At 43.8% G+C, this 121,896-nt stretch overlaps 1 protein-coding gene across 3 annotated transcripts; it reads left to right on the top strand.

The window, feature by feature from the left end:
* The first annotated feature begins 6,357 nt into the window (after positions 1-6,357).
* DICER1 (dicer 1, ribonuclease III) lies at positions 6,358-81,894 on the top strand. Of its 3 annotated transcripts, XM_027521760.1 has the most exons (30): positions 6,513-6,595; positions 29,231-29,294; positions 30,335-30,435; positions 30,949-30,976; positions 34,492-34,680; positions 35,483-35,645; positions 36,624-36,754; positions 38,475-38,609; positions 39,058-39,218; positions 41,375-41,543; positions 42,832-43,304; positions 50,774-50,906; positions 52,172-52,414; positions 52,949-53,100; positions 55,679-55,811; positions 56,477-56,552; positions 57,237-57,376; positions 59,242-59,421; positions 59,656-59,869; positions 60,073-60,226; positions 61,677-61,859; positions 62,126-62,231; positions 62,740-62,915; positions 63,876-64,659; positions 67,408-67,563; positions 70,578-71,466; positions 73,159-73,427; positions 76,668-76,830; positions 76,936-77,011; positions 77,337-81,894. In XM_027521760.1, exons 5-30 carry the CDS (start codon positions 34,537-34,539, stop codon positions 77,500-77,502), a joined length of 5,769 nt encoding a protein of 1,922 aa, XP_027377561.1. In that variant the 5' UTR covers positions 6,513-6,595; positions 29,231-29,294; positions 30,335-30,435; positions 30,949-30,976; positions 34,492-34,536; the 3' UTR covers positions 77,503-81,894. The 3 variants fall into 3 exon arrangements, with proteins under 3 accessions (XP_027377562.1, XP_027377560.1, XP_027377561.1); XM_027521759.1 differs by lacking the exon at positions 30,949-30,976 and having other exon boundaries at positions 6,451-6,595; XM_027521761.1 differs by lacking the exons at positions 29,231-29,294; positions 30,335-30,435; positions 30,949-30,976 and having other exon boundaries at positions 6,358-6,595.
* Positions 81,895-121,896: the final 40,002 nt, after the last annotated feature.

Raw genomic sequence — 121,896 nt, 5'->3', positions numbered from 1 at the left:
GTTTCCTGGTGTCTTTTGGTGATCAATTCCCTCCTCCTCATCTTTTGCCCCCATCAACCACAGATTCCATTTCTTTCCCTCTAGTTTTGCCTTTTCCAGAATGTCACATAAACAGGATTCTACAGGATGTAACCTTTGTCTGGCTTCTTTCACTTGGCGTAATTCTTTTCAGATTGAACAGTGCTGTTGCATGTATCAGTAGCTCTTTCCCTTTTTATTGTTGCATAGTATTTCATTCTCGGGATGAACCACAATCTGTTTCCTTATTCACCAACTGAGAGGCATTTGGGTCATTTCCAGTTTTTGGCTACTGTGAAAAAGGTTGCTATAAACATTCACACAGAAGTCTTTACGTGGACATTTGTTTTTCATTTCTTTAAGGTAAACAGCTAGGGAATGAGATTCCCAAGTTATATGGAAAGCATATATTTAACTTTATAAGAAACGGCCATACTGTCTTCCAAAGTGGTTATTTGCATTCCCATCAGTAATGTATGAGAGTTCCATTAATAATTGTCCTGTATTCTCATAGACACAGGAGATGTGGGTTCGAGCTGTAGGTTGGGAAGAACCCCTGGAGGAGGAAACGGCAACCTACTCTAGTGTTTTTGCCTGGAAAATTCTATGACCAGAGGAGCCTGGCAGGCTGCAGTCCACACGGTCAGCCAGCAGTCGGATATTACGCATTAGTCAGTCTTTTTAGCCACAAGGCTATTTTTTTTTTTTAGCCATTCTAGTAGGTATGCAGTGTAGTTTTAACCTGCATTTTTCTAAGGACTAATGATGTTGAGAACCTTTTTATGTTTTTGCTATCTGTATATTTCCACAGGTAATGCTTATGTTCAAACATTTTGCCCATTTTTTTAGTTGGGTTGTATTCATTATTGAGTTGTAAGAATTCTTTATATATGCTGCATGCAAATAATTTATCAGATATATATTTCAGAAACATCTTTCCCAGAATGTGCTTGTCTTTCATTTTCTTACCAATGTCTTCCAAAGGGCAGAAATTTAAATGATCAATTTTTAAATTAGGGAGTCTAACTTATCAATTTAAAAGATTTCCTGGTTCATAATTTTTGTTTTTTTTTTTTCGTATCAAACAAACCTTGACTTAACCCAGTGTTACAAAGATTTTCTCCCATGGTTTGTTCTAGAAATCTTACACTTTGAGGTTTTAAGTCGATGATATATTTGCATACCTCCTTCTCCTTACAGAAAACAGTACAATGGGAAAGACTAGAAATCTCTTCAAGATAATTAGAGATACCAAGGGAACATTTTATGCAAAGGTGGGCACAATAAAGGACAGAAACTGTATGGACCTAACAGAAGCAGAAGATATTAAGAAGCGGTGGCAAGAATACACAGAAGACCTATACAAAAAAGATCTTAATGACTCAGATAATCACGATGGTGTGATCACTGACCTAGAGCCAGACATCCTGGAATGTGAAGTCAAGTCGGCCTTAGGAAGCATCACTATGAACAAAGCTAGTGAGGTGATGGAATTCCAGTTGAGCTATTTCAAATCCTAAAAGAGGATGCTGTGAAAGTGCTGCACTCAATATGCCAGCAAATTTGGAAAACTCAGCAGTGGCCACAGGACCGGAAAAGGGCAGTTTTCATTCCAATCCCAAAGAAAGGCAAGCCAAAGAATGCTCAAACTACTGCACAATTACACTCATCTCACATGCTAGTAAAGTGATGCTTAAAATTCTCCAAGCCAGGCTTCAACAATACATGAACCGTGAACTTCCAGATATTCAAGCTGGTTTTAGAAAAGGCAGAGGAACCAGAGATCAAATTGCCAACATCTGCTGGATCATCAAAAAGGCAAGAGAGCTCCAGAAAAATATTGATTTCTGCTTAAGCCTTTGACTATGTGGATCACAATAAACTGTGGAAAATCCTGAAAGAGATGGGTTAATACCAGATCACCTGACCTGCCTCACGAGAAATCTGTATGCAGGTCAGGAAGCAACAGTTAGAACTGGATATGGAACAACTGACTGGTTCCAAATAGGAAAAGGAGTATGTCAAGGCTGCATATTGTCATCCTGCTTATTTAACTTATATGCAGAGTACATCATGAGAAATGCTGGGCTGGATGAAGCACAAGCTGGAATCACGATTGCCAGGAGAAATATCAATAACCTCAGATATGCAGATGACACCACCCTTATGGCAGAAAGTGAAGAACTAAAGAGCCTCTTGATGAAAGTGAAAGAGGAGAATGAAAAAGTTAGCTTAAAGCTCAACATTCAGAAAACTAAGATCATGGGATCTGGTCCCATCACTTCATGGCAAATAGATGGAGAAACAGTGGAAACAGTGGCAGACTTTATCACTGCAGATGGTGACTGCAGCCATGAAATTAAAAAATGTTTACTCCTTGGAAGGAAAGTTATGACCAACCTAGACAGCATATTCAAAAGTAGAGACATTACTTTGCCAACAAAAGTCCATCTAGCCAAAGCTATGGTTTTTCCAGTATCATGTATGGATGTGAGAGTTGGACTATAAAGAAAGCTGAGTGCTGAAGAAGTAATGCTCTTGAACTCTGGTGTTGGAGAAGACTTTTGAGAATCACTTGGACTGCAAAAGGAGATCAAATCAGTCAATGCTAAAGGAAATCAGTCCTGACTAGTCATTAGAAGGACTGATGCTGAAGCTGAAGCTCCAATACTTTGGCCACCTGATGTGAAGAACTGACTCATTTGAAAAGACTCTGATACTGGGAAAGATTGAAGGCAGGAGGAGAAGGGGACGACAGAAAATGAAATGGTTGGATGGCATCACTGACTCAATGGACATGAGTTTGAGTAGGCTCCAGGAGTTGGTGATGGACCAGGAAGCCTCGCGTGCTGCAGTGTGGGGTCTGAAAGAGTAGGATATGACTGAGTGACTGAGCTGAGCATTTGTTGTTGTTCAGTCAGCCAAGTGACCCAAGTGGGGTCACTGTTTGTGACCCCACGAACTGCAGCATGCCAGGCTTCCCTGTCTTTCTAGTATCTCCCAGGGAGGCCTGGTGTGCTGCAGTCCTTGGGGTCACAAAGAGTCAGACACGACTGAGCGACTAAACTGAACTGAACTTATGTCTATATATTGAAAACTTTGAATTCACATCAGTACTTCCAATTCCTATCCAATCTGTCAAGCTTTCTTGCTATTCCCCTTTCTGTATCTTAATCCCCTTCTCCAACAGTGAGAAATCTGGCTCCCCTCATCCTTTACATAGTATTCCTTTGGGAAGTCCTCTCGTACATGGTAAGTCACCTGACTTTGCAGGACCGATTCCCCCACCTTCCTTGCTGGGCTCTGATCCCGACTCTGAGCTGACTTCCTAGCTGAATATAGGGATGCCTAAATTCTCCTATGAAGGTGGAAAAGCAGGGAGATCAGTCAGGAGAGTGAGATGCACAGATGAGACAGAGACACAGAAAATTAACCACAGAATAAACACACAGAAAGTAACTTCTGGGTCCCTGAAAGCTTTCCAACTCCTGGATCTAGTCTTTTGCTAAGATGTAGCTGAATGCCTGCTCTGGGCTTTTGTAACAAGTTCCTGTATGCTTCTGATAAATTCTCCCCCTTTTAAACTATTTCAGGTTGGTTTCTTTACATGCAAACATAGAATCTTAAACAAAGGTATATTTATATCCTGGCTTGTTCTACAGAATATGAAACAAATTGTGGAAATAATCAGGGCAAAGGGAAAATAAAAAATTAGCCCACAGAAAATGCATACCACATGGTACTATACTATTGCTTACTGTGGGCTGAAATATTAGCTCTGAGATTTCTAGTGATGCAAACAAAGTGCGAAACACTATCCCTTGTAAGATTTTATGTCTCCAGATTTAAAACAAACCAGCAATTGGAGCATGAATAGATAGACCAACGGAACAAAACACAGAATCTAGAAGTGAACTCTTCAGCAAATGGCTGATAAATGGCAAACTCTGTAGCCATCTGGGAAAAAAAGTATTTTGATTCATACCTTATCCCATATACTCAATCAATTATAAATGGATCAGTGTTCAATTACAAAAGACTGGAAGTCTAAATGTCCATCAATAGAGAACTGGTTAAATTATGTGCATATCCCTGCAATAAAATGTTATGGAGATTTGAAAAAAATAGCAAGGAGTTCTGTATCTATTGCTATAGACGTATATTCTTGATATATTGTTACAAAAAGCAAGGTAAGAGTTAATGTGTATGGCACACTATCATTTTTGTAAATGAGGAATGTCTTGGCTTCTACTGTATAAAAAAATCATCTGGGAGAATGTGCAAGGAACAGTGCTTACCTGTTTGGAGCATGGGGACGGGTGTGGGAGAGTCTCTTTACTGTATACCTGTTTATGCTTTCTAATGAATGAAGCATATATGTAATACTCTTTTTAAAAGTTAAAAAAAACAAACAAACCCTGATGAAAATCAGACAAACCTGGTGAAGGAGAAGCTCAGCTAGTCTTGACAGACTGAGAGGACAATAGGAGAGAATGAAAATTTTACCTGCCCACAAATTTCCACTATTAGTGAACCCCAGTGCCTATCCCTACCCAGAGATGTCATTCTTCTTACTAAGGATCATCTCCAAAAAGGCTTTACTGAGCAACCTGGGGAGGCCTTCTGCCTATAGTGCAATATAAATGCTTGATACATATAAGAAAATTATTTCTATGGAGACCTGACAAAGAGTGTTCTACTTCCTAATTTTGCCCATGAACATTCTATGTTTATGTGAAACATCTTGCCAACTGACAGTATATATAACGATCAAAATGTGAGCACTGTAGTACCAGCCCTGAAGCCAGATCCCCAGGGTTCAAATCTAAGTTGTTCACTTATTGGCAGCTTACTTGCTAGAGGTTATGAATTTCTGTCCTCTGTTATTATAAAATGGAGGGCAAGCAACAGCATCTGCTTTACAGGATCCACATGAAAATCAAAGCTTACAACAGCCTGTCCAATAGCAACATAATGCTAGCCACAAAAGACATTAAATACTTCCTAGAATTCAAATTAAAAAAAACCCCAATATTTATCCCAATATGTCAAAAACATTATTGCTTTAACATGTAATGAATATAACAAATAGTAGTGTGGTTTCATATTCTTTTTTGGTAAGGAAAACATACATCTGATTTTCAGGTCTCCTGTCTCAGTTAAGACTGTGCTGTGCTTAGTCGCTCAGCCGTGTTCGACTCCTGTGACCCCATGGACTGTATGTAGCCTGCCAGGCCCCTCTGTCTACGGGGATTCTCTAGGCAAGAGTACTAGAATACTAGCGGGTTGCCATCCCCTTCTCCAGCGGGATCTTCCCAATTCACGAATCGAACCCCGGTCTCCCAAATTGCAGGCAGATTCTTTACCGTCTGAGCCACCAGGGAAACCCCCAATCAACACTAGCCGTATTTTAAATGGTGGACAGCCCTCTTTGCATCAGCGCAGCCCTAGACGTGTCTAGCACGCGGTAGGTGCTATGTGCTCTTAGCAGAAGCATGGTTGCGGTTATGCTACCTCTTTTGGAGTAAACCAGTCTATCAGGTGAGCCATCTGGAAGACATGCATATTTTGGAATAAACTAATGCGATTTTCTTTTAGCCAGTCACTTACTGGACCTCCATATTAATTCACAGCTACAAGATAAAGTGCAAGGTTCCGATCTATTCAAATAAACTATTTACATAAGTGGGGCCGCTGCCCTCATCTCATTTTCTGGTCATCCTAGTTCCGGGTTGGGGATGGGGTGGGTTGGGGGAAGGAGGTGGGGTTAATTGTCTTCCCTAATACGGAGGGCCCTGGACCACTAACCCTGGGGAAATGCAGGCGAGTGGGACGGTCCTTTAAAAAGGGGATGGGGCGGTGAAAAAGAGCGCCGAGCTCTCGGGAGAACAATTAACGGCCAAGGCGAAGGGCCACGTTTAGGGGGCGGTCCGTGCCAGAAGGGGCAACCATGAAGGCGGACGAATTCCGAGCGCCAGCAGAATTCTCGCCGAGCCAAGCGAGCGTCCGCAGGCCGGGCGTGCAGGCACCGGGCGGGCGGCGAAGGTGCCTGGCCTCCGCGCGGGCCCGCTGAACGTCCACGTCCAGCCCCGGCTCCTCCGGGCCGCAAACACCGCCAGGGGCCTCTGCCGCTCGCGTCCACTGTCTCCCGGCTCCTGAGTGGCTGGGGGGCCGGGATTAACCTTTCACCGCCGCGCGCTGTCCAATCACAGGCTCGCTCTCATGCCGGCGCGGGGCGAGCGGGGGAGAGCGGGGGCGCGGGCGCCGGGGAGATTCTCCAAGCCGCCGTGCGCCGTTGCCGCGGGGCCGTGCGCGGGCCGCGAGCGAGCCGGGCGCTGCGCAGTCTCCGCAGGCGCCGGCGGGAGGGGTCGAGGCTCGGAGGCGCGGCGCGGCGCGGGCTGCTCCAGGCCCCAGGTTGGATGGAGTGACCTGACAGCGGGGACGAGGCGACGGCGAGCGGGAGGACATGGCGGCGGCGGCGGCGGCGCCGGGCGGCACCGGGAGGCCTGGGCTGTGACGCGCGCGCCGGAGCGGGGGTCCGATGGTTCTCGAAGGCCCGCGGCGCCCCGTGCTGCAGGTGAGGGGGGCTTCCCCCGCCGCGGAGCCGCTTTTGTGTCCCGGGAGTGGGGGGCGGAGCGGGGAGCGTCTCCGCGCGCCGCCGAGGCCCGCGTGGGCTCCGGACTCCGGTGGGGAGACCGGCGCGGGGCATATGGCGCGGCCTCCTCGCAAGGTCCTGGGCGGGGCGGGTCCCCGCGCCGCCGGGCTCGGCGCAGCCCCGACTCGCTGGCGTGCGTCCTGACTCGGCGCTTCCCGGGGACTTTGTGCGCGGGGTCGCCTGGGCACCGGGTGGGCACGTTGGCGCCTCCGCACCCGGAGTGGAGCGCGCGGGGGGGTCCTCGCCGCTCACTCACCCACCCCAGGCCCGCGGAGAGCTGGGCTTTGACAGGTCCGGCTGCGCGCACCAGGGTGGCGTGGGGTCCGCCGCCGCCGCCGCCGCGTCTCGGGAGCATCCCCGGGAGGCTGCGCGGTGGCCGGCGCTGGCCTCCTGGGTGGACACCTTCGAGGGGGCCGGGAGGGAAGGCAGGCTGGGCCCTCCTGCGCTGGCAGGAAAGCGCGAGCCTTCGGGGGCGCGCCCGGGCGAGGACTGTTCGTGTCTATTGGCAGGTGACCAGCTCTCTGGGTCCCCAGGGGGCGGGTGGCCGAGGCCATCTTTTCGCCCCTCCTCTCCGATTTTTTTTTTTTTTTTGGTGCCAGCACGCCCCTGGACCCTTGCAAAGCGAGGCTTTGGCAAAGGGTTTTCCAATCCTTGGCAAATCAGTGTATGTTTTAAGTTAGCACTGCAGATTTTTTTTGGGGGGTGGGGTGGGGGTAGACTTTCCAGAAAAGCTGAGTTCCTCCAGGGTTTTGCCCGCAGTGTAGAGCTAGCAGACCACTTAATGTGTCTTTTTAATGGCCTGAAGATTTGCAAAGACAGATGAGTGAGGGAGTATTTACTGTAGAGTGTTCAGTCCATGCTTTTGTGGAGAAAGTCATGCTTACAGGGACACCTTATTTACCCAGATGATCAGTTTTAAGTATTGAGGTGACTATATTTACATATATTCAGCTGATGAAAGAGTTTTAATTTGAAGTCTTTGCTTTTTTGGTGCTTTGGATTTTGCTGCTGCTGCTGCTTACTCGCTACAGTCATGTCTAACTCTTGTGCGACCCTATGGATTGTATGTAGCCTGTCAGGCTTCTCTCTCTGTCCATGGGATTCTCCGGGCAAGAGTACTGGGGCGGGTTGCCATGCCCTCCTCCAGGGTGTCTTCCCAACCCAGGGAGCGAACCCGGGTCTCCTGCATTGCAGGCAGATTCTTTATCTCTGAGCCACCAGGGAAGCCCCTTGGATTTTTCTGGATCTTCACAATCCTGATGTTCAGTTCTCTTCCTGTTGCTTGGTTTTCATGTGCAGCAGTGAATGGAAAAGGGCACAGATTAGAAATTAAGTAACTCGGGGGGAAAGAAAAAAAAAATATAGAATGTGTCTTAGTAAAGGTTAACTATATTGAAAATATATTGGTATAAACATTAAATTTTCTAAATAAAAATACACATTTTAGCCAAGGGCTCCAATAATTTATTAGAGGATGGTGGTACAGATTCTGAATAAGGGCACTAGTGAATAGTAATTTTAGTATTAATATCTTTGGGAACTGGGTGGGCATAATCAGTTTATTTTGCAAAACTTGTTAGTAGCTCTCTGTGGCAAATCATATTACATGTAATATATGCTGTATATACTTAGATATAATTTCTCAAATTTTCATTGTGGGACATATTTTGTAATACTGTAGATTAGAAGCGCTACAAAGAGTGCTTTTAATATGATCACTGTGAACATTTCATGGATTTATTCAGGGCATCAAAATGCTGTTTTAAGAAAAGATGTACACATTGAATTTGGGGAGAAAATACCTTTTTCTTACAATTATTATAATAAGGGTTTGCTTTACCTTTTATGCTGTCATCTCATCATGAAAGGTTAAGTTCTGTCTACTGTGCCATACCTGTGGCATTGTGAATGAGTTGTCAAGCATGGTGGTTTTGCCATTTCTGAATGTTATTGGCTTGGTTTTAGAAAACATTTTATTTTGGTGTGGTCAAATGATTCCTATTTGATAGTGATTTTGTGGCCGTGTATAGTGGGTTGTACTTTTAGTGTAGTGCTGCCTTTGAGGAAGGGTGACTTTTTGACATTGAGAGATTTATACCCTGCCACTGTCTGATGTATGAGATGCTTGTTTCGTTTGAGAAAGTAGGTATTTCTTTGACATTCTCTCACTTGTGACCTTAGCATCCTGTGGTCATTACTTGTGGCTAAAGAGCAAAGGGAAACATTTATTAATAAGAAGTTCCTGGTAATATATGCCAAGATATTTCAGGTTCTTTTATCTATGTTCTTATTGAATCCACACTGTGACCCTGAGACAGATTTAATATTGTCTTATTGTGTGTACATGCAAGGAAGCTAAGACTCAGAGAGCTGTGAATCTAGAAGTGGCAGAGCTAGCACTGAGTCATGGCTTGATTTCCGAATCTTTGCATGTGGGCTCTTTTCCCAACATTACATTGCTGTTCCAAGTGAATTTTAGGGGAACAACCTGCATAAGTTGCAGGTAAGCCCTTAATTAGTACTTGTTAAAAGAATGAAACTCTTGTCTTAAATGTTCATGGGGCCTTTGATTATCTGAGTAAGATTCTTTCCCTTTTTTTTTTTTTTTGTCGTAAAATACAACAGAACATACCGTTTTAACCACTTTGGACTGTACAGTTCTGTGGCCTTAAGTACGTTCACATTGTTTTGCTCCCATCACCACCAGTCCATCTCCAGAACTTTCTCATCTTCCTCAACTGAAACTGTACCCATTGAACACTAACTCCCCATTCCACCCTCCTCCCAGGCCCAGGCAACCACCATTTTCTTTTCTGTCTCTGAATCTCCTGCTCACGGATATGTAGGTATGTGTCTGCTTATCCATTAATCCCCCCATGGACTCTTGGGTTGTTTGTATCTTTTGGCCTTGTGAGCGATGCTCCTATGAACAAATAGCAAAAAATATTTGTACAAAGGTGAACAAATACCTGTTGGAACCCCAGCTTCTTCTTCTTTGGAGTATCTCCCCAAAAGCGGTCCAATTGTTTCTTGATCATCAGCACGTTTGACTCAGAACTTACTGCCGAGTTTTCTCAGGGTTGTTCAGATGGTTATACTGTATTACAAATAGGAACTGTTTATTAATAGAAGACTTTAATTTTCTTGAAACCCAGGATTTACTAATTTTTATGATCTCAGTTCCTACCAGCATTTGGCAGGTAACTGCATTCATTCAGTTGGTCCATCATGGAGCTCTGTTGGATGGCAAAGGAAGGTACCGCTCAGGTCCATGTTTAACTTGCATAAATATTAAGTTGGAGCTGAGTGACTTGTCCTTGTGCCCTGCATTTTGGATATTCCAGCGTTCAGCTCATTTTCAAAGCCCGATGGGTGTATGTGTTTTATTATTTGCCTACTATGAGAAAGGATTTGAGGTGGTCTTATAATAGATGTTTGAGAGGACAGTGAAAATAATGGTGAAGGTTGAAGGAGGGGTAGGGTGTGGAGGGAGCTGGAGAGAATTAGAAGAGAAGCTTACGACAAGGATAATTAGTGTCTGCATGTCACTAAAGGTTTTCGTTTTTTAAATATTAATAAAAGAAAAAGAGGAAGCAGGACTAATTATAGTTGATATTGATTAATGAAAGGAAGTATACCAGTTAAGCAGGAAAAAGCAACCTTTTCTCTTGTATGATGAATACGCATCTGAATTCTTATGTAAAATGACATTAACAATATGTAGAGAAAACTTTTTACATTTTACAAATGATAGAGAAATATTTCTCACATGCCGTTTTAGAGAAACTGGATAAAGGCCTCAGGCATAATGGAAAAGCTTTAGTAATGTAGATATAGACATTCTCGTGATTTGATTCACTAGAGTTTAGTTAATTTATCCTTCAGACGATATCCCTAGTAGGTCAGTTGTGTTGTTCAGGCTTTTGACAGATGTTGAATAATAATTCATTCACAAATGTACTCTTTTCCGGATTATATAGGCAGTCAGGATTTTCAGGATTCTGTCTGCCAGTCTTCAGGAATGTGTGTTGGTCTAAAAAGTAGGATTGCTTGTGTGGAGGTATATACTCTGTGAATGAATACAGAGAGAAAAGCCTTATTTTTGAGGTTCCAGTTTAGCTCTTTCAAATCCTGAAAGGTGATGCTGTGAAAGTGCTGCACTCAATATGCCAGCAAATTTGGAAAACGCAGCAGTGGCCACAGGACTGGAAAAGGGCAGTTTTCATTCCAATCCCAAACAAAGGCAATGCCAAAGAATGCTCAAACTACCACACAATTGTACTCATCTCACACTCTAGTAAAGTAATGCTCAAAATTCTCCAAGCCAGGCTTCAGCAATATATTGCGAATGGTGAACTTCCTGATGTTCAAGCTGGTTTTAGAAAAGGCAGAGGAATCAGAGATCAAATTGCCAACATCCGCTGGATCATGGAAAAAGCAAGAGAGTTCCAGAAAAACATCTATTTCTGCTTTATTGACTATGCCAAAGCCTTTGACTGTGTGGATCACAATAAACTGTGGAAAATTATGAAAGAGATGGGAATACCAGACCACCTGACCTGCCTCTTGAGAAATCTGTATGTAGGTCAGGAAGCAACAGTTAGAACTGGACATGGAACAACAGACTGGTTCCAAATAGGAAAAGGAGTACGTCAAGGCTGTATATTGTCACCCTGTTTATTTAACTTCTATGCAGAGTACATCATGAGAAACGCTGGACTGGAAGAAACACAAGCTGGAATCAAGATTGCCGGGAGAAATATCAATCACCTCAGATATGCAGATGACACCACCCTTATGGCAGAAAGTGAAGAGGAACTAAAAAGCCTCTTGATGAAAGTGAAAAGTGGAGAGTGAAAAAGTTGGCTTAAAGCTCAACAGGCATCTGGTCCCATCACTTCATGGGAAATAAATGGGGAAACAGTGGAAACAGTGTCAGACTTTATTTTTTTGGGCTCCAAAATCACTGCAGATGGTGACTCCAGCCATGAAATTAAAAGACGCTTACTCCTTGGAAGGAAAGTTATGACCAACCTATATAGCATATTCAAAAGCAGAGACATTACTTTGCCAACAAAGGTTCATCTAGTCAAGGCTATGGTTTTTCCTGTGGTCACGTATGGATGTGAGAGTTGGACTGTGAAGAAGGCTGAGCGCCAAAGAATTGATGCTTTTGAACTGTGGTGTTGGAGAAGACTCTTGAGAGTCCCTTGGACTGCAAGGAGATCCAACAAGTCCATTCTGAAGGAGATCAGCCCTGGGATTTCTTTGGAAGGAATGATGCTAAAGCTGAAACTCCAGTACTTTGGCCACCTCATGCGAAGAGTTGGCTCATTGGAATAGACTCTGATGCTGGGAGGGATTGGGGGCAGGAGGAGAAGGGGACGACAGAGGATGAGATGGCTGGATGGCATCACTGACTCGATGGACGTGAGTCTGGGTGAACCCCGGGAGTTGGTGATGGACAGGGAGGCCTGGTGTCTGCAATTCATGGGGTCGCAGAGTCGGACACAACTGAGCGACTGAACTGAACTGATGAAATTGAAATTTTCAGTCATGTAAGAAATTTTTTTAAATTTTTAAAAATTTTGAGTACAAATTGTTTTCCTATTTTCCCTAAAATCGTCACTGAATTGGTGGTTCTTTTTAAGTATGCAAGGCTGCTATCCATTTTAAGTAGGTGACTAAGAAGATGCCCCAAGAAAACTTGTCTGAGGATGTCAGTAAGAGTAACTAGATTCAAGACATGGAAGACTTGAATTTTGGCCTTAGTATTCTGATTTTTGAAGCTCATGGTAACATTAAGTGTCATGCTCTGTTAAATGTACTATCCTTTCAAACAAATAGAATTGTAAGGATAGTAAGGGCAGAACAGAACGGTGCTGACATACACAAGGTGCTCAGATTTGCCAAGAGAATAAATTAGTTTATTTTATATTAGTTTTTAAAAGACTTAGAAGCTAACAGTTCTATGTAAAGTAATATTGCTTAAATCAATACTGTTCTGATTTTGGACAGATCATGCTGCCTGGTTCTTCAGGTGAGGACACATGATCAGGTGTATGGAAGCATTATGGACAGAGAGAATTAAGAAGTTCATAGAAAAAAATCGCTATTAAATTGGGAGTTTTCCTGGTGGTGTAGGCTTTCTTATTGCTGAAGCTGGCTAACCTGATAGTTGTCGTGGTGGTTCTTTTTTAGGTGACAGCTCAATGTGTGCAATAAAGTAGGAATTTAGAAAACACATTTGGAAATTCTCTTGGGGATTAGAACATGTCAGCGAACCAGAATTTTAAAATAAAGTGTTTAAAGAGCTCAGATAATGAGAGAAGGATCTCAGTTTAAGAGCTGATCTTTGACATGATGTAGAAAGGTTCTTTGATTAAGGAGTTAGGTCAGTAATCCTATTTGAAGGGAAAGAGAAAGGCAGTGGCAGAGACTTTTTTAAGAGGGTAAGTTTAACATGATGAGCCGGAGTTTTAAGTGGTATCTCCTCGTGCCTGTCCCGCTGCTTGGCCGTCACTCAAGAGTAGCTCCTATTAGTTGTATTTTCAGCTATTTTCCTTTTGCAAAATTAAATATATTAGTATTTTATCAAAGCATTATAAGAATGTTTAAGAGCAAGTCTTTGGTGTCAGAGGGGTTCAAATTCTGCTTCCTTGAGTTTATCCATGAGGAGCACAGGGTGTCTGGTGGTCTTTCTGAGTCAGCTCCCTCATCTGAAATCCGGTCTTGATAGTAGTACCTACTTCTTGAGGTTGTAAGGAAAAATTGAGTTTCTTAAACCTTTAGCCCAGTTCTAGCCCACAACCAGCATAAAATTTAGCTGATATTGCTTCAAATATGTACATTAGAGGAAATCTGTTCTTAATGTGATTTGATTATGTTGTGATTTCTCCCCAAATTTTTGAATATTGAGATGTATGTTTAGTTTTATAATGGAAGATGAAAAAGAAAAAGGGCTTGAGAGCAGTATTTCACAGATAAGTCTTCTGTGTGAGGGCTTCCCTGTGGCTCAGCTGGTAAAGAGTCCGCCTGCAATGTGGGAGACCTAGCTTTGATCCCTGGGTTGGGAAGATCCCCTGGAGAATAGAAAGGCTACCCACTCCAGTATTCTGGCCTGGAGAATTCCGTGGACTGTAGTTCATGGGGTCACAAAGAGTTGGATAAGACTGAGTGACTTTCACTTCATTCTACGTGAGGCTTGTCTGTAGTGGATCAGATGGTTCAGCTTAGTTGGGTCCCTGTAGTAGTGATACCAAGCGTAACAGAGCCAATTGCTAACTTTCCTACATAACCATCGTTCCTCTGTTATGTATGAATAAGTGCATTATCCTTGAATCTATATTTTGAAGCAGCGTAAACTTTTTGTGTATGTCATGTGTACTTGATATAGCCCTGTGGGTCTTATTCTTTGGAGATTCCTGATTTGACAAAAGATATGAATCTTATCCCCAGAAAAAGTGTACATGTGCATATTCAGAATTTTATGTACATTCGTAGGAGGTACAGGGACCCCTGTGGGACCCCATCCACGGATGCCAATTTAAACTATACGTACACAAATAAAGAGAAGTAGTTGGTTAACCAGGGAACAACACAGTTCCAGAAAACTGAGGCAGACATGATCAGTGGGATGAATGAACAGTGTAAAACAATAAGTGGTTAGGAAACCTGTGTCCTAGTTTGGCTTTACTTCTAAATAACTAGATGTGTCTTTAAGGGCAGGTCGCCTGGCCTTTCTATACTTAGTTTTGGTTTTCTCACTTTTAAACTGAGAACATTTGTAAGTCTCCAAGTCTTGTGGTTGGTAATCCTTGAAGCACTCATGTAATTCAGAGACTTCTCCGTTTCAAGCTGAATCTAGATTAAATGTGAGACCTGGAAAAGAGAGGCTGCATTTGTTAAGAAGCGTGGAGGTCAAATGTAGCGACCGTAAGAAAGTAGTGGTGGAATCATGAGATGTTCTGAGCGGGAAACTTAAGGTGAAAACCTCGGGAAGTAAAGCTTAGAAAGTAGATCAGGTCGGATATTGCCTTAGGATGGCAGGATCTTTCAGAGAGAATTGAGTCTTTTCATCTTTTATCTCTGCGTCTAGTACAGCTTTGTTGTTGTTCAGTCGCTCAGTCGTGTCCGACTCTTTGTGACCCCATAGACTGTAGCCCACCAGGCTTCCCTGTCCTTCACCATCTCGAGGAGCTTGCTCAGACTCATATCCATGATTTGGTGATGCCATCCAACCATCTCATCCTCTGTCATCCCCTTCTCCTCCTGCCAGCATTCTTGCCATGAACTGTATGAGAGGTACAGCTTAGTAAATGATTATTAATGAATGAGAATCTGATAGGAGCTGTTTAACTTTTGATCTGATCCTTATGATGAAGAGCAAGCAGCCCACTGAGAGGCCTCTGATACTATGAATGAGGAAAAATATTTGATAGGCACTCTTTTATTTTAATTTTGAAAGCTTATTAAATTTTGCATATAACACAATACTGGGATTACCTGCCTTTGTCCATAGACTTGTATATTGTATAGCTGAACATTAACAAGAAAAAAAAAACCCTAATTTAAAAATCTTTATATGTACCTATCACATATAATAAACCCAGGTAATGTATTTGTGTTAGATCAAACATAATTTTGGTGTTTGGAGGAAAACGCATAATCTTGTTGGTATATGAACAAATAATAGAATAATCTAAATTAGACATTTAAATGCAGTGTGTATATTCTACTGGAGTTAAGGCAAGCTATTATTTCCAAATGCTATTAGTACCTAAAAAGAGTAATTCTTTATTGCTTATGTAATATATGGACTTCAGTTTCCAGCTCTTATTCAATAAAATATATGAAATGAAGCATTGTTAGAGGGTGCTTTCTTTTGGGGATAATTTGTTAAAAAATAGTTTTCATTGACATATGACAGAGTTCTGATGAAGAATACTATTATTATTTATAATCAGTCTTTATAAATCTCTACCTTTTTTGTTGCTGAACATTAGGAGAATTCGGGGTAGCTTTTTACGTATGAGTTGGGTCCATATTTTGGCCAGGAGTAGGGAAATAAATCATTTTCCTAAGGCCTCAATAGCACGCATACACTTAAACACATACATGCATGTGTGAAATCTGTCTTGCGTTAGCAGCAAATGCTCTGGCAAAATGCTTACCTGTGTTGTCTGTGCTGAGTGGTGAAAAAGTTACATAGTACATTGCAGTTTCCATAATATTAATTTGTCTAATTATTTCACTATGTCTGAACCCCCTTTATGTTAATCATCTCTCTTAAAGTAGCACTTATTTATTCCACTGGAGAAGTCATTAGGTAGCGTTTGTATCAAGGAGTAAATCATGTTTAGTCTTCAGCTAAATGTGATAAAGATACTGAAAAAAATGGTGAGATACAGTCTGTTTGTGTATTTATTGAGTACCTATGTTCCTAGACTAGAAAGGCCAGGAGAACTATCCATCGACAGGGCTGATTTAAGCTGTTACAGCTTTACAATTAAAACAGTATTTACTTATCTGTGTTTGTGCAGATTCAGTTAAAAATAAAATATCCATTGGGCATCTGTTAATCTTAAATTGGGTCCATTCTTTTTCAACCCCCTGGAGAGATCAAAAGAAACATATCCACATAGATACTTTGATTGGTAAGTCCGTGTAAACTGACACTTCCTTTGAGACCATGGTGTTTTGTATATTGTGGAAATAAAAGTTTGGAGTCACCCAAATTCTAAGTAGAATCCCACCTCTCCTATTAGTCAAATAGTCTTGGGCAAGTTATTTCAAATCCTTGTAAAGTGGAGTTAATTCTTGTCTTAGTGTTGCTTTGTGGATTAGACCAGATGATAGACTGTAAATGCTTAATAAAAGTAAATTTTCTCATTTTCCTTCTTTACTCTGAAACTGTACTTACCATGGTAAATGAAGACTTTTTTACACATTGTATTGAGGATTGTTTACTTCTCCTTGAAAATTAGCTTTAAGTGAAATCACTTTCAGTTGTGACACAGGAAAGCACATGAATCACAAGGATACACAAAGTGAACGTGCTTGTAACCAGTGCCCAGATGAAGGAACACGTATGACCCGTACTTTATAAGGTTTTGTTTTATATTGTATTTTGTAAGGTTTCTAAATGGCCCCTCTCAGGCACTTCCCTCTCCCCTCACCAGCCTCTTCCAAAAAAGAGCAAACATCATTCTGACTTAATTACTTTTCCTTATTTTTAACTTTCTATCATGGAAATTATATGGTAAGATTTTGTGTTCAGTTTCTTTTTTTTTACTCAAGAGTTTAAATGTGTGAGTCATTCTCTGTTGCATCATCAAGTTACAGCATTTAATCACATGATACGTCAGTATTGTCTATTTTATTGTTTTTAAATTTAATTAATTTATGGCTGTGCTGGGTCTTCATTGCTGTGTGGGCTACTCTGGTTAACTTGCATGGGCTTCTCATTGTGCTGGCCTTTCTTCATTTGTTCAAGAAGATCGTGCTTGTGCCTGAACTTGGATTGGTTCTGGTTATAGGGATTGTATGTGTTGCGTTTCCTAAGGCCTCTTTAGCATCACACATTTAAACACGTATGCATGTATGAAGTCTGTCTTGCCTTAGCAGCAAATGCTCTAGCAAAATGCTTACCTGTGTTGTCTATACTGAGTGCCGAAAAAGTTTTTTAACTGTGTTTTAACTGAAGCTGTTGACTTTGTGACACCAGACTGAAGATTGGGGAGCGGATAGCAGGGGATGGTGCGTGTGAAGGCTCTGAGCTGGGAAGGAGCTTGACGGAGGGTCTGAGTCCTGTGACCAGCAGGAGCTGGGGGAGCTAGCCTGGCCAGTAGGGGAGAGGGAGGGGCAGGTCGCCACAGCAAGGGTTTTAGATGTTATCCTAAGCTCAGAGGGGCTCCACTGAAGGCTTTGAGCTGTCTCGCTGTCCTGGTTTGATTCATCACGTTTCCCCTACCTGACAGATCCGTCTTCTGCTCTTAGTGGTGGATACCCTGTGTCAGTCACTTCGTCTGCTTGCCATTCAGGCAGTTTACTGAGGGGATCCCTTGGAGATGCCGGACGTTTATCTTTGCAGTCGCGTGTAAGCAGGTCCTTATTGGGTGTCCTCGCAGCTTCGCTCGTGTTCAAACAGTATAGGATTATAAACATGAGCTTGAGGATACGGTAGCTGCCGGTTTTGTCTTTTGGTCCAGGGTGGGTAACTGCCTGTTTTTTTTTAAAGAGGAGAACGAAAATCCCGAAAGATGAGAGCAGTTGTAGTTTCGGTTCTTGCTCTTCTTCCCATTCTCTATAGTCCCAAGATTTTTAAACCCCGTAGCTTGCTCTTGATTGACCTCCAGGGAGGGTCAGAGGGCTCAGAGAGCCTTCTCGAGTGTGGCTCCTGCAGTCTCTCACCGCCTCTCCCAGTATGTGCAGTTTTTTTCCCCACATCAAACATCTTAACCTGTTGTTTTTTTTTTAATTTAATTGGCATCGTTGACTTAGCTAATAATTAAATGTTTGTGTTGTGAATTATGCAGGGGAGAAGGAGTGAGCCAAGGGGTTGCCATCTGTGTCGGTCCTGTTATAGAAATGAGACTCAGTGAGAGAGGAGTTATTTACCTGCAGTCTTAGAGCTAACAGATGGGTTCATTCACCACCCTGTCTTTGGAGCCTGTTTCCTTTCCTGTCTTATCTGGATTTTTCCTGTAATATGATGTATATTGGGTTTAATTGTAACATAATTGGGTGAAATAAAAGTTCTTACCTTGTGTGTGTTTGCGCGCTCAGTCATGTCCGACTCTGTGGCTGCATGGACTGTAGCCCGCCAGGCCTCTCTGTCCACGGTATTAATATTTCCCAGGCAAGAATCCTGGAGTGGGTTGCCATTCCCTTCTCCAGGGGATCGTCGCAGCCCAGGGATTGAACACACGTCTCTTGGGTCTCCTTCATTGGCAGGCGGACTCTTTACCACTGAGCCACCAGGAAAGCCCCTTAGGAGACTGCATTTATTCTGATGCTGCGTTTCTTTCTTGAAACATCTCTGGAATTCTGGTAAGGGAAATCGTGTGTGTGTGTTGGGTGGTGGTCTTTTGTTTTTTTAAAAAATTGCATTTAGCAGTAGCAGATCTTCAGCTTTCTTTTTAGATCAATTGTACTTAAGGAATTTTGGGGAAGGCTCCATTGAAAGCCAAGTGAGGATCTCCAAGTGGAAATATGCTACAGGCAGGCAGGGATAGTGAATTGGCGCTGGAGATGGGGTGACCTATGCTGTGGTTCATCCGTGGTTAGAGTGAGTGGGTGGGTGGTTCCTGGGATAAGGGATTGCAGTGCTCCAGCAGGGATGGTTCCAGGCAAACCAGTATGTGTAAAGGCAGTGATTGCAGCCAGGAGAAGGAGGGTCCCCTCTAAAGGAAAGAGGCAAGCGAGGAGTCTCTTGCCTTGTGTTTAGATGTTCTTGTCAGCGGGCCTTGATAGAGGCTCAGGCCGAGATTAAGTCGGTGACAACCCTTGGTGTGTAGTGAGACTCAAAAGGCTCACGGGATGAGCTTCTGACCCTGTAGAGCTGCCTATAAGGCCCTTCATGCTCTTGCTCCTGCTCACGTGCGACGGTCTAGCCGTTCCCCTGCGGCCGCACACTGTGCCACGCGGCTTGTGGTTCCGCCCGTCGCCTCGCCTGTTCAGGTGCTTCTGCGCATGCTGTCTGCTGGTCCCCACGGTGCCTGTGTGGGCTTCTCCCCGAGCAGTGCCCTTCCCGCACGTTCTTCAAAACTCACCTCAGGTTCTCATATCCTATAGGATAGAAGTCTGCCTTAGGGATGTTTTGCTTAATAAATATTTGTTGAATGAGTGAACAAATAATTTAAGGGTCAGAAGGTACGATGAGAGTTTTGCTTGTGTTCTTAAGTGGGGAAGACTGAATACTACTTTTTATACTGTTCTGAGATAAAATCAGACGTGTTCTGTTTTTCTGTGTTCTTCTAATAGTCAAACATATAGGTCAGTATTTAGCAGAGTTTTGTTTTTGACTTTTATGTTTCAAAATAGTTTTCAAATCTATGAGTTGTAGCAGTCGTATAAAGAATCCCCTATTGTTGGCCTTCGTTTGCTAGTAGCTATCATCTTAGGCGGGGGCGGAGGGGACAGAGAGTCCCACTTGTGTCTGCCGTCTCTGTTGCCTTAGTGCCAGGTTGGCACATTCAGGGCTGGCATCTTCTGATCCTCCTTCATCCCCCAAACGTCCGCTGTAGCAGTTTCCTTTCCCTGATACAAGACTCGGTACAGGAACGTACACTGTGTTCAGTTGTCCTGTCTCTTTTCTCTTTTAATCTGGAATAGTTCCTCAGTTTTTTTGTTTCTGTTTTTTTTGTGATAGTGACATTTTTGAAGAGCATAAGCCAGCTGCTATGTAAAATGAGCCTCAGATTTTGTTTTCATGTTTGCTCAGGATTACATTCAGGTTTTGCACTTCTGACAAATGATATTTCTTTTCTCAGTTCATCACATTAGGAGGTACATATTGTCAGTTTGTCCCAATATTGGTGGTATTAACTTTGTCCCTTGAGTTAAGGAGGTATTATTTGTCAGGTTTAAGCATCCAAGCAGCAGTGAACAAAACCCCCTCATTTTTACCATGTCTTCTAGCCACCTTCCCTGGTGGCTCAGATGGTAAAGAATCTGCCTGCAGTGCTGGAGACCTGGATTTGATCCCTGTGTCAGGAAGATCCCCTGGAGAAGGGAATGGCTAGAGAATTCCATGGACAGAGGGGCCTGGGGGTCTATAGTGCGTGGGATCACAAAGACTCAGACATGACTGAGTGACTAACACTTTCACTTTTCCAGTGTAAAAATAACAGTTTTTCATTTGAATTCAGTTCAGTTCAGTCACTCAGTCGTGTCCGACTCTTTGTGACCCCATGAACCACAGCACGCCAGGCCTCCCTGTCCATCACCAACTCCTGTGGTCCACCCAAACCCATGTCCATTGAGTCGGTGATGCCATCCAACCATCTCATCCTCTGTTGTCCCCTTCTCCTCCTGCCCTCAATTTTTCCCAGCATCAGGGTCTTTTCAAATGAGTCAGCTCTTTGCATCAGGTGGCCAAAGTATTGGAGTTTCAGCTTCAGCATCAGTCCTTCCAATGAATATTCAGGACTGATTTCCTCTAGGATGGACTTGTTGGATCTCCTTGCAGTCCAAGGGACTCTCAAGAGTCTTCTCCAACACCACAGTTCAAAAGCATCAATTCTTTGGCGCTCAGCCTTCCTTATAGTCCAACTCTCACATCCATACAGGACCACTGGAAAAACTATAGCTTTGACTAGATGAACCTTTGTTGACAAAGTAATGTCTATGTTTTTTAATATGCTGTCTAGGTTGGTCATAACTTTTCTTCCAAGGAGCAAGCGTCTTTTAATTTCATGGCTGCAGTCATCATCTGCAGTGATTTTGGAGCCCCCCAAAATAAAGTCTGACACTGTGTCCACTGTTTCCCCATCTATTTGCCATGAAGTGATGGGATTGGATGCTGTGATCTTAGTTTTCTGAATGTTGAGCTTTAAGCCAACTTTTTCACTCTCCTCTTTCACTTTCATCAAGAGGCTCTTTAGTTCCTCTTCACTTTCTGCCATAAGGGTGGTGTCATCTGCATATCTGAGGTTATTGATATTTCTCCCAGAAATCTTGATTCCAGCTTGTGCTTCCTCCAGCCCAGCGTTTCTCATGATGTACTCTGCATAGAAGTTAAATAAGCAGGGTGACAATATACAGCCTTGACGTACTCCTTTCCAATCTGGAACCAGTCTGTTGTTCCATGTCCAGTTCTAACTGTTGCTTCATGACCTGCATATAGGTTTCTCAAGAGGCAGGTCAGGTGGTCTGGTATTCCCATCTCTTTCATAATTTTCCACAGTTTATTGTGATCCACACAGTCAAAGGCTTTGGCATAGTCAATAAAGCAGAAATAGATGTTTTTCTGGAACTCTCTTGTTTTTTCATTTGAATTAGTAGGTAGTATATACAGACAGACTTTGAAACTTTCACCCAATAGATTTGTCATCCTTTAATGATTCTTAATGAAAAGACTGTATGTTGTCACCCTGCTTACTTAACTTATATGCAGAGTAATCATGCAAAATGCCAGGCTGGATGAATCACAAGCTGGAATCAAGATTGCCAGGGAAAATATAAATAACCTCAGATATGCAGATGATACCACTGTAATGGCAGAAAGTGAAGACGAATTAAAGAACCTCTTGATGAGGGTGAAAGAGCAGAGGGAAAAAGCAGGCTTAAAACTCAACAACAAAAAAAAACTTAGATAAGCTCATCTGGTCACATCAGTTCAGTTCAGTCACTAAGTCCGACTCTTTGCGACCCCATGGACTGTAGCATACCAAGCCTCCCTGTCCATCACCAACTCCCGGAGTTTACTCAAACTCATGTCCATTGAGGTGGTGATGCCATCCAGTCATCTCATCCTCTGTTGTCCCCTTCTCCTCTAGCTTTCAGTCTTTCCCAACATCAGGGTCTTTTTTCAAATGAGTCAGTTCTTTGCATCAGGTGGCCAGAGTATTGTAGTTGCAGCTTCACCATCAGTCCTTCCAATGAATATTCAGGACTGATTTCCTTTAGGATGGACTGGTTGGATCTTCTTACAGTCCACGGGACTCTCAAGAGTCTTCTCCAACACTATAGTTCAAAAGCATCAATTCTTGAGCACTCAGCTTTCTTTATGGTCCAACTTTCACATCCATACATGACTACTGGAAAACCATAGCTTTGACTAGACGGAGCTTTGTTGGCAAAGTAATGTCTCTGCTTTTTAATATGCTGTCTAAGGTGGTCATAACTTTTCTTCCAAGGAGCAAGCATCTTTTAATTTTGTGGCTGCAGTCACTGTGGCTGCAGTGATTTTGGAGCCCAAAAAAATAAAGTCTGTTACTGTTTCCATTGCTTCCCCATCTATTTGCCATGAAATGATGGGCCCAGATGCCATGATCTTCGTTTTTTGAATGTTGAGTTTTAAGCCAACTTTTTCACTCTCCTCTTTCACTTTCATCAAGAGGCTTTGGTTCCATTACTTCAGGGCAAATAGAAGGAGAAAAAGTGGAAGGCAGTGGTTTTTGCAGTAGCTTTGTACAGATGTAAGAGTTGGACCGTAAAGAAGGCTGAGTGCCAAAGAATTGATGGTTTCAAATTGTGGTGCTGGAGAAGACTCTTGAGAGTTCCTTGGACTGCAAGGAGATCAAACTGGTCAATCCCAAAGGAAATCAACCCTGAATATTCATTGGAAGAACTTGGTGAAGCTGAATCTCTAATACCTCGGCCACCTGAGGTGAAGAGCTGACTCATTGGAAAAGACCCTGATACTGGGAAAGATTGAAGGCAAATGAGAAGGGGGTGGCAGAGGGTGAGATGGTTAGTTAGCATCACTCACTCAATGGATGTAAATTTGAGCGAACTCCAGGAGGTAGTGGAGGACACAAGAGTCTGGCGTGCTGCAGTCCACGGAGTCGCAGAGTCAGACATGACATAGTAAGTGCACAGCAACAGTGGTTCTTGTCTCAGTTACTAACGTGATGGTTAAAAGTGGTGATTTTCCTGTCATTTTTTCCTACATTTATTGGTTGACATTAAATAGTTTTGTCTGGATTTTAAACCTAATAAAATAAATTCTAAAATGAAACATTCATGAGAATTTTATAGGTTGGGAGTTACATGAAAAGGGCCAGGGTAGGAGAATGGATATAGTTGGATGATGTCAAAATTATCATATTGATGCGTCTCTTGCTTTGATCGTTTGAGGTCAGCCCTGAACTATTCTTTGTTGGGGGAGGGGGCAAGAGTAGGGGTATTAAACTTGTTGGAATCATCTGGGTTGTTTAAAATCTTTTAAAAGTAGAAAGTGTCTAAACTGAATTTTCTGTTTGGTCACAAAAAGATGCAGGTTAATTTAGGTTTAGATCAATAAGGTTCATTTTCAACATAGAATTAATGAATGAAAATATTTTTATGGACACTGCCAGGTTTCCTCTATGTTAGTCAAGTATGAGATTATCTTTCCTTTCAAAGGTCTTAGGATTTTGGGGGGAAGGAGCAATGGCAGTAACATCTAATGTGGAGCATATGTAATGAAGCCCTGATTTGGGTGCTGTAGGGAGCCCCCACTGTGCTGGAAGAGAGGAGAGCGGAATGATGGGGGTTATTAGGGAAATCTTAGGGGTGGGGCGGAGGGCTTGGGGCTCCAGAAATAGAGACTCATGCTTGGGGAGTGTGGTACACCCGTGGTGGAGTCACGGGAACGCAGAGCACGTGCGTGGTCGCACGTGGCTGTGATGAGGGCTTTGCCTCTCACCCGAAACTTTAACACATTTGCTTCCTGACTCAACACTGACTAAGCATTTGTTACCCTTAGCAGTTTCTTAGGCTCCTTTTGTCTCAAAACTGACCTCTCTTTTACTGGTGAAGTCTTCGCTTTGTGTAGTGTCTTAGAGCAGCCTGTCAGAACCGTGACCCTTTTTTCCTCCTGGACATTCTAACGTGGTAAGAGGAAAGATTGCCGAACATTCTAGCACTTGTTTTTTATTGAGTGAAGTACAGAAACTTCAAACCAAATATTAACCTAAAAACTCACCTTGAAAGTTAGTGATGTATTAAATGTTCACCTCTCTGAAAACAAAATTGCAGAGGAAAGGTCATTATAGGTGAGTTGAAGGGCAGAGGTGGGTATCAGTGCCCTTTTGATGCGTTGGAATGTTGTCTTTTTAAGAAGTATTCCAAGTAAGTGCGCCATTGGCTGGCAGCCTAGGGTTACTTTCTATATGGAGATTTTGGTGGATGGAATTTGTTAAAATGATATTTGACCTGTATTCAATTTTGGACAAATTTAATTTTAGGCATAATTGCATTGAAATGTAAACATAATATGTTTATGTTACAGATTTTAGAGAAATGCAGGAATTTGTTTGGTTCATCGAGTAGTGCAGGAAAAGAAAGCTGGTGAATTTGTGGTGTCAGTTATACAAACGGGGGTAAATCTTCAGCCACATTCAGTGGCTTAAGAACGGAGTCCTCCTCGCCAGTACTTAAGACAGAGTCATATGATGTTTATTGTCTTCATCCTCAGTTTAAAACTTTGTTTAATTTTAAATGTAATAAAGTGTCCGAATCGTAGGGAATTTTAAAATACAGAAGAGCCTTAAGGAAGAAGAAATGACTTACGTTAGTAATCCCATGCTCAGTTTTGGGGGGAATTTTCTTTTCCTCTGTTCCTCCCTTCTCCCCTTTCTTCTTTTCTTTAGTTTTTAACTTAAAGACACAACCAGATCTTCCTGTAAATAAAAATGTTTTTTTTCACTGAAGCCCGTAACATCAGCATTTTTGTTTATTACAGACTGTCATCACTGTAATAGCCCAGTTGAAGTGCACCCTGTAAAGTGAGCGGTCTGTGGTTTACCAGAGCACTCCCTCATTTGTCCTTAGACATTGCGTTTTTCGGGAAGGTGGGAGGGGCCCTTTTTGCTCTTATAAATGATAATGCCGAGGAAGCATATCTGAATGTAGCTTGTGTAATGTTGTAGGCTAGATAAAATATGCAAGGATTTCTAATTAATAATGATAGTTATGACAACAGTGAAAATAGAAATATTCCTGTTGTGCTGTGTATTTACCTAAGACTAAAAATTACAGTGTTTAAATTCTTGAAATTATTGTCCTTTTTTCTCTTTGGTCTCTCAGTCTTTGATTTGACTGTAGTCTTTTCATAATCTGTATTCACCAAATAATGGTTGGTAAATCCTTGAAATCTTTATTTCATGTATCATGGGTATTTTGGTTATTTCCTATCTTTTTGTTTTTTCTTTTCTTGCATTTTATATTTTCCAAGCTTGTCTACTGGATGGTAATGGTGATGATGATTACTTGCCCAAGCATGTGAACCATTTCATTGCCTCAAAAACAGTTAACTAATGTTTTCAGTGAAGTTTGGGGAGCCAGACAGAAGGAGCACATAGTATTTTTTGGTTTTTGCTTTTAAAGAGATCGGGCAGAAAGCTGTTTAATTTTATTTTACATTATATACCATGCTTTGTGATTTAAATTGATTTTCATTTTATTGTAAATTCATAGTGACTAGTAGTTTGGAGTTAGTGGTTTTTCAAGTTCATCTGGTTAAAAATACTGTATAAAATTTTGTATAGTTCTTCAACTTTGAGAATGCTTTTTTTATATTGAATCTTAATAAAACATTTTAGGTTCTTTAAAGGAGTTCCTTAAAGTCTTAAGAGTTCTATGAAAACAATGATTATAGATAGAGATGGGAGTGTGGCTTCTTTCAGTTCATTCACTCAGTCGTGTCCGACTCTTTGTGAACCCATGGAGTGCAGCATGCCAGGCCTCCTCGTCCATCACCAACTCCTGGAGCTTGCTCAAACTCATGTCTGTTGAGTCGGTGATGCCATCCAACTGTAGCATCCTGTTGTCCCCTTTTTCTCCTGCCTTCAGTCTTTCCCAGCGTCAGGGTCTTTTCCAGTGAGTCAACTCTTCTCATGAGGTGGCCAAAGTATTGGAGCTTCAGCCTCAGCATCAGTCCTTCCAATGAATATTCAGGGCTGATTTCCTTTAGGATTGACTGGTTGGATCTCCTTGCAGTCCAAGGGACTCTCAAGAGTCTTCTCCAACACCACAGTTCAAAAGCATCAATTCTTTGGCACTCAGCGTTCTTTATAGTCCAACTCGCACATCCATACATGACTACTGGAAAAACCACAGCCTTGACTAGATGGACCTTTGTTGGCAAAGTAACGTCTCTGCTTTTTAACATGCTGTCTAGGTTAGTCATAGCTTTTCTTCCGAGGAGCAAGCGTCTTTTAATTTCATGTCTGCAGTCACCATCTGCAGTGATTTTGGAGCCAAAAAATAAGGTCTGTCACCTGTTTCCACTGTTTGCCCATCTGTTTGCCCTGAAGTGATGGGACCGGATGCCATCATCTTTGTTTTTCGAATGTTGAGTTTTAAGTCAGTTTTTCCCTCTCCTCTTTGACTTTCATCAAGAGGCTCTTTAGTTCCTCATCGCTTTCTGCCATAAAGGTGGTGTCATCTGCATTTCTGGGTAAGCACTTTTTCTCTATCAAGGTTAATATGCATTCAATTACTTAATCCTCATACTAGTCAAGTGTTCTATTTTATAGGAGGGAAACAAACTTAGAGGTGGTGGAGTTGGATGGGCCTTGGTCTTCCTGATACAGATGGTCATCTGCTAGCATTCAGATGATTTTAATAAAATATTCTTAGAAAACACTGCCTTCTACATCCCCAGAGGCCTTACCCAGTGTCCTGCCTTATCAGAGGGCCTCCGTGAGGAGGGAGTGACTGTATGCCCCAAAGTATTAAGAGGGGAGCTCATCGCCTTTACTTACGAATTAGCTTAAAACAGCTGACTCTCTTTCTCCTCTAACTTTAATTTCGAAAAGGGAGGTTGGTGGGAGTTGTTTGTAAACACTTTGGATCCTCCCTGTGTGCAGATTCCTTTTTAGGGATAAGAGGAGGTGTTTGCCAACTTTTCATTTTGAAAACCGTTGTCTCCAGTGCCATTAGGCAGCATAGTTTAGGATTTCTTTACGGTTTTAAATGTTAAGAAAGGGGTTTTGTTATTTATCATGTATACCGCTTGAGAGTTGAACTTTTTTTTTTTTTTAAGCTGATGCTGGGAAAATATAATTAAAAATGACCTCCTCTCAACCAGAAAATCTCTCCAAAAACGTAGAAGGGGAGGAAACAATTTTATTGAGTAAGCGTTAAACCAGAATGTGATGTGTATCTAGGCTATCCACTAAAGAGATCGCAAAGATAGAAGTCTTAATCTTTCGTATGCTAAGTGGTTACAACACTTTATGTTCGTGTTTTCAAGATAAAATTTCCAATTCTCTCGTATCTTTACGACTGGAGGTAGGTTTTGCAATTTGGAGTCGGTTGACAAATTAGGCCATCCTGGGAAACTGGGAGATTGGGCATATCTTTCTTGGTGATTACATATCTTAAGGAAACATTCCTGGGAAGTGAGACTGGCTAGAGGCTTACTTAGCTTTTAGAAAGATTCAAGTACAGCCGACAAGGACTGAAAAGAGTTCTGAAAAAGAAGGAAGGGGGAGGGATGCCTTCCCCTTTGTTTTCAAATGGGAGAATTAACCCACTTATTTTTAATCTGTGCTTATATGAGCAACCTGTATTCTAAACCTGTTATTTTATATCCATAGCCAGGGATGCTTTTAGCATTTAGGCTTGGTTGGAGTTAAAATTAATGTCTTGGATCTCCATAGCATAGTTGTCAGTAGGGACTAAAAGCTCGTCAAGACATTTTTAGTTTTATATGTTAGCTTCCAGAAGCACTTTCAACAGTGTCTTAATGTCACAGTATCGATACTGTGTGTGTGTTTTCTTTTGTTCACTCTGGGACTTCATGGTGGTTGCGCGTTTTGGACTTCATGGGTGTAGAGATGAAATCGGGACACTGATATTCGTAAAGTTAGTAGTATCAGACTCTGATACATAATAAAATGAACGAGTTGGAGGTTTTCTGTTACCAGGTTTGAAAATACGCAGCAGGAAGCTCTAGATGCCTTTGATTTAAGACTAGGAGGGTTTAGCCATTGTTACAGCCTTTGTCTGAAAGGATACAGCCATATACGGGATTTAGATGCTAATTAGATTAAATTTGTTGGTTTATACTGGAACTTGACTGAGCCTGTGGTCTGTGGTGTGTCTTTTGCAGAGTTATCTTAAAGAGCCCTATCAAACACTTTTTTTTTTTTTTGGTAATTTAAATCATGATCATCAATTAAAATTAGAAAACTTGACCTATTAGCTGTGTAGTATGAAAATAAAATAAATTATCACTGTGCTTGGCATGTTAACTTTCTAATGTCTCTTTATACAGAATTGTTTAGGGAAGTAATTTGGATAACTCAACAGTAATTTTGTAATAGTGTAGTTGCATTGAATTTTCAAGGGTTATCAGCTTATTTTGGTGTTTCTAGAATAGAGGTGAATATTACTTGAAAAGATGTCTAGTGCGACATATCAGGCCAAGTTGTTGTATTGAATTTGCGTAATATTAGGTGGCAGTGTAGAATGGAATTAAAAGTCAAAGCATGAGGTAGTTTTAGAAAACATAAACCGACTCCTTAGAAGAGGGGTTATAAGTTCATGAAAGCACGATATTGACTTAGTGTAGTCTGTAAGTGTTTTTAAAATCAAGATTTTACTGGGGGAAAATGTAATTTACTTCCAGAAATTCTCCCTTATATATCTGATTGGATTGTGCTAACAGCTTTTAAAATTTTTCAATTGTAATAGAACATCATAAATACTAATTTTAAAGGGCAACTCTTTCATACATATACTGTGTTCTTGACTCCCAATAAATAAATACAAGAAATGTTTTTATCAGAGATCTTACTCAGATAAGTAAATTATGAAAATCTTGTCAAGTAGGAAATTTCTTAAAGTTGTTTTTTAAAAATGAGTTGTATGTTCTAAAATACTCTCTCTGATTGCTTTTAGGTTACCTAGGGTATGAATTAATACAGACTTGGAAACTGAAAGAACTTAGAATCAGCATTTTGAGGTAAATATGTAAATACTAAAGGAGTGTTAAGGTTCCCCCATTCTGCTTTGTTAACTTATTAGCAAAACCAATTTATGTATGAAATGAGAAAGTTTAACCTCTACGTGAATGTCCTTTAAACTGCTATAGACTAGACCAGATGCAAATAAGTGAGAAGAGACCGCTGCCAATTCATTTTTTCCTGAGCCTGTGGTAATAGAGGCGTTGAAGTTAAGGAGCATAAATTAAATCTGGTACCAGATCTAGGAAAATCAACATTTGTTAATTGAATTAAGCTTTTCACATCATTGCTTTATGCTTCTTATTTGATATCTAGTCTCTTAGGATTATTTGGGACCACCCTTAACTTTAAATTTCTCCACAGTATTAACATTCTTGAACTGTCTTCCTGAATTCTTTTATTCATACATGAATTTAGTGAAACTTTATAGTTAGATTAATTGCTCTTTAAGATCATGTTTTAAATTTTCTTTGAGAAATTTGAATTGCTGCTAAGACTTCATACATGTGGTGAAGACTTACTTAGCACCAGCTGATTTGGATTACTCGGACAAGTACCTCTTCTGGTGGTCTTCTGTACTTCTCTTGTGTATACGGATTTAGGAAATAACACATCTGGGCTGCAGTCCATGGGGTTGCAGAGAGTCAGACATGACTGAACAGCTGTGTGCACACGCGCGCACACACACATTTATTTATTTATTCCATTTTCCTAGTCATTCTCTTTAGAATTTTATGTACTTGGATTTCGTTGTATTCATTTTAAGATCTTTCCTCGAACTTTGCTATAACCCCACCTCCTCCCTGCCCCTGATCTCTGGAAATTAGGCATGCTGTTGTTACAGCTCATTGTCTTGTTCTTTGTTTTAGAATAAGACTTAGTATCCTAAAATAACCCAGATGTCTTTTGTTTAAAGTTTAATACAAAATAATGGCCTTTTATTCAACTTTTCATATCAATGGGACTTTCTTGTAGATGTGTTTATATTCAGTTTAAGCGCAAGAATCTTAAACTTGGCTATTTTTGCCTTTATTTTTAGAGCAGAAGCTTGGGTATGCTGTGATTTTCCAATAAACTGCTATCACAATGTCAAAATGCAGTTCAGACAACAGCAACACAGAGATCTCAAACATTAAGACGGTAAATCTGGGCTTTATCCTATGTGGAAAAAGGAAGAGAGTTTATTCATGTGTCTTACTAAGTTGTTTCTAAACGAATCATCCAAAACTATGAAAGTGTTACCACTTTGATGAGTGTTAATTGTTAAAATCTGTGATCGGAAAATAGTCACGTAGATTATCCTGTTGGCTCTGCTGAGACAGTTAACTATAGGCAGTTAATCTATGAAACTCTAGAACTTTTACTTACCAGTAGGGATTCAGAGCTTTTCATTAAGGCCAAGTTAAGAGAGGGAAAATAAAAATCTATTTAAACATGCCAAAGAAAGTAAAAATTGGCAAAATTATAGGCTTTTTGAGTTTTCACATTATTGGATTACTTGTTGAGTTTTCAGTGTTGGGTTTGCTTTTCCCAAATAGATAGTATATTACTGGGGCCAGTCATTGTGCGAAGTGAATGAAAATTAGTTTAAATATTGTGACCTAATGGGAATGTAATGGGAGGGTTCAATTCCTGTTCTCCATTTCCTTGCAGATTTTCTCTCCTGTATCTGCCCTTCAGGGTGAGTAGGAGTCGGGTGGGTGTGCATTTCCAAACCAAGTACTGTAGAAGTCTCTTGTAAGCTGTCTGTGCTTCTGTTGTGTATGCTATTGTGTGGACATTCATGAATCTCTGATTGAGTTCATCACGTTTTTATTTAGATGTGTATATATGACACACGTACGGAAATTTAAGAGCTGCAGAGAATGAGACACACGTCCTGTTGTCACGGAACGTGTGTGCCAGTCAAGAATGAGCCGCGTCCGTATGTGTCTCTTAGAATATGTGCAATGTGACATACCTGATGAAGGGGAAAGAGACGCCGTGTGAAGGCATCTGCCATGCACCTAGGCGCTGTCTTCACCCTCAGCCTGTATTGTTTGTTTGTTATGTCTGGGGTGTGATTTGGTTTGGTAGGTGATAGAAGTGTGTGTGAGATGTACAGCTCCTATACTCAAGGAGATGCTGGTCTCATGGGTCATATTGAACTATTTACTTTTTAAAACTCTTGATTTGGAAGAAATTTCAGACTTACAGAAAAGAATAAGACTAGGACAAAGACTGCGTGCTTTACCTGTTTTGCTCCATTCGCTTTGTCAGTCACACCCGCTCTCTATTTCTATGTGTAGTCTCTGGTTCTGAGCCATTTGAGAATAAGTTGCCTGCATTATGGCCCTTTCAGTCCTGAATGCGCCTCTGTGGATTTGCCAAGAATAAGGGTGCTCCCTCCGCACTCATGGCGCGGTGCCCAGCTCCGTGAGTGTGACAGTGCGTTGTCTGCGGCCGTATCGCTGGGCTCTATAATGGCCCTGATAGCCTTGGTTCTGTAACAGGAGAGGATCTAGTCTGAGGTCAGTTACTGCGTGTAGTTGTCATGTTTCCGCAGTCTTCTTTAATTGGGAACATTTCTAGTTTTTCTTTGTATTTTATGATACTGATAATTTTGAAGAATATCAAGTGCCCTTAAAAAAATAGAGCATCATTGTATTTTTTAGACTATTCTAAGCCTATTCTAAAAATAGATTTTATTTTTTAGACTGAAGCGTGTCCGACCCTGTGCGACCCCATAGACGGCAGCCCACCAGGTTCCCCCATCCCTGAGATTCTTTAGGCAAGAATACTGGAATGGGTTGCTTTTTCCTTCTCCAATGCATGAAAGTGAAAAGTCAAAGTGAAGTCTCTCAGTTGTGTCCGACTCTCAGCGACCCCGTGGACTGCAGCCTACCAGGCTCCTCCATCCATGGGATTTTCCAGGCAAGAGTACTGGAGTGGGGTGCCAATGCCTTCTCCAACTTTTATATAGTCTATAATAAATTTTTAAGTATTTATAAATAGATTTTTTTAACACTGTTCTAAAAATAGAACATTCATTTATGTTTTAGACTTTTCTGGCTCTATCATTACTACTAATGTTGTCTACATCAGAAGAAATGATGACAGTGGTAAGAAGGAGGGTTCCTGGAGGTGGAGGAGGTGTGTTTGAGGATTTACACAGCTGCCCTCTTTTCTCCTTTGAGAATTTCCATCCACCAGCAGGATTTGGGCTTTTTTCCTGATCCCTCCACCATTTATTTGTTTGATCTTGGATTAACATTTGGGCTGGGTGGGAAGTGAAGCATCAGGCTTAAATAATCATACCAGTGAGTGGCCTGGAGTAGTGAAGAAGTACAGTTGTCCCTCCGTGCCCGCGGTGAGTGGTTCCAGGACCCTCTGATGCCCAAATCCCCGGGTGCTCATGTCCCTTGCATAGTACAGTTGACCCTCTGCATCCGTGGATTCATCCAACCAAGGATAGATTGACCTGTGGAAGTGGAACCTGCGGATAAGGAGCACCGTGTGGAGATACCTCAAGAATGGGTAGCCATGTGGGAGGTGCCTGCAGGTCTCAGCCTTGGGCCTTCAGCATGACCTGCTGGGTCTCAGGCTGTTAGGTAAAATAGCCTTCCACTTCAGGTTCTCTGCCCCCAGCTTGAGTAGGAAGCTTGACTGATCAACCCGAGACTGTTTATCCTGTGGGCCTGCAGAGTTGAGAGAAGTGAGTGCTGAGTATAGAAGAGGTAGCAGGAAAGGCTGTTGGGACTTCGGTTCAGTAGAGAATGAGCACATTATTTCTTGTGGAAAATGTAGTTCTGTTTGACCCCGGCAAAAGAAGGACTTGATGGTTTTTCATAGTGTACTCTGGAACACTCTGCTTGCCTTCTTCCTCTGAGAAGGATACTGAGAATGGTTGTGCTCTCTGGTCCACGAACACACCGCCTTGCTGAAGCCTGAGGCCCTGTGGCCATTTATTGGAGGTGCTACTTGTATTAACTGGATGTTAAATTCTTGTCAGCTGAATTAAGCTCTGAAATCAAAATTTTGGTGTTAAGCCCATGCATACAAGAGACTGTACTCTCGAGGCTTCTTGGTGGATTAGACACAACAGTTAAGTCACTGTGTTGTACCATGGTTATAAATTTAACAGGTCAAGAGATTCAAAGTTTTTGTTCTCAAGGAACAAAGAGTGGGGATTCTTTCTTTCCAGTTTCATAGAGTAATAACAGTGAACACTCCAGAGCAGTACAAGGGGAAATTCCCTTCTACGGGCAAGTCAGTCCTGCGCCGGTGGGCTTTCTCATAGAGATTTGAACCCTAACCCTTTATCTGCAGGTTAGGACTTTTAAAAAGCCTGAATTTCTGTTTTATCCTTTTACATAATCAAATTTATCTTTGGGGAAGAATATGTGAAATATAGAAGAGTGCTTAGACTCCATGAAGTAGCTCTTATTTCACAAAATGGTGTTGCCTTGTTTTAATTTATCTAGGATATGCACAATTTTAAAAGATACTTAGGTAAATAGTCAGCTGTGCAATTGTGATAAGGTGTCAATTAAGAAAAATGACCTTCTTCTATGTTTACGGTCCTTTCATAAAATGACCAAATGTTGGTGGCATTTGACTCCTTCCTGTGTGTACACGGTATGAAATGCCTTTCATACAGTTTTCTCATTATTTTATCAATAATAGCATCATAGAATTTACAGATGTTTGAAATATATTTACATATATATTTACATGTTTTGTATATAAACACATTTATTTTAAAGAGCATCATAGTATACAAATTTTCTTTTAAAGGTATTTTATGGACATGGTTCTATGTCAGTAAACATAGATCTGTATTATCTTAATGGATTTAAAGTTTTCCACTTTAAGACTAGACCATAATTTACTTAGATAATTGTTTATTAATTCATTTTAAGGTTATTTCTTGTTCTTAAGTAATAATGTGACAATAAATATTCATGTGTTTACATCTTTGTGCATCTCCCTAACCCTTTCAGGCAGGTTTCTGGGTATAGAATTGCTGGGTTGGCGAGGGTAGAATGCTTGACTTTTAAAACAGATCCTCTTAGATCAAGAAAAAGCTAAAACAATTACAGGAAGAATTTGAAAAGGCCCATAGGAATGATATTCTGATGTTTCTCTTGTTTCTGTGCTTTCTTTTGTTTTTAACCCTGCATGGTTGTGTAATGGTATTCTTTTTCCCTTTTGTAGTAAGCTGTGCTAGAACAAAAATGCAATGAAAGAGACACTGGATGAATGAAAAGCCCTGCTTTGCAACCCCTCAGCATGGCAGGCCTGCAGCTCATGACCCCTGCTTCCTCACCAATGGGTCCTTTCTTTGGACTGCCATGGCAACAAGAAGCAATTCATGATAACATTTATACGCCAAGAAAATATCAGGTACTAATGAGAACACTAATACTGGAGCATTTTCACTAAAATGGAATAAATTTGCATATAGTTGACACAACTTCTATAAAACTCCTTTACCTTTTTAAGCTTTCCTCTTCTGATTAATTTTCTCATTCCAAATACTTTTGTTCTTAATAGTCATTTTCTTTCCTAACATCTGCTGGGTAATTGATTTGATAGTTTTATTGATGAAATTTCTTATCTTTTTTACCCTGTGAAAACCTCACTGTTCCTGAGTATCTATTTGGGTGTGTCTGTCCTCATGATCTGGGTAGGAATCGAGATTGGTTTGAACAAACATAGACTGTCAGAACTATGGTTATAGTCTTTTTTTTTTTTTTTTTAAAGAAACAGTATATTTTATTACAGTTGGTCTAAAGTGGTAAATAAGAGTAGATCAGTATAATAAGCAGTAGTAAAATCATTAATTTTCTTCTTTACTTTGACTTTGCAAATGAATTTTAAATAACCACTTATTTTCCATTAAGTTATAGTGTTTCAGTTGTTCATATCATTCTAGGAAAGTTTCTGTTCCTGTGAAAATGATTTTTAAAGAAATTGTAAATGCCATTTCTGCATATTTATATAGCACGGCTATGTGTAACCGGCATTTTAATGCCTCTGATTATTATTATTAAATAAACATGTAGAAGGTAAGCTTCAAGGGCAAATTTATTGGAGGAAGATTTTAGAAAATAGTGGAATTTTCTGAATTGAAACAAAATCCAGTTTTTAAAATTCTGTACTTAGACAAGAAGTGTGTAATCTTTTTTCCCCACTGTATTTCTAGGTTGAACTGCTTGAAGCAGCTCTGGATCATAATACCATAGTCTGTTTAAACACTGGCTCAGGGAAGACGTTTATTGCAGTACTACTCACTAAAGAGCTGTCTTATCAGATCAGGGGAGACTTCAACAGAAATGGCAAAAGGACGGTGTTCTTGGTCAACTCTGGTAATAAAGCACTATTTTATCAAATTGTATGGAGGAAATTGGATGAGATCTTATGGTTAAGCAGATTTGCTCTTGGGGTATAAAGTTAAAGTCTTGAAAGTATAGAGAGGTTGATGAATAATGTGCTTGTTGAAGCAGAATATCATTCTGTCTTATTTGTTAACTTTAAATAGTATTTCTCTTAAATGATAGTCATCCTATTTCATAGATGTTAAACGTTAGCTTTCTTCTTAAATGGAACTGCATTTAATTCTGGCTCTGCATTTCTTTTGAAGGATTCCTTTTGGAATATAATCTGATCTCGGTAGTTAGTTATTTTGTTTTTAATGTTTTAGTTTCACAAAATGTATCATAAGGAGCCTGATTATAGGTAACTTTTTGATTTATGATTTTACTATACCAGTTGTAGAAAGAAAGAGGCTTTTTGAAAGTTAGATATTCAGTAAGAGTTTAAAGTATAGGTTTTTATGTGTTTGGGGTTATGTATTAAAATAAACAGTATAAAATGTGAATATAAACAGCTCAAGTACTAACATAACCATGTCACTCCTCTCCTTTTTTTCTTTTCTTTTTAGATTGTTTCAGCATGTGATGTTCTCATGTGCTTTAAATGCATATCAGTCTGTGTTATTTCTTGGTGATATAATCTGATTTTATTGAAGAAAGCAGGAGGGGTGGATAGTAGTTGCCTTTCTAGCCTAGAAATTGTGTTCTTAGATTGGGGAAAGGCACCTTAAAGAAGGAAAGTGATCTAAGACTTTGTAAAGTGAGTGACAGAGAGGCAGGGTGGTGAGTATAAGAAGCATATTTTGGAGATAACTGTGAAAGTATGATTTTAAGTTGGCTATGTAAAAAATTGGTGGTTAGATATAATATATAATAATAAGGATTTCCCTTAGCTGTTTAATCAGTTGTTGTCCAGAGAGCCATGTAGGGAAGAGTTCTTGCATTTACGTGGAATATTGTATTTGTAATCAGCAAACCAGGTTGCCCAACAAGTGTCAGCTGTCAGAACTCACTCAGATCTCAAGGTCGGGGAATACTCAAACCTAGAAGTAAGTGCATCTTGGACAAAAGAGAAATGGAACCAAGAGTTTACTAAACATCAGGTAAGACTCATAAATGAAGAAATTTCACTTAATAAATCTGTACAAGTCCTTGATTCGTAAGATGACCTGTAGCCCTCGTTACGTGAATTAGGTTTGAAGACTCTACTTTCCTGTACTTAGTCAGCCTAGAAACTAGTCCTCATGCATTTTCTTACTATAATCTCATCCTAAATCCAAATAAGCTAGTCCTTTGTGTTGCTGTTACTGAATAGAAAAGAAACAACTTTACAGTATGATTTTTTGTTTGAAAATGAAAATTCCTATGATCTATTTCCATCTTGCAGATAACTTGCTTTCAGAAAGTTTACTCTTGAGTTAAATGCCTTGACATTTCTTGGTTGAGATCTTAGTATTTTTGATGGAGACTTCCTGTAACTTGGCTTCCCTTGTGGCTCAGCTGGTAAAGAATCTGCCTGCAATGAGGGAGACCTGGGTTTGATCCCTCGGTTGGGAAGATCCCGTGGAGAAGGAAAAGGTTACCCACTCCAGTGTTCTGGCCCGGAGAATGCCGTGGACTGTGTATAGTCCATGGGGTCGCAAAGAGTCAGACATGACTGAGTGACTGTCACTTCTGTAACCTAGACGTTTCCATGTCACCAGCTTGTGTTGAGGGCCTTTCACGTGTTGGTGAATCTGAAATGGTTAAGAGATGATGTTTCCTAACTGACCTCAAGCAGTCCCTGGTCTGCTAGTATGTCTTACATATTGGGTTCAGTCAGTTCAGTTCAGTCGCTCAGTCGTGTCTGACTCTTTGCGACCCCGTGAGTCGCAGCATGCCAGGCTTCCCTGTCCATCACCAACTCCCGGAGTTCACTCAGGCTCACGTCCATCGAGTCAGTGATGCCATCCAGCCATCTCATCCTTTGTCATCCCCTTCTCCTCCTGCCCCCAATCCCTCCCAGCATCAGAGTCTTTTCCAGTGAATCAGCTCTTCACATGAGGTGGCCAAAGTACTGGAGTTTCAGCTTTAGCATCATTCCTTCCAAAGAAATCCCAGGGCTGATCTCCTTCAGAATGAACTGGTTGGATCTCCTTGCAGTCCAAGGGACTCTCAAGAGTCTTCTCCAACACCGCAGTTCAAAAGCATCAATTTTTTGGTGCTCAGCTTTCTTCACAGTCCAACTCTCACATCCATACATGACCACTGGAAAAACCATAGCCTTGACTAGATGGACCTTTGTTGGCAAAATAATGTCTCTGCTTTTCAATATGCTGTCTAGGTTGGTCATAACTTTTCTTCCAAGGAGTAAGCGTCTTTTAGTTAAGCTCTCTTAATAACTCATTTAAAATCCACAGAATGATAAGCCATTAAAAAAACTAAGGAGTCCATGTCTTCTTCCAGAAAACCTTGTCAATTTGACAGGAAAAAACTGTGTGAATTGTTTTGTGATCTGATAAAACTGACAGGTCTCATCAATCAAATTATGAGGAAGCTGAAAACCTGAAGTGGATTGAGTAGATTTATCATAAAAACTTGGTCTCCATTATCAGTATTTTTTTTCTTGTCTCTTTCCATGTTTTCCTTGTTTTACATCTTGAGTCTCAAGTATGAGCTTCCATACATTGAGAATTTTTGTTGTAATTTTTTTGTTGTTGTGATTTTTAACGATGACTTTCTTAATCCTTACCTAAAATACAGTAGTTCCCTAATCTGATTTCATAGAAGTATATCCAGGCAGGTGAATGGCTTGTTTGTATACTGATAGCAGTTTTATTTTAGGTTCTCGTTATGACTTGCTATGTCGCCTTGAATGTTTTGAAAAATGGTTACTTATCACTGTCAGACATTAACCTTTTGGTGTTTGATGAGTGTCATCTTGCAATCCTAGACCACCCCTACCGAGAAATTATGAAGGTAAGTTTTTAGATTTTATCAGTGTTAATAATGCAGTCAGATTACTGAGTAAAAGCAGTGTTTTTATATACCAAAAGCAATATTAGTTACCACTTTTGGGAACTTGGTTTCAGTGTAGGAATGAGTGACTGAATATTAAACTAATGTTCATTTAAATCTGTAATTTATAATATTAGTACATTTATAACTTCTAAATCTATAATAAAAGTTTAAACAATAAAAGTCAGTAAATTATGTGATCTATCATAAGTGAATTGCATAGTTTATCATAGCATATTTAAATGTTCCTTTTTGATAAATTGATCTTTTAAGTAAGCTACAGTAAATTCCGTAAGTGACCATTTTGGTATTTGTTAGGTCTTTTTGACATGTTTAATCAGGATGCTGTCTCTTTGGTTGGGGCCTTGCAAAATGAATTCCTTACTGTCAGTATCTTTTGTTACATTAGCTTTGTGAAAATTGTCCATCATGTCCTCGTATTTTGGGACTAACTGCTTCCATTTTAAATGGGAAATGTGATCCAGAGGAATTGGAAGAGAAGATTCAGAAACTGGAGAAAATTCTTAAGAGTAATGCTGAAACTGCAACTGACTTGGTGGTCTTAGACAGGTAAGCACTTAGGATTAACTAGGCTTCAGTGAAACCTGCTAGGGTGGTTTTAGGCCTTTGGTGCCATACTCCCTTGGAAGACCTAAGAATTCCTTATCAGGACAGTCATCTTCAGATGCAGGAATTGAGCCTTGTTTCCAGAAAGCGTAACAGATGGCAGTGTTTCACCCTTAAGAGGGAGTGTTGGATACACGTGGTCCCAGCCTGTCTGCTCATGTTGATGAGGGCTGGGAACTCAGTAGGAGATCTGTGTCCTTTTCTGTCAGTGTGTGCGTTTTTTTGTTCTGACCCAAACATCCCACATGATGGTTTGAAAGAACATTAATTTATTTACATAATTCAGTATTTTACGGTCTGATTGAAAATAATGGGAAGCATCCTCTGATTTTGAAAATGGGTGTGAATTTCTGACCTGTTTCTAGGTTTGTCTCTTTGAGGAGGTTGCTATTTTGAGTTTCATTGAAACATATAACACAGCCTTTGTAATCTAAGTTGGTAGAAGGGAGCCTTTATAAGTTAGGTTTTTAAATTACAATGACTAATTCAGTTCATATTAAATTATCCTTATATCCTTGTTAGGTACAGCCTTTAACAAGGTTAATGATTACCAAGTAGTGGTTCTTGAAACAGTTACACTAGAGAAGACTTATTTCTCAGATTGTGAAGTTAAATCACACATGGGTTTTGAGGACTGGCTCCACTAATGTGTAACTTCAAGTGCGTCATTTATTGTCCCTGAGCCTAAAAAATGGCATTACCAGTGGTTTCAGGGGACTCTTGGGTGATCGGTTACATTGACATGAAAACACCTGTCACTTGGTAGGAATTTGGAAAGGGTTCTCTTTGTTAAATGAGAAGAAAAGGTAACATTTAGATTCATGGAAGTTAGATGTGATATGAAATACAAATCTGATGGCCTTTAAGGCATTTAGGTAAAAAACTGATAGATATTCTATTGCGTTTGGCATTACTTAGCTCTCAAAATCTCACTTATAAATTCTAGTTGGGAATAATGAACACTATCATTTTAAAACATATCTTTAATATATTTATTTTCCTTAATTATTATATATGCTTTTAGGATTGTATGTGTTGTTGTCATATTATGAAAGGCATGAAAGATCCAAGGAATGATACTGTTGTGATTGATTGAAATGTGGGGGAGTTTTCCTTAAGAGGGCATGTTAAAATATGACTCAACCCTAAAAAGGAACACATTTGAGTCAGTTCTAGTGAGGTGGATGAACCTAGAGCCTGATAATACAGAGTGAAGTAAGTCAGAAAGAGAAAAGCAAATACCATATATTAACACATATATATGGAATCTAGAAAAATGATTACTGATGAACCTGTCTGCAGGGCAAGAATAGCGGCTCCGACGGAGAACATATAGAGAACAGACCGTGTACACGGTGTGGGAAGGGGGGTGGGAGCTGAGCGAGCAGCACTGCAGCACGCACATTGCCGTGTGCAGAGGAGGCGGCGGCAGTCGCTGTGTCACTCAGGGAGCTCCGCCCACCGCTCTGTGACAGCCTGGGGCTGGCGGGGAGGCTCAGGAGGGAGGGCTCGTGTGTGTGCTTGTGTCTGATGCCTGTTGGCTGTGTGGCGGAGGTCAACACAGTATTGTAAAGCAGTTATCCTCCAGTTAAAAATAAATTAAAAGATTTATTTAAAAACCAAGAAAGTTGACATTTGCAAATGCTAAATGTTTCAAGTAGTTTGGAAATAGATATGTTTAATGATAATACTTCCTCCTTATGATCTCCTCCTGCCTTCCCTATTTCTGGGTCTGAGAAGTAATCATTGTTGAGTTTCTTGTCTATTTTGACAAATTTTCTCATTCTGGGTGATGCCTTAGGGGGCAAAAGGTGAAAGTCTGAACCTAAAAACCAAAATGAAAAACCTGTGGTTAACAATGAAACAACAGAATTCTTTTGACTGTTAGCCTTATGCATTTATTGACACTTAGCCGGCAAATATAGTACAGATAGAAGTGGGTACAACTTGAGGAAGGCTTGTTGTGAGCCTGCGTGTTCTTCCAAGTAGTTACACAGCTGAAAAGAGGGAGTTTCTTTTTTTGGCTTGGATATGTAATGGATGGTAATGCTGTAGTGAATTTATTGTGGTATTGACGACTTCTGTTTCTGATGTTAAAGATATACTTCTCAGCCATGTGAGATTGTGGTAGACTGTGGACCATTTACTGACAGAAGTGGGCTTTATGAAAGACTGCTGATGGAGTTAGAAGAAGCACTTAATTTTATCAATGACTGTAACATATCTGTACATTCAAAAGAAAGAGATTCTACTTTAATTTCTAAACAGGTAAGCCTATGTGAAGTAAGTACAGAGTATAATAAAAGGCTTTGATACATTTTTAATGTTGAAATGAATTTTCTTTTAATGAGGCTGTTTTATATACATTTTCGCTTAAGGCCTTTCCTTCTTGTATCTTTGGACATTTTTCATTGAGTGTATCATATTGGGTTGAGTTTAGTGTTACCTGACCGACATTTCTATTAAGTGGAGACCTCCCTGGTTTAAGGAGGTGTCATGATTGTTTGAATATAAGAAGTGAGTCCCAGTTTTTTTTTCTTAGTCAAATGAGTTAGTTCCTGATCAAACCCTGAGCTGAAAGAATTCTTCTGTTGTTTCTTTGTATGTAATTGGACATGAGCCCATCATCTCCGAGTAGGGCAGCTTTGAGAAGCGATTCCTTAGGACAGTGGTCCTCAAAGTGTGGATGCTGCTGGATGAGCAGCATCAGCTTCCCTCTGGAACTTGCTTGGCATGCACGTGAGAGGCCCCACCCTTGACCTGCTGGATCTGAAGCTCTGGGGTGGGAGCCAGCTGTCTGAGATTGGAAGCCCCTCAGTGAATCCTGTTGCCTTTAAAACTTGAGAACCATTGTCCCAGGACAATTTGTCAGTTGTCCCAGCCAGCCGTGAATGTTACTACCGTGTTGGATCGAATCCTTAATTCTCTCTTGCTGATTTTCTCTGGAGCAGCAATGCCCAGACTCTGTTCAGCATCTGTCTTCTCATTAAGTCCACTTTCAATCCAGTGGGTCTTTCATTTGCCTGCAGAACTGGCAGTTACAGCCCCACTGTGGGTTTACATTTCCAGTCTGAGCTAGGGTTGTAAGTTGTGGCACTCTGGGGCACAGATACAGTTCAAGGAAAATCATCTTGCTTTTCTTTGATACCTAAAATAAAATGACATACTCTGCTGCATGTGTACACACATTTATATATTCTGCTATGTAGTTCTTGCATATTTACCTGGAAGTAAATGACTTAGTTGTACTTCTGACCACAGCTCTGAGGTTGCTTTATTAACCGTATACAGTTGCCTCTTTTAATTTCTGTCATTTGATTATTTTCACTGGGGAAAACAGAAGGGTGGTTCTGGGCATGTGTATGAAAAAGTAGAGCTTGGAAAGACTGCTGACCCCTCTCCCTAACCTTTTAAGGAATGAACCCCAGTGTTGATATTAGTGGGGTAAGTTTATTTTGAAGGGGCAGATTGAAGACAACTGAAACCCTAGTTGGACTCCACGTGAAGATTCTGCAGGAGTATTGTTTCGCATTGGAGTCTTTACCTTTTTTTGTAGATACTCTCAGACTGCCGTGCGGTCCTGGTTGTCCTGGGACCCTGGTGTGCCGATAAAGTAGCTGGAATGATGGTCAGAGAGCTGCAGAAACACATCAAACATGAGCAGGAGGAGCTGCACCGGAAGTTTCTGTTGTTCACAGACACTTTCCTACGGAAAATCCACGCCCTGTGTGAAGAGCACTTCTCCCCTGCCTCGCTTGACCTGAAGTTTGTCACTCCTAAAGTAATAAAGCTGCTCGAGATCTTACGCAAATACAAACCGTATGAGCGGCAGCAGTTTGAAAGCGTGGAGTGGTATAATAATAGGAACCAGGATAATTACGTGTCCTGGAGCGATTCTGAGGATGACGAGGAAGATGAAGAGATTGAAGAGAAAGAAAAGCCAGAGACAAATTTTCCTTCTCCGTTTACCAACATTTTGTGTGGAATTATTTTTGTGGAAAGAAGATACACAGCCGTGGTCTTAAACAGGTAACTCTCTGAGATTAACATTTTTTCCCCTGTAGTAGAACAGGCAGCTTTTTGTTGTTCTGTGAAGTGATACCTTGTAATAGCTTTAAGAGCTGGGCAGAAGGCTTAGGGACGCGTCCTTCACTTGGCACCATCACGTCAGAACTCAACGTGTAACGCTATCCTGGGATCAGCAGGATGTTTGTATATACAATCACTTGACTGAGGTTTTGTTCTTAAAGGATGTTAAACTTTTCTAATCCATCTGAAATCGAGTGCAAGTACAGAAAAATTAAGTTGACATTAAAGTAAACCTTCCTTGTTCGGTATTCAGTTGTTAGATTTAGTTCAGATATTTATTAACCTGTGACTATGGTGTGTTCGGAGAAGGCGGTTGCACCCCACTCCAGTATTCTTGCCTGGAAAATCCCATGGACGGAGGATCCTGGTGGGCTGCAGTCCATGGGGTCGCTGAGGGTAGGACACGACTGAGCGACTTCGCTTTGACTTTTCACTTTCATGCATTGGAGAAGGAAATGGCAGCCCACTCCAGTGTTCTTGCCTGGAGAATCCCAGGGACGGGGGAGCCTGGTGGGCTGCCGTCTATGGGGTCGCACAGAGTCTGAAGCGACTTAGCAGCAGCAGCAGCATGGTGTGTTAGTGGAGAAGGAAATGGCAACCCACTCCAGTGTTCTTGCCTGGGAAATCCCATGGACAGAGAAGCCTGGCAGGCTACAGTCCACTGGGTCGCAAAGAGTGGGACATGACTGAGTGCACACACATCATGTGTTAGGCGTGGTTTTGAGCATTTCACACCACGCTTTCTCCTTCAGGTGATATTAGGATAAATTGTATCAGGATATTGCTGTGGCTAGTTTTTCTGTGTTAGCTTTTTTTCTTAACAAATGCCTATTCAAGTTTGCACATTTGCGGTGAAAAGCATGTAACAGCTGGGTTTGAAATTTGAATTGGTTCATAGACTACATATTAAAATTTTCTGAATCAGAAGATAATAAAAATGTTAGGGAGGAATTCAGAGAATACTGGCAAAGGTGGCAGTGAATGCCAATTAGGTTGTAAATTTCCACCCTACCTCCTTCTTCAGTAGAAGTGTATTTTTCCTGAATATAGACCCAGCCAAGGAGCTTCACTTCAAATTTGTGTCACGTGGTCACTTAATGCATATTTCTTTTGATTTGTGGATGGTTGCTCTATTATTTGTAAGGGCCAAAAAGAGTCCTTATTTAGTACTTCAAACTACTTGTTTCTACAAGATCTATTAATTGGCCAAAGTTGATCCCTAAGAACCTTTTCTGCAAGTATTGATCTCTGAGGAGAAATTAAACTTTGTTTCCTGAGGTAATTTAGGGTTTAAAAAAAAAAAGAACTGCTTCTGACTTGAGAATGTACTTGAGTAACGAGAAATTGGACTCTGGGGTCGGCATCTGGCGGTTTTCAGTCTGGAAGTTTTCTTAGTCATTGGGCCTGATCCTGATGATGGATATGAAGTGAAATAATTTTAGGTAGTGAATTACATTGAAATCAGAAGTTTAAGATTGGAAAGGAACTTCCCTGACTAATCCAACCCACTTACTCTTATAAGCAAAAAAAAAAAAAAAAAGAGGAAAGCGTCCAGAGGATAAGTGATTTGCTCTGAGTTAAATTGCCAGTCAGTGGCAGAGACCATTCAAGAATCCTGATATTCTGCCTCCTCGTTTCCACTTCTTTGTATAATCATCATGCCCTTGGGTATCACAGAACGCTAACAACCAGAGCTTTACAGTGGGAAGACTGCCAGGAGACAGTCCAGGGAGTGCACGACTACTCAGGTTATTTTTTAGAATGGGGGAAAGGCATTTTTGGGGTCAGAAAAGTTTAATGTTGGCACAGTTCTAAGCCGAGTTCTAGACGGACTCCCTGCCCCACACAGGATGGGTTAAGAATTAAGTACATTTTCTGGGGCTTGGAGAGGACTGGGGGTTCATTTTCTTCCTTTTTTCCTCTTTTGTACGTGTGTTTGTAAGTATGGAGATGTGCCAGTTTTCACTGAAGGAATATTAGCCTGAAAAGGTTTATCAGAAATCAGTGTTAGTTCCTGTTGACTTTGAGGATCAGATTAATTGCGATCAACTTTCATAAAGTGTGCCTGGAATTTAGTGTTGGATGATGAATCAGGAGTGGTTTGAGGGTTTACTTTATGGGCAGCTAATTAAATGTACAATAGAGGTCTTGTTCCAGTAAGCTTTTTAATAAGCTTAGAAAAACTTCCTGAAATCCAGATTCTTTCCTTCCATCAATTTAATGGGAGGAAAAACCACTCTTCAGCACACAGTTTCACGGGAGTAGAAGCTATTGTAATACATGGGCGGTTTTCTACTCTCCTAATCAGAAAAATAAAAAACAGCTACTTCTGTTGTATGTGTACAGTCTTGGGTTTACAGTTTTTCTTTTGCCTTATATACTGAAGGCTTTATCGTCTATAATTTACCTTTTGTATCAGTCAGTCAGTTCAGTTGCTCAGTTGTGTCTGACTCTTTGCAACCCCATGGACTGCAGCACACCAGGCCTCTCTGTCCATCACCAACTCCGGGAGCTTGCTCAAACTCATGTCCATTGAGTCGGTGATGCCATCCAACCATCTCATCCTCTGTCATCCACTTAGTCCTGCCTTCAATCTTTCCCAGCATCAGGGTCTTTTCCAGGGAGTCAGTTCTTTGTATCAGGTGGCCAGAGTATTGGAGTTTCAGCTTCAGCATCAGTCCTTCCAATGAATATTCAGGGCTGATTTCCATTAGGCCTGATAGGTTTGATATCCTTGCAGTCCAAGGGACTCTCAAGAGTCTTCTCCAACATTGTGGTTCAAAAACATCAGTTCTTTGACACTCAGCTTTCTTTCTGGTCCAACTCTCACATGCATATACATGACTTCTGGAAAAACCACAGCTTTGACTATACAGACCTTGTCAGCAAAGTGATGTCTCTGCTTTTTAATGCGCTATCTAGGTTGGTCATAGCTTTTCTTCTAAGGAACAAGCATCTTTTAAATTTCATGGCTGCAGTCACCATTTTCAGTAATTCTGGAGCCCAAGAAAATAAAGTCTGTCACTGTTTCCTTTTTTCCCTATCTATTTGCCATGAAGTGATGGGACCAGATGCCATGGTCTTAGTTTTTGAATGTTGAATTTTAAACCAGCTTTTTCACTCTCCTCTTTCACTTTCATCAAGAGGCTCTTTAGTTCCTCTTTGCTTTCTGCCATAAGGGTTGTGTCATCTGCGTATCTGAGGTTATTGATATTTCTCCCAGCAATCTGGATTCCAGCTTGTGCTTTATCCAGCCTGGCATTTCGCATGATGTACTTTGCTGCTGCTGCTGCTGCTGCTGCTAAGTCACTTCAGTCGTGTCTGACTCTGTGCGACCCCATAGATGGCAGCCCACCAGGCTCCCCCGTCCCTGGGATTCTCCAGGCAAGAACACTGGAGTGGGTTGCCATTTCCTTCTCCAATGGATGAAAGTGAAAAGTGAAAGTGAAGTGGCTCAGTCGTGTCCGACTCTTAGCGACCCCATGGACTGCAGCCTACCAGGCTCCTCCGCCATGGGATTTTTCAGGCAAGAGTACTGGAGTGGGGTGCCATTGTGTTCTCCGGATGTACTCTGCATATAAGTTAAATAAACAGGGTGACAGTATAGAGCCTTGATGTACTCCTTTCCCAGTTTGGAACCAGTCCATTGTTCATGTCTGGTACTTTTATATAGTTTTAAAATTTCAGAGCACTCCATGAGGGAAGAAGATAGATGTTTTTACTCTATCATAGATGATATTTCTCCCAGCAGTCTGGATTCCAGCTTGTGCTTTATCCAGCCTGGCATTTCGCAGACCTCCTGAAATAACTCAAGGATCAAGTGGCAGAAAGTGACTTCCACTCTCCAAGTCTAGAGCTCTTTTCACTGTGTGATTTATGAGTATTGTGTGACTTTGGCATTGAACAAACCTGGGTTGATGTCTTCTCTCTATCCCCCATCCCTCCACCCCTTTCTTTTCCCAGTAGCTTTGTCTTTACAGAGAAGTTGCAGGGATGTACTGAGTACCCTTACCCATTCTGGGTTTCCCCCATGTCTTATGTCAGTAACATCTTACCTTATCAGGGTACGTTTGTTGCAACCAAGAAACTAACGTTGGTGTATTACTATTAACTAACTTATAGACTCTATTGGATTTCCCCAGTTTTCCCATTAATGTCTTCTTTTTAATCCAAGGTGTACCAGAGTTCATTTAGTTCTATTTCCCTAATCTCCTTTGGTCTCTTACGGCTTCTTGTTCTTTCCTTGTTTTCGACGACCTTGATGTGAGGAGGACAGGTATTTTGTGGACTGCCCCTCAGTTTGAATTTGTTTGATGTTTTTCTCAGGATTAGACTGGGTTTTAGCATTTGAAAGAAGGCTGCGGATATGAGGTGCCCTGCCCCTTCTCGTTGCTTTATCTTAGGGGGATTCGTGGTCTCGACACAGACCATCGTGGGTAATGTTAAACTTCATCACGTGATTATGATTGCACTTGCCCATTTCCTCCACTGTGAAGTTATTATTTTTCTTATTTCTTACTTTATTCTTTGGAAGCAGGTCACCGAAGCTGGTTTATCTTGGGGAGAGAGGAATTCAGCTTCATGCCTGGAGAGGGGCTTCTCTGTGTGTACTGAAATTCTTCTGTAAGGGAAACATGTCTCTTTTATCCTATTTATCTGTTTGTATTTGTTGACTCATGTTCTTTTATCACTGTGGACTTGTGTTTGTTTATTTTATACCTTGGTTATGATCTGATGCTGGGTTAGTTTTCTGTATAAGTTATTCCACCGTGGGCCACTGGGGGCTGTTGGAGGTTAGTGCCTATGTCCTTTTGACATGCCCCGATCCTTCTGATTTTTGAACCCTGCCTGACTTTCTGGTAGAAGAATGCTTCAGCCATGGAATCAGCCATTTCTCCGAGGAGCCCTGGTTCTTTTTATCTTCACTCACTTTTTAGGTGTATATTCTGTGCAAGTTATTTCACTTTTTAGAGCCTCAACATCTTCATCTATAAGATAATAATAATACCTCCCTTTCTTACTGAGTCGTTAGTGAGAGACACTGTATACAAACACCGCAGTCTTACCGCCTGATATTGTGCTCGGGGAGGCTGTGTGCACGCACAGGGTGGGCCTGTGCCGGCCACGGTGAGGAAGGTACAGAGGTGGACGGTAAGCACCAGCTCTTTTAGTTTTTAGAGTAAGTTATGTCTGCTGAATATGATTGTATTTATAAACTCTCACATTTTTATGTCTGCTGAATATTATACAGTTGGCCATTGAATTTTAATACTTTTTAAGTTATGTTTTCTTAGTAGTTAATTTTCATGGAATTTTACAAAAATACTGGTTTCAGGTGAATTTGAAAACAGGAAAAAAAAATCACTTGCTTGCTAGAGATTGTTTGAGGAGCTCTAGTGAGCTGCTGTCTGTGGGGTCGCACAGAGTCGGACACGACTGAAGCGACTTAGCAGCAGCAGCAGTGAGTGTTTGCTGCACTAGAGAACAGCATTCTTTATCAGACAGCTTGCTTTTGGAACAACTCACATAAACTCAGTGTAAAATTAAAAGAACGAGATTCTGTCCTGGCAGTTCTGTGGTACCGTGAGATCTCAGGGCAGATAGTGTAGCCCTTATTAATACAAGTGCCCTGACAGCAGTAGACCTGGGTTTGTTTTTCTAGAAGCCCATAGCTTGTCTTTAGGGATTCCTTACACATATCTGATAAAGAAATTTTTGCTTTTTAAACATTGTGAGCATAGGTATGTAGCATTTAATTGCTGCTTACAAGGGACTTTGTCTTTGAATGTGCTCATTGTTTCTTCCTTTCCCTGCAGTCCTGATGAGAGTCTCATTAAGGAGAAATAAAAGTATTCTTGGTGCTTCCAATTCTCAGCTAGTTGAAGTCTACCAGATTTATTATTTTAGGCAAATTAAGATACATTCTCTGCCTAATTAGGAGTAACTGGAAACGCATTTTTAAACCTCTGTTTTGTTCAAATTGCTTGTTTACATAAACTAAAGTTTGGAAGTACATATTATTTCTACAGTAATTGATTTCATATTTTAGATGTTGGGGCATGCAGTTTGCGTGTAACACTGTTTTCTGTTACTGACATCATAAGTTCATAATAACAAATCTTTGAACATATTAAAAAACTTTCTGACTTTGAACATTTTAGGTACTTGAACTGTAGAGCAGACTCTCAAACCAACCTAGGCATGCCAGTGTTTTACTGATTTGGAGACAGGAAGATATTCTAGATGGCCATTCAAGGTTTTTCCCAGGGCTTTGATATTAGTCTGTTTCATGTACTTATTAAAAAAAAAAAAAAGAATGGTTTGACTTAAAAATGCAATTTTCTATTAGGAATTTGTGCTACGTTGTATGACTTCAGAGGAACCATATGGGATCACTTAGGTCAGGTGTGGAACCATTTATCCTGTGTGCTGAGTTTTCCAATGTGGATATTTCCAAAATAGCTGTAATGGCAACACTAACTGTTAACCTTCTGCACCCATGTAACGTGAGCCTGTCCCGTAGCTCTTTTTCATTTTGTAGCCGAGGGCCCGCTTTCAGGGACAAGCTTTCTGGGTTGATAGAGAGGAGCAGGCAGGAAGGGGAACGAGCTCAAGAGCCTATCCTAGCTCCTGCCCGGATGGGAGGGGAGTTATCTCAGCCTTGCAGGGAGGCACGCTCTGTCAGCCTTGCAGGGCTGAAGCTCAGTGGCCTTTCATGCAGCACTGTGGTCAGTGGCCGTCCGCAGGGCCATGAAGTGTTGGGAATGGAGATGCTTATCAGTGGAGGGAGGCTTTCCTTGCCCTGGAGCCCTCCTTCCAGGGGGACAGGGCACTGGGGTAAATCGAACAGAAATAACACGCTTCTTTCTTTGCACATGCAGCTAGGACTCTTACCACACGGAAAGAGAGGAGAGTGAAGTTTCCCTTGGGGTGTTTGGTACTTAACTCTCGGAAAGCTTGGTCATAGAGACGGGCAAGACCACTGCGGCAAGTTGTGCATGCGCTTAGAGTGTGTGCGGCTTTTTCATTATAGGGCTTGGCCTAAAGCCAGAACACATGGACAGTCCATGTTTCTCTCTGCTGAGCGCTGTCACTTCCCAGGCCACGTTTCTGTGAAGGTCATTACTGCCAAATTAGAAAGTTTGAGGGACTGTGACCATTTTGTTCACCCGTGTCGTGTAAATCAACCCTGTCTTTGGTGTTCTGAGTATTTAGTGCACAGATTGACACAGAGAAGAGCGATGGTGATTTCTTTTTAAGCTAGAGGAGGGAAAATACCAAGACTGGTTTGTTAGGTATGTGGGCAAAAAAATTCCTGTTTCCACTTTAAGAGAGACCCTACAAACAAAAGTTTAATTTTTTTTTTCCCTCAGCAGTGCTTAACTTCCAAATGTGTATAATTTTCTTAGATTGATAAAGGAAGCTGGCAAACAAGATCCAGAGCTGGCTTACATCAGCAGCAATTTTATAACTGGACATGGCATCGGAAAGAATCAGCCTCGGAACAAACAGATGGAAGCGGAATTCAGAAAACAGGAAGAGGTAAGCTAAGTGAAAATAATTTTACAGTAACAGTTTTCAGAACATATATAAACTCTGCCCATAGGAACCCCCTCTCTCTATAGTTCCTCTGCATTTTTTTGGTGATATAGAGTACTCGTAAACAGAGACTCACCGTTTCCCTTGAGGTAGCCGAACGATGATTCTCATGTGTAGAATTAGAATACCTGTCTGGTAAATCAATTTTGTGTCTTAATTGCCATCGGCCATTTTATTTTCCTTTATGGGGCTGAGGATACACAGCTACGTTTCATAGAAGAAGACAGCTCGTGTAAATATAACTCTTGCTGACTTGTTATGATTCTGAAGCAACAAACTGAAATCTTTTTCCTAGAATGTGTTTTGTTTGCTATTCAAAGTCCTACCTTGGTTGACTATTTTAAAAACAACAATATATTTTAAAGATTTTTGGTTTAATTTTTTTTCATGCTTTTTATTCAAGATTTGATATAGGAAATAGCACTGTAAAGATGATAAAAACCTAACATAGTGTTCCTGGCTTGCAAATAAAAACTTTTTATGTAAAATTTGTTGTTTAAGTTAAAAGCAGAATCATTCATGTTGAAGTCATTTTTCTTTGATAATACTCCAAGTTTGGGGAGTTCAGTAGCCAGAGTCTTGACAGATCAGTCTAAAACCCAGCTTAATTTCTTATTTAACTTATGCTGAATTGGGAAATGATGTTACCTTAAATCTAGTATGAAAAAAACTTTTCAGTTAAAAAAAAAATCATTTCTGATCCCTTACATTAAGTATGTCCCAAGATGTCGGAAAATAAGTGATGCTTTGCTTGTAGTTTTTAATTCCAAGTGATTTAGGGATTTTAGTGACACAGTTTTGACATCTTTGGAGGGATGTTGGCATAGGTGCACAGACATAGGTCCCATAGGGAGGCACAGAATATCCACAGGATTTCAGAAGTGAATTCATTTGGTCACTCTGGTGGTTATTAAAGAAGCCAGTGTCTTTAGCCAAAAGACTGTGATTTGTCCATGGGTGCTTCTCTAAAGTAGAAAGGCATTTTGATTTTTTCAAGTCATGTTCAGCTGAAAATGTCTTTGAATCAGAGTTTCTTTGTCCGGATGTTCATGGCGTCTGGAGTTTTGTGTGATACTCATTGTTTTTAGCCTGGCCTGGATTACGAGTGCTCAGAGTACTGTCACAAATGACAGTTGTCCCTTCATTTCACTGTGCTCTTTTCTTTGGAAACTTTGTTAGAATTCCTTTTCTTGGTGGATTTTTTTCAGGTACTTAGGAAATTTCGAGCACATGAAACCAACCTGCTTATTGCAACAAGTATTGTGGAGGAGGGTGTTGACATACCAAAATGCAACTTGGTGGTTCGTTTCGATCTGCCCACAGAGTATCGATCCTACGTTCAGTCCAAGGGAAGAGCGAGGGCACCCATCTCTAATTATGTAATGTTAGCAGACACAGATAAAATAAAGAGTTTTGAAGAAGACCTTAAAACATACAAAGCTATTGAAAAGGTAAGATGTACATGTTATCTGTAAGTTATTCCTGTGCATATAGAAATAATAAAAACAGTTGTATCTTCAGAGATTAGTCTCAACAGAGGTGTGCAGTGGGTAGATTATTAGACAGTTGAGAGTAATTGCACAGAGCCAGCAGTATTTTACAATAAAATGGCAGTGAAAATGGTCATATAGGTTACTGGGGAAGATTAGGAAGTACACTGTTCACGTGGACGGTGTCATCCTCGTTGACTGAGTTGGAGACTGGTTTGAGAGTGATGACACAGCCCAGATACTCATGTAAGACTGGTGATCGCTTGTGTGCTGGTAGGTCGGTGTAGTTCAGTGTCTTGTTCCCTGTATGGGAACGTCTCCATATGGCTGGAGCTGGGAAGGATGCATTGGGAAAAACTGTCTGCAGCAGGTGGCTCTGGAGTATTGAGGTATGTGTTTAGGAGAGAGAGAGATTTCATGTCAAGAGAGCTTTTTCTTAGGTTCAGTGGCAGGAAAGGCATTTGTTCTCATAAATTCTGTTCTGAAACTGCTCAGATCTTGCGAAACAAATGTTCCAAGTCGGTTGATACCGGGGAGGCCGACACGGAGCCCGTGGTGGATGACGACGATGTTTTCCCACCGTATGTGCTGAGGCCTGAGGACGGTCCCCGCGTCACGATCAACACGGCCATTGGGCACGTCAACAGGTACGGCCGCAGGCTACGTGGTAGCCAACCTGTGAGAACTGTGAGATTTCGGTCTGACTCTATAAGTATTGTGTTGTTCACCATCTGCAAGCAATAACCAATCTCTCCGTTTATGGCCTGTGATGCCTCAGTGACAGAAAAAGAAGTTGCTTTTTTCTGTTCCTTGTTTTTTTTGGTCAGAATGCAAAACTAGTATTGTGCAGAAATAAATATTTCTAGTATTGTGCAGAAATAAATGTTTCCCTTCTCATTGTTAAGGCCGACCTAATGAATGCATACATCTTTTAATTGGATTGAAATTAATTTTGTAACGCTCACTGTTCTTTTCTAAATCTTGAAACTTGTTTTGTGTCAAGCGTTGGCGGCCATTGAATTTTCCTTTAGCAGAAATGGGAGACTTGATACGTTAACTTTTTTTTTTTTAAGTATATGCCATTTTATCCGTACTTTGTCCTGATTTGGTGATAACATTTTTAAGAACTAAGGAAAGCAGATGCATAGCTAGATTACATATCAGTATAAATTTCATGCAGAGGCAAAATCGAGGAGCAGAAAATGTAAGCGTTTCTTTTTAACTTTTTATTTGGGAACAGTTTTAAACTTTAAAATATTGCAAGGATGCTTTAAAATGTTCCAAGAATATTGCAAAGAACACCCAGAGAAAATCCACTCAGGTTTCCCAAGAATGTTCTCTAAAGGGAAAGGGTCCAGCGCGGGGCCATGGAGCGTGCTTGTTTTCCTCGTCTGTCTGGTGTGATTCATCCTGGCAGCTTTCTTCAGTCCTTCTTGGGCTTGAATGACCTTGAATGTTTACAGGATGGCAGGCCAGTCACTGTGTCGTCTGCCTCTCAGTGTGGGTTCATTTGGTATTTTCTCATGCCTGGACCCCGGTGCGCGTTTTTGGCCAGCACGTCAGCGAAGCGATGCTCGGTTCCTTGCATTCTGACCGGGTCACTCTGTGTCGGTTTGTCCTCTGGTGACGGCGGCGACTGTCGTCACTTGCGTGAGGTCGGCCAGCTTTCTCTCCTGCACAGTTGCCTTTTCCCCCTCCGTAATTCATGAGTATTTCATGGGGAGACATTCTGAGATTATATAAAATTCATCCCTCTCCTCAGTTTTCACCCATTGATATTTCTTGCCTAGATCGATTATTTCTGTGATGTCTTCCAAATGGGGATTCTCTGACTCCCTAATTCTTTCTGCATTTATTAGTTGTCATTTTGCCATGAGAAGGAGCTTTCTCTTTTCTCTGTTTATTTGTTCCTTTTATGTTTTTTATCCAGTGTGAACTAATGGACTCCTGTTTGGCTCAGTCATTTTTAGTCTTTTACTCTCGTTTCTTGTATATTTTGATGTGAAAATTGTGTAAAATTTGGCTGATGAAGACCCTTTCGGTGTAACTTCAGTGTCTTTTTAACACATCACCATTATTCTTTGGACATTTCTGTATTTTAAGGCACACAAGATGTTCTAGACTCACAGTTTCCCTGCCCTCAGGCTAGATATTGGCTATTTCTCCAGAAGGTCCTGGCTCCTTTTAGTGGAGGATGAGTTGTGTTTAGAAACCGAGGTATGTTCATTGCCTCTGGAGTATCATTGCTGCCGGGCTGTTTGGCAAATGGAGCTAGAAAATCCGTCCGTGCCTTTTCACGTGTGTTACACCTGTATCTGACTGCCTGTCTGTGGTTAGCTCCAGTTTGACTGTGACTCCAGAGGGTTTGTTCTTGCTGTCCCCTTTTCCATCTTTCTCCCTGGCTGTCTTGTTTAATAGTGAGAAATCTCAATTCCCCTTGTCGTCAGATAAATTACTGTTTAGGCTCCCCGTACGTAGCGGTCTCCCTCCTCCAGGGGCTGCCCCCGTGTTCAGGAGCCCTCGTTTTGCAGGTCCTGGCCTTGCAGCATCGCGGCCCACTCCACTGCCCTCCTTGTATGCATCCTCTTCCCCGCCAGGTTGGCTTCCTGTCCCGGCCCCCTCCCTGCTCGGGCTAAGCTCCCTCAGGGCCGGCTTCCTGCCTGCCTTCCTCGTGCTGTTGTGGGGTGGCCCGGTTGTTTTCCTGCCCTCCTTGGGTGAACACCAGGCCCACTGCTGATGCCTGCCTTGCACAGGCCCCCACAATTGTTGGTGATCACTAAGGAACAAACAGCGGTTTGCTCCCTTGATGGATTCTGAACAATACTTTCTGCACTGTCCAGTCATAGCTCTAGACCTATACGGCTGTTGATGCTCAAGTATCAATTTTAATAAAAATTAAAGTAAAAAGTTTAGTTTCTTAGCTGCCCTTGCCACAGTTCAAGAGCTCAGTGGCTTCTCTGTTGAACAGCACAGATATAAAACGTCATCTCAGAGGTTTTTATATATATATATATATATATATATATATATATATATAAACATACTAGTCTATCTTATTGAAAGTTTGAAGCAGTGATGCTGAAACCACGCATATAAATACCTATCCAGTAGAGGGAAAGAGGAACATAAAAAATCAAAGTGTAGAATGTGAATATCAGTTTTTTTCCTTCTGTTTCTTAGTTGTAGACTCAGTGTTACCATTTCTTTTTTTTTCCCCCCCCACAGATACTGTGCTAGATTACCAAGTGATCCGTTTACTCATCTGGCTCCTAAATGTAGAACCCGAGAGTTGCCTGATGGTACATTTTATTCAACTCTTTATCTGCCAATTAACTCACCTCTTCGAGCCTCCATTGTTGTAAGTTTAGAAAAAGAAATGATTGTGCCTTAAAGTTAATGTCGTTAATGGATTTGTTTTCAGCTTCTCTAAGGCTGTGCAAGTTATAGGTAAATTTGGCTTTAAATCTACTTTAAAAAGTACATTTTAAAATCTCTTTTGTAGTCAACTACGTGTTCGAGTCTTCAATAGACTATATATATGTAATTTGTAGACTCTCTGAATTAGGCTAGACGACCTCTGAAGATTCCTCTAAAGTCTTTTACTCTGAACATTTCTGGCGGCATCATTCCCTTGTGGCTTTAGATCCTTACAGTGACACAGAATTCATTAAATACATTTGGGCTGTTCTAGTGATTTTGTTGTTGATTGGAAAAATATACCTTTATACAATTGCTGTCCTTGGTCTCAATGCTGATATATTAAATTCTTACTGAAATTTAAATTCATCAAGATTGTAAACTCTTTATGATAACTGGTGTAGGTTTTACTGGGCAGGATTTTGAAAGATGGCTTTCAAATATAGACAATAGTATCTTTTAAAACTGGCTGATGTTTTTCACAATGAAGAACTTTGGTAAATTTCAGCTTTAAAGATACTAGGGCAGAGGTTTCATCTGTGTTTTATGCGCCAATACTCCAGCTCCATGCATATACTGTGGACATGTTTTTTTTGTAACTTCCAGGGTCCCCCAATGAGCTGCATTCGGTTGGCTGAAAGAGTCGTGGCTCTCATTTGCTGTGAAAAACTGCACAAAATTGGTAAGAGTGTGTGAAAAACACATGTAAATAAAAATAAAGTTAAAGACATTGTATAACAAAAGCACCTCAAGGGCTTTATGGGTCTCCAGGGTTTTGCGGGCTGTGAACGCCTTGCTGGTGGTATGCTTCGGGGAGGATAGATGTAAGTGTGATGTAACTTGAAGACCCTGTAAGGTGGAAGAGCTCTGTTTTTCACAGCTGAGCAGCTGTAATGTATTTGCTCTCATTTCTAACTCCTTTTAAATATATAAATGTAATAAGGTCTTCTGACTGTTGAATCGTGAACATTTATGTTTTGTGTTGTAATGTATCAGTTTCTCAAATTAGTTTATATTTATGTACAGATGAAAATTTTTAAAAAAATGGGTGGACTTGTTTTCCGGTGGCATTCATAAAAGGATGATCTGATACCGTTTTCCTGTTTACATGTTTTTGTTTTTGAGTCTTAAAACAGAATTTATAATCCTCATCATACTGAATATATGAACCTCACAATCGACTTTGCCTTCAGTTATCACACGTGATTACTCTTCTGTTGTTAAAAGCACAGATGCTTTAGTTTTTGTGATTTGTCCAGTTGTTTCCCAGCACAGAGCTGCTCTGGATGATCCACTGATTAATTAGGCAGAATCAGGATTGAGCATTTTATTACAAAATCACGTTCCTTCTCTTTACATTTCTCAGGCGAACTGGATGACCATTTGATGCCAGTTGGGAAGGAGACTGTTAAATATGAGGAAGAGCTGGATTTACACGATGAAGAAGAGACCAGTGTTCCAGGAAGACCAGGTTCCACAAAACGAAGACAGTGCTACCCAAAAGCAGTAGGTATTGGTTAGAACCAAATACAAACCTAGCCTTTCTGACTTTCTGTTGCTTGCTGTACCAGGCCCGGATTCCTTTGCTTGGCTTCCCAAACCCGTGCAGTGCACCCCACCCCGTGGGTCTCAGCTTGTCTCCCGGCCTCGTTCACAGCTCTGCTCATAGCAGCCCCGTCGCTGTCACATGTACAGCATGTGCCCTTTCTCACTTCAGACATCGCTTTTGTTTTTCTTCTCAAAAAGATTCTTGTGTTTATCACATTCTATCCAGAATGAGTTAATGTCATTTAAAGAGACAGTCTTTGTTTCATTCACTTTAGTGGCCAGGTCCTCGCTCTGCCTTACACTGGGAACTAAGACCTCGAGGGTATGTGTGCTAAAACAGGCATGTGCCGTACAGGGTGAGGGGCGCACGGCAGGTGAGCCCGCGACTTGTCGGGAGTCAGGGTGTGGCCTGACGGGCCATAGTCAGCTTTTCCCACGTGTCCTGTCTAGCTGTAACCATGCGGGGCTGGAGTACTTATTTTAAAAATATTAGTCAATATTTTTACCTTACTAAACCCCCAGACAAAAGCAGAAATTTGCTATGTACTTTGATCTTAGCTTAAATATGATTCTTTTTATTTATTTTTTTGCAGTTTTATTGAGTTTTTACTTTTTTTTAAAAAAGTTTGCACCCAGCTAAGCATTTTCAAGATTCAAAATCATGTCACTTTTTCAAAAATCAGGAATTAAGTTATCCGATTTTCTGAACTGCTTATTTTCTCATATCCAGTTTTCCTATTCTAACATTACCCTAGAGGTTCTTGGGCTAGTTTCATGTGACAAATGTTACCACTAATAAGTGTTTTGAGAAGCATAGTACTGCTTTGCATCCTGTGTAATTAATAGGTGCATTCTGTACTGTCTGATACTCTAGTAACTATATCTCTTAGCCAGCATTTCCACACCTTTTAACTGTAGATGTAATTACTTATATTATTGAGCCTTGGAAACTGTAGACTATTGGGTGGGGTTGTATGAATATTAGAAGTTTAGAAACTTAGTTTAGTTTAAGTCATAGTTTACTCTTTAATCAGGCAGCCATTAAAAATAGTACTGACTTGTATTGACCCTGAAAGATATTCTCATTGTAGTAACCGGAGCTAAAAATCAGTGATACATTTGTTTTGTGGTTCCATTTGTAATGAAAAATATGTATGTGTATATATTTATGTGCATTTATTCTGGAATGTATACATTTATTCCAGAAAAGTCTGGAAGATGATATGGTATGTGACAGTGTTACTAAAGGTTATCTGAGTTTCAGGATTATGTAGGATTTTTAAAAACTTGGCTAGTTTTATTTTCTGACATTCAACAGTGAGTAAAGACTCAGAAACCCAGGGAAGAAAACCTTTATTCTCTAGTCAAAAGAAATAGATCAAATGAAATGTTGCTGTTTAGTTGCTAAGTTGTATTCCAACTCTTTTGCAACCCATGGACTTTAACCCACCAGGCTCCTCTATCCGTGGGATTTCCCAGGCAAGAATACTGGAGTGGGTAGCCATTTCCTTCTTCAGGGGATCTTTCTGACCCCGAGATTGAACCTATGTCTCCTGCATTGGTAGGCAGTTTCTTTACTATTGAGCCACCAGGGAAGCCCACATCAAATGAATAGTATTGTGTTAAAAGACCCTGCGGTGTTTGATGGTTTTGTATGCTTCTCTGGTGAGGTTAAGTAAATGAGGAGGTCTCCTGCCTTGGGTCTTAGTTTCCTCTCATCAGCTTTTAGTAAAGCCAGGAAATAAATTTGTTTTCTTGCCAACATCTGGAAAAGAGGTGAATACGCTGGCACTTGTTGCTTACATTTTTCTTTCCACTCCCAGATTCCAGAATGTTTGAGGGAGAGCTACCCCAGGCCCGGTCAGCCCTGTTACCTGTACGTGATCGGAATGGTCCTGACGACACCTTTACCTGATGAGCTCAACTTCAGAAGGCGGAAGCTCTACCCCCCTGAGGACACCACAAGATGCTTTGGAATACTGACAGCCAAGCCCATACCTCAGGTGGACGTTTCATAGCGGCCTTTTATGTTGGACTGTCTTTTTTTTTTTTTTTTTTAAAGGAAAAGTGACTTTAAAAGTAACTGTCTTTTGTTACCTCAAAATGGTCACTATTTTACACTTGGAAGTGTCTCTCCTGTTCCCCTGATAGAAAGCATCATTCCTCTTCTGAAGTTAACTGTTTATAATGAACTGAAATCTTGGCTAACCTTGGGCTTTATTTTTCTTTCTCTGAAGATCCCACACTTTCCTGTGTACACGCGCTCTGGAGAGGTGACCATATCTATTGAGTTGAAGAAGTCCGGCTTCACGTTATCTCTGCAAATGCTTGAGTTGATCACAAGGCTTCACCAGTATATATTCTCACATATTCTTCGGCTTGAAAAACCTGCACTAGAATTTAAACCCACAGACGCGGACTCAGCCTACTGCGTTCTACCTCTTAATGTTGGTAAGAAGGACCCAGACTCTAAAGCGTTGTCTGTATAGTAGCTAAAAAACCAAAGTGTTGCTTAACAATGAGCTTAACTGAAGATGGTACAGAAATCTCTGATAACTCTGAACTAGGCACATGGAATGAAGGTAGAGCTTGAGGGAGGGTCTTACCCGTATTATTACATTTTAACAAGCTTAAAGATCTTTTTCTTCCCTAAGTTAATGACTCCAGCACTTTGGACATTGACTTTAAATTCATGGAAGATATCGAGAAATCTGAAGCTCGAATAGGCATTCCCAGCACAAAGTATTCAAAAGAAACTCCCTTTGTTTTCAAATTAGAAGATTACCAAGATGCAGTTATCATTCCAAGGTAAGGTGTTAAGTGGAAATCAAAGTGGAGGTGACACTTGCTTTTGAAGATTCCCCCTGGGCACGTGGGGCAGGTGGTGGGCTGTGACCCTGGCATGGCCATGGCCAGTAGAAAATTTAGGTATCTCCCAGTGGCAGGCCTGTGCCGCCCAGTTTACTTACATAAAAACAAAGCCTGAAGTGCGGTTGGTGAAAGGATTTTACTTTGTGAAGCTCAGCTCATCTAAATGATGTTGATAGGCTTTCTTTGTAAAACCTCCATCCTTTTAATCCCCACAGTCTTAAAGAATTTGGTTATAAATAACAGTTTATTAAAGTTGTTGAAAGGCATGGTGTTATTAAGCGGATGAAAGTAGTTAATTACAGTGCTTTGCTGTATGTGCCCTAAGTCACGTTGGTCGTGTCTGACGCTCTGTGACGCTGTGGACCGTGGCCCGCCAGGCTCCTTTGTCAGTGGGATTCTCTAGGCAAGAATACTGGAGTGGGTGACCATGCCCTTTTCCAGGGACTCTTGCAGACCCAGGGATTGAACCCGAGTCTCTTATGTCTCCTGCATTTGCAGGCAGGTTCTTTACCACTAGTGCCATCTTTTTGGTAAAAATTTAGGGGATAAAGTTTTGGAGCATTAAGATTAAATATCACATTTTTTAAAGAATTAAAATACTGGCTGCAGTTGTCTTTGAATTTTGTTCTGTTTTGTTTTTTCTGTTCTCACTTTGTACCTCAGTGCCACGTTTTAAATGTTTGTTAACAGCAGCCTGTCAATATCAGAAATGGTGCAGTAACATACGTTTTGTGGGGCAAGAATCTTTCGTGTTTAGCGTTAGTAATATATAAACTATTTACTTGGTTGCTTGGATATTGAAAGTTTTCTATACTGTTTATATTGATGAAATTAGAGATATTTAAAGGAGCCATTTAAGCTCCAATATTTTGGCCATTTGATGTGAACAGCACACTCTTTGGAAAAGTGCCTGATGCTGGGAAAGACTGAAGGCGACAGGAGAAGGGAATGGCAGAATATGAGATGGTTAGATAGCATCACCCAGTCAATGGACATGATTCTGAGCAAATTCTGGGAGGTAGTGATGAACAGGTGCTGTACCTCAAGGGGTCGTGAAGAATCAGACACGACTTAGCAACTGAACAATGACAAAAGGAGCCATTTGGCTTTCATGTGGTATCAAAGTATAGATATTTAGAATAAGGATGAGATATTTAGAATAGGAGAGAATGGAGAGTCAGGTTTTCACTTGATGTAAATATAGTTTCTCTTGGCTTAAATTCACTTGAAATGTATTAGAGTTGAAGTGTCATTGTTGTTATATATTTTTAACCTTTTGAACTCTTACTTTAAAATCATAATTTGCATTTCTGTATTCAAAACAGTTTGTGTTTTGAGAATAGTTGATTTAAACCATAAAGTCACTGGAACTGTTTTTCTTGTTTAGATACCGCAATTTTGATCAGCCTCATCGATTTTATGTCGCTGACGTGTACACTGATCTTACCCCCCTGAGTAAATTTCCTTCCCCTGAGTATGAAACGTTTGCGGAGTATTATAAAACAAAGTATAACCTTGACCTGACCAATCTCAACCAGCCGCTGCTGGACGTGGACCACACGTCTTCACGGTAAGGCACTCCAGAGATGGCACTTGGGCTGTACCTGTGCCAGCTTCCCCAGGTCAGCAGGCAGGTTGGGGGGCTTGTGGTCCCCGCGGCCCACCGGTATGTAGACCTGAACTCAGGAGGTCCTTGGCGCACACAGTTGCCCAGAGCCTGGTCCAGGGGTCTGCAGTCTGAATGAGCTCTTCCAGGGAGCTGCCCTGAAGTCGTAGAGCCGCTGTCAGAGTGCACTTGTTTTTGTCTTTGATAAGATTATTTTGAATTTTTTCTAGACTCAATCTTTTGACACCTCGTCATTTGAATCAGAAGGGGAAAGCTCTCCCTCTGAGCAGTGCTGAGAAGAGGAAAGCCAAGTGGGAGAGCCTGCAGAATAAGCAGGTAGCACGTCCACTGTCACTGGCATGACTTGGTGTTTTGGAAGGCGCTTGAGTTTTATGTCACCAAGTGAACTGAGCGACTTAGGAGTTTTGGGAAGTTGCCCAACACTTAGGTTTTGTTTTGCTTTAATTAATGTGGCATATTGACTTCATTTGAATGTCTTTTTTTTAATTAATTAATTTTTTTTATTGAACAGTAGTTGCTTTACAGAATTTTGTTGTGTCTGTCAAACACGATGAATGTCTTTTTGGTAAGCATGAGAGGTTTGGCCTTTATGCTTGGTCCGCTGGTAGCCATTCTGTCATGAAATTCTAGGATAAATCCTGTTTTCCTTAAAGGGTTAGTTTTTAAAACATTTCTAAAAATAAGATTTTGCTAGTGTTTCTGATTTTTGTCTTTATTCATCAGTGAAATTGATTTTTAAGTTTTATTTTTATTCTCTTGTGTGCTTGCTTTATATTTACCTCTCCACAATTTACACTCATCCACATGTTTTGCTCACTCACAGATACTGGTTCCAGAACTCTGTGCTATACATCCAATTCCAGCATCACTGTGGAGAAAAGCCGTTTGTCTCCCGAGCATACTTTACCGCCTTCACTGCCTTCTGACTGCAGAGGAGCTCAGAGCCCAGACGGCCAGCGACGCTGGTGTGGGAGTCAGGTCACTTCCTGTGGATTTTAGGTATGCCTGTGCTGTGGGTCAGAAAGAACATGGCTCATGAAATCCCGTTTGCAAAAAGCACTGACTTTGGTTCACATTTTAATTTTATGTAGAATAATTTTTTAAAAGATTGGAAAGAAAATGTGGTATCTATTTAATACCTGAAATAGTTGCATCATTTGACTCCTGAGTGAACATCGGTATATTGAGTCATCGTTTGCTGATGCTCAAAGGGAGGGGAGAGCCTAAGGTCAAAACCAATGGTTCCCTTTTCAGTGGTGGCAGTTCAAGTAAAAATGGAAAGAGTTGTTTGTCCCAGGGCTGACATTTTAAGGCTCTTCCTCTTTTATAAATCAAATATGTGTTAAAGAGCAGTTGCCTCCGTGTGCGTCTTCAGTTGTTCTCTTCTCACTAGTCAAGTCTCTGCATTCTAAGGAAATTACTGGTTTAATGACTCAGATTTATTTTGCTTATCCAGTTGGCAAGAGCAAGTTGCTTCAGGAACTGAGGAACTTGTTAAATAGTACCAATCACTTACTACCGTGTCAAACACTGGTTTAAGCGCTATAGCTTATGTTAGATGATTTCATCTTTAGGATAGTCCTATGAGGCAGGAATTATTGGTTCCTCTTCCAGGGATGGTGGCTAAGGTACAGAGACATTGAGTCAATTACTCGAAATTCCCCAGCTAGTCACCCCGCTGGCCTGGAGTCCCAGTGCGTGCAGTCTGTGGCCCTGGGTCTGCTAGGCTGACCCGAGGCTTCATGAGCTCTGCGCCCCCAGAGCTGCGGGGTTGGGAGCCACGTCCCACTGTGTGGTTTATGTTGTGAAGAATTCCCAGTAGTGCTGATGTCTGCCTTGGAACTTTATTTCTCTTCTAAGGTAGGAATATATTTATACTGATCTTTATTTAACTTTTACTCAGATTGCACTAGCCTCTTGGAAGGGTCTGATGAAAAGTTATAAAAAATGTCTTTGCAGATACCCTAACTTAGACTTCGGGTGGAAAAAATCTATCGACAGCAAATCTTTCATCTCAATTGCTAACTCCTCTTCAGCTGAAAATGAGAATTACTGTAAGCACAGCACAATTGTCGTCCCTGAAAATGCTGCACATCAAGGTGCTAATAGAACCTCCCCTCTAGAAAATCATGACCAAATGTCTGTGAACTGCAGAACGTTGTTCAGCGAGTCACCTGGTAAGCTCCAAATTGAAGTTTCAACAGATCTGACAGCAATTAATGGTCTTTCTTACAATAAAAGTCTTGCCAATGGCAGTTACGATTTAGCTAACAGAGACTTTTGCCAAGGAAACCATCTGAATTACTACAAGCAGGAAATACCTGTACAACCAACTACCTCATATCCCATTCAGAATTTATACAATTACGAGAACCAGCCCAAGCCCAGCGATGAATGTACTCTACTGAGTAATAAATACCTTGATGGAAATGCTAACACATCTACCTCAGATGGAAGTCCCGTGACGGCTGCCGTGCCTGGTACTACAGAGACTGGGGAGGCGCCCCCGGACAGGACGGCTTCTGAGCAGAGCCCTTCTCCTGGGTACTCCTCGAGGACGCTTGGCCCCAACCCTGGGCTCATTCTTCAGGCTTTGACCCTTTCGAACGCTAGTGATGGATTTAACCTGGAGCGGCTCGAGATGCTTGGCGACTCCTTCCTCAAGCATGCCATCACCACGTATCTCTTCTGCACTTATCCTGATGCGCATGAGGGCCGCCTTTCCTACATGAGAAGCAAAAAGGTAAGGAACTGTCCTTTAACCCTTGCGCTGCTGCTGCTAGGTCGCTTTGGTCATGTCCAACTCTGTGCGACCCCATAGATGGCAGCCCACCAGGCTCCCCCGTCCCTGGGATTCTCCAGGCAAGAACACTGGAGTGGGTTGCCATTTCCTTCTCCAATCCATGAAAGTGAAAAGTGAAAGTGAAGTCGCTCAGTCGTGTCCAACTCTTAGCAACCCCATGGACTGCAGCCTACCAGGCTCCTCCGTTAATGGGATTTTCCAGGCAAGAGTACTGGAGTGGGGTGCCACTGCCTTCTCCAAACCCTTGTGCAGTTAGAGGAATTACTCAGGGTGGCTTCCAGCATCCGTGGTCCAGAGGACTCACAGGTCCTGCTGCAGGGGCCGCCACACCCGACGGGGCAGCGGGGGCCTCCGGAGCACGTGCACGGGAAAGGGATAGTGCTGGTCCCCAGTCGTGCCCGGCTGTGTGCCACCCCACGGACTGTAGCCCACCAGGCTCCTCTGCCCATGGGATTCTCCAGGCAAGTAGTACTGGAGCGGGTTGCCATTGCCTTCTCCAGGGGATCTTCCCGACCCAGGAATCGAACCTGGGTCTCCTGCATTGTAGGCAGATTCTTTACCAGCTTAGCCACCAGGGAAACCCCGCACAGGAGTGACACTAAATGTAGTGTGGAATTAAGATTCAGAGAAGAAAAGTAATGAGGATAAATATTTAAATGATGATGAGAGAGGGATCACAAGGCGCCAGGTACCTGCTTGGCATATAACACACAAAGCTGCTGAGCACTTGGAAGGAAGGGCTATCACTTGTGATCAGGGAAGGCGTTAATGGAAGGACATGCATTTATAGTGTGTAAACAGGGAACAGATGGCAGAGCGTGTCAGCACTCGGTGAATAAACCGTGGCAGCAGTCAAAAGTGTGGAAATACGTGGCATGGCCTAGACAGTCCGGCTTTAGAGACCTTGCTCTTGACCATGACACTGCCCTCCCCTGCTGTTGTCCATGACACTTGGCAGTGCACTGAGCGGGCCACAGACGTTCTCCATCCGGTCTTCTCAGCGAACCCCTGAGAGGTCGATGATAATACGGCCCCATCCTGCAGATGAGGAAACTCTTGCCTAGAGTGTTTTGTCGGCTCGTGCAGTTCACCTGGCTGGTCTGGGATGGTCAGGAGCGTGGCTGAGGCTGGAGTCCAAGCCTTCCACACTCTTCCCTGCAGCCTCCTTAAGTAAAGAGGGTGCTTGCTGCAGGAATAACCCCCAGGGCAGCCGGGCTCTGAGGGGCCAGTGCTGGGGGAGGCAGGAGTGTCGGAGTCAAAGTGAAGTTTAGGGCTTTCTACTTGACAGACTTGGCGGGGGAATGTTCAGGTAATTAAGAATGTAGGACTTAGATGCGGTCTGGGGGAATCGTCTTTTTAAGAGTGCTAATTGAAAGCAAACGAGATTTCCCCAGGGTGGTTGCAGAGATTGAGAGTGAGTAGAAAGTAACTTCATCCTCTTAGGTAGGAAAGAGATTATTTTCCGTTTTGAAAGTTCTTCCATCCCGCTGCTCAGAAAGCTCTGACTCCTTACTTGGTGCAGAGATCATCGTCACTTGTGCAGCAGGGTGCTGAAAGCCCTTCGGCATGCCCGCCCCAGCCCTGCCATGGCCAGGCGGCCTCCCCGGCTGTCTTTCCCGGGCCTGCACACACCTGCTGCTGCTCCTCTGCTGCTCGCCTCATGTCTCCATGTGAATGAGGCCCGCCCCACCCTGTACCTCCCGTGGGCCCTCTCTGAGCTCTTTCTTGCTCCTCCTTCCGAAGAACCATTTCCACTGACTTTGTAATTTCCATCCAAGTGCCTGTCGCGCTTTATCCTCTCGTTGGCATCTGCGATGCCGTGGTCCCACGGAGTGGAGAGGGAAACCAGAGTCTACTTAACGCCATGCGGGCGGCGTGGGAAAGCCCTTTGGCCCAGAGTGAGCCTCGTGGGGGGCTTCCCCCCAATCCTGCAGGCTTCAGGGACCACTTCTCTGTCTCACATCCCAACCAGTGCCTCTCCAGCATGGGTGCTTATTCAGGGGTATTGAGTTACGTGGGGGAAAGGGACTCATGAAGTGCTTAATAAAAAGGAGCCCTATTTTCGGAAAATGAGATCGACAGTTCTAGACCTTGGTGTTCAAGTAAAAGCTAGGCAGAGACACAGCGATTTGAGTAGATTATGGCAGAGATGAAGGCTTTAGAAAAAATGGACCAGAGGGAAGACAGTAAAGCTGGTTTATTGATGTCAGTAAACATGGAGTTTGTCTTTATTGCCTTTGCTTTGTTTTAAAATAGTTGAAATACCTTGAAATGCCATCCAAAACAAAAGAATGATATTTGGAAAAGCATTGTAGTTGAAATCATATTTATAGTTTAGGTTCAAGGAACTTAAAAAATTACTTCAGTGCTGGTTTTATTTTATAGCTAGAGTTTATGGTACTTCGCCTTTTATTTCATTGAGAATATTGGGACATTTTGGACTTGGTGGATTTCGATTATTTCCTATTTTGATAGCTCCAATCAGCAGTTTGAATTTTATATCTTCAGATTACATGAGAATTTAATATTTCCTATCATGAATAGGTAGAAAAACTGTTCAGTCTGTGTAACTGATGACCAGTTATGGAATATGAAGAATCTTTAGCTAAAAATTACATTAATGTCTTATATGAGTTTCCACAGTGATCATTTATGGATAAGTGTTGCATAAATTTTTTTCTGCTGCAGGTCAGCAACTGTAATCTGTATCGGCTTGGAAAAAAGAAGGGGCTGCCCAGCCGCATGGTGGTGTCCATATTTGACCCCCCTGTGAATTGGCTTCCTCCTGGTTACGTAGTAAATCAAGACAAAAGTAACACAGAGAAATGGGAAAAAGATGAAATGGTAAGTTTTTTGTAACTGAGTGGATTTATTTTCTGGTGAGGGGGCAGAATCTTGTTTTATTAATTTTTTGTTTCTTTTCCCAGTGTGTTTATAATCGAGTAGAAATTCTATATAGTAAATTGATTTCTTTCATTGAATTTAGAACAGTGTTGTAACTGTGATAGAGAACAGTTTCTATTATCTTCCCTTGCCAAAGGCAAAAGAGTATCTGGTGTTGTGATTCAAAAAAAAAAAGGGCTTAACTCTGTGACATTTAACTTGAATATGACATATTGCGATTTATCATAGATCCTTAGCTCTGTTCAGTGAAATCAGTAGCCTATAATCTCCAATTTGTCTGTGAAATGATTTCAGTAAAATCTTGCTTTTGCACCTCAGGGCCTCCTCAGGACTATTTCTCCTCTTGCGACCTTAAAAAAATAAAAATACGTAAAGGTTGTAGTTTCCTGGAAATAGTTTAAATCTTGCCAACAACTTAAAAGCAGCCTGCAAACGTTAGCTGCTGCTGCTGTGTTTTCTCTCGTCTGGAAGGCCACCAGAGGGCAGCTCGCAGGGCCTGGGAGCCCGGAGCTGTGGAAGCCCGCCGTCCAGGGCGGTTGGCTGGGAGGCCATCTTGCCAGCCGTGTCATTTTTCAGACATTTATTTTGCATTAATGATGAACTGGTTAATTGTTACTTCATCTCTACTTCAGATCAGCAATGAGAATACCGTTTCTTTCACAAGTTTTGTTTTCTACATGTATTTTTTTTTTCTCTCATCTTCTTTCTGACGTGTATGCCCTAGACAATCTGTTTTTAAGTATTTCCAGGTAGCATGCTCGGTGACCCTGTTTTGATTTTTTAACCTGTTCACTGAGAATGTTTTTATACTTGTGCAGTATTTGACTACCTGGCAGAGCATTGAGTATTTTAATGCAAGTTGGGTTAGAAAAATTATATATGTTATTTAATTTAGGAATAGAAGCTTAGAGGAAAGTGTGTATGATTTTGAGAACTTCAGAGAAAATCTTGCATGTCTATGACAAAAGTTCCAGAAACACTTACCCTACCTTATAAATAGTTTCATAGTATCATTGGTGCTTTAAAAACTTTTTTTTTAGCATAAAGGGGATATTAGCATGTCCTTTTAATTAAAAAAAAATTTTTTTTTAAAGATACAACATAAAGTTCTTATTTATTTTCTTTAGCATTTCAAATGGCCTGGTACTTTGATTTTTAGATTGCATTAAAATACTGCTTATGTTTTTATTTAATAATTTCTGCATCTCGAAATAGACTGTTAGATGATATTGGGAAACTTATGCTTAATCCACTCCTATTCTGCCTGCTTCGCTGCTCAGCAAGTAGGTTTACATGAAAGCTTTGTGTACAGATGCCAGAGGTGGGAATAGCTTAGGTGGAAAGGGAACTTGAACTGTGAGAGCAAAGAGTTTCTTGCTAGTGTTTTTTTGTTTTTGTTTGTTCTTAAGGAGCTGGAAGTACTCCTGGAAACCATTTAGTAAGGTAGAATCCCACTATTTTGCAGATAGAAAAACTGAAACCCAGAGGCATTTAAAGAACTTTGCACAAGATCACACAGCTTATTTGTTGATAAAACCCCAGCCTTTTTTGCACTTTGCCAATTTTTGGTTATGGTAGCATCTTACTAAAGATACATAAAGATTTTTTTAAATGAAAATATTGTCTTTTTTTAAAATCAAAATTTGGCCTTTTTTTCCACCCCCTCCACCCCACCCCACCCCCCCGCCCTTATGGACCAGATAGTCAAAAACATCTCATGTTACTCTGGGAAAGTATAAGGTTTTTATTAGGTAATAGTCCCTAGAGGTATCCACCATTATAGCTTTTTTTTTTTTTCTTTTGGTGTTCTTCCTTATTCTTGAAAAGAAATCGTAAACTTTTTAATCAAAAAAGATAAAGAGAGATAGTTGTAGATACATGGCTTGGTTCATTGCACTTATTTCTTTTCAGACAAATGCACTGTTTGTATCTCTCTTGAAAAAAACCCACAGAAAGCTTAAAAACCTTTTTGTCATAATACTCTGCAAAGTTGTCACTATCAGAATTGAAGCACACCCTCCTGCCTTTCTCCCCAAGTAAAGTCTTGTTTATTTTTTTTTTTCACTGCACAACAGAAATTTGGTGTCTTTCTAGCATTGCAGAAAAGTTCCATGGTTACTGAATCCTTGCCCCTTATTAAGATTGTCACTCACAAATAAGCTTTGGCCAGAGAAACTGGAATTAGCAAAGACCTTCTGACAGAAATGGGATTGTTGTGTTTCATGTTAGTCTAAATTGTCTTCTATTTTTGTCAGTTATGCTATAATCTGTTACCCTGAAGGGAAAAGCATAATTTCTCAAATTCATAGCTTCATGGTGATCACTTTTAGTTTCCAAGCAAGGCAGTTTGGTTTTACATTGTAGCAAATGTGCTTGGATTTGAAGTGGCAGTAGGGACAGACCTTCATCGTGAAGCCCCACTGTACATTTTAATGTTAGAAAGAAAATAATTTTATCTGTTTATATGTTATACTCTTACTGAATTGCAGAAGTTATGCTTTTTCTACACCTGGAATTTAATTTTGTTCATTTGAAAATCTTAAAAAAAATTTTTTTAAACTGTCAGCAAAATCGAAGAGCTCTGTGATCGGCATATGAGAGCTTTCATTGTGTATCTTGCCAGAGTTATAATTCTTAGCTGAAGTTTTGCCTTGTGAGCCTTAATTTTAAACTTTATATCCATGTATAAAATCCTTAACTTAAAGCTTCATACTAGATAAAGGTCATTTTATAACTTAGAAAACGAACATTCAAAGAACATGTTTTACTTTGTTTATATGATTAAATAACTTATTTTATGTTAATTGAAAACAAATGGCCGTGATTTGAAAGTTGCCTTTTAGTATTTGTGGTTGTCATTTGAAATTATCCATAACCCTTGCTTTTATTGAGTCTCAAACCCTTTTAAAAACAGCAGCTATGTCTCCCCTCCTTCCCCATTCCCCCTTTTCCAGACAAAAGACTGCATGTTGGCTAATGGCAAACTGGACGATGACTTCGAGGAGGAGGAAGAGGAGGAGGAGGACCTGATGTGGAGGGCTCACAAGGAGGATGCGGACGACGAGGACGACTTCCTGGAATACGATCAGGAGCACATCAAGTTCATAGATAACATGCTGATGGGGTCAGGGGCTTTCGTCAAGAAAATCTCTCTTTCTCCTTTTTCTGCCACCGATTCTGCATACGAGTGGAAAATGCCCAAAAAGTCCTCCCTTGGTAGTCTGCCATTCTCATCCGATTTTGAGGATTTCGACTACAGCTCCTGGGATGCGATGTGCTATCTGGATCCGAGCAAAGCCGTTGAAGAGGATGACTTTGTGGTGGGGTTCTGGAATCCATCAGAAGAAAACTGTGGTGTGGACACAGGGAAGCAGTCCATCTCTTACGACCTGCACACCGAGCAGTGCATTGCCGACAAAAGCATAGCCGACTGTGTGGAAGCCCTGCTGGGCTGCTATTTAACCAGCTGTGGCGAGAGGGCTGCTCAGCTTTTCCTCTGTTCGCTGGGGCTGAAGGTGCTCCCGGTAATTAAAAGGACTGATCGGGAAAAGGCCATGTGCCCGACCAGGGAGAATTTCACCAGCCAACAAAAGAACCTTTCAGGGAGCCGTGCGGCCGCCTCTGGAGCCGGCTACCGAGCCTCTGTGTTGAAAGACTTGGAGTATGGGTGTTTGAAGATCCCCCCGAGGTGTATGTTTGATCACCCCGACGCAGACAGGACACTGCGTCACCTGATCTCGGGTTTTGAAAATTTCGAAAAGAAAATCAACTACAGATTCAAGAATAAGGCTTACCTTCTACAGGCTTTTACACACGCCTCCTACCACTACAATACGATCACGGGTAAGGAACCCCAGACCACAGGTTGCTGCTCTGAAAATGAGACCTGGTGTTAATTGGATCGACCCATAAAATAATGTAAAGAGAATAATCTGTGTATGTACAGACTTAGAGCTTAATATGCACGGTGGGGGGAGGAAGCGCAGGCAAATGAAAGCGGTCCTTTTTTTCCCCTCATCTTTCTGGGCGCTACACTGTTCCTAAACTTTGATAGTTGGGAGCAGAGCTGTCCTAGCAACTCGTGTCATTTCCTACGCAGCATAATTAGGTTTGAGCCTTAGTATTGTGATGTGTTTTGCCATTTTATCCCACCGCAGTGCCTTTATGGTGTCCAGCCACTGCTGCTTCAGGTTCTTGGATAATTTATTCCTGTATCCTGGATGTGTCTCCATGTCTTTTTATTGTTCTTCCTGAACAAAAAGGCCCCTCTCTTAAGGTCTTTTAAAGTCTAAAAAGGAATCGATTAAAAGAAACTCTTATCACAGGAAGGTTTCATCGCCCTTGCTCTGTTTTTCCCGTCACCTGCTTTGCAGTAAGCTCCATGTTTCTTTCTCTCCTTTATTTAATCGACTCCCAGTCCATTCGATTAGAAGAGAGAATAGGCGCCTAAAACCAAAACCAGCTTCAGGTTGTGAAACAGCGAGAGTCTGTAGTTGTGTTTTGTTTTTTTTCTCTATGTCAGAGTCATAAGCGCTTGAATTCAGAAAACCAAAGCTGAGTATAACGTTTGTATAAGAAAAACAATGTAGGTTAAGATGATCAGAAGAATGTAAAACCAAAAGTGAAAAATTATCTGCTCTAGACTAGAAACACTGGTGAAACTGAAACCTGTTTTTCTTTGTGGAGAAGAAATGAGGCCTGGTTTTCTACCGCACTCTACTGGAAGGAGCCCTGGGTTCTATTCTGTCTCAGCCCTTGCTTCTGAGCTCACTGGGGATGAGGGGGCCACTCACCCTTAATCTGTTCCCACCTGGGTTTCTACAGTTGAACGGTTCCTTTTAAATCAGTGTGAGAAAATAGAAGTGTTGGTTAGTGTCAATAAGGTCTCACATTTTGACATTGATCATTTTTGCCTAAGGTCTCTGCTTGCCCCCGCTATTCTCCTTGATTTGTGTCAAAGTCACCATTTTTTATTCAGTTTGAGCAGAAGGTCTTCTTGTACCAAGTGTTACCTTATGTAACAAATGTAACCCAGGAGTGGTGAGGCATGTACCACTCCCACACTTTCCAGAGTGTGAGTGGACAGTGCCCAGTGGTGGTAGCAGAGCGTGGGGAGGGGACCTGTGCAGGTCTGACGTTGCGAGATGCCGATCGTGATGGAGGCTTTAGAATGATGCCCCAGCACCTACCTGGCCAGCAGAGAGCCAAAGGAAAAGGCTCAGTGAAATGATGTCACTTGGGAAATGCCTTTTTCTTAAAGAGTGTTAGTCTTTTGGCAACTTAAGGGTTTTATGACCCCAATTTATGTATCAGAAATGTGCTTAATTTGCCATTAGAATTTAATTTCCAGAAGCTTCAGTAGGATGTCATTCACTAATTCTGTCATTTAAGAATATATGTGTAAACGGAACCCCCTCCTCAATAAAGGTCTTTTCAGTGGGTCTTAGGGGAATCCATCCTTTAACTGAGTTATTATTTGGAATCATGTCGGTGGTTTTGCTGGCGCTCATGGCTTCCCTTTGAATCTTCCTTCAGATTGTTACCAGCGCTTAGAATTCCTGGGAGATGCAATTTTGGACTACCTCATAACTAAGCACCTTTATGAAGACCCACGGCAGCACTCCCCAGGGGTCCTGACTGACCTGCGCTCTGCTCTGGTCAACAATACCATCTTCGCGTCGTTGGCTGTGAAGTATGACTACCACAAGTACTTTAAGGCCGTTTCTCCCGAGCTCTTCCATGTCATCGACGATTTCGTGCAGTTTCAGCTCGAGAAGAACGAAATGCAAGGAATGGATTCTGAGGTTAGTGCTGTTTTAAGATATGTTGAGTTCAGTGTTTAAAATAATCCTTCCAACTAGGCTTCTCAACACAGCCATCCAAAGAGCTGGCTGAAGGCCAGGGTCATGGTCCTCAGCACGCTCTGCGTTCTCCAGGAAACCTACGTGGGTCATAGTCTTCAGGCAGCCCTTTTAAACTTGGCCACAGGTACTGTGGTCATTCTGGTGAGGAGAAGGAGCCAGGGGCTTCCAGCAGCTTCATCCCCAGTCCTTGATGTGGGCTTCCAGTATTCAGGCATTCCAGAGAGGTGCACCGTGCCCCCTGCCCCCCAATGTGGGCTTCTTGTATTCAGGCATGCCAGAGAGGTGCACCGCACCCCCTGCCCCCCAATGTGGGCTTCCTGTATTCAGGCATGCCAGAGAGGTGCACCGCGCCCCCTGCCCCCAATGTGGGCTTCCGGTATTCAGGCATACCAGAGAGGTGCACCGCGCCCCCTGCCCCCCAATGTGGGCTTCCGGTATTCAGGCACGCGAGAGAGGTGCAGCCCACCCTTCCCCCCCTGGTCCCCCCAAAAGCTTTAACCTTAGTGAGAGCTAGGCATGGTGGATTCTGTCCTTTCTGTCTGTTTAAAATAGATCAGAAATATTTGCTCTATCTCAGGTAAGCATCACGAATGTACATCCTGCTTCACTTGAAATGGGGAAATCTCATTTAAAAAGCAAACTTCTAAAATTCTAAGGATTGGAATTTGAGAGACGTCTGTTGTAGGTTCAGCCAAAGGTCCTTTTGGTGATGGAGCTAATTCTTGTGTGTGTGTGTGTGTGTGTGTGAGACCTGTTTTGAAGTTTTGTAAGAAAAGATTTTGCTGAGATCTTTCCAGCCTCTGATTCTCCACTAACATCCATCCACATACCTGGGTACCCAGGAGAGTACTCTCATTTCTTCTTCTCATTCTGACTCCTTTGTTCTTTCCATAGATTTCTTACGAGAACTCAGGGAATCCATTCATAACTCTGGTAGCCACTGTAATTACTCTTTCTTGACTATGTGCCTCCCTGTTGTTAGTTACACAGACTTTGTTAAGGAGGAGTGCACTTCCTTGGCGTCCTGTGAGAGAAGTGGGGAGCCTGGGTTTGGAGGTGGAGCCACAGGGCAGAGGGTCAGGTGGTGAACTGGGTGGCGGGTGTGCTGAAGGAGGGGCATAGCTGGTACCCTTCCTGCCCTCTTCCTCCTGGTACACTCTTCCGAGATTAGGGGCCTGAGGTGGAGTACAGCCAGCAGTGAGACCAGGAGTCACAGCCACCTCAGATACATTCAGTATTGCCTCTAGTCTCCTCCTGTAGAAATACGTAAGCTCAGAAGTTGAGGAATTAGCTAAAACTAAAGTTATCTTTTGACTTCTCTGGTGATTCAGTGGTTAAGACTCTGAGCTTCCAATGAAGGGGGCACAGGTTCAATTCCCTCCTTGGAGAACTAAGGTCCTTGGTAAAAAAAAAAACCTTTCGATGACAGTTGGACATACTGGCTTTTGCTAGTTTTTGTTCATTCTTTTCCTGCCCTTTGTTTGTATAAACATATGTATGGAAGTTACGAAAAAGTGATGGAGAATGTCATGGTCTGGCTTCTCTAACTTACTGTTTGATCTTAAGAAAGTCTCTTCACCTTTCTGGGCCTCAGTTTCCTCATTTGTAAAAGAAGAGAATTAAACTTGGTGAAAAAAAGAAAGTGAGGTTGCTCAGTCATGTTCGACTCTTTGCGACCCCGTGGACTGTAGCCTACCAGGCTCCTTTGTCCATGGGATTTTCCAGGCAAAAGTACTGGAGTGGGTTGCCATTTCCTTCTCCAGGGGATCTTCCCAACCCAGGGATTGAACCTGGGTCTCCCACGTTGCAGGCAGATGCTTTTCCGTCTGAGCCACAAGTAGATGCTTATAAACTTGGCAAGTTTTAAAATTCCCATCCACTACAGTAAGTTGTCTTGTTTTTCCAGTAGTCGGCATTATAAATCCACTGTATAGAATTTTGTGTGGCTAAGCAATCCATTTAGAAATGGCTCTCCCCTCTTCTTTTTATTTCTCTTTCACAAGTAATTTGTATTTTATAAAATAACCAAAATTATCATTTTGTGATGTTTTGTTGCTAATGTATATAAACATAAACTTAGATAACATACGAAATTAAATTCTATCATGCATACCCTGTTTTTTACTTAATATACTGTGGGTGACTTTCTCCAATCATTATTAATTGGGATTATGACTTTTAGTAGGCTACATGCTAGTGAATATATGGCTGAAGTATAATGTGTCCAAACAGCTCCTTCGTTGCTGAATGGTTAACGTATTTTTAGTTAGGGTTTTAATAAACATGTATGTGATAAATATACTTAAATATCCAGCTGCCCTCTTAAGACGAACTCCTGGAGACGGAATTGCCACGTCAAAGAATTAGGAACTTTTAAAAGGCATTTGCTACAGATGTAAATTTTTATTCTATTAATTTGAATACCTACTATGTGTCAGGTTCTCTGTCAGAATGATTTATTAAGCAGTTTAATAAAAGGAGAGCTGGGAGGAAAATACCTTCCGAGTAGAATTTCCCTGTCAAAAAGTGGCGCTTTACCCTCCCCGCAGCAGTGTGCACCCTTCTCACACTGCATGGATGAGGATTCTGCTGGCTCCTGGCTGAGCTGCCGGCAGGTAGAGCTATTTCAGCATTCAGTTCTGTGACTGTGCATGAATTTGAAATTTTTTTTCATAAATTTATTGACTGTTACAGTTTGTGTTAGTGTTGTCTTTGGTTTTATTTGAAAGTAATCTTTTTTCCCTTGTTGAATACAGAATACTAAATAGAGAAGAGCTTTTTTTTTCTTAAGTGAAAAACTTTTTAAGATAAGGTAATGTCTGGACTCATTGGGAAAAACCCTGATGCTGGGAAAAACTGAAGGCAAAAGGAGAAGGGGTGGCAGAGGATGAATGGTTAGATAGCGTCACGGACACAATGGATATGAATTTGAGGAAACTCTGGGAGCTAATGGAGGACAGAGGAGCCTGGCGTGCTGCAGGCCGTGGGGTCTCCGAGTCGGACACGACAGCAGCTTTTATGGAGAACCTATTACAGTGTCGTTGGCCTGTCATAAACGTTTGATGTTGTTTCCCTTGTTAAAGAGATAGTAGCAGTCACATCCGAGAAAAGAAAACATCTCTGTAGACTGCCTTTCAAAGAGGCCTTTCTGCTTACGAGTTTCTCTTCTCACTATAATAGCTTAGGAGATCCGAGGAGGATGAAGAGAAGGAAGAGGATATTGAAGTTCCAAAGGCCATGGGGGATATTTTCGAGTCACTCGCGGGCGCCATTTACATGGACAGCGGGATGTCGCTGGAGACGGTCTGGCAGGTGTACTATCCCATGATGCGGCCGCTGATCGGTACGGTTGGCTCCCCTTCGAAAGAAGTAGGATCACAATTAAAAGCAACTTAAAAAAAAAAACAACAAGCGTATTAAGCACATTATTCTTTCGTTTTGATTACAGAAAAATTTTCTGCAAATGTGCCCCGTTCCCCTGTGCGAGAATTGCTTGAAATGGAACCAGAAACTGCCAAATTCAGGTAAGCGAAAGTGTGCATGGAAGAGCGTTAACTCACTGATAAACAAGGGGGAAAGTCCTCAGAGATGCCATAAACTCCGGGTTTTGAAGAAATGCTCACCCTGGGACGTGCTGTCCTGCGGTTGCGATTTGCAGCCTGATTGGCTGGCTCTTTTTGCTCCTGGGACGTGAGAAGAACGTGGCAGCACCGTCTGTTGGCAGTGGGCAGCTGTCAGAAGGCACGTTTCCTCTGTGAGGTGTCAGCCTGAGAGTACGTACTCGGTGCTGATTGACAATAACAATAAATACGTCTGACTTCTCATTCGAGCTGCTTGGCTCTTTTGCAGCCCAGCTGAGAGAACCTACGATGGCAAGGTCAGAGTCACCGTGGAAGTGGTCGGGAAGGGGAAGTTCAAAGGCGTTGGCCGAAGTTACAGGATTGCCAAGTCTGCAGCAGCAAGAAGAGCCCTGCGAAGCCTCAAAGCTAATCAACCTCAGGTTCCCAATAGCTGAAAACCCCTTTTTAAATTAAAAAAAAAAAAAAAAAAGGAAAGCAGAATTAAGGTGGAAAATATTTAAGTTGAAAAGGATGATTTAAAACTGATAGTGAGTGGAACGAGTTGAAGGCAGAACGTAAAGTTTGTTTGATAACAAGATAGATTACAGAATAAAACATTTAACCTATGTATAAAAATTTTGGAACTAACTGTAGTTTTAGTTTTTTGCGCAAACACAATCTTTCTTGTCTTCTTTCCTCACTTCTGCTTTGTTTAAATCACGAGAGTGCTTTACTGATGACATTTTCGCAAGTGTTCAAAGTGATTCTTGACAGTTTTTGTCTTGTTTCATTTTAGTTTAATTTTGGTCGGTTTTGCTTAGAGTTAGGAGTCCAAGGAGCTTAAACCTGAAACAGCACCCCCCCCACAACGGGTTCTGTTGAGAGCTCTGGGCAGCCATCAGCGTGCGTGGCAGAGCCCGCCCTGCGGCGTCGATAAGCCGAGCAGAGGGATGCGGTTTGAGAGAGGAGTGTGCTGGTGCTGTCTCTCCTTTCCACGTTGTGTCGCATAAGACGATGCTTCCCGGTCACTGTTGCACTTACTAGTAAGGGACAGACTGTTGATCAGCATGGGCCGGCGTGTTGGCAGATCACATTCAAGTTTTCTCATGCCATGCTATCTTGCATAAAAGAGGTTCTTGCCTTAAAAGTAAAATCCTTGTGGATATTCTTTCACTTCTGATCTTTCTGGAACAAACTGTTCACATTCCCTTCATTCTGTCTATTATGCATTAGACCTCGAGACAGCGTGATACTTAACGACTCACTAGTATAGCTGTAACCTAACTAATGACAGGATTATATGAGAATTTCTGTCAGGTGTACTGAAGACATTTTCAAAACCAGAATATGTAACCTATGGATTTTTTAAAAGATACATCATAAGAATCATCTTTGGCTAAATACCCCACTTTTACTAGAAACCTCCAGCTAGGTAGTTCCACGGATGGAAATTGTCTGTGGCAAATAAACCTTGCCCTGTAGGCTGTTGCTCTAACAAAATAAACTTTATACATATCACACCTAAAATATGCTGCAGATCTTACAATGGATTGATTACTTACTTAAAGAAGCAGAACAGAGCACCTTACCCTGAGTCTTCTCACATACATTTCTTACTGTGCTTTTCACAGTGTTGCATGCAGACTTCACCTACCAAAGCTGTGCTGTTAATGCCATGAAAGTTTAACGTTTGCGATAAACTGCCGTAATTTTGATATGTCTGTGATTTAGGCCATTAAAAATTTAGGTAAACTAGCTCATTGTTTCCATCTTTGGAAAAGGAAGAAAAAAAGACACTTTTAGGCGTTTGCCTAAGTTTCTTTAATTAGACTTGTAGGCACTCTTCACTTAAATACCTCAGTTCTTTTCTTTTGCATGCATGTTTCCCCTCCCCATTTGGTGCTACGTTTATGTATTATGCTTGAAATTTTAATTTTTTTTTTTTGCACTGTAACTATAATACCTCTTAATTTACCTTTTTAAAAGCTGTGGGTCAGTCTTGCACTCCCACCAACGTACCAGTAGAGTTTTGCTGCAATTGCCCCTTAATTATGCTTGAAATTCAAGAAAGCTGAGCAGAGGTGTCTCGTAATTTCCAGCACATCATTCTGAATGTGACGCCTCATATAATGCTGCATTGATATTTTGAATTGCAGTCGAATACTGTACTTCTCGCTTTATCTGCGCCACCCACCCCCAGAGAAACACCTCTGCACGCGTGTACCCAGAAACCTGTCCGCTCCGCTTTCTAAGGAGACCCGAGTGAAGGGAGCATTCAGCTTCTCCCACATGGTTTGTCGTCTCCAACCTTAAACTTCCACTGAGATCTCAGTTACTAAACGAGCTTTAGAGCAAATTTATTTGGATGGACATGTTTTTTAAAAATTTAATTCTGATTTGGAACCTTTGATTTCTATTTGATTTTTTTTTTAAAGACACCTCCATGTAAGATCTCCTGACAATGTAAAACCAGGCGCTTCTTGAATTACATAACTGTAAATGTGTCAGGCTGGATATGAATTTTCCTTGTGAGGGTGATTCGTGATAAAGCTGTATCACAAATCTCTTGATAAGTATAAACTACCTGCTGCCAGGAGCTTAGGGCCTTGCGTTGTGTCTAATGCACTAATCCCAGTGTCGAGGCGTCCTCTGGCCTCCTGGCACCAAAATCAGATTGTTTCACAGTTACAATCCCCGTTGGGAGAAAAATGCCTCAATATATTTTGTAACCTTAAGAAGAGTATTTTTTGTTAATACTAAAAAGTTCAGACTTGGATAAGATTAGGTCACACAGTCTCAGGGGTTCAAATTTCCTGCTATCATTCAAAATGTTTTATCAACAGCAGACTTTAGCTATTGCTTTTTTTTTTTTTTTTCTCCTTTTGGTTGGAGGACAGTAGCAGATTTTAGTTTGTGACTCACACTTTGAAGCAATCTCTGATCCCCTGGTTCCCAAGTTGAAAAGTCAAAACTCTGATGTAGATATACGAAATGGTTATGAATGCTTTTGTGCTGCTGATTTTTTAATGCTGTAAACTTCCCCCCAGTTTAGCTTACTGAAATGTTTTGCATCCATTTAATTAAGGGACAAAAAAAAAATTGCTCTCTGTCACCCACTCGACCACCTTGTCTGTCATCCTTTTGTTCCTGTGATTGCCACGTGGGACCCGGTGTGATCTGGAAGCCCCCCTGGTGGGCGGTGTGGTTGTACGGCCAGCACACGCGGGAAGGACTGGGCGGGCACGTTTTGAAAAGCAACTGCAGAAATTCCTTACGATGATTGTGTGGAGGTTAGTTGGCATGAACCTTCATTGTAAATGTTTTTTGATTTTTTTTTTTTAAATAATACTTTCAGCAGTCCTGACTATGCTGCGTTTTGTAAAAGCTTTTTCCCCCTCTGTTCTGTTCATGTAGCACAGATAAGCATTGCACTTGGTACCATGCTTTACCTCATTTCAAGGAAAATATGCTTAACCGAGAGGAAAAAATGTGGTTTGGCCTCGCTGCTGTTTTGATAAACCGAATTTGAAAAAAAGATAATTATAATGCCTGCAATGTGTCATATACTTGCACAACTTAAATAGGTCATTTTTGTCTGTGGCATTTTTACTGTTTGTGAAAGTATGACAAAGATTTGTTAACTGAACTCTTAATTATGTTTTAAAGATGTTTGTTAACTTTTTCTTTTCTCTTTTACGTTATGTGAAATGATTAAATTTAGAACAACCTCTAACACTCCTGTAAATTATCTTTTAAAATGCTAGTATTTTTCCTCTCTTAATAATAGCTTGCCCTCAGAAAGATTCAAACTACCCTGCCTAAATAGCAAGAGACTGGAGGCTACTCTGGTTCTGTCGGTTCAGTTCATAAGTACAATTATTCACACAGCAGTCGGCTCTTGGAGTCATCACCTGACATTGGCCGGTGACTGCAGAGTGCAGAGACTGATCGAGATGCAGACCCACCTCAGTTCAGTCTTCAGGCCCCGTTGATTTAAAACTTTCTATCTTGCTCTGTTAGGGTATCTAATCCTTTTACACAACATTTAAGCCACCAAACTGAGACCTTGATATCTTCATTTGAAACAGCATCTGAAGTTCTGTTAGCGCCCTGAACCAGTTTGTGTTCGCTACGGAACTGAAACTCATGTCTTGTTTATTACCTATATGGTTATTTTAATTACATTTAAATAGGTATATTTTTTCAACCACTGATTGCTTTTCAGGAACTTAATTATTTCCAAATAAATTTCTTTATTTTATATTGTACATGAGAAGTTTTTAAGATATGTTTAAGACCAAGAATATTGAAATGATTTTAAAAGTTGTTGGAATTTGCCAGTAGCAATACCTAGGGAATTTGCATTGAGACTATTGTATTTTCCACTAGAGGTGAAAATGATGTTTTGAAACTAACTTGTAAATATATTTTAATCATTGTGTTTTTGTTTTTTTTCCCCCTCTAGTCCATTTTTATTTGGACATCACCCACCATTTAAATTTTCTAGATGCACTCAGAATTCACTGCAGCAGCAGGTTACGTAGCAAAAATGCAAAGGTGAACAGAAAGTGAAATTTCTGGCTTTTCTGCTGTAAATAGAACGAAAGAAAAATGACTAAAATCAAGTAAGACTAACATGTATAATTTGACAATAAAATACTTAGCATCACATGCTGCAGCTGTTTTTAAGGAACATGATGTGATTCGTTCATACAGGAATCATGCTGCAGAAGTTCGCAGTCTGCACCTTAAGGGTCACGATTACCTTTAGTCGTTTTTTGTTTTTGTTTCTTTCTTTTGTAATAATTGTAGCCAAGTAAATCTCCAATAAAGTTATGGTCTGTTCACTTTGTGTCCTTTTGACTTTTTATTTTCTTGTTTTGATTCATTTGGAGTGGATGATAGCACCTAGATAGTTGTAGCAGAAATTATCTTTAAAGTGTTTTGATTCCATGGTCACCTGAAAATGTGTCCTTTAAAAGGATAAAATGTTGTTTACCAAGTTCTACTTTATACGCTGGTAGAGTTCTACATCATCTGCTGGTAGCGTTATCAGCTAACACTTGCCTTGTTCTTTTCAGACTTAAATAATGCCAGTGTGATTTTCTGAAATTCTGCCACATTGACTGATGGGTTCCAGGTCCTGGATTATTTATGACACGTTTGACACATTCCTTAAGTAAATTTAGTTATTCTGAAGTCAAGTGGACAAAATGTTCAAGCTTCTAGATTTTTAGGAGGCACTTTCAGTATATTATCGGTTAAGAAAGAATTCTGTTATTTCAGGCTTTGACCTAACCTTTTCGTAACTCAGTAGACCAAGCACTAAAAGGAATGACTTGGCTGGAGGAACAAGATGACAAGTAGAAGTTTCTTAAAATGAGAAAAAAAAAAATTCCATTTTCTTTTATAAGGGTTTAAGTTAATCTCTTCCTTTTCTCTCCCTCTGACTTCTCTAAACTGAAGAAGAAAAAGTACGTGTTTTTTGAAAATTTTATTTATTTTTAATTGAAGGATGATGGCTTTATAATACTGTGTTGGCTTCTGCCATATATCCACATGAATCAGCCGTAGGTGTATGTATGTGTCCCCTCCCTCTTGAACCTACCTCCCACCCCATCCCACCCCCTTAGGGTGTCACAGAGCCCCCATTTGAGTTCCCCGAGGCGTACAGCAAATTCCCATTGACATGTTTTACAGATGGCAGTGTATGTGGCCCCATGGTATTCTCTCCATCCATCCCACCCTCTCCTTCCTCCCCCCGCCCCTGTGTCCATAAGTCTGTTCTCTGTGTCTGCATCTCCACTGCTGCCCTGCAAATCAGTTCATCAGTTCCATCTTTCTAGATTCCAAATACTATGCATTACTATGTGATACTTGTTTTTCTGTGTAATAGGCTCTCGGTTCATCCACCTTATTAGAACTGACTCAAATGTGTTCCTTTTTATGGCTGAGTAATATTCCATGGTATGTATGTACCACAGCTTCTTTATCCATTCGTCTGTCCATAGACATCTAGGTTGCTTCCGTGTCCTAGCTATTGTAAATAGCGCTGCAGTGAACATTGGGGTACCTGTGTCTTTTTCAGTTTTGGTTTTCTCAGGGGTTTTGCCTAGTAGTAGGCTTAGTGGGTCATATGGTAGTTTTATTCCTAGTTTTTTAAGGAATCTCAGTGCTGTCTTCCAATATGTGTTTTCCTCCTGAGGACTTTTGCTCAGCATTGTGTGCTTGCCCACGTCGGTCTTACTCCCCCAAATCCACTGTGTGTTACAGACCACGCCTGACACCACAGCCCTCTCCCTCCCCCTGGCCGGCCCCTCCCGTGGCTGCAAGAGGGGACACGGGCAGGCCAGGTAGGTCAGCGTACAGGTTGTGGTATGCGTGGAAAGGATCCAGATAGAAGTGAACTTTTCCTTTTTGTGGATCCATGAGCGTATAATATAGGTGTTGGGTGGAAAGGCAGATGCTGGTCATAGCCCCCTGGGGTGTGGACTGAGTTGTGACTCCTGCAGAGACACCAGGAGCAAGGGGTGCCTTCACGGCAGACAGGCAGCCAGGAGCGCTCCTGACCTGTGTGTAAGGCCATGTGGGAACAACTTGTAGATCTTGTTGGTTTTCTTTTTTTCTTTCTGTGGCAAATTACACATAAAACTCACCATAGAGCCATGAAGTTTAGAATATACTGACACTGAGTACATTCACATTCACATTGTTCTGCAACCATCAGAACCTGGTTCCAGAACTTTTCTTCATCCCAAATCTGAACCCTATCCCTGTTAAACACTAACTCCCACCCCTTCCTTACCCCAGTCTTGGTATCCACCCGTTCTATTACATCAATACTTGCTGTCTCTGAGTCCGACTGTTGTAGGTACTTACATATAGGTGGAACCAGGCAATATTTGTCCTGCAGCATCTGGCTTGTTTATCAAGGGCCAGCTATGTTGTAACGTGTGTCGCATTTCCTTGTTTTTAGGCCTGAGTACCATTTCTTTGTATGTTTGTAGAGCACGGCTTCCAAGGTGGCTCAGGAGTAAAGAATCCGCCTGCCAGTGCAGGAGATGTGGGTTCGATCCCTGGCCTAGAAAGACCCCTTGGAGAAGCAAATGGCCACCTACCCCAGTGTTCTTGCCTGGGAAATCCCACGGACAGAGGAGCCTGGTGGCCTGCAGTTCAGGTCGCAAAGAGTTGGACACACTTCACGACTGAACAACAGCAGAATAGAGCAGATTTTGTTGACCCGTTTGTCTGCCGCTGGGCGTTTGGGTTGCTTCCGCTTTTTGGTTATCGTGATCATTGCCATGAACACTGGTGTACATGTACCTCTTTGAACACCTTTCAGTGCCTTAGCATGTGTATCCAGGAGTGGAAATGCTAGCTCACGATAATTCTGTGTGCTTTTCTGAGAAGTTGCCATCCTGTTTCCACAGCACTGCACCATGTTAGATGCTCACCACCAGCACGCAAGGATTCCAGTTTCTTCACATCCTCACCAACGCTGGCTTTTATTTCTATTTTTGGTTGTAGTTACCCGGTGACTGAGAGCTGCTTCTTACTGTAGCTCTGTGCTTTTTACCCTGTGTGTGTCTTTGGAGGCTTGCCTCTTTAAGCCCTTTGCCCATTTTTGAATTGGGTTGTTTTTTGTTGTTGAGTTTTAAGGAGTTCTTTATGTATTTTAGATATTAAACCTCTATCAAGTTTATAATTTACAAATACATCTTTGTATTCTGTGCATTGCCTTTTTGCTCCCTTGAAAATTCTCCTGAAAAATTCTAAATTGCAAGGTACATTGGCCTCCAGGATTTTAGATTAGGGCTCTCAGACCTATACTAGCTAAGATTTATTGAACATGTACTAGGTGCCTGATCCATACTAAATGTTGCACACATTTTATGCTGTTTATTCCTTACCATGAATACGGAAACGGCTGCTTTTAGAGAGAAGTAGGGCATAGACATTCACGTAGAGAACACGAGTCAGAATGTCTGGTTTCCAGCACTGTGTGACTTCGGGCAAGTTATTAAACCACTCTGAGCCTCACGTCCTAGCCTTTTCCATGAGGAAGGGACATTGGGATTCAGTGAGAGTTCATGTAAAATGCTGGGCACAGTGTCCCGCACATCCTAAAGCCCGCAGCAGATGCTCACTGTTACTGTAACCCTCATTTTACAGATGGGAAAAACGAGGCACAGAGAAGGGAAATTGCTTGCCTGAGGTCTCAGTAAGACCTTGAACACCTGTTTACTTAAAAAAGAGTGTTTACCATTCAGTAATTCTCTAACTTACGTGGCTCTTTTAAGATAAAGATGGAAGTGCGTGAATGTATGTGGATGTCACAGGGTTTTCCCATTTGAGGAGAAACCCACAACCGTGGTTGGTGACTCATGACCAACACGGGCGCCCACTGCAGGATTTGTGTCTTCGTTTTGTATGTAACCCTAGTAGCTCCTGAGAAGAAGATTCATGGTCTTTGTTAGAGAGCCAGGGCTAAAACCTACCATTACCCTATTACCCAACTCACTTTAGTCTGAAGGACTAGGGACATGCCCAGCGCCCATTTTGGGTCTGTGCACAAAGTCAGTAGTCTTGGTAGGAGAAGCCATTGGTTTTTAGTTTTAAGTAACACTCTTTCTGGTCCAACAAGTAGCAGGCATTTATTTTAATGTCTTGCTTTTTTCCCCTCCTGCTTTTGCATTCACTGTATTTTGAAAAGAAAGCACTTTTCCTTCAGTAAAGGTTCTCCCGTTACGCCGTAAGGTGTCCTTATAACAGAACCAAAATGTGACTGAAGCTGGACTTCAGTCCAGAGTGTGTGTTCTCTGTGCGTGCGCACACACACACACACACACACACACACAGCCTCACAACAGAAGCATGGCCCATGATGGGATTTGTGCCCTGCAGAGTGAACATGATCTTTCCTGAGCTTGGGGACCTCCTCCCAGCTGTCCGTGTTTGGGGGACTGGGTGTGGTGGGTGGTGCGTGCATAACCTCAGAGCTCGCTAGGAAGCTTTCAGATGATGAAGCAGTACTTCAGCCATGTGCGATTAGTCGCTGTCACGTCCGACTCTTTCAGACCCCATGGACTGTAGCCCGCCAGGCTCCTCTGTCCATGGGGATTCTCCAGGGAAGAATACTGGAGTGGGTTGCCATGCCTGCCTCCAGGGGATCTTCCCAACCCAGGGATCAAACCCAGGTCTCCCGCACTGAAGGCGGATTCTTTACTGACTGAGCCACCAGGGAATTGAAATTTTTTTCTAACAATTTTGGAGAATAATTTTTGGTGAGTTGCTTACTAATGTTGGGTGTTGCTATTTTGAGCATTGCCTTTCAACCATCCCTGCTTTCCACTCAGTGCCTGACTCAACCCTTGAGTTCAAGACTTAAAGTAGATTCCAGGGATGATATGGCAAAAAAAAAAAAGGTTCCATAATTAAGTTTGGGGATGTATGGGTTAAACACAGTGTTCTTTGCAGGACTTCTCAGGTCCTTTATTAAGCTGAAGTGCCTTTGGCCTCTCCTAGAGAGGGCTGTGTTTCCCAAACTTATCAGACCACACACAGATAACCTTCACAGTAAATCTTAGATGCCAGCATGCTGAGCAACACACATGAAGACTTGCCCTGCTAAGGACCCGTGAGCTTTGGTTAACCACATCTCTGATGGTGCCCAGAGTGCCAGGGCACTCTGATGGTGCCCCACCTGTGGTCTGTCACATGAAGGTGACCAGCAGCCCCTGCGGTTGCTGCTCCAGAAGGGACCCTAAGAGTTCTGATTGCTGGGTCTGTTTGGCTCCCAGTCATAGGTGAGTCCCGTGGTCCTGGGTACTCTTGACTTGCTATTGGCAGTCACAAAGTAAAGTCCCATTAGATGTGTTTTCTGGTCCAGAGCTTGTTTACTGACAGTTCCAGAGCAGGACACACTCCAGGACGTTCTCCTCCTCCCGAGGTCTGCGCCTTGGCCGTCCCAGCACAACAGACCTTGACTTCCCGATAGTCCCATCCGCAGGGAGGCCGTTCTGTGTGCTCTGCTGTTGTCCAGTTGCTGAGTCGTGGCTGACTCTTTGCGACCCCATGGACTGCAGCACGCCAGGCTTTCCTATCCTTCACCATCTCCCGGAGTTTGCTCAAATTCATGTCCATCGAATCGGTGATGCCATCCAACCATCTCATCCTCTGTCGTCCCCTTCCTCTGCCTTCAATCTTTCCCAGCATCAGGGTCTTTTCTAGTGAGTCAGTTCTTCATATCAGGTGACCAATTATTGGAGCTTCAGCATCAGTCCTTCCAATGAATATTCAGGACTGATTTCCTTTAGAATGGACTGGCTTGATCTCCTTGTTGTCCAAGGGACTCTGGAGTCTTCTCCAACACCAGTTTATAAGCATCAGTTCTTCGGTGCTTAGCCTTATTATGGTCCAACCCTCACATCCATACATTACTGTAAAAACCATAGCTTTGACTAGACGGACCTTTGTGTGCTGCTGACTCTGCCTAAGACCAATCCTGGCCCTCCTCCACCTCTTTCCTCATTCACTGCTGCCCTTCCTTGTAGACAGAGCTAGCCCCCGGCCCCCTGGGACATAACTTCCCATACCCAGCAGCCCCCTCCCCAGCCTGGGTGTCCACCACAGACCCCTACCCTCTCATAGCACAGCTCACCCCATCGCCCCTGACCTCTCACCATCTGTGAGCCTCTGGAATGAAAGGACTGCATCCTAGGTACACTGGCCACCGGAGAGCCTCAGTGTTCATCTCAGCTCCGTGCTCTGTATCCTCTGTTTGCAGGTGCTGATTCTCCAGGAGACAGCTGATGGGCAGGGTCGGGAGGGGCTGGGGGTGACAGGGCAGCAGAGTGGAGAGCGGGGAGGATCCCTGCCTTGTCCTGCGTCTTGCTGAGGGGAACAGGACCTGGTCCTCCTGAACATCGTGCCGTCGCATTGGGTGGAGAGTGTGTCTCCTGGCCAGTGGGACACAGCTGCTTCACGTAGACCTGAAAACCCTGTCGAGAAATGCCTGAGAGAGTCTGTGCTTTTTCCTGAAGATCAGGCTTGCAACTGCTTTTCCTTCCCTTTGTGCTTTGTTCAGTTGCTCAGTCGTGTCTGCCTCTTTGTGACCCCATGGACTGCAGCACGCCTGGCCTCCCTGTCCATCACCAACTCCCAGAGTTTGTTTAAACTCATCATGTCCGTTGAGTTGACTGTTTGGCAGCTAAGAGCCAGATTTGCAGCAGGCCTGAGGGTCGGACACGACTGAGCGACTGATCTGATCTGATCTGAGGGTCTCGTGTTCACTGAAATATTCGTGGGGCACCATCTGTTCATGGCACTTTCTAGGCACTGGGGGCAGAGCAGCAGGGGTGCGAAGGCCTTCTCATAGGCAGTCCCATGCCAGTGGGGAAGACAGGCCACAGCCAAACCAACGGGTAGTTAACTTTCTGGGAATAAAACCCTGTGTTTGTATTAGCAGTTTCTCATTTCCCTCTGCCCTGGTTCCCCTCACACTCCATCCTGTCCTGTTAAGACATCTCTACAGTCGTTACCATGGATCTTGGGAATAGGATGGGCTGTGACAAGCATATCCATACTCCTCGGTCCAGAATATACGTCTTAAAGCAGCTACTAAATATTCCATGTGGAGCTGACCTAGGTGGGGAATGTGGTTCTTGAGAAGACAGGTAGCACCACTGAATCACAGCTTTGAACCTTGTGCTGGTTTGGCTGCAAGGTCCCAGTGGGCCGGCCTGTTAAATGGGTCCAGCCACAATCCACACGCTGTTCCGTGAAGACAAGCAGGGCGACAGCCAGCCGTGCTCTCCCCCAAACAGGCATCATGCTCTCTGGGGCCCCCCAGGCCTGAGCCCAGGCTCGAATGTGGGCAGACACAGTGGGACACAAGTTGCTTTTATGGGAAAGCATGTTTGAGCTTTATGTTCTTTTAAGAGCTGTGAGGCCACTTTGGCTTTTGTTTAGTGGTTAGTTATTTTTACTTGTATTTACCTATTTTGGAATAAAGGGCTGAATCAGTTCTCTTAACAAGCTAGAATTCCAACTTGAGGTTATGTTTATAAATAGAAAATCGAGGCTTTCCAGAACTAAAGCTCACTAAAACCAAGTTTGTTGACAAAGAGGAGGTCCTGTAAGCTAGTGGTCTGAGTGTTTCGAGGCATCTGGAATTCCTGAGTCCCAGACACGCCCCCAGGGCAATGTAGTTTTAACCCTCCTGTACCAAGGATGCTGCAGAAGCCAGTCAGCCTATACCCGGGAGCCTGCACCTTGGCCAAGTCATTAACCTCCCACAGCCTCTCCCTCCTCTCTATATGCTAAAGGAGTTGGCAGAGGGTCTAACGGCTGATAATAGTCAAAGCCACAGAACTTGAACTTGTGAATGCAGAAGTCATAGAGATCTGAGTCATGGCTGGTCAAGACCATGGATTCCTAGAAGCCAGGGTCATGATCTTGTTCTTTCACTCGACTCATCAGCTATGCATTCATCCACAAATGTCACTTCACCATCCACTATGGTCAACCCTGTCTGGGCTCCTAGAGTCAGTGGGATTGGGAGTCATTTAGGTCTCACATTCACAGAAGCTTACATTCCAGTGGAATGTAATGGGAGTGGGAGGGGAAACAGATCTTAAAGCAACCTGATAGTTTTGGAAACAGGTGGAGTGGTGTGGCCACAGATTACAATGATCAATAACGTTTAGTGAGTGCTTACTGTTCTAAGCACTGTCCCTGTGTTTCAAACAAGGGTAGGTAAAGATTTCCAGATGGGCAAAGATACACAGAGGGGCTTCCCTGGTGACTCAGATAGTAGAGAATATACCTGCAGCACAAGAGACTCAGGTTCAATCCCTGGATTGGGAAGGTCCCCTGGAGAAGGGAATGGCTGCCCACTCCAGTATTCTTGCTTGGAGAATCCCATGGACAGGGGAGCCTGGCGGGCTACAGTCCCTGGGGTCACAAAGAGCTGGACACGACCGAATGACTCACACACACAACACAAGGGTATGCAGAAATGCTGCTGCTGTCCTTGAAAATAAAACACAGACCCTACATTCAGGGCTCAAATTATGGTGGGGAAAATTGTGTATAACCAAAGAGTTTCAATCCAGTGATGCCTGCGATAAAGGGCTGGCCAGGACACTAAGGAAGAAAACTGGAGAATTAATGGAACATTTATGGAAGGGGATGACACTTGAGCTGAGTTTTGAGGGATGAGTAGAAGTTTCTCACAGAATGTCTCACTGTCTACTGGTCCATGCTTCCACTGACATTCGAGACTCCTTAACAGATCACGTATTTCTTCTGCATGATTGATCCAGGGAGCTTCCTGAGATGTGGGTCATGTTACATGACCATTTCAGGGAAGAGATCACTATAAATCTTCAAAATTAACTCACACATTTTAACCTAGGTTTACAATGTCAATGTAGATAATGACATCCTTGCAAACATACTGAGAGCAGGCTGTATTTTTCTGCCTTGTAGCTTTAAACCTGTGTTACCTTAAGCAAATCTCACAGAGTCTTGGGTTCCTCGGGTTCCTCACACACTGGGGGGGTTCAGCCACACCAGTGAATCTGAGTTAGCATCACTGAAATCAGAATGTCTGTGGTGAGGCCCAGGCATCTGCGTTTTAAAAAACATGTTGCCCAGATGATTGCAAAGTGTAGCCAAGGTGAGGGGCCACAGGAGTAGAAACAGGGTCTCCCCTGTGCCCTGCAGAAGGCGGAGCCATTGCAATAGAATCTGTTCTGTTTACTGAGCTTTCTTACAATGGGGCGTGGGAAGAAAGGGCCCTACTGCCAAAACTAATGTTTGAAAACCAATGAGCCAGAAGCTGGCTTGGACCCTCTGACTTTACATCTGTGGTTCTCTGCAGGGTTTTTCCCCGAGGCCTGCATCTTGGTACCACTTCTGCTCTCTGTAAAGCAGCTGCCTTCTCTCCCAGCTCTGGCTACTTTTCCTTGATAGGTGAGCTAATTCCTGAATGTGACGGCGGCAGCCTTACAATGAGGGTTTTGATTACCTCGTTATGAATTACGGCACAGTGCCCTGGTGAAGGGTCGAAGGTATTTGAGATCCTTTGGGATCAAATGCGAGATATTACTAAAACGAGACTCCATTTAATAGGTGATAAATCTTGATATTGTAAGTTTAATATAGTTTGATGGTTGTAAATCCAGTGAATCTACGGTAGGAATTTGGTGTGCATTGCATTTATGAAATATTTAGTCAGGTGTTTTTAAAGGTATGATATTTCTCATAAGGTACTAATTTTTATGGGCTTAACAAGCAAATTTCATATCGGTGTCAAATATGCTGCTGTTCACAGGCCTTTGAAATGAAAAAAAGAGAAGGCATTGTAGTCTTTTTTTTTTTTTTTGTATTATAAGAAAGCTCTTAGATAATATTCTCTTTGCAACCCTATAGTTTGTAGCCCTCCAGTCTTCTCTGTTCATGGAATTCCCCAGGCAAGAATACTGGAGTGGGTTGTCATTTCCTTCTCTAGGGGATCTTCCCAACCCAGGGATCAAACCTAGGTCTCCTGCATTGCAGGCAGATGCTTTACCATCTGAGCCACAAAGGAGAAGGGGATGACAGAGGATAAGATGGTTGGATGGCATCACCGACTCAATGGACATGGGTTTGGGTGGACTCCGGAAGTTGGTGATGGACAGGGAGGCCTGGCGTGCTGCGGTTCACGGGGTCGCAAAGAGTCGGACACGACTGAGCAATTGAACTGAACTGAACTGAACTGAACCACTGGGGAAGCCCTGATAATATTCACAGCAGTAGCCAAATCAAGAAGTGGATTTTAGTATATTTCAGAGTATATTTTAGGGTGAGAAAATGATTGAATAAGAGCAACTTAAAAATCAGCTTATATTTGATGTATAGACTGTGAATATGAGGAAGGGGTACATATATGGGGTTGAAATACGACCGCAGTGTGAATCTTGGGGCAAGTTTACCAGGCTGGTGGACAGGAGAACCTGAGTTCATTACTAGCCAGGCATATTGGTTTCTACTGCTGCAAATAACCATGCCTTTGATGGGTCAAGACAACATGAATTTGTTATCAGTTTCCATGGGTCAGAAGTCTGGGCACTAGCTTAGGTGGGTCCTCTGCTCAGGTCTCATGAGGCTACAGTCAAGGTGTTATCTGGGCTCAGGATGCTCCCAGGCTCACATGGTTGTTGGCAACATTCATTTTTTTGCTGATGCCAAGCTCCTGGCAGCTTGCATCTTCAAGGCCAGCAGAACTCTCCCACTTAGATCCTTCTTTTCAGGGAAGGCTGTGACCCACCTAGGATAATCCACCTGACTTAGAGTCAACTGATTAGGGACCTTAATTACATCTGCAAAATCCTTGCACGTTTGCCATGTAACATAACCTGATCACAACAGCGACGTCTCATCGTGTCCCCTGGTCTTGTCCACACTCAAGACGAGAAACACACAAGGTATTCCTACCAAGGGGTGGGAATCCTGCGGGCATCTTAGAATTCTGACTGCCACCCCATATGTGTGACCCCACACCTTTCCTTTAGATCACTGTCACGGGGGAATGGTAATTCTACCTGTCTTGGAGGATCGTTGGTGGCCTCAATGAGATAATGTGTAGGAAATCTGGGGGCAAGGTGGGCAGTGCCCAGGTAGTTTGCCACATGCCTTTGGCAAGTGGAAGTGCCTAGTGGAAGAGTTAAGATGTAAAGAGTATTACCTGCTTTGGGCTGCAGGTGCCGTTGAATACATTGAATGGATGTGAAAATGCAGACAGCAGGGACACATCTTCAGTTCCCTTCTGTTTGGTCAGTGGCCTGGACTGAGCACTGAAAGGCTTGTAGTTCACTTCTCAACATAGTTGCTTTTCCAATCCTCGCACTCCCATAATAATAACCATGACCTCTTTTCTGGATTAGGAATGGTTGCAGTGTCCAGTTCTTTACTTTGACTCCCTAATCTCCTCTCAGCCATTCATCAAGTTCGGAAGGATACCATGATCAACAACCTTTGTGATCTGCCAAACGAGGGGCATTCAATGGGACACGTTTGCCCCCCACGTCCCCCCACCTACCCTCTGGCTTCCCAATACTCCTCCCGCCAATAGTCCCAGTCCATCACTTTCTATTTTGCAACTAATGCAGAACCCAATTGGAGACAGGGACAAACGAATTTTTACACAATTGCTGCGGGTCACTGGTTAAGTTATTGGTCAAATCATATTTGGCGTCCAGATAGCTGCTTTTGCCATCTCAACCCAACTCTGCACGGCCGTAATTACAAACGCAGGGAAATGGAGGGAAAATCCATCTTATTTAAAAGTGTTTTAGTGTCAGCAAACACACTGCGATGCCATTAAGAAAGTTTTTGTTAAGGACACGCTCGACTTGAGGTTTTTAATTTGTTTGAAGTATTTTGCTAAAACAGAATTATGTTGGAGTTTACATAAAAGTAGAGAATGACATGAAAAGTTTTAACTTAAGCAGCAAAATATAAAGGCTAATCTTATTTAAAAGTAATATGTATGTCTTGATTGAGTGCCCAGATACGCTCAACTGGGACTTTTTAGTGGAATCGGGTCTAGGCAGTTACACTGAGTTATACGGAGAAGGCTTCCCTGAGCTTATATTGCCAGACCTGAAATACTCTTGTGGCTGCATTTAATAAAGAAACGAAAGTCTTGAGTAAGGGGATATGATTTTTTATGACAGAAGGAATGCAAATAACTTTTAGTCTCATTGCCTTGACCGGGTTTGGTTTGATTTGATGGAGTTTAATAATGACTTATAACCTGTGCTGACAATATGCAGGCCCGCACAACGTCATTTAACTCATTTATTCTGCTTGCTGTAAAAACAAAGAGATGGCAAATAAATATATGGAACGTACATTGTTTGTCAGAGGGCCCAAGCCAAGAGTTTTCAGTGACCTTTTAAAATATGGTCCCAGGCTAGTACTAAAATGTCTGTCACTCAACACACACACTTGCATGCTTTGGCCTTTTAACCCATGCATCTCGTGTTTTTCTCGTTCAAATGGCTGTATGAATTTCCAATCAGCTGCGGCGATGTAGGCTTTTGCATCGGAGGATTACTGTAAATTGCAGCCTGACAATTACAATAGGCAGGGCACCGGCGAGTTATTAATGGGCTCGCCTACTGACGGCCTTTCAGCACAGCCTCGGACCTGCTGAACCTCAGCCTAATTAGATCCAGGGGTAGAGGCCCCGGCGGATGAGGCCAGTGGGGAGGGGGCTCCTCGAGACCCCGCCTCCAGCGGAGGAAGATATCAATTGATTATGGATGGCTCCTGTCCGCCATGTCGGATCTCTAATTCACCTCCTCCTTAATGACTTGTATTGGCTTAAGGAGCTCTGCCTGATTTGACAGCGTCAAGCTCAGCTGACAAAGACCAGCAGGTGACTTTAATTGAAGACTTCTATGGCCAGAGATTTTATGCAAGACAGAGCAACAGTTCAACAGACACAAAAGAGGCCTGTAAAAAAAAAAAAAAAAGTCTGCAGCAGTTGTGCAAGGAGACCAGGACCAGACCTGGAGTTAGCTACTTGCTTGCGTTTGGTTTACAATTTTTTCACCCCTCCACTGGTGGGATCAGGAAGGGAGACCCCCTCGCCTACCCCCGGCCCCTGGAAATTCTGCAGCCGTCTCTCCTCTCTTGGGTTTCAATATTTATCTTTAGGGATGAATTATGTCCAGGCATAAATTATGTTTGACACATCTCGATGCTGGGGGAAAAAATTAAATTTTTCACCGCTCAGGAAAAACATTCCCCAGAACCCATCACACTCCGATTGCGTCCTGAAAGAACTCAGCATGCTGTTTAGTTTTACAAAATTAAATGGACGGCCTGTCTGAAGCGTTGGAAGGGTGGAGGATAATGATCAGTGAATGAATGAAAAAAAAAAAAAAAAAAGACGGCTGATAGAATCCCAGACTTGGAGCCCCAGGAAAGGAGGGGAGGAGGAGGCTAAGGAGGGTCCAGCCAGAACTCTCCTCCCTGGTAAGGTCAGTTAGAAAACGCCTTAAGAGATGCCTTGGTGTTTTGGAGGGTTGAGACAGCTACAGATATCGGGTCATTGGGGTGATTGCTGGGCCAGCATCTGCTGGGGGGCCTCTGATGCAGCTGCCTTCTTGGACACTATGTGGGCAGTTCATCTGATCCAGCCTTTTACCAGTATCCGAATACACCTAGAATTCTCCAGCCTCCACCCTTTGCTTGTGCTACTTTCTCTTACTGAATTTCCTTTCCTCCTCCCTCTGTTTTCATCTTGCAAACTCCTATTCCCCCTTCAAGACATAGTTTGGTCACCTCCTCCAGGAAGCTTTCCAGCTCCTTTCTTGCCCTCCTGCTGGAGTACTCTGACTCCAGAGACTGCCCTTTCATCCATTATGCCGTGCTCCCTCCTACAAAGGGGTAAAGAAATATTTGAATATTCTACTGACCAGCCAGAACACAATTCACACCCCAAGGGAGGTACCAAAGGAGTCCCAAAGTTAGAAGAACGTGGTGCACTTTGGGGAAGGTGGATGGAGGTGGAATCAGTGCAGGGGGTGGTTCCTGGGAAGAGGGATGGACGCTGGCAGGACTCTGGGGTCGTGGTAGGGAGCAGGTTTTCCAGGCAGAGCTCAGACTCTGGAAGTCAATTGGGCACCAGTGCCAGACAGTTTAAGGGCTGGGAATGTTGCCCACAAGAACTGATTTGTAATGATGATGTGATTAGAAAGCTCCGGAATCCAATAAGACTGATTGTGTAGCTTGGTCCTTACGTTAGGAACAGGTTGGCAGATACCCCAAACCTCCGAAACAAGCAAATCCATACACTTCAGCCTCCCCATACATACCCAGGGTTATGGCCTCAATCTCCCAGCTTCTGCTCTGCAGAACAAACCTCTCTCCACTTGGCTGGCCCCACCCAGCTCTCAAGGAAGCCCCTTCCTGGCCCACCACCGGGAAGGTTTCCTGGATTCCTCCTCTTGGTAGAATCATTCCTTAGGTATGCCTGCCACACACATCTATCACATGTTATCAGTCTTACTCTTTGCATTCCTGGATCCCCCTGTGAGCCACTTGGGGGCAGATTCATCTCTGTATCTGTACCCAGTGGGGCTGTTGTTGTTGAATGAATGTGAAAACAAAATGGAGAAGCTGATCCCAAAGAGTTACCTTCAGCCACAAATGTGGGGAGTTAGGTTGCTTAAAAAAAACCCCAACTTGAAACAGTTTAATGGTTATTTGTCAGTGGGGACCTTTATTAGCTAACAAAGAAGCATAGTAATCAAGGTTATTTTATTTGGTTGCTGAGCATCTATTGCATAATGGGCCCTGTGTATGTGTGTGTGTGTGTGTGTGTGTGGTGAGGGTGGCTTCTGTCACACCAGTCCAGGTGGGGAGGTGATGCACAGAGGCAACCAGATAGAGATCCAGCAAAGAGAAATCCACACCCAGACCTGAGGGATGGAAGTGTATGGAGATGGAGGTGGGTGGAGATGGAGTTGGAACAGAGAGGAGGGTGATGGAGATGGGGGATGACTGGGGACAGGGTGATGGAGATGGGGTGGAGGGTGATGGGGCAGATGGAGGCGGCCGGAGATGGGAGTGAGTAGGGATGGGGGACGGATGGAGATGAGGATGAGGGAGATGGAGGTGGATGGAGACCAGGGTGTCTAGAGATGGGAAATGGAGATGGGGGTAGTGAGAAGTGGGGTGTTGGAGATGGGGATGGCTGGAGAAGGGGGTGATGGAGGAGGCGATGTAGATGAAGGTGGGGGTGATGAAGTGTGAATAGAGATGGGGGTGGGTGGAGATGGGGGAGGATGGAGATGGGATAATGGATATGAGGGGCATGGATGGGGTGCTGGAGCTGGACTGAGGCCAGGGGGTTGAGATGAGGGCATCCTGGGGCTTGTCTCCGAGGAAGGAGGGAGTGAGGACTCTGAGCCATCATCCCTGGTGATGGGGAATCTGAGCTCGTCAGTGTAACAACCAGAAGTCATCTTTGTCTCCCTCTGCGTCTAGTCCAGAGCCTGAAACAGGAGGCTTTCAGTACATATTTCCTGAATGGAGGAATGAATGTTGAATATGCAGAGTGGATCCTAAGTCCACATTCCAGCCTTAACATTTAGCCACAGGTTGGTTTGCCCAATGTTTACCCAGCTTTCTTTGAACCCAGCCCCTGCCCGGATGACCCATTTTTTCCCTGCTTTTCTTTGCTGGGTTGATGGGCCTGCTTTTCTCCACCTCCAGAAACACCAGGCCACCTTCCCCTGTGCCTGTCCTCACTTCTGCCTGAGAAATGCCTCCCCTTGCCATTCCTCCACCACCATTCCAGGCTCTGCCCTCCTCCGGAGCCCACCTGGACCTTCCTCACCGTTCCCAAGCCTCAGCCCCATCCTCAGCCTTCCTCTCCTGCTGGCCCTGTCCTATGCAACTGGCAGAATTATTGCACAAAAACAGCCCAGATTATGTCCAACTCTCCTCAAACAGTCCCCCCCTCATCTCCCTTCTTCCTGCTCCATCCCTGCCCACCCCGCCCACTCCATCCCTCGGCCTCAGCAGGGCTATCTCCACTGCCATCTGGATCCAGCCTTACTCCTTCCCCTCCTCTTCCTTCACCCACTTTCATGTGGGCTGTGCAGGGACTCGGCTCCATCCATTTGCTGAGTGATCTGGGGAAGGAATTTAGCCCCACCCGACCTTGGTCCTCATGTTGCTGGGATGCGTGGGTTGGTTGGAGCAGGTGGTCGGAGATGCGAGTGACATGACATTACAGGGAGAAGCATAGTTTTGGACTCAGGCAGGGTTGGGTACGAACCCAGATTGTGCCACTTAGCAGCTGTCTGACCTCCCCGCATGAAAGTGACCATGATTGTACCATAACAGAACTGCTAGGGTCCAGGACAGAGCCTGAAACAGTGTGTATGCGATAAATATGCCTGTTTTTATTGAAATCCCATCTCTATCTGCAAGATGACTGTGCCTCCCTTTCTGTCACCCCCAAGGTGCTCTTAACTGCACCCCCTTTTATTTGGGGGCCACCTGACGTTCCTTTTTCTGAAAGGGCACAGCTCTTGGGAGCCATGAACACTGGAGCAGTTCAGAGTTGCCAGGCTGAGCTGCAATGGATTGCCGGACCAAGGCACCTCGAGGTCAACTGCTCCAAGACTGAGCTGGTGCCCTGATGTCCTCATGCCCTCGGCCTCCTCTCCTTGCAGCCGTTCACTGGAAGCGCCTCATCAGGCAGCTTCGGGGAAGGCGGCTGTGCCGGCCTGTCAGACTTGATCTGCCCAGCATAACTCAGGCCTTGGCTGGGCCCCTTGCCCTGGGCTCAAGGGGGCCCCTGGGCAGCTCGAAGTCATCTGTCCCTTCGCTCATCACTCTGGGGAGGGGAGTGGAGCCGCCCTCCTCCCGGCTGGGAGCCTCCTGGAGGAGGGTTTGTGAGTTTCATTCTCCTTCCAAAGTCGCGGCTGTGATGGATGCGTATTTTCTGGCCAAATCCAGCTGAAGTTGGACCTTGCATTTTGAAGTGTCAGGCTGCAAAGAGCAAGGCAGGGAGGGTGGAGGGTGGGGAAGAGGATGTGGCAGGAACGGGGGCAGGAAGAGGGCAAGCTGGAGATGTCTGCACTCAGGAGCTTGCCCAGGAGGGCACAACCTGGAGGGTGGCCCTGCCGGTGTCCTGTCCCTTCAGAGACCAGGGCACTGACGGTTCCATGCATGAGCCCTCTGGGGCCCGTGTAAGGAGGCTCCAGTGAGAGGCGTCCAGAAAAAGGAAAATGACCTGTCAGGAGAACTGGCAGCTGAAACCCTAATCCCCCAGTGGGGTGTGGAGATGCAGCCTGGATTTTAGAGTCTGGGGGGCTGTGTGACTGTTTCCTCTACCCTCTTCAAGGAACACCCGGACTAGGGGCCTCCCTCCCGCCTCCCTCCTTCTCATGCTCTTGGAATAGTGCAATGTGAGAACTGTATGGGGCTTTCATATCTTCCAGCATAATCCTTCCTTCTCTCCCTTTGGACCGTTCTCTAAACGAGGAGCCCAAGGTGCAGAGAAGGGAAGTATTTCGTCCTGTATCCCCACCTACCTGGCTGTAGAGCTGAAGCAGCAGCTTGCCCAGGCCCCTTTCACTTTACATCATAGGCCACGTTCTTCATTTCTACTCCCAGCCCCCATCCTGCATGTTTTATGTGTTTCTTTTCCAGGACCCTTCTGTTTTAGCATCTCTGAAACAAAAGGAAGTGGAGACAGACGGGGATTTGAAAAGAAGTGCCTGCATGAGAAACAACTGGAAAGGGGCAGGGGAACAGGAGAGAAGCCCCCGGAAGACAGAAGCCGTCTCCTGGTGTGGGGAAGGGAGGCTGGGGAGGGAAAAGGTGGTGTGAGACCTGCAGAAAGAGAGGGGGATAAGACGGGGAAAGGAGGACCTCCGAGGAAGGAGTTTGCAAACCCAAGACTGTGGTAGCTAAGGTGCCCTAGATTGTTTTTGAAATAAGGTTGGGTATAAACAAATAAATGACAGAGATGGTGATGATGGTGGTGAAACTGTGATAAGATGATGGTGGTGGTGGTGGTGCTACTGATAATGACGTGGTGGTGCTGGTGGAGGTGAAGAGGAAGATGGTGGTGGTGATGTTGAATCATGGTGATGCTGGTGGTGGCGTTGAAAGTGCTGATGACGGTGGTGATATGGATGATAAGATGATGTTGATGATGGTGGTGGTGGTGGAAGTGCTGCTGCTGGTGGTGATGCTGAGGACAATGGTGAGGGTGATGGTAGTGGTGACGATAATGATTGTTTTAAGTCTCCGTATGACCTTGGGTAAGCCCTTTATCCTCACTGGGACTCGGTTTCTCCATTTATAAAACAGAGGGGTTGAACCTCTACCTCTTTCTTCCTTTGGGATTCCGTGATCCAAAGAAATCAGCAAATGTAGGACAATCATTTAGGAAAGAAAGAAAAGGGTTGAGGGAAAGCAGGCAAGTTGGGGCCAAACAATCAGATACAGAGGGGGAAACATTTGTGCAGTCCTGACACAGAAGAGTCCCCTTTCCTGAACGTCTCTCCCATCCCTGGATGTGGAAGGGGGTACCGCGCTTCTGGGAGATGGAGAGTTGTTCCAGCTGGAAGGGACCTGGGTTAGCGGCACAGCCCACCGCGTGCTGCCAGAACCCGATTTCCCAGCCCAGCGAGTCCTCACCTGCTAATTACATCTACCAGGGCTGCCTCCACCATCACCGCCCCACCCCCCAAAGGGTCTGGAGCAAATCATTAAAATATCAGGTTTCCCGCCCCTGGGGGATGAGTAGGTGCTAAAAAGAGGCCAAGCTGGATTTGTCAAAAACCAATCAGCTCTCACGCACCAAATATCCCCACTTGGTCAAGCAACCGGCTTGGTGTTTAGGGGTGTGAGAGGTGGCGGGAGGCGGGGCAGACAGAGGCTCTGGGAAAGCGCTTAACCCCAGGGCACCAATTAGCTGCCCTCAGGGCCAGACAGAGCCACAGGGAGCCATGGAAGGGCCCAAGTATCCCCCAGGATGAAGGCAGGAGAAATTAGGCTGTGAAGTGCCTACAAGTTCATTTCTCCATCAACTGCCGAAGGTTTTGAAGCCTCGGGGTCAGTCTTGCCTGCCCCCGGCCAAGGGTCACATGGGCCCAGGGCTATGGCGGGACTTCGCGAGCCACAAAGCACTAAGGAAATGCAATTTGTTCGTGTGCCTTTTCAATCAAAAAGGTCATCTTACAAAGACAAATACTGTATGAGATCACTTGCACGTGGAATCCAAAAAATATAACAAACTAGTGAATAAAACAAAAAGGCAGACTCACGGATACAGAGAGCAAACTAGTGGTTACCAGTGGAGAGGGAAGGGGGGAGGGCACAGTAGAGGTAAGGGGATAAAAGGGTTATTAAGAGTCCAGCTGCAACGCAGGAGACCTGGGTTCCATCCCTGGGTTGGGAAGATCCCCTGGAGGAGAGCATGGCAACCCACTCCAGTATTCTTGCTGGGAGAATCCCATGGACGGAGGAGCCTGGCAGGCTACACGCCATGAGGTTGCAAAGAGTGGGACACGACTAAGTGACTGAGCACACACAGCACGTGGAATATATGAAACCATATGTGTGAAGCTCTTGAAGACTGTAAAGCTCTACAGAATTTAAACAATTTTTCATAAAAAAAAAAGTCATCTTAGAGCAAGAATGCATGCCAGCCCCAGGGAGCCTCTGGGACCCTAACATTTTGCCCTCAGCCACTTCATCCTATCTTTTTAAAAATTTATAGTTTAATTGGATATTGGGTGAGCTGATTCATATTGTTGTACAGCAGAAACTAGCACCTGTCCTTTTTGATCAAAGTTCTCCCTCGGCCACTGTGACCACACTTAGTCATCTACTCTGGCTCATCCTGTGTTTGACCTTGGATGTGGGGGCTCCTCTGCTCTGGGCTCTGCTCACCCCCTCTCTGGTCTCTACTCTCGGGTGTAATTACTCTCAGTGGCAGGGGGTCCCCCAAGTCTGCGTTCCCAGTCCCAGCATCCTTCCCACTTCCAGACTCATCTGTCTGTCCATCTCCTGGACGCCCTCCTTGGATGGCCCTCAGTGTCAACTCAGGAAGAACCAGCCATCTCCTCAGTGCCCCCAAAGCTATTCCTACCAACAGCACCATTGAGAAAATCGCTGTGACAACAATAAATGTAGCTGCTGATTAGCATGCTCCCAGTTTTCCATGCATGGTCTTCACTTAATCTCCCATTTAAAGGCTTCCTTGGTGGCTCAGATGGTAAAGAATCTGCCTGCCATGCAGGAGACCTGGGTTTGATCACTGGGTCGGGAAGATCCCCTGGAGAAGGGCATGGTAACCCACTCCAGTATTCTTGCCTGGAGAATTCCATGGACAGAGGAACCTGGCGGGCTATATAGTCCAAGGTGTCGCAAAGACTTGGACATGACTGAGCGACAAACAAACACTGGCAATCTCCTGTTTCCCTACAGTAGGTACTATTTACAGATAACGGTGCTGAGACTTAGCTCACATGCTTACCAGAGGCCTCACAGTCCCTGAGAGCAGAGCTGGGATTCTGGTTTTCACAGAGTCAGGAGCCCATGTTCTGTCCTGGAGGCAAACAGCCACTTTGACCAGAGCCCTTGGTGGAATCATCTGGAAGTTTGTTGTCAGGGAGAGCGCTGGTGAGCTGTAATCCAGGAGGTCTCTACATGGATTCAGGGTGTGCCCGCAGCTGCTGAGAAGGGATCCTGTGAGTCCAGGAAACCTCTTGGCCCATCATCCCATCCCACCACTCTTGGAAACACTGCATTTTTTTTTTCTTATTGAAGTATAGTTGATTTACAATATTGTGTTAGTTTTAGGTGTACAGCAAAGGGATTCAGGTATACACATATTTGTATGTCTCTATATTCTTTTTTGAATTCCTTGCCATTATAGATTACTCAGTCAGTTCAGTCGCTCAGTCGTGTCCAACTCTTTGCGACTCCATGAACTGCAGCATGCCAGGCCTCCCTGTCCATCACCAACTCCCAGAATTTACCCAACTCATGTCCATCGAGTCGGTGATGCCATCCAGCCATCTCATCCTCTGTCATCCCCTTCTCCTCCTGCCCCCAATCCCTCCCAGCATCAGGGTCTTTTCCAATGAGTCAGCTCTTCGCATGAGGTGGCCAAAGTACTGGAGTTTCAGCTTCAGCATCAGTCCTTCCAATGAACACCCAGGATTGATCTCCTTTAGAATGGACTGGTTGGATCTCCTTTCAGTCCAAGGGACTCTCAAGAGTCTTCTCCAATGCCACAGTTCAAAAGCATCAATTCTTCAGTGCTCAGCTTTCTTCACAGTCCAACTCTCACATCCATACATGACCACTGGAAAAACTATAGCCTTGACTAGATGGACCTTTGTTGGCAAAGTAATGTCTCTGCTTTTGAATATGTTATCTAGGTTGGTCATAGCTTTCCTTCCAAGGAGTAAGCGTCTTTTAATTTCATGGCTGCAATCACCATCTGCAGTGATTTTGGAGCCCAAAAAAATAAAGTCTGACACTGTTTCCACTGTTTCCCCATTTATTTCCCATGAAGTGATGGGACCAGATGCTATGATCTTTGTTTTCTGAATGTTGAGCTTTAAGCCAACTTTTTCACTCTCCTCTTTCACTTTCATCAAGAGGCTTTTTAGTTCCTCTTCACTTTCTGCCATAAGGGTGGTGTCATCTGCCTATCTGAGGTTATTGATATTTCTCCCAGAAATCTTGATTCCAGCTTGTGCTTCCTCCAACCCAGCATTTCTCATGATGTACTCTGCATAGAAGTTAAATAAGCAGGGTGACAATATACAGCCTTGACGTACTCCTTTTCCTATTTGGAACCAGTCTGTTGTTCCATGTCCAGTTCTAACTGTTGCTTCCTGACCTGCATACAGGTTTCTCAAGAGGCAGGTCAGGTGGTCTGGTGTTCCCATCTCTTTCAGAATTTTCCACAGTTTATTGTGATCCACACAGTCAAAGGCTTTGGCATAGTCAATAAAGCAGAAATAGATGTTTTTCTGGAACTCTCTTGCTTTTTCGATGATCCAGTGGATGTTGGCAATTTGATCTCTGGTTCCTCTGTCTTTTCTAAAACCAGCTTGAACATCTGGAAGTTCACGGTTCATGTATTGCTGAAGCCTGGCTTGGAGAATTTTGAGCATTACTTTACTAGCGTGTGAGATGAGTGCAATTGTTACTACAAGATATTAAATATAGTTCCCTGTACATTAGGGCCTTGTTTATTTTATATACAGTAATCTGTACCCCTCCCACTTTCCCCTTTAGTAACAGCAAGTTTGTTTTCTATGTCTGTGAGTCTGTTTCTCTTTGGTAAATAAGTTCATCTGTATCATATTTTAGATTCCACAGATAAGTGATATCACATGGTATTTGTCTTTGTCTGCCTGACTTACTTCACTTAGAATGACAATCTCTAGGTTCATCCATATCACTGCAAATGGCATTATTTCATTCCTTTTTATGGCTGAGTGGCAGTCCATTGGATACATATACCACATCTTCCTTATCCATTCATCTGCTGATGGACATTTAGGTTGCTTCCATGTCTTGGCTATTTGAACTAGTGTTTCTATGAACACAGAGGGGCACATATATTTTCTACTTAGAGCTTTCCTTCTTTCTGGATTGTATGCCCAGGCAGAAACATTGTCTTTCTGACTGACCTCTCCCTTTCCCACTTGATAGAGGCACAAGATCCATCTCACTGTCTTCTCAGCTTGCCGGAAGGAAACCCCAGCAGAGGCCCTGGAAGGATGCTAGCGACTTTCCAGGAGGTGATGTTGGCTCCACTTGGCCAGGTGGGATCTTTTTAGGAAAACTCAAAAATCCAGATTTCCGTATGAAATTTCCCCCCTTTAAAATGTTGGCCACTATCTAAAGACACTTAAAAATCACTCTTCAGTGTCCCAATTAATCCCACGTGGGGGGCTGAATTTTGCCCAGGGCCCACCTGTGAGTGACCCTTGCTGAGACCTGCCACCAGCCCGGGCATACAAGGGTAATGGGAATCTGTGTTACCTGTGGCAAACCGAGGTCCCTCCCTTCTGTCACAGAGAAGGGAGGGACCCATTCTTGCGCCAGCCACCCAAGGGATGAAGCCTTTTGCTGGTACCCCATGTGAGCGTAACCAGACCTCCCCAAGTTGCCCGGGAAGCCGAGGTCGGCAGGGCAAGGAGGTGCAGAGTTCTCATCCTGCCACCATCAGCTGAGTTAGAGGAGAACCCGCTGTCCCTGCTCTCCTTGGTGGTGTCTCCATGGCTGGTTTGGCTCCGGCAGGGCCATGGGAGGTGCTTGGGTTTGGGCAGCCGCTGTGGGCGACCCCTCGCTGGCCTCTGTGGGTGGCTCTGCACATCAGTTAGTTTTCAGGGTCTGGGGCGGTGGAGTTTGCTGACAACTGCCAAAGCCCCGATGAACAACGAGCCACCAGACTTTGGGGACTGTGGCTGTTTATTTAAAGCCTTGCAGACACGACTGAAGTGACTTAGCAGCAGCAGCAGACAATTTACAGCCAGTGGGGCAGAGTTCACAGGCCAGGACTTCCCTGCGCGGCGGCCCTGAGGGGCTACAGAGAAGACAGACATCAGGCTGGTGCTCACATGCAGGGTATGTGCTTGCTGGTAGGGCCTCTGGGCTGGGCGGCACCGGGAGGGCCCTGGCCCCCGCCTGGCCTCACACACTCTGGGTGCCCCCCCGATGTGGGCTGAATGGTGATCCTTCAAAAATGCATGCAAGTCCTTCCATCAGGTATTGATACTGTGACCTCAGTGTGACATTATTCGGGGATAGGATTTTGTTTTTTTCCTTTCCAAGCATATTTTAGTTTTTTAAATTGGAAGGTAATTGCTTTACAATGTTGTGTTGGTTTCTGCTGTACAATAGCGTAGATCAGTCATAGTTATATATGTGTGTATATATATATATGTGTGTGTGTATATATGTGTGTGTATGTGTGTATATATGTGTGTGTGTATATGTGTGTGTGTGTATGTGTGTATATATGTGTGTGTGTATATGTGTGTGTGTGTGTGTGTGTGTATCCCCTCCCTCCCGTCTCCCCATTGCATCCCTCTAGATCGTCACAGAGCACCAGGCTGGGCTCCCTGTGTTATCCAGCAGCTTCTCGCCAGCTATCGATTTTGCAGACAGTAGTATATGAAAATTAGTGCTGCTTTCTCAGTTCATCTCATCCTCTCCTTCCCCTGCTGTGTCTACAGGTCCGTTCTCTACGTCTGCATTGGAGATGGGATCTGTGCAGATGTAGCTGAGTTAGAACAAGGTCACACTGCCTTAAGCCCTGTGACTGACGTCCTGATGAGACGGCTGGGCTGAGACGCACAGACACAGAGAGGAGAGAGACGTGTGGAGGTGGCAGCCGACGTTGGAGTTGAGCTCCCACAAGCCGAGGACGACTACAGGCTTCCAGGAGCCACCAGGAGATGGGGGAGGCGAGGAAAGACTCCTCCCTCGAGGCTTCCGAGAGAGCGTGGCAAGGCCCGCACCTCACTGTCAAGCTTCTGGCCTCCAGAACCGAGAGAGAAGACATTTTGGCAAAGTGAAGTCTCCCAGCATGTGGTTCGTTGTCACGGCCGCCCTAGAAAACTGACGCTTGGGTCCCTTCATGGCTCACTCCCCTCCTACCTTAGTGCCACTCAGCCGGCTCTACCTGGACGCTCCTCAGGCCCCGCGGCTTCCCGCTGCAGGGCCAGCTCCGCTCCCGTGGTGGCCTCGGGCTCCCGGAGCAGCTGAGCAGGAACTGAGCAGGTACCACCCGGGGGCCAAGAGGCTGCGGTCCTGAGCCCGTCAGTGCCAACCCGCTGGAAAGCCTGGGGACAGCTGAGGATGGGGTTGAGGGGAGAGAAGGGGGAAGGTCTGTCTCGGTGGGGGTGGGGACAGGTGAGAGGAAAACTCTTTGGTGGGGGTTCCTGTGCTCCTGGTCCTCCCAGGCAGGATTGGCAAGCCTGACACTCTGCTGGGCAGGGCCTGCAAACCCCTTGCCACTAGGCGTGGTCACCGGCCAATAGCAGCGGCCTGCTGGACTGCAGGTTCTTGGGCTCAGCCCAGATCTACCTAATGAGAACCTGCATTTGACCAAGATGCCCGGTGACTCGCAGGCACATGATGTTGCAGAAGCTCCAGGTCTGGGGCTGGGAGGGTACTAGGGTGGCTGGTCTTGCTTCTCCAGCACCTTTGGCTCAGCTGCGTTTTTCCACAGCAACTGGGGTGACTGGTCCAAATGGGATACGCAAGGGTTGATGTTGAGAAGAAATGAGAACATTCTAGACTTCAGGGACCCCAAACTTGTCTTCCTCCACTGTTTCTACCCAGTGCTTCAGGTAGAAACCTGTCCATCACCCAGAAGCCTTCCTTCTCTTGAGCTTCCACCCTGTCTGGTCACTGAGCCCTGACTGTACCTCCTAGGAAGGGAGGAGGTCTGTCCTCTGTCCATACTCATGGTCAGTCTCTCCTTCTTGCCTGGATGACTCTTATAGGCCCTAAAGTTCTTGTGTCTCCTGCAGACCTGCCTCTGAGCCAGTTTCCACCTAGCATGCAGAATGATGAAAAACTCCAACTCTTACCACATCAGGCTCCTGCTTAAACCTCAAAACCCCAGCCTATTGGCCCATCTTCACAGAAAGACCCAAATTCTTGACAGGGCCTGGGCTCCTGGCCCGTGTTGGCCCTGCCTCACATTGTGCTGCTCTCCTCCCACTTCTTGCTTGGCAGATATCAGTCTCCTCTCACCTGCCGATGCTCCAAGCTCGCCCCTTTGCCACATGTGGCCTTTGTCCACTTGGGTCCTTGGCCTGGTGCACCTTCCCCTCCCCCCTTTTCCTCTGGTCAATTGCTATCTCACCCTTGAGTTGCCATTTCCTCTGGGAGGCCTTCCTGTGCCCCAGATAATACCAGGACTTCCTGACCTTTGCATCCTGCACCCCATGCTTTGCCCCTGGGCACTTGTCACAGTGCTGATTCTGGGGTCGTGCTGTGTGCACCTGCTGGGGGCTGGTGAGCACCAGGAGTGCCTTCCTCCTGCATCCCCTGCCTGGTACCCTCAGCCCTGCAGGCTCCCCTCTGGCAACCCCTCTCCACTGGCACTGGAGTGATTTGGAAGAAGTGCCAGCTCTATTGTACTGTGCTGGCACGAAATTCCCTGGCAGAGCCCAAGGGTCACTGAGTGGATGAATGAATGACTGAATCATGAAGGAATCTACATGGGAAAAAAGCATGCAATTTCCAAATAGTGATCAAGACAGTAAATAAAAGAGGAGTAGTGTTTGCCTCCTCCCCCTCAGCGCATTAGCTGTGCCACTGACCTCCGTGCAAGAGGTGCTCCTGTCACCATCATTTTATTCTAGCTATTTGTGTTGAGGCCTGATTTACTCATGTTAAAGTGCAGGAACCATCAGGGCTGAATTGGATGCATGTTACACCTGTATCCACCAGGTAACCAGCACTCAAACTCAGATGCAGGATGTTTCCGGCCCCCTGAGGGTCCCCTCCCAGCGCCTGCCCCAGCCCAGAGGCAACCACTGTTTTGGCCCCTATCACCTCAGGAGTTTTGTCTGTTCTTGAACTTTACATCAGTGGAGCAATCTTTTATGCCTGGCCTTTTTTAGTCCAACGACTTCTGTGAGATTCAGCAAGTTGTGTGTGTGTGTTTCACTCTTGTTCCTTGCTGTGTAGTATTCCACTGCACAGATCTGTCACTACTTGTCTTTGCCTGGCATCTTACAAGGGACAAAAGTGGAGCATATGGGGTGTTTGCTAGCATGTCTGTGCTCACACATTTAGTAAATTCTGTTTTCTGTCAAGACTTGTGCTTATTCTTGACCTTCCCACCATCTTTCTGGACAAAGTAGGTTGATTGGGAAGCAGTTATCCAGGGCAGGGCAGGGCAGAGGCTTCCCAGGAGCAGAGAGAAGGAAGGAAGCGTGAGCCCTGGACATGATGACCTTGGCCACATCAGACCATCTCCCCCAAACCGCATCCCCTTCCCTACACTGCTGGGAATGGCCTCCTTGAAAAAAAAATCGGTGTGTGAAAAACTAATTCAAAAAGATACATACTCCTTTATGTTAATGTGCTGTGCTGTTGCTTAGATGCTCAGTCATGTCCAACTCTTTGCAATCCCATGGACTTTAGTCCACCAGGCTTGTCTGTCCTTGGGGATTCTCCAGCAAGAATACTGGAGTGGGTTGCCATGCCCTCCTCCAGGGGATCTTCCCAACCCAGGGATTGACCCCATATTTCCCGCATTGCAGGTAGATTCTTTACCAGCTGAGCTACCAGGGAAGCCTTCTATGTTCATAGCAACTCTATTCTCAATAGCCAGGGCATTAGAAGCAACCTAAATGCCCATCAACAGATGAATGGATAAAGAAGATGTGGTGTATATACACAATGGAATATTACTTAGCCATAAAAAAGAAAAAGTCGCGCCATTTGCAGCAACATGAACGGACCTAGAGATGATCCTACAAAGTGAAGTAAGTAAGACAGAGACAAATGCCGTATGGTATCACTTATGTGCGGGATCTAAGAAATAGTACAGACGAGCTTATTTGCAAAACAGAAATAAACTCAGCAACGTAGAAAACGAACTTATGGTTAACCAAAGGGGAAATGGAAGGGGAGGGGTAAAGTAGGAGATTAGCAGATGTGTGTGTGTGTGTGTGTTCAGTCATGTCTGACTCTTTGTGACCTCATGGCCCCGCCAGGCTCCTCTCTCCATGGAATTTTCCAGGCAAGGATCCTGGACTGGGTTGCCATTTCCTCCTTCAGGGGATCTTCCCTACCCAGGGATCAAACCTGCATCTCTTGTATCTCCTGCATTGGCAGGCTGATTCTTTACCATTGTGCCACCTGGGAAGCCAGGATTAGCAGATACACAATACTTTGTATATAAAATAGATAAATAACAAGGTCCTTCTGTATAGTACAGGAAACCATATTCAATATCCTGTTATAAACTGTAATGGAAAATAATCTGAAAATATATATATATATATATATCCGAATCACTTTGCTATACACTTAAAACATTATAAATCAACTATATGCCAATCAAAATAAATTAATTAACAGAAAAGAATCAGTGTGTCTTCAGTAACATCAAATCTCCAAACAAGTGAACAAATACGCCGTCTTGCTGTGTGATCTCCGGCGGTCCCCTTCCTTCTCTGGCCTCTCTGGTCACCTCCTCCGAGAAGCCGGAGGTGGGCTCTGCCCCGGGTCCCAGCCGCCCTCAGTCTGTGAGGCTCTGTGTCTGGGGCCTCTTGGTCAGGTGATTTGGTCTGAGACTCTGCTGCTCCGCTGGGCCAGGCGGGGGCCACGCCGGGGCAGCGAGGGCCACGTTTGTTTGACTTGAGTCCATCCCCTGGTGTCGGCGAATTCACTTTTGTTTATTTTCCTGAGAAGCTACACAAGCCAGTGAGACTAAGCAGTCCACGCCAGACGTGCGTTTTCACTGTAAAAATATTTTTGCGGGTCAGAAAATTGCACCAAAATGTTTTTACAGGGAAAACGCTGCTGTGTGCCGCTTGGCCCTCTTGTCTGGCTGGCTGCAGCGGATTGGGCTTCGTATGTGAAATGTGTCTGGGACCACATTTCAATAATAATCATAACAACAAACACGTAGGAAGCACTTATTATTTATCTGTTAGTTTGCCAGTAAGAGCTTGTGTGATGCTTTTACCCTCACCTCTCTTTCTGTGGTCAGTGTGATTGCCATCAGTTTCATGTCACAGGTGAAGGACATGAAGCCCACCGAGGTTGGGTGACTTCTCTAAGGTCACACAGCCTGCAAGGAGCAGAGCCAGGATTAGACTCCAGGCCTGTCTGACCTCAGAGGCTGGGTTCTTACTCACCACAGTGCACCTCTGAGGCCCTGATTCATGCCTGGGACAAACACTGGATTCTTCCATCAATATTCTTTGTGTCACTAGTGTTTCCAGCAGTTTTCTAGGATGAAAGTGAAAGTGAAGTTAGTCGTCTTTAACTCTTTGCGACCCCATGGACTATAGCCTACCAGGTTCCTCCGTCCATGGGATTTTCCAGGCAAGAATACTTGAATGGGGTGCCATTTCCTTCTCCAGGGGATCTTCCCGACCCAGGGATTGAACCCGGGTCTCCTGCATTGTAGGCAGATGCTTTACCATCTGAGCCACCAGGGAAATTATCTGTAAAAGCTTCATGAATGCCAACTTGCTGCCAGCCTAGAGAGAGCTCAGAACATTGTCTGTGTTCAGGACTACTAGAGCCACAGAGGCTTTGAAGATCACATCCTATAACCCGAGGGAGTTTATTGACTAACCTCCTCCCTGAGGACAGGGCCACTGTGATCCATCCCAGTGTCCCTAGGCCTGGTACAGATTCACTGCTCAGGGATGCTGGGTCATAGATGATGCGGAGTTAGGGTCCTGCTGCCTCTGAGTAATGGGCCCCACCTCTGGCTCTGCTGAGAAGCACCCCTGGGGGCGGGGGCGGTCGAAGACCAGCTGTGGAGCCTACGCTCCGGCAACAGGGAGGGCGGCACAGCCCTGGGGCCTGTCCAAGGGTTAGCTCACGGCCGGGACCATGACATCTTCTGGTGGAAGCTTTCAGAGGGGTCAGTCAAGCCCCTGAGACACGTGTTACACTCAGTCGCTGTGGCGGAGGAAAGTACCTTGGCCGTCGGTCCCTTTTCTGTGCCAAGCATCTGTCTGCCCCTGGGCCACATTGTCCCTGAAAGTATCATCACAATGCCAAGAAATTACGTCACACACTCTCACTGTTGTGTCTGTAGGCCCAGAATGCCACACTGGCCCGGACACAGAGGAGGCCTCTGTAAAAATTTTTGAACAACACTGTACAATATTTAAAACTGCTTAGTCCAGAATGACAGCCCTCTAAGAGGACTGGATGTGACTGGCTCTCATGATAGCCTGGAGATAAAAGGGGACTTTATACACCAAGCGCTTTCTTTCAAAAATCAGGAGAGCTGTCCAATCCTGGAGTGTGTGTGTGCGTGTGTGAGTGTGCTGGGGTATTCGTGTGTGCGTGTGTGTGTGTTGGGTTATGTGCGCATGCGTGTGTTTGCATGCCTCTGTGTCTGCATTATATGTGTGTGTGTGTTGGGTTATGTGTGCACGCGTGTGTTCGCATGCCTCTGTGTCTGCATTATATGTGTGTGTGTGTGTTGGGTTATGTGTGCACGCGTGTGTTCGCATGCCTCTGTGTCTGCATTATATGTGTGTGTGTGTGTTGGGTTATGTGCGCACGCGTGTGTTTGCATGCCTCTGTGTCTGCATTATATGTGTGTGTGTGTGTTGGGTTATGTGTGCACGCGTGTGTTCGCATGCCTCTGTGTCTGCATTATATGTGTGTGTGTTGGGTTCACGTGTGTGGTGGGGAAACGGGGTCAGCTCCAAGGTGGGTGGTGCTGGTGGCCACTTGGTCGGATATCAGGGAGGGGTCCAAAGGGCTTGGCTGAAGCAGAAGCTAGTGATTGATGAAGCAAATGGGCCACAGTGATGGATCTGCCCCCAAGGAGGAGGGCTGGAGATTGAGCTAATGACTCAGCAAAGGTCAGGAGTGAGACAGATGCAGAGAGGACCAGTAGATGAGGAACAGGGGAGTGGAGGGTGGAGGGCAGGCCCTTGGCTCAGCAGCCGATAAGGTCGTGCTGCTTCTGCTGAGCGTTGGTGTTTGCCAGGCATCCTGTGTGCTGGCAACCCTGACAAGCCCTTACTAACACCTGTAATCCATGTCCCAGCCTCAAGGTGCAGGGCTCTTGCACCCATCATTAAAGGAGCAGGACCCTTCATCCAGCATCAGTGCAGGGCATGACCCAGACACAAGCTGACTTGTTCAAGGTCCCACAGCTGCTGAGTGGTGATGCTGGGGTCAGACTCTGAGCTCAAGCTGCTGCGTTGTGTGAGGATCAGCTGCTTGTTGCAGGGATGTTTTTACCTGCTGTGATGCTTACTCCACGTGTCAGCTTGGCTGTATGTCTAGATATGTGGCTAAACGTTATTCTAGATGCTTCTGTGAGGGTGTTCGGGGATGAGATTAACATTTAAATTGCCGAACTTTGAGTAAAACAGGTTGTCCTTCCTAATGTGGGTGGGACTCATCCGATCAGTTGAAGTCCTGCTTAGAACTGAATACTGACTTCCCCCAGGAAGAGGGAACTCTGTACAAGACTGCCACTGGACTCGAGTCACAGCATCGTCATCCTCCTGGATTCTCTAATTTGCTAGCCCACCCTCCATGTGCTCGATTTGCTCGTCTCCGTAATCATGCAACCTGCAATTATGTGTGTATTTTGCTGTTGGTTACTAAGTCAAGTCTGACTCTTTTGTGACCCCATGGACTGTAGCCTGCCAGGCTCCTCTGTCCATGACATTTTTCAGGCAAGAATATTGGAGTGGGTTGCCATTTCCTCTTCCAGGAGATCTTCTCAACCTAGGAACTGAACTCTCGTCTCCTGAATTTAGTAGGCGGATTCTTTACCAGGACGCCAGCAGGAAAGCCTAAACAGGTAAAGAATTCACCTACCATTGCAGGAGATGCAAGAGGCGCAGGTTCGATCCCTGGATGGGGAAGATACCCTGGAGAAAGAAATGGCAACCCACTGCAGTATTCTTGCCTGAAAAATCTCATGGACAGAGGAACCTGGCAGGCTACAGTCCATAAGGTCACAAAAGAGCTGGACACGACTAAACATCTGAGCAGACACATACATATACACATAATATGTGTGTGTATCTTACTGGCTCCTTTTGTCTAAAAAAATCCTAAGGCACCTTCCCGAGAGTGGAAGTCACGGTAGGAGTAAGAGCCTAGGACTGGGCCACCTGAAACTGACTCTCATGGAGGTGTCCTGGAATCCAGCATGGCCCAGGAAGGAGATCCAGCCAGGGAGCTGTGAGTGGTGAGAAGGTTCCAGGGGGTGGGGGGCTAGGAACAGAGCGGGCCAGTGTGAGGGGAATAGGCAGCAGGGGTGACTGGCAGGAGAGGAGGCCAGAGGAGCTGAAGCCTGAGGGGCTGTCTGTCCACCTTGAGGCCATCTCAGTGTCCGGGAGTCAGACCACCTGACCCCCAGGTACTGATTGTTAGGATCCAATTTACATAGCACAAGTGTGATGTGCGGGCTGCTCAGTGGGAGAGAGATACTGCGAAGGGGGCAAAAATAGAAGCTAACTCCCTGGAAAGCCACATGCTAGCCTAAGGAGGTAGAGTCAGGGAGAGAGAGAGAGATCAGAACCTACCCTTTCAGGGTCTTGAAGATGGAGGATGGGGCTGAAAGCCGAGGAAATTGGCAGTCCCTGGAAGCTGGAAAAGGCAGACAGTGGATTCTCTGTCCCCCCACCACACCCTCAGGTACAAGACAGCCCTGCTTATTCCTGGGTCCGAGCCCTGTAAGACCCATCATGGACTTCTGACCTCCAGGATTGTAAGAGGATAAATGTGCGCTGTTTTAAAGCCCTAACTTGTTAGAGCAGCTGATTGGTTTCCTCTGAGGCCTTCTTGGCTTGTGGATGCCTGTCTTCCTGGGTCCTCACCTGCTCTTTCCCCTATGCATGTCTGTGTCCTCTTTTCTTTCTTTTTTTTTTTTATTGGCCAAGTCATGTGGCAAGTGAGGTCTCAGTTCCCTGACCAGGGATCGAACACATGGCCCCTGCCATGGAAGCGTGGAGTCTTAACCACTGGAACAGCAGGGAATTTCCTGTGTCGTCTACTTTTAAGACATCAGTCAGACTGGATGAAGGCCCATGGGGATGACCTCATTTTAACTTAACCACCTCTTCAAGGCCCTGTCTTCAAACACAGTCCCCTTCAGAGGGGCTGGCGGTTGGGGCTTCAGCATGTGAATTTGGGGGACATAATTCAGTCGATCACACCATGCTGGAGAAGGAAATGGCAACCCACTCGAATATTCTTCCCTGGAAAATGCCATGGAGAGAGGAAGCTGGCAGGCTGCAGTGCATGGGGTCTCCAAGAGTCAGAGACGACTAGTGGCTGAGCACACGCCTTGTAAGGTACAGGCTGGTTTCCCCGCTTACTACCTGGGAAGCTGACTTTGCAAGTGACGAATGCCCTGGCCCCAGCTTGTGGCCGGCACATGGCGGGGCCGTGTCCTGTCCATCTCAGGCCAAAGCTCCCCTCGCCGCCAGTCACTCGGCCTGGAAAGCAGACTGTCTCATTTTCTGCACTGCGGGATCCCACCCACGCCCCCACCCCGCAAGCAGGCACACCTCATCAGCATCAGGGTCCTGGCGAGAGTGGGGCCCTGGTCTTGCTGCACGACCTCACACTGCATCAGGCATCGTCCCCTTGGCTGTGGGCGCGGGGTAATCAAACAGCCCTGAGTCAGATGTTGCGGAATTAACAATCCTCCACATGGTATAAACAGAGTCTAAATCAAATGCCAGAGAAAGGATATTGCCTTTTAAATCGGTCCTGACAGCTGTGGAAAATATCATGCCCAAGTCGAACCCTTCCATACAACAGACGTTAATTCTTCAAGGACTCCTCGACGGGTCCTCTGGATCGTTTGTAAGATTTTATTTTATTATGGATTGGATGTATTGAAGTAAGACTATAATCTTATTGTGCTCTGACCTCTGTTTTTATAGCTCTGTATAAACAGCAGTTACCGTATTAGATGGAGAGATGTTTACAGATGGAGAAATAAAAACACTCCGATTTACTGTGTTGTGGAAACCTGAAACCAGCCCACGGCAGGGCCTGGGTTTTGTTCGTCCGGGGCCCGGTCCTGATGGGAGTCGACAGCTTTGATGGGCAGGAACACAGAGCAGGGCGCCGGCCCTGGGCTCCTTTCCACGGGAGGATGCAAGCTTGTGGCTCCAGACTGCCAGGGCTTTGCCGCAGACTTCTCTCTGAAGGCTCTGCGATCCCAACCGTTTGGATCCCCGGGTTGGACGTGGATGGAAGAAGGCTTCGCGGTCGAGAAGCTTCGGTTTCTGTTCTCCACGTTCATCGCTTCCCCGATGCAGAGGCTGTGCAGAGGCAGGACCCGGGTTTCAGAGCTGGGCTGACCTGGGCTTGGTCCAGACTCTGTGTTTAATGATGCTGTGACCTTGAACTTTAACTCTCCCAGTCTGGGATTTCACCTGTGAACTGTGGGACTGAAAATACCTGTGTCACAGATAATTTTTTTTTTTAAATTTTAATTTTATATCAGAGTATAGCCTATTAACAAAGTTGTGACAGTTTTATGTGTACAGTCATACATACACACGTATCCCTTCTCCCCCAAACTGCCCTCCGATCCAGGCTGCCACATAACATTGAGCAGAGTTCCCTGTGTTATGTAACAGGACTCTGCTGGTTATGCATTTTAAGTATAGCAGTATGTACATGTCCACCCCAAACTTTGCTCTCTAAGTCTGTGGGTCTGTTTCTGTTTTGTAAATAAGTTCATTTGTATCACTTCTTTTTAGATTCTGCCTGTAAGGGATGTCATAGGATAGTTCTTCTTCTCTGTTTGACTTACTTCACTCAATATCTAGACCTGTCCATGTTGCTGCAAATAGCATTATTTCATTCTTTTTTGAATAGCTGTGTAATATTCCACAAGGACTGAAAAGGACATGATGGAAGGCCGGGCCTTCAGGAAAGCTCCTTTCCTTTGCCCTCCTCTTCCCTTTTAAAATCCTGTTCTACGTTGGTGAGGGAGGACCCAGTCGTCCTCAGTGAGTGGTTTACTCGTGATGGCCCTGGGCCACTTTCTGGCACTCACTTGGCTCCCTAAAGAATGACCTCAGCCTCGGTTCACTCCTTCTTGACTCATCGTGTGTGGAAGGCCAGCTGGGGACACGTGCAGGGAGAAAGCAAGGCAGAGGATGTGAAAATGTCAGGACGTGCGGCCAAAGAAAGTTTGTTGTTGTCGTTCAGTTGCTCAGTCGTGTCTGACTCTTCGCAACCCTAAGGACTGCAGCACACTGGGCTTCCCTGTCTTTCACTATCTCCTGGAGTTGGCTCAAACTTGTGTCTACCTGATGTGAAGAGCTGACTCACTGGAAAAGAAAGTTTAACTGGGATGTTAACCTTGAGTGAAAACTCAGTGAGTTTCCCATGTAAAGATGCACATACACACTCAGGAGAAGAGGACCCCAGGCAGGGGGAGCAGCAGATGCAGACAGAGGTGGGATGAGGGACAAGGATGGGGATGAGGTTAGGGACATGGTGGGGTCACATGGGGCCAGATGTCCAGATCTTGTCATGCAAATGGGTATCCACCTGCTGGACACCAGGGTCCCAGTGTCTCTCAATGTGGCAGGCCACTGGGAGAGTTTGGGGGTGTTATAAACTGAATGTGTCCTCCCAAATTGGTATATTGAAGCTCTAACCCCCTAATGTGATGGTATTAGGAGGTGGGGCCTTTCAGGGGTGATCAGGTTTAGATGTACTCATGAGGTTGGAGCCCCCATGGTGGGATTAGTGCCCTTTTAAGAAGAGTTACCAGAGCTCTGTCTCTGCTCACACACCGAGAGGTCCTGTCTGCACACAATGTACATGGGCATCCAAGCCAGGAAGACAGGCCTCACCAGGAATGAAGTCTGCCAGCATCTCGGACTTCCAGCCTCCAGAGCTGTGTGAAATAAATGTCTGTTGTTTATACCAGCCAGTCCGGGGTATTTCATGAGAGTGGCCAGGGCTCACTAAGAGGGGAGCATTCCCGGTGTCAAATCATGGCTTGGATGGGCCTGTTGACAATTTAGTTCATAACAGCCAGATCGAGGGATTTCCCAACAATTATTAAAATCAACTGTCCATTTTTATGAGAAATCATAATGGAAAATAATATTAGAAAGGAATCTACTGGGTTGGCCAAAAAGTTCAACAAGATGTTATAGAAAAACCCAAATAAATTTTATGGCCAACTATATATATATCTGAATCACTTTTCTGTATAGCAGAAATTAATACAACATTATAAATCAACTATATTTCAATAAAAGAATTAAAAGAATCAACTATCAATTGAATAATTGTTAGAATGATTTTTTGAGCCATTCTTACCATAATTAATATCATCTGTTTTTTATATACACATACATTTATTAAAATATATTAAATGCTTTTCAAAGTTGTACTTATACATCAATTCATGTCCTGATTTGTGTTGCCATAGTAGTTAACACACATATAATCCCCTCTGCATAAGGAGCCTCTAAATTTGCTGCCAACACTGGCATTCTGTGCCTTCTCCTTCCACCTCTGCGTGTCTCAAGTCCCAAGCACCAATGTTCTATATGTCACCCTGCTCACCCCAGTCCACACTATGCCAGCCACTGGGCTCTTTAAGCTTCTGGCTACATCCTTCATCTTCACTTGGCTGCCTTCCACTGGCCATTCTCCCAATGAAGACTCGCCCCGTGTCTGCATTCATGTAGCAAGAGTGTATGACACGTCTGCTCGTGTTACTGGGGAGATGGCTGCGAACAAGGCAGAGACTCCACCTCATGCAGCTGACATTGAAGGGGGAATGAGATACAGAAATATGACCTGCTCCCCCTGCCAGGGAACGGTGAGTGCCAAGGGGAGAGGTGGAGCAGGGTGAGAGGACGGCGTCCAGGCTGGGAGTGCTCAAGGAGAACCCCGCTAACAAGGCTTTGTTCCTGCTGACGTAGAAGACTTTCCGAGCCACCCATACTTGGTAGCTTGTGACTATTTCTTATCCCAAATCAGGGCATTTTAGGTGCAGTAAAAGGTCTGTGGGGAGAGAGGAGAGCCCTGAAAGAACTGTACCTATTTATACACTGATTTTGGTTTATTCTCATTTCTAGGGCTTCACATGGGCCCATGTGGAGGGCAGGGGAAATGATGGATGCTGTACCCAGGGAGGCTGTTAGTGGCCTGCCGGGGTCAGGTGTTAACCTAGCAAATCCATCACATTCAGTTCAGTCACTCAGTTGTGTCTGACTCTTTGCAACCCCATGGACTGTAGGATGCCAGGCCTCCCTGTCCATTACCAACTCCTGGAGTTTACCCAAACTCATGTCCATCGAGTCGGTGATACCATCCAACCATCTCATCCTCTGTCGTCTCCTTCTTCTCCTGCCTTCAATCTTTCCCAGGATCAGGGTCTTTTCCAATGAGTCAGCTCTTCGCATCAGGTGGCCAAAGTATTGGAGTTTCAACTTCAACATCAGTCCTTCCAGTGAACACCCAGGACTGATCTCCTTTAGAATGGACTGGCTGGATCTCCTTGCAGTCTAAGGGACTCTTAAGAGTCTTCTCCAACTCCACAGTTCAAAAGCATCAATTCTTCGGTGCTCAGCTTTCTTTACAGTCCAATTCTCACATCCATACATGACCACTGGGAAAACCATAGCCTTGCCTAGACGGACCTTTGTTGGCTGCTGTTGCTGGTTGTCAGGCTCTAGAGTGGGGGGTAGGAGGGGTTCTTCTTCCCAGAGCCAGATGTGGCTCACCTCTTATTCCCCTCCACTTCAGTCCCCCCACCGCATGCGCCTGCCCTCCCACAAAGTGTGGCATTGGACACGAGAAGGGAAATTATGGTTTTCTTCAAATAGACAGTGGCCTGGAACACAAGGGAGGGTGCAGACTGGTTCTGGATGGTTCTAAATAGCGATGAATGCTGCAGTTCAATTCAAAGAGCCCTTTTAAATGAAGAGTGTTGTCCTAGAGGGAAGCACCTTGCTTCAGAGCTCCCAGTGCAGAGGATGTTGGAGTTGAGTGGGAAGGAAGACCGTCTGATGGAGGAGCTGCACGGCCTCTGCCATCAGGTGAAGGTCTGGACTCCCCGCTCCTTCTTGATTTGAGTGTCTGTGAGTCCAGGGCAGTGGTTCTCCACCCATGGCAATTTTACCCCCAGGGGACTTTTGACAATGTCTGGGGATGTTTTGGATCATCCCACCATGGCGGGGGCAGGGAGGTGAGGCAGTGTTTCTGGGATCTAGTAGGTACTAGCCAGAGATGCTGCTAAATGTCTTCCTATGCTCACCATAACCCCTTCTTCCCCAACAAAGAATGTTCTGGCTCAAAGTGTCCGTAGGGCTGAGATTGAAAAAGCCTTGGGGCAGATAAATATTTAGCTCTAAGGAGGGCCTCAGAAAAGTCGGGGCATTTGGAAGATGGGGAAACTGAGGCCCAGGGAGCGGAAGGGGTTCACAGAGGGTCCCATGGTAAATTAGGGGCAGAGCAGAGGCTAGGACATGACTGAGACCTCATTCAGTGCCCACTCTATTCCAAGCCGCCTCAGCAGCCGGTTCACCCCAGAGACCCTGGTCTTTGCCAGCATTTGACATAGAGACATCAGTGCTCAGTCTAGCTAAGGGTTAAGGCAACACTGTGCCCATGGCCCTGTGTTAGTGTAGACACAGCCTCTGCTTACTGTGTGGCCACAAGCTGGGAACGTATGTTTTCACTTTCCCCCACCAGAATCTGGACCAAATTCAAACCAGACTCGCCATCTCATCCCTGAGTCACAAACCCAAGTAGGCCTCCATATGCATCTATCTTATGGTCTAACACAGCCAGCATGGGCAAAGGTTCACCCTTAGCAAAAACCAGCAGCTTCTCTGCCTGTGGTCTATGACACAGTTGACAGATAGACGCTTTGGGACAAAATGGTTCAGTTAGATTTTTCATTCCTCGATTGTCAGGATGGGTCTACGAGAGAGGCTTCCAGTGTGAGGTTTGCATGTGGCCATCTCCTAAAAAGCTCCTTCCAAGAGGGCAGAGGTAGGGCTTCTCAGAGGAGCGTTTTCTCTTACTGGACCTCAGATGACCAGAAAAGTTTGGGATCCTCCCTCAGAATATGATGCAAAAGGGAGACACCGGCTGGGATGCCTGACTTACGTGTTTGTTATACAACCACGTCGAAGGGTAGGCTTCAGGGTTCCAGTCTTCTCCTCCTGTGGGAGCCTGGTCCATGGCTCTGGGCTGTCTGCATGTTCCTGGCTGGGAGGTAGCCCCCAAGGCAGATGTCACCGCTGTCCCAAGGAAGGAGGGGGAAAAGGTGGGTATGGAGAGTCTGAGCCTTGGGTGGCCCATAAATTACATCATTTTAATTTAAATTTTTCTCACTCTTTATTTTGAAATAATTATAGACTCACAAGAAGTTTCAAAAATAGGCCCAAAATGTCCTGTGGACCCTCGTCTCCCAACTTCTGTCAACGGTGACAACTCACATGTGTTATAAAAGCCGGCACGTGATTTGGTGCAATGCAGGGAGGTGGACTCCAGGCTTTGCTTGGATTTCCCTTTTTTTTCTTTTGATTTGCCGTTTTAACACATGTTCATGTGGCTTTATTTTCATGTATCTTTGTGTATCTTCCATGACATTTTATCCCATGTGTAGATTCGTGTAACCACCACCATGGTCAGGATTGAGATGATGCATCTCCAGGAACTCTCTCCTGCTTCCCTGCGAGAATGACACCCACCTTCCTCATGCCTGATGCTCCCCGTCCTCACTCTGCATCTCTATAATTTGGTCAACTCGAGGAGCCATGGGGTATGTAACCTTTTGAGATGGGCTTTTCTTCACTCAGCACAACGCCCTTGAGATTCATCCAAGCTGGTTCTTTTTTATGACAGAGGAGTAGTCCGTGGGGTAGATGTAGCATGGTTTGTTTCATCGGAATCCCATCAGGATTGTCGAGTCTGCCCAGTGGGTGGTGGCTGCTTCAGACATGGTGACAAGGAATGACACCATTCCTTTCTTGCAGTCCATGGAGGATGTGCCTTGGAGATGGGCATTATTATTCCTTTTGACGAATTTGCACATTTACTCAGCACACTTATTTGGCACGGACTCTGTGTAATGTAAAGAACTCAATGGTGAAAGAGAGAACCAATTCAGAGTCTCAGTGGAGGGGACCATATTTAATACATAAACAGGAAAATAGATACTTATATCTTCTGATGAGGGCTTTAAAGAAAAGAGCCAGGTTCTAGGAGAGAAGAGAACTTCAGTATGGATGCTTCAGTCCTTTCCCAGCAAGATGAAGAAGTGTTAGTTCATGGAGGGGAATAGCATTCCAGGCCCAGGAACAGCATGTGCCGGGGCTCAGAGGCTGGAAGGAAGTGCATATTTTGGAAGAATGGATGGAATGATTCAGGGGGTGGAGGTCAGGTTGGGCTGGATCATGTGGGTCCTTGAAGGTGGGACATTCTGTTTCCATGGCAATGGGAAGCCTGCAGAGCATTTAAACAGAAGACACATGTTGTATGGGCTGTTTCACAGAGACCATGCTGGCTGGGGTGTGGATACTGGCCCAGTGAGCACAGAAGCC

This window comes from Bos indicus x Bos taurus, chromosome 21, assembly GCF_003369695.1.
Source record: "Bos indicus x Bos taurus breed Angus x Brahman F1 hybrid chromosome 21, Bos_hybrid_MaternalHap_v2.0, whole genome shotgun sequence".
Taxonomy (NCBI): Eukaryota; Metazoa; Chordata; class Mammalia; order Artiodactyla; family Bovidae; genus Bos; species Bos indicus x Bos taurus.
Note: the sequence above shows the minus strand (reverse complement) of the source record. Positions and strands in the feature narration are given on the sequence as shown.

What these genes read in the sequence shown, in the direction of transcription:
- DICER1 (XM_027521761.1), top strand. Translation starts at nt 34,537, where the DNA reads ATGAAAAGCCCTGCTTTGCAACCCCTCAGCATGGCAGGCCTGCAGCTC. An exon ending in CATACAAAGCTATTGAAAAG is followed by an intron (nt 52,415 to 52,948) that starts GTAAGATGTACA and finishes GAAACTGCTCAG; the next exon opens with ATCTTGCGAAACAAATGTTC. An exon ending in TGCAAGGAATGGATTCTGAG is followed by an intron (nt 73,428 to 76,667) that starts GTTAGTGCTGTT and finishes TCACTATAATAG; the next exon opens with CTTAGGAGATCCGAGGAGGA.